Source organism: Hermetia illucens, chromosome 5, assembly GCF_905115235.1.
Source record: "Hermetia illucens chromosome 5, iHerIll2.2.curated.20191125, whole genome shotgun sequence".
NCBI classification, from domain to species: Eukaryota; Metazoa; Arthropoda; class Insecta; order Diptera; family Stratiomyidae; genus Hermetia; species Hermetia illucens.
In genome coordinates, this window is record NC_051853.1 from 99,057,545 (window position 1) to 99,199,356 (window position 141,812).

Consider the following 141,812-nt stretch of genomic DNA (forward strand, 5'->3'; position numbering starts at 1 on the left):
CAAAGTTGACTTTACCTTGTAAATTTACTGGAACTAAATATTAATATCACACTAAAGTGGGTAGTCAGACATGCTAAATGCGTATACATAACGGGTTACGTACAAATGGGATAGTTCTACAGTCAAATATACTCATAGAAGAAGCAAGCAAAACCTTGCATACCTGAAGCGCCAAGCTTCCAGTTTGCCGACTTGTTTTAACTACAGCCAATGCTGGGTTTGACATTATCCAGTAGCTTAGCTTGGTAAAGGTTGGTTAATATATATCATTGTATATAGTGTTTCATAACAATGATTAATGAACACTGTATATTTCTTGAGTCTGATTTCACGAGTAGTTGGGAAAATTTAATGCATTCTAATATCCACACGTTTTCAGGAATCCGGTACCAACTTTACAGTAACTGCTAATTTGAAATCCGTCCATTTAATGAGCTACTTAGAGCAGACACTCACTTCAGCATTTTTCCTATAGCACTTAAAAGATATATGGATTAATAACAGGATGGTTCATCTGTAGGCTTATCAATTTCTGGTATTCCCATAATGCTGGGGAAAGAAGAAGAAGCTCTGCAAGTTAACACCAGCACTTCCTCATTAAATTCAAATTCCAATTGCCTATCTGTATTAATTATAATTACCTTTCCGCTTGACCAATGTCACATATTGCAAATATCGTTTCACGAATGCACGTAATGCAAATTCTTAATTTTGTTCAATTGTTAATAACTAATTCTCTATATAATTCTTAAACAATTATACTGTGCAGCTTTCTTTTATAATAACTAAAAATTTAAACGAAGAAGGAGTAGATTTCATTTTAGTAAGAACAAATAATCTTTCATTTGAAGTTTCAAATTCCGTTCAGTTTACAATTATGTAAATGTATTTGGTGGTGCATCCACAAAAGATGACCCTAGTTCCCAGGACCGTAAAGTGAAAATCTGGGTCCGGGGGTGTGTGTATTTGTATGAGGTGGGGGAGAGGCAAATGCTCTCAGCACTCAGAATCTAATTGTCCAGTGTGCTCGATTCTCCCGCCTAACGGAATATCCAGAATTAGTTGATGTATCGCAGGATTTCCGTTAGTGGATGCGATGCTACTCGCTGCAGTTGGAGCGGATTAGCATACAAAATCTGATATCTCGTGCGTCCATAGGCGGCGCATTCACATAGAAAATGCTCTGCTTATTTATTACAGCAGTCACACGTATTATCTTGTACAATTCATATTCTGAACATATGTTCATCTAATGAATTATAACCTGTCAGAATACCCATAATACTTCTGCAAGGTCTTCCTGCTTTTCGAAAGGATAAGCTTTTGTCTCACCTTAATCCACCACACTACGGATGCATACAGTCTCGACCAACAACTAGTGCAGCCATGTCATCCGCATAGGCTTTAGCGTGTACTGACAAATTTTGAAGTTTGCATAGTGGTGAGTTGATTAACATACTCCACAGAAGTGACGATACCACACTTCCTTGGGTGGCATTTCGTCGTTTCTATTGTTAGGTGGCGATCAATACACACTTCCGCACATAACCAACTATGCTTTAGCACAACAATTTCATCAACACCATGCTCTCTGGCGCCATCAAGGAGCTTTTGGAAGGGGGCACAGCCAAACGCCCCTTCAATGCCCATGGACATTCCCACCGCGTACCTATCTTTGAAAGCAAAAAATGAAGAACAGATTCACAAGACTTTCCACGCTGGTAAATAAGTTGATTTTCATTTAGAGGGTGCGACCTAAGCGCCTTCCCACGAGTGTGGCGCGTCTCTCCAAACCTTTCAGCAAGAGTAATGTCAAGCTGATCTATTTAAAGTTCTTTCCCAGGCTTAGGTATCCACACTACCTTAATCTTCTGCTAAGAGGAAAGCACGTAGCCCAGGGCCACACATCCATGAAAACCATTTCTTAGAAGTTGCTTGAAGTGTTCTATACCCTTTTTTAGCATCCCTGGACAGATGCCATTCATGCCAGGTGCTTTGAAGTGTTCAAAGGATAGTATACCATAGCAGCTCTTGCCTATTCATTGGTAACGACCGCGCGTGGATTGTCCCCATTCCTCTTTCAACACCTTCCTGTTGACAGGTTTGCGGAAACCGCCAATTCTCTTCCCCCTACTGGTTCTGCTCTCTGTTCTCCCGGGTGGGATACTTCCAAGAGAGTCTGTAGAGACTCAACTCTGGAGTTCGTGAAAGTACCATTGGGTTTTCTACGAGAGACTAATTTAGCCGACTCTTCCTTCCAGCTCCTCACAGTAGGCTCCAAAAATGTCTCGTTTCCAACGTTTTACGAGCCTCTTATATTCACGCTGTGAGTTCCGGAAGTTCATTCTTATTTCTTTTGCACGTACGATTTAGAAGACGTCTGGTTGATTTCTTTAGTCTTTGGAGTTTCTGGTTCCAATAGGAGAAGCCTCATCCGAGCACTCTAAAAGTGTATGGTGTCGAGCTTCCAATTGATCTTCTACCGCCAAAGGAATCGGTGATCTCACAATGAACCTTCATCTAGCACTCGCCAGTCTCTAATCAACTCTAACAACTTCGAAGTGCAGTTTGTTGTCAATTGTTTGTCAATTACTTCAATTCTTCTTGACCCCACGTAGGGTGCCCGTCATCAGACCAGATGAAGTAATAAAATCACGCATTTACAATTGTCCCAACAAATATGCTGAGCGTTCCCAACACAAGGCTACTTGATTCTGCTTATACTACAATATCCTTTATGCGGCGGCGTAGGACACCAAGAGGTGTTGTGGCCGTTGTTGTTTTTCGTTTTTTTTTTTGTTCACCTGGGACCCGGCAGGCTAACAGTCCAAACTGGACCTGATACTACTCACGAAGTACACCAAACGGACTGATGGCAGGTACTTAGCCTATGCTGCCAAAAACACACTTTCTTTTATAGCCAAAAGCGCAAACATGAATTTATTAAGTTTGATTCTTTTCTAATTAGTCTGCCCGAACAGACCCTACACGCGTTGCAAGCTTAACAGGTATAAGTCATTAATGTTTTAGGGTTGTGCACGTTTATTCGCTATAGAGTTGATAATACTTAAGTTGAAACAATTAATTCAAACAATGATGCTTGGTAGGGCTTTTTGGGCATTATCGTAGTTGATGATGATGACCAGGATGCATTTTAGGTTTTAGTATACAAAAAGATGTGGTCCGGAAAAACAGAATATATTGTACAGTGAACTAAAAGGTTGTCTGCACCCTCCATCCAATTGGCTCCTACCTCAGACTAAAAAGACGGTATCAATTTGACGCACGAACACATACAGGCTGCTCGGTAATTTAAAGGTATCTAACACTGTGTGAATCAGGTAATTCTCCACGACTCTAGTAACCAGTGCCACCCAATGGACTACCGAGGGGTAATAGTAGATCAGTGCCAGAAAGGCTGTTAACATAGTATGCTGGTCCCAAGCCCAGGTAAAGGAGGAGGGTTTGAGGCAACGTACTCTGTACTATCCTCAGTAAAACAAAAATAAAATGCTGAGATCAGGGAAAGAGATAAATAGAGTATAGTGCTAAATCCTACGTGATCTCTCTTGGTGACAGGTCCCGCGGTAGGCCGACCAAGAAAATGCATACAATGTCGTTACAAACATGATGACCGAATTGAGTCACAAGCCTCGGAGAAATGCTAGGGTGTCCAACTCAGTCGACGCGGCAGGACGGACCCCAGTTCTGTCGAGAAATGGGCAAGGGTTCTTGATGCATGGACGGCGTCAGGACGTAAGCAAGTTAGTCCATACACAACGAACAAAACAAATACGTGTCTGTACGATAAATGTTGGTACCCCAACTGGAAAGACGGAGGAACTCGCAAGACCCCTTCGGAAAAGGCGCATTGATGTCTGCGCTCTGCGAGAAACGCGATGGTCTGGTGCCGAAAACTGCGACATTGAACGCGAAAGTGGTCAAAATGGCTATAAACTTCTGTATTTTGGCAACCCACACACTCAATATGGTGTTGGCATTGTCATCTTAGAGGGTTTCCGTGGTGACATCAAAAAAGTGGAACGATTTGATGATCGGCTGATGAAGCTCACCATTATATCAGCTGATCGAATTATTCACTTCACCGCGTACGCACCACAGACAGGTCAACCTGATACCGAGAAAGATGCCTTCTGGCAACTTCTCGACGAAAAGACTTGTCACGTGCCTGCTGAAGGCTATATTATCATTTTCGATCTTAATGGTCATGTGGGTGAAAACGGAAACGGTAACAGGTGCCATGGGAGAAAGGGGTTCGGAGCGCGCAATGGATTTTGCGGACACCCATGACTTTGTACTTATGAATACATAGTCCATCAAACGATTGTCTCATCTTCTTATATTTTATAGTGAGAACAGTAAAACGCAAATCGACTGTATTCTCATAAGACGCCGACATTTTACCACTGTCACTGATTCCAAAGCCGTTCCCTATGAGACCATCGCACTTCAACATCGGCCATTGATTGCCATTCTGCGAATTAAGCCACCGAAAAAGCAGCGTGAGGAACGAACTGGCCCGCGGCGCATTAAATGCTGGCGATTTGGTGAGAAGAAAGAAGAAACGATCTCACTCATACGTTAAGCGATACATCAACCGAGATACTTGGCTGATGATGTTGAAATCAAACTCCGTGAATTCTTTTCTAATTTCTTGACGATAAAACGCCTGCTAATGGGCAAATTTATAAGAATGCCAACCGGAAAGCTGTCACCCGAGCGAACCTTCCCAAAAATCTTTACGATAAACTGGACACTCGGGATGGCGAGAGAAATCTTTACCGACTCGCTAAAAGCCGTAACGAACGTACATAGGATATCGAACACTTCTATTGTGTTAATGAAAAGAACGGTACTGTGCTTACCAACCGTCGAGCCGCAACGGATAGATGGCGAGAATACTTTGAGCAGATTTCAACTGTAAAATTTGCTCATCGTCCACTTCCATAATCATTGCCGGCATTTGGAATAATTACACCTGTCAGCGAAACTTGGTGCTCAGAGGTGGCGGTGAGGAAGATGGGGCGGCAACCCTGTCGGCCAAACCAAAACCATGTGGCCGAGGAGAACATCCATAGTGGTGGCACCGGGAGACGCTGTACTCACTTTGGTTTGCCGGCCGTGATGCAGTAGGCGAATTCTTCAAAGGCCTAATTAAGGCGATCAGACCCGAGTCTGCACGGGGCTCATCTGAAGTGGCAAATTGGTCACGAAATCTTACCAGGGGTATACTGGTACCATGGGAACCGGGATAGCCTCTGGACTCTCACACTTCGGGTGAACTCCCGTTGTATGTGAGTACAGCTCGATTGTTTGCGGTTGGCCCCCTTAGTGAGAGTTTCAGGGTGGTTGTGGTTGTGCTCAAGCGAGAAGAGACCTTCGGGCCTCCGCGTGGTGTTGCGTTTCAACACGGGTGCCGTACTCCTTAGTTCGGTAGAGATTTAGGTAATTTTTGCATCAACCAGTATGAATGCTAAGCCATGCACTTGCTATAGACTGATACCGTTCTTGCTTGTCTCAGCGGGGCTCTGATCGTGGTCACAAAATCAATCCGTGTCTTAAGAGGACCGTAGGATTAAGTCTCCATGACAGGTACCTACGTTAAACACTAAAGGGCTTAACTGCCAGCGCAACTGAAGTCGAGGAGGCAATAAAACGAATGAAATCGGGGAAAGCCACAGGACCTGACAACATCGCATCTGAGATCTGGAAAGCGAAGAGCTGGGAACCAACACTGTGGCTCAGTGAATTCTCTGATCTGGTTATTCAAGAAGGAAGAAGTCTATCTGACCGGCTGTAAAGTACCACTATTCCAATGTGGAAAAAGAAAGATAGTCCTGCAGAATGTTCAAATTACCGTCCGATCCTGTTACTTTCCCATACCATGAAGAAATTTTAAACGCATTCTTGACAACCGTATTCGCGAAATCGTTGAAATAACCGCGAATCAAGCCGGATTTATCAAGAACTGCGAAACTACTGACGCAATACACGCTGCGCGGTTACTCATGGAGAAACACCGTGAGAAGCATCGCCCTCTTTACATTGCATTTCTGGATCTAGGGAAAGCGTTTAACCGTGTGCCACAGTAACTCATCTGGTATGCTCTACGACAACACATATTACTAGAAGAAGTCGTGCGCTGGGTTCAATTGCTCTACCACGATCCGAAAAGTAAAGTTCGAAGTATGGCGGGTGTATCAAAACCGCTTCGTGTCTCTGTTCGTGTGCATCAAAGAAACGCCCTCTCACCACTCCCCTTTGTTCTTGATATGGACACCGTCACACGGGATGTCCAACGTCCAGCGATCTACACACTGCTTTATGCAAATGATGTTTTCCTAGCATCTGATAGCAAAAATGATCTCGAGCAATTTGTCCAAAAATGGAATGATCGCCTCATGCAACACGGTTTCAGATTGAATTTAAACAAAACTGAATTTTTGACAACCGATCCCCATGAAACAGGCACAATCACTGTCGGCGACAGTGATCTTCCCAGAACTGAGCGATATAAATACCTCGGATCAACGGTATCAGCCAATGGAGAACTGCGTTATGAAATTGCTTCACGCATTAACGCAACCTAGATGAAGTGTCATTCCACAAATGGTGTTGAACTAGTTTTGATCAAGTCGAAGTCGATGGTAAACGACCAAAAGCCAGGCCGAAACGACGGTGGTTTGATACGCTGAGTGGGAATTTAAATGCCTCGCGATTGCACCCAGATCAGGCATTCGATGGAGCCAAATGGCGAAACCGATCACGACGAGCCGACGGCGTTTGCGAACGGGACGAAGGCTGAAGAAAAAGAAAAAAAACTGGGACTATATGTATTATAATCTGACTCTAGCTTCCTCAAAGAAGTATAAAAAGTCATCAATCATGCAAGGATCTCGACCCAAAGAGATTTGTTCAACGTTAGAGAAGCTATTATACCATCTACACTTAACCGGAAACCGGGCATAATCCTTAGACTCGAAGATTATGTGTAGGTTTGTTTCTCTAACCATGCAAATGTTACATTTGTCTGAATCTATGTTTCCAAACCTTTCGAGAAAACTTTGGTATATGTGCGATTGGTTTGAAGACGATTCAGTAATTTTTCTTCAGAAGCTATAGGCGTACGTGAACGTGTAGAAAAATGGTTCTTTGACACATGATATCGGCAAAAAGTAATCCTCCCACTCTCTGTAGGCGTGTTCCTGTCTATTGTCTTCAGAACATCTGCAGGGGAGGGTTCGACCAAAATTATGGGACTAGAGCCTTACTGGCCTATAGACGAGCGAGTACATTTAAAGGGTGCCCCGCCTGAGCTGAGCACCATAGAACTTTTAAAGACTTAAAAACGTGGTCAGAGGGAAGGCCATATATTTTGCCAACTAGGTGATGCGATGTCGCATTTTGTTTGAGTAATTTACAAGTATGGATAGAGTCTGTAATGATATCAATCTTCTCTACACCCATCCCGAAAGCCAACTTGTTGGCCAGAAGCACGGCAAGTTCAGTCGCCAAAACAGACATCAAAGGAAAACATAAGGGTCGCCCAACCACCACACAGACGGATCCACTACACATAATCGCAGCATCACACGCTAGGACCAGAAAACCCCTTGATTTGAAGTCCTTCACCCCTCCACTCTCCACGAAAGATCTTCGGGTAAATAACCAGAGACCGCTATGACGTTTTCTCTTTTGCCATTAACCTGGTACTGTAAGTTGACCGCTACAAAGTTTGGGAACAGAATAGTCTCGGCATGGTTGCTTCTAACAATTTTGACATCAGATCGCAGGCACTCGGTCTCGAGGACCTCTAATCGAAGATGATCCTAGTCCACTTTACTGATCCAATACCACAGATTTTTCCAAAGGAACCCATGACTCTTGGACTAGAAATATATAAGAGCAGCTCGGTAATTTATGCAGCCTTGTTACCAATAGATAGGAGGAGTTGCTGCAGGTTAATTTGATTAACCATTATGTTTTTAGACGTATGTGCGGTCTAATGCAAAAACCGCCGCTAACAGAAAAATGTGCTGCGTACAGTGTGGATCTCACGGCGGCTGGCATCTTGTTCTCACCTTCCGCAGAAAGCTCCGATTTCTAGCTTCAGATTTCTCTAAACATCGTCGCATTTGGTGATGCAGCAATCGCCACATCTTCATTCTCAAAAAATTTCGCCATCCTTTTCAGCGCTTTCCGTTGTTCTTGCTTGGGAGGCCTTCCAGGTTCTCGGTGTCCGGGTTACATAGATCTGTTTCCACATACCAGAACTGGACGTTCTGGTAGAGGTGAAAGGAAGGTTCTGAGAGGCAAATCTGTAGTTCCTTCTCCTTTGCGGCTAAAGTTACCTTCTGTCGACCCTTACTCTCCCGTTTTCTGGAGGAGTCGAACAGCAGTGTCAATGACAGATCGACCGTAGTCAGGTTTCCAGTTTTTATCATTAGGGGAGTTGCTCAATTCTGGATGATTGCGCCGCAGACACCGGGTGCGGATTTTCCAATGAAGTGGAGAGCCTGCTTCCACGGACTTCTTCGTGGGGGAATATGAAGCTGGTGAAGCGTCCTAAATTCCCGCCTTGGCCATGACCTGATAACTCAAAGTAGCGGTTAGATTCGAAACCTGTGACGTCTTACCACTTGGAGAGTTGCAATCCATTACCTCGATCTTCATGTGTTTTAGGACACCTTTAGTGTAGTAGTAAACTACCCCAGGCTCAGGTACCGCGACAAACTGGTGTCCGAGGTGGGTGGGTCCTAGACTTCATCAAAATTTTTGTTTCAGGCCGTCAAGGAAATATTGTTGCATAACTGTTTTATTATTAAGTTTAACTTTTCATTCTCAAAAGTTCTTCATAATATGACTCAAATAATGCTCAAATTTGATTAAATTCCAAATAATCCATCCCATCAGATATGAAAGGTTTTGTGTATTTCCAATGTAAGATTATTTGAATGCATATTTGCCTTAATTGCACAGTCTGTAATGATTATGTGTCTGACATATATAAGTCAAACTATTGACTTCATTGTTTAGCTGACATTCAGTATTAAATTACAGTAAATTTGCACAAAAGCGCAACTTTGCCTATTCTAACTTTATTAGTTGCAGCAAAATTCTCACTAAACTTGACCTTGCATCAATATTATACCCTTGCCAAACTTGCTGATTTTCAGTGTGCGGATGGCTCAAGTGGTTAGAGCGCTGGGCTGTCGTAGCGGAAGGTCGCGGTTCAAATCTGTGGCAGAGAGATTTGTTATCGTAACTGGATGTCGGATACTAGTCGACTAAGCTGTGAATGAGTACCTGAGTCAAATTAGGGCAATAACCTTGGGCGAGCGCAATGCTGACCACATTGCTCCCTACAGTGTACTGTAATATTGAATCAAGCGCTCTAACATATTTCAAGGCCCTAATCCAATACGGGTTGGTGCGCCAACGATTATTATTTCCGAGTTGTCAAATCTCGGCAGGTGCCGGATTTAACCTAGTACTAGCAAGCATTTAGGCTCGGACTATCCTACCTACTTGAAAGCTTAAGGGGCCCTGGTGGTAGCTCAATGGGAGAATCCGTCGGAAACTCCCCGCCACATCGAGCACGAATGCGGAATGATGTACTTTTGCATGGTTGGAACCAAACTGTGCGAAAGTGCCCGGACAACAAGGGAAGCCGTGAGAAATTTAGGTACAGTACCTTTAGCTGACAATATTATGGCAACTACAACCACCCGTAGATGAAGGCAGTTTGTACATCTCGGGTGGTTCTTCCCATGATGTCGATATCGCCAGCATAGGTCAGTAGTTGGGTGGACTTAAAGAGGATCGTACCTCTTGCATTTACCTCAACATCACTTTTTCGAGGGCCAGGTTACAGAGGACGCAAGATAAGGCATCCCCTGTCCTCGGCTGTTGTTTATGCCGAATGATGTTGAGAGTGATCCTGCTGCCTTTATTTGGTGTCGCACATTGATCAGGGTCAGCCTAACTATTATTAATTTTATTTGAGCAGATATCGAAATGTGATATACAGTGGGTCAAACGCATAATCGGACAAAGAATCTTCCATCTTTCGAACATGTTTATTTGAATTAAGTTATAATTTATATGGAGCTTTTGGATAATAAGCTTACCATTCAAGAGATATAATAATACATTTCCATTTGACAATATTATAAGAAACCAAGACAAGAAGAAATAGGCAAAAATTCAAACGAATAATAGGATCAAATTAGCAGAATTTCGCTAGACAATGGAATTAATTGTTACTGATAGATACAAGTTTGGATGAGTTGTAATTTAAAAGCATTGTACAAGTTTTCTTCGACAGGAAAAGAATACGGAAGCAATCACTGCCGAAGCCAACCAAACAACTCCTGAAATACATCACTTATAATAATAAAGGTACATGGAGGGGGTAAAATTGTTTGTGAAAGCCCCTTTAGCATTTAGACGTTATAAACAAAAATTTTCAAATTTAAAATAAGAGCAAAACTGCTCAGTGGAAAAAACTCAATGATCATGATGAGGAGAATATACCTATACCACTACGGATGCATAAGCGAACATCGGCCTAATGACGACAATATATATCCACATTACTACCTGAGGCCTAGGTCCCCATGTTGAGGCAAAGGTCCGCCTACATAGCCCATAATCTGTGAGAGCTCGTTTTATCTTTACCTCTATATGTTTGTTCCAAAGAAGCTTCTTGTCTACAATAACTCCGAGATATTTCACTCCTTCGGAGAGTTGAAGGACTGAACCCCTCATCTCTGAAATGCAAAGACCATCCAGTTTCTTCCTTTTTGTAAATAATACCATTGTGGTTATATTTGGATTTACTGAAAGTCTATACGGTGCGTTCTGTATTTCTACACACCATTCCGAGATCTCGACCAACAGCCAGTGCAGCCACATCATCCGCATAAGCTTGAACGTGTATTATCAGACTTTGCAGTTCGCAAAGTAATGAGCAGCATACTCCACAGACGTGGCGATAGCACACCTCCTTGAGGGCAGCCTTTCGTCGCTTCCGTTGTTAGGCAGCGATTAACACCCATTTCAATACACATCCACTTTAGCTAGTTTCGTCAACACCATGCTGTCTGACGGCATCATAGTGCTTTTGGAAGGGCGGACAGTCAAAAGCCCCTTCAATATCCACCAACACCCCGATTGCGTACTCACCTCTCTGAGTTGCATCCTATATCTTTGAAACCAAAAAATGAAGAGCAGACTCACAGAACTTTCCACGTTGGTAAGCATGTTGGTTTTCATTTAGTGAGTTTGACCTTAGCGCCTTCTCGCAAATGTGACGTTCAATCATTCTCACCAGGCATTTCAGCGAAAATGAAGTTAAGCTGATTTGCCTGAAGTTCTTTGGATTTGAATAGTCACCTTTGCCTGGTTTTGGTTTGAAGGCTACCTTCACTTTCTGCCAAGAGGAGGACACGCAGCCCAGAGTAGGCATCCTCGAAAATATATGATATCTTAAAAGTTACTCTCTCCTTTAGCATCGCTGGGTAGATGCCATCCATGCCAGGTACTTTGGAAGGTTCAAATGATAGTATAACAGCTCTCGCCTTTTTATTGGTAACAATCACTCTTGCATTGTCCCAATTCCCCTTGCAACACATTCGTATTGAAGGGTTTGCAGAAACCGCCGATTCACTTCTACCCTCTTCTGAGACCTATACTCCCGAGTGGTGTACTTTCAATAGGGTCTGTATACACTCAACTCTGTAGTTGGTGAAAATACCATCCCGTTTTCTAAGAGATTCCAACTGGGGGCCTGGGAATCTCCGTTGCCGGAGGGTACAAAAAATCATAGGGTAAGTAATCATATAACGTTTCTCCTCTTACCACTAATCTGGTATTGTATGTTGGCCGCAACAAGGACCTGGGAACAGAATTGTTTCAGCGTAGTTGCCTCTTACAATTGCGACATCAGAACGCAGGCCCTCGGTCTCGAGGATCTTTTATCGAAGAAGATCCTGGTTCCCTTGACTGATCCAATACCACAGATTCTGTTAAAACGAACCCATGCTCTTGAACCAGAAATATATAAGGACAGCAATATATAAGCAACTTTGCCAGCCTTGCGGCCAGTAGATAGGGAGAAGCTGTCATGCTGCAGGTTAATTTGACTAATTCTTATGTTTGTAGTCGTAAGTCCAGTCTAATATGAAAGCCACCGCTGACTGAAAAGTCTGCTGCGTTCAGTATGGATCTCACCGGGGTGAGCTTGTCCTCACCTTCCGCCGAAAGTTCCATGTCTTCATTCCCAAGAAACTTCCCCTTCTTCGCAGTGTTCTCCATTATCATCGGCTAGGAGGCCTTCCAGGCGGACGGAGTAGGGGCTACATGAATCTGTTTTCCCATACCGGCGTTAGACCAGTTGCGCCCACATTACCAGCTTCTCTTTCTTCGTTTTTCCGGGTATAAGCGGAGGAGAAGTTTCTGACAGTCAAGCCTGTAGTCCCTTCTCCATTGCGATTAAAATTTCCTTCCGCGGAGCTCTTCTCTTCCGAATTTTAGAAGAGTCAGGCTCCAGTGTCACCGACAGGCCAGCCATAGTCATTTTTGCAGTTCCTATCATTAAGGGAGTTGCTGTACTCTCCTTTTTGGCTGGCCACGCCGTAGACACCGGGTGTAGGTTTTCCACTGAAGCGGAGAGTCTCTCTATCACAGATATCTCCGCGAGGAACATGAATAAGGTGAGGCTTCCAAAATCAGTGCTTGGGCCACGAACTGATTTCTCAAAGTCGAGGGTGGATTTGAAGTCTGTTGAATTCTTACCACTTGGAGAGTCACAATCCTTTGTTTCCATCTTCATGTGTTTTTGGACACCCCTAGTGTAGTAGTAAGCTGCTACTGTTCGAAAGGGAGACTTCCTGCATGAGTTTAGCTTAATATTGAAGCGGCGGTGAGGGTGGCTGTTAGTATACCAGGTGAAGATTTTTTCATGGTATTGATCAGGTAAAAAATCTGGAGCAGGAAGTGGTGAACGCATGACTCGATCGGGGAGTTGGATTTTAAGGATATTGACATCGTTGCCACTGATGCAAGGAACGGTTTCAAGGAATGAGACGCTGTGGGGATTCAAAATGACGTTAAAACTGCTATAAATCAGGGAATTGTGGAGATATAAATGACTTACATTATAGGAAGGAAGTACCGGGCTAGACTGGTAAATCTTACATGCGGCGGAGTAAATACTGTCAACCGACAGTGTACCTTGAGGCTCCTGTTATTGATGCAGGCGTGTCCGGTGTTTAAGTCGCCCACTAAAATTAGGAGTCTTCATTTACCAGATAGATGGGGTTAAAAATAATAATAATAATCGTTGCCGCAATGAACTGAAGGTTGTTAGACCATTTCATTCAAGACCGTTATATTACAAGAACACTGTAGGAGGTAAAGTGGTCAGTATTGCGCTCGCACGAAATTATTAGCCTGATTTGACTCAGGTACTCATTCACAGATAAGTATCCGACATCCAGTCATGATAACGAATCACTCCGCCACCAGTGAGATTTAAACCGTGACCTTCTGCTACAACAACTCAGCGTTCTAAACACTTGATCCATCCGATGGGGTTGTTCATGGTAAGACGATTGGATCTATAGTTCGGATCAAATAATTGGTTGGGACAGTAGCGGAAAACAACGTATACCAAGCCGGATGGTTCCGATTAAGGTTTTAGTAACCTCTGCAGACTAAAGGGCATTGACGGGAAGAAAGATGAATCTGGCTACGGACGGCAGCAATATTTGTAAGTTATGTTCGCTTAGGAACAGTTTGAGTCCCTGCCTACGGGCTCGACCAAGAATAGAGTTGATTTTCAAAGCGTTGCGTAAGGTTTCGATGAACGACAAGGATGGCCGAGTGAAAGGAGCCGTGGAAATCAAGTGAGGTGTAGGAGGTGGGATCGGGTTGGATATGATATGGGAGAGCCGTTTTTGGGCGTTCCTCCTTCCCATCACTTTAACGAAGTTAGAACACATACGGCAGTTGGGGGAATGGCCGTTTTTCTCACAATTTACGCACTAGGGATCATCATTCGTGTTTGGACACTCACGTGGCTTGTGTACCGTCATACTCGACGAAGCGATATTTGAGGTGGCAATTCAATGCTGCTTGGCCAACCCGTTGGCACTTTGTGCACTATAATATTTGTTTGTTCATAATCCGCTCGACACGGACAATCATCATCATCATCATCAACGGCGCAACAACCGGTATCCGGTCTAGGCCTGCCTTAATAAGGAACTCCAGACATCCCGGTTTTGCGTCGAGGTCCACCAATTCGATATGCCTAAAAGCTGTCTGGCGTCCTGGCCTACGCCATCGCTTGATCTTAGGCAGGGTCTGCCTCGTCTTCTTTTTCTACCATAGATATTGCTCTTATAGACTTTCCGGGTGGGATCATCCTCATCCATACGGATTAAGTGACCCGCCCACCATAACCTATTGAGCCGGATTTTATCCACAACCGGACGGTCATGGTATCGCTCATAGATTTCGTCATTGTGTAGGCTACGGAATCGTCCATCCTCATGTAGGGGGCCAAAAATTCTTCGGAGGATTCTTCTCTCGAACGCGGCCAAGAGTTCGCAATTTTTCTTGCTCTTAGCAAGTTTCCGAGGAATACATGAGGACTGGCAAGATCATTGTATTATGCAGTAAGAGCTTTGACCTTATGGTGAGACGTTTCGAGTGGAACAGTTTTTGTAAGCTGAAATAGGCTCTGTTGGCTGCCAACAACCGTGCGCGGATTTCATCATCGTAGCTGTTATCGGTTGTTATTTTCGAACCTAGATTGGAGAAATTGTCGACGGACACGGCAAATAGTAAAGTTTAACACCTTAACTAGAGTAAAATCAAGGAGACAAAAGATTTAACGCACAGCATGCTGGTGGTGCCTTGAATTTCAAATGCCTAGCAATCTCCCGTACGGAGCATGTGTGAATAAAGGAAGTGAATGGTGCCGCTGAGGGATTTCATTCAGCTATCAGCTCAACAACTATCAACTATAAGATACTTTCATCATAAGTGTCCTGAACTCTCTCCCAAGGAAAAAGTTTATGTTATTGTTAATTGTTATATATAAATCACATCCAAAAATATCCCTTCTGCTTCAGGTTGACATCCTTCTCATCCGGTATTTCGCCTTTCGATTCAAAAAAGACGCTTAGAAAATTAATACAATATCTACTTAACGAAATCCTGTACAACTACAACTCTAAGAAAAAGAAACAAGTCAGGAAATCGCAAGCAGGACACGTCAGTTATGAAAGGTTTTGCGTACTTCTTTTATAAAGACACTTTAGTGTGCATTTGTTCCATTTGTACCTAGCACGTAATGTATGCATATATTACGTGAGAATATAATCTTTCAGGTGATATTGACATTCAAAGTTTTGAATTTGCTAAAAAGTGACAAATTTGAGCTATTACATCTTTGTTAATAATAGTGCAATTTCCATGAAACTTGGTGGGATCATGCTCTATGTTAGACCCTATGTTGCTGCTACTTCGATGCTAGGATAAATTTGAGGGGGTTTTTGCAGCTAATTACCGAAAATTGCGATAAAATTAACTTTATTTGAACAGATATTGGCATGAAAATTATTTCGAACCCTAGCCACATTTTCCAGATCTTTCAGTTGCGTTGTTTCTGAGAATGGGCCCGTTAAAGAAATGGTCACTTCCGACTCCCTGCACTCCCAACCTTTCAAACAAATGTCAAAACTAAGACCGGCTTTGGAAAGTACTATCCGAGACTTTCATTTGATATCCCCCATGACTATATTCGGTGAAAAAAAATTACACCCCCCTTTTATATATACGGGGACCTCCGCCCCGCTTAAATTCGACGTAGAAGGATGTAACGCACTGTATGTGTGAGCTTTCACAATTCCGGCCTTTCTGTCAAATTTGGTGTCAATCGCTAGAACCGTCTCCGAGAAGAATGCGTGTCACTAACAGTCAGACAGACGGACAGAACGGCAGACAGATAGACAGTAAAACGATATTAATAGTTACTCAGAATACTGGAGGCTGACGCTTCGGGTATAAGGTTTGGTATTCATCTTATATGAGAAAATTCTACACATATTTTTCCATCTATATATAGTTACAAATCCAACATATTCCTTCATATTTTTCCAAACAGACATAGATATTATCCTGACACTAAACAAAAAAACTACCTATTATCCAATCCTGTACATATAACACGTATATAAATTAATCGTACCCATATTTGCGATTTACTTCGTGCGCAAAAGCATATATGTGTGTATATAGTACGTGTATTGAATACCGCTTGTATAAACAGATCTATCTGAATTAGACACTACAATTCATTAGCACATATATATACCTACAATGACACATATGAGCTCACTTTCTTGTGGTATTGACGAATTGATATTTGGTGATGACATCATACACGTTGTAAAAAGCATGAAATTCACAAAAAATGACAGTTTTATCTTCCATAACTTTGTTAATAATACTTGGATTTTCTTCAAACCTCACCTAATTGTGGCTTATGTTATCCCTTATAGCAGAGCGAATGCTACTTTTAGCGTGAACCTAAGGGGCGTTGCCGTGTAAATTTCTAAAATATGGAAATATACTATTGTTAACTTCATTTATGTAGATATCGCAACCGGATGTGTTTTGAGGCCTCGATTTGCGATTTTTTTCAGATTTTTTTTAGATAGGTTAGGAAAACGAGACCTGCTTCACCTTTTAGGGCACTAATTTTGAGACCTCAGTCCAGTATGTTCCACCCAATATCAGAAATATGATCATTATCAGTACTAATCAGTACTAATTGAGTCCTTTCATTTGATTCCCCACATGACCATAATTATTGATAAAAATGGAAACCCCCCCTTCACGTGTAGGGGACCCCCCTCAAATTTAACATAAAATAGCGCTAGTGGCTATTTGTAAAGGGATTCACAGACTACACCTTCTTACCAAATTTCGCGACAATCCGGTTAGCCGTTTTCGAGTAAATTGGATGTGATAGACAGGCAGACGGACATTGAATCGATTATAATAAGGCTTTGTCTTTACACAAACCCTTAACAAATCTAGAAACTGGGAGCTGTCCGCTACAAGTATGAAAGGTTTTGTGTATTGCTTTTATAAAGACAGTTGAGTGTAGATTTGCCCCATTAGTACGTAACACATAATATACGCTAGATTATGTAAGAATATCCACTTTCGGGTGATAACTTTGACCTATTATAACTTTGGCAGTAATAATGCGATTTCCTCCAAAGGAGGATCAGGCTCTATATTATAGCTTACATTGCTGCTGCTATATTATAGCCTACAGGGGTGCTAGGATGACCTTCAGGGGGGTTCTGCCGCCAATTACTGGAAATTATAGTAATATACTCATATTAACTTTATTTGAAGGGATATCGATATGGAAGGTATTTCGGAACCTAGCGACCAAGTAGTGGCAGCCTCTTGATCTGTTTCAAATTTTTCGGTTGAGTTTTTGAGAACGGCCTCATTAAATGAATGACTAATTTCAACCCCCCGCGCTCCTCACCTTTCCAACAAATGTCAAAACTAAGACCAGCTTCGGAAAGTACTAACCGAGACCTTTCATTTGATACCCCACATGACTATATTTGGTGAGTTCGAAGTAAAAGTATGCGTGAGTGTTCACAGTTTCCATCTTTCCGCTAAATTTGGTGTAAACCACTGCTACAGTCTCCGAAAAAACTGCGTGTGGCGGACAGACAGACAGTAAACCGATTTTAACAAGGTTTTGTTTTGCGCAAAACCTTAAAAAGCGAAAAGAGAAGCGAATTTGCCCAAAGGTCCAATAGTAACTGCCGGAGCTCGAGAGGGATATCTAAGTAGTTATGCAAGGAGAAGCGATCTATTAGAGGCTCTTGGACAGTTGGATATAGTACCGGCTAACGAAGGTTTTTAGACGGTTGAATTTGTATGCAAGGTGTCCTGAGATAATGCGTGTGCGAAGGAGTGATGCTTAAGGTGGGCGACAGCAAATCAATGCCTGAAGACTGGCAATGCGTCAATATCACGGGGGATATCACGCAGTGCAGCAATTATAGACGTATCTCGTTGCTGAGTTCCGTCTATAAGATATTCTCCGCTATCTTGCCAGGCCGGATAGCCTCATACTCCCAGAACATCAATGGTCCATATCAAAGAGGCTTCATTCCAGGCAAATCACCCACAGATAAAAGTTTCTCTCTCTAATTGTTGGAGTATGGCCATCAGTTGCATTTCTTCTTCATCGACTTTAAGGCCGACAGCATAGCGATGGTAAAACTGTACACAGCATGATAGAATTTGCTGTCCCGACGAAATTGATAAGACTGACTGGGTTGGCCCTGACTGATGTACAATGACAGATAAAAGCAGGAGGATCTCCCTCGAGACCAATCAACATCAACAACGGTTTAAAGTAAGAGGATGTCTTATCATGCGTCGTTTTTATTCTGACCGTGGAGAAAGTGATTTGTAATGCAGATGTAAATGCGAGAGACACCATCCTCTTGAACTGGCATATGCTGCAGATATTAACATTATGGGAAGAACAATCCGAGGTGTACAATTTACCTTCATCCAAATTGAGCAAGTGGCGCGAGATCTTGGGCTGCACATTAATGAAGGCAAGACGAAGTACATGGTGGCATCATTAGCGCCAAAAACTAAAGAACAAACAACAGGGAATCGGACTGGTCAAACGAAAACAATAAAGATTGGAGACGTTGAAAATGTCTCCTATCTAGGGTCAAATATCATAACCGATAATAGCTATGGCGATGAAATCCGCTCGAGGTTGTTGACTGCCAGAGCTTACAAAAACTGTTGCGCTCGAAACGTCTCACCATAGGGTCAAAGCTCTTACTGTAAAAGACAATGATCCTGCCAGTCCTTAAGTATTCCTCGAAAATCGGGGTTTTTAGCAAAAAAAAAACTGCGAACTCGTGGACGTGTGTGAAAGAAGAGTTTTTGACCCCCTACATGAGCATGGATGATTCCGTAGCCTACATAACGACAAAATCTGTGAGCGATACCATGATCGTCTGGTTGTGGATGAAATCCAGCTCAACAGGTTGCGATGAGCGGGTCACTTAATCCGCATGGATGAGGATGATCAAGCCCGGAAAATTTCTAAGGGCAATTTTACCATAGGTAAAAAAAGAAGATGAGGCAGTCCCTGCCTAAGATGGAGCGATGGCGTAGGTCAGGATGCCAGAGAGCTTTTAGGGATATCGAATTGGTGGACCTCGGGGCAAAACCGGAATGCCTGGAATTTCTTTCTAAGGCAGGCTTAGACCGGATACCAGTTGTTGCGTCATTGATGATAATGATGTTTTTTTAGAAATGTTCATTTCGACATTCGCTGTTCAACTTCTTCATATCATAATTGCTACTTTCTTTGCTTGCCAGGATATGGCAATCCAAATTGAATTGAAATTTATAGATCAGTAGCTTACTTCTAACTACAATTTTATTTTATTATGTGTATATATATAGTACAAAGTTACTTAGTTAGTAGCTTTGTACTGATGAAGGGAATAAGTTGCTCCCGAAATATATATACATAATAAAATAAAATTGTAGTTTGGAGTAAGCCACTGGTCTATCAATTTTAGACTTAATTACAAATAGAAGACATATCTATCCTCTTACAAATTGAATTGGTTTCCTCGTCCGTAATATATAACCAACGTGGCGCATTCGACACTTGCCCTCAGTGAAGCTTCAGAAAGGCTATTAAAAGAAATAGATAAGTCCGGTGCTATCAAAATGAAAGTGCTTACAATTTACTATAAAGCATTTTAATATCATCTTGAAATAAATGCAAAATTTTATATCTATTGTGTTTGAGTGCTTCATTTATTTCAAAACGCCAATTTTCTCCATTCTTCTTAAAACATATTGCATAGTAGACACAAATCTTTTTGAAGACATTCCTATTCCACGAATTCTGTCCCCTTTGTCTTTGTCAGTCAAATTTTCTAAACTGTTTTCTCCACATTCACTTGGATCCATGCAGATAAGGAACAATTTCACCACAGACCAGACAAAGCCAACTGTTTCTCGTTTCTCAATTTCTTCCAAAATATTCTCCAAAGTAGGAATGGGACTGTATCCTAAATTCTCTAAGGTTGACTTGAAAGTTTTATAGTAGCACCCTTCGGTCAGCAAATCTCGTTTTTGGTCCAAAACATCAAACTGGGGGCTCGTATACAAGAAATGAGAGAAATCGAGACCGGGGCTTGAATACACTGAACCCTGGAAATCAATCTAAAAAGAAATTCAACAGTTTGAACATGAATTCGAAATCTAGTGTGGGCAATATTATTGTATACTTACAAAATAAAGATCGATCGGTTTTCCATTTTCATATTTAAACAAAATATTATTCACCCAGAGGTCATTGTGAGTAAGGACTTTCGTTTCCCTTTTGGCAGGCCCGCACCATTTAGCCATATTTTGTGGAATTATCGAGATGAATCGGTTAAGTTTTTCTGCGGTTTCTTCAAAGCCCGGCCATGTTTGCACCACTTTGGCCAAATGCTCGAAATTTGGTATAAAACTTTGTTGCATCATGTTTTGGTCTTCACTACTGTCGGCAAAAAGGTCTTTGCTGAAGATCCGGAATACTTCGGGTTGCTGTAATTGAAAAAATGTGCATCATGGGTCTGTACGGACTACACTTATTTGTCACGCAATTTTCAGCATTGTCGTTAATTAAAATAAGACGTTTCCTTCCTTCATTGCGTACTAAAGAAAGGAACAAATGATTCTCGAAAAGCTGTAAAGGTGGTGCTCAATAAAAATATTTAGCCAAAGGGGGAATTTCTATCCACGTTTGCAATTGTTACCATGCTCAAAAATTAAAACATGTTACTAATGTGCTGTGATTACTATGTATACTGTATATACTACTGTATAAAACTTTCTGCCAAAAAATCAATTCATTTTATTTCAATGATCGAATTCATTACCTCCCTGGCGAGAACCTTTGAAGCTGCATGAAATTTGGCTAGTTTTTCGAAGACTAGTCTACAGTGTTCCTCGTCTAAGCCTTTAACACGATTGGCAAGGATATATCCCAGAGGTGTAACATCCACGAAAACAAAAGTTTCAACTGGCACCGGCATATAATACAGAAATCTGTAGGGAAAGTTTTCGGTAAAACCCAGTTTTTATCAAAATGTATATTGAAAACTTACCTGGGAGCAATCGCTTCACCATCAAGCAGGCGTTCTATTTCTGGTAAAGCATGTACGTAAATATCACGTTCTCGCCTGAACAATCCAATTTCCCCGAAACGTTCCCCAAGTGGACCACTGGGTTGAACTTTAATTATGAGGGATATTGTTTTGTCATCTGCGTCCCCCTCGTTATAGGTTGCGTCCGCTCTATAAATATGGCTAATGTAATTTTCCCCTAGTTTGGGCCCCATTGTGAAGAAGACGTTCTTCACTTCAACGACTTTTTCATGAAAACCACTTTTAAATGCAGCTTCAAAAAACGTAGAGTCCATGAACTCGGGAATGTTGATATTATTAAAGTCGACCAGCATCGTGACTCTGTAAAACCAAAATAAATTGTTGTTCATAAATTTTATTAAAATAGTTGGGGGGTCTAGTTCCTAAAGTTACATGTTTCAAAATGGTTGAAAATGAGTTAAGCATGTATAGTCTAAAAACTTTTTTCCATATGGCTCTCCTTCAGGGTCAAATTGGTTTTGAATGTCGCCTTAGAACCAGCAGTCACATATTCCCTGTGACTTACTTTGCACTTATTCCATAAGTTTCCATAACCTAAACCGAAGCTTTCCAACACGATCATAATGTTAACGATTTTTGGAAAAAACAGCAACCTTGGTCTCATGATCCAATACATACTGGGGTACCAAACCCTCTAGGGGTCGAAAACGACAATCCACCAACAACATTTTGGGAATATCCATGCTATAGTTAGTTTAGATTCTGATTGATTTGACACACAAGATTCTTGAGAATCAGTTTGCTGCACTTCCCAAAAGAGGTTTTTGGGAAATGTGATTTTGGAACTAGACCCTTCATTTGTTGATCTTGATACAAAATAAACCTATTGCTGCCCCACTATCCACTTTAAGGGACTAGAAATTTGCAACAGATTACTTTGCAAAAAAAAAAGTATTTTTTATATAACCTTGACCATTTTGACAGCCATAGATAAGTTTTCAAAATTCGCAACATACATAGAACGGCAGATATGAGAGCAGAATTATTGGAAAGTACGCCAATGACAGGTAGACCCTAATAAATCAGGGACGATTTTGTATGAATAAGAATGTGTCCGCATTCGAGTAATTGAATATTTTCGTATTCACACAAATGTGTTCTTACTTCCAAGCGTGAATACAAATGTATCAATATTTTCGAGCGTGGATGCGAATTTTGTTGTGTTCATGTTTCCAAATGCGTTTCGAAATCTGTATTCAAATGTTAATATTCGCCTCGATAGTGAATATTATCGTCTTAATAATCTGATCACGTTGTATTTATGTATGAAGGAGTCGGATTAATTATCCTTAAAATAGAAGAAATAAGAAAATTGAGGAGCATTGCAGGGCAAGTCAAGGACTGGTAGAGCAATGCAGTAGAATCCAGAACAACATAAAATGACCTTAGTAAAAAGTTTACGGTTTCGAAATACTGGCAATTTAATGGAATCCGTTAAAATTGTCCTATTCAATCAGATTTTTGAGTGTCATCCTATACGAATTTATATTTTTAGATTCTGATTTCAGTTTTCTTCACTTATTAGCTATTTCACTAATCTAATAGCAATGATTAAAAATTCAAAACTTTAAAATTGATTAAACTAAAATATGACATTTTTTCATTTTTCATCCCTAAAGTTTGAACCCTAATACTATAATAAAAATTACTGAGCTAACTTGGCCAGTGGCTTGAAAAGTTTTCTCATTCAACGTAATTTTCAAAACTATGCACTTTCAGTTCTTGGACTACGTTAGTTATTCCCAGTGTTAATTCACCGATATTATTTATTGGGTTTGCCTTTTTTTTGCCAGTAAAAAGAATATATCGGATTCAAGTTTGGAGACCTGGCCTCCAACCAAAATTGGACTAACTCGGCCAATCTACCTTTGAGGTATCTTTGGTCTACCAAATATAATAACGGACTTCACAAGCATAATGACTTGGACAGCCATAATTTTGGAACAACATGGATCAGTGCATGACCACATCTTCTAAAAGATCTGGAAGATTATTTTGTGAAAAATGAAAGTAAACTTGCCCTTTTCAGATTTTCTGATAATTCGAACGCACCAATTATATGTCCGTTCAAGATTCCGGTCCACATGTTAACTTTGAATCGGTATTGGAAACTTTCCTCTCAGACGAAGAGGGGATTTTCCAATGCATAACTGTGCAAATTGTGCATATGTTCATAAAGCCATCCTTTTTAAATGCATTTTTATCTGATGATGGTATCTTGTTGTGCTATTTTTTGCAACATTCTGCAAGACAAATATACCCGTAGTCCGTAATTCCAGAGCGCGAAGGCTGGCACGCCACATGTGATATGGGTGATACGGATATCGCTCAGTGATAATATTTCCGGTCGATTTCTGCATCTCTATTCGTTTTGCGGTTGCTCGCTCTGAAGAAGTCGGGATACATTCCAATTTCTCTTAAAAGTCTCTTGGTCATCACAATCACTACGGGGTCTTCCTTTTTGAGCGGAAGCTTGTGCCAATCTGCCTCTGGGCTCACAGGCTCATCTCTACCATCATGGAGTGGCTGGAGAGATGACACGACGAAATCAACTACAATCTTACCCACTATCTCATAGGGCATGGGAGATATTTCCAGTACTTATACAGGTTTAAACTCGACACTTTACTCGACTGTCTGAACTGCGAAAGCCAGAGAGGAACCAGAGCATGTATTCTTCCACTGTCCAAAGTTTGTGGAAGAACAGAGGAACTTAGAGGCGACTCTAGGGGAGGTACTGGTATCAGAAAATCTGGTGCCAAAAATGGTTGCATGACAGAAAGATTGGAATGCAGTCAACTTCTTGATTGCATGTATCCAGAGCAAACTACGAAAGGCAGAGAAGACGCGAAAAGCACGGTTTCGTACGGCACGAATAGACGAAAGGTGACCTAGCTAGAATGATCTGATCTATGTGTGGGGGAGGGAGTCGGAGATGGCTTTAGTGGTTGAAAATCCCACACGCTGGTCTGTCCAGGTCACCATCTTTTGAAGGTCTCCACCATCTCAAAAAAAAAAACAAAACAAGACAAAAAGACAGACGGGCAGACAGACAGACCGATTAAAGATTGAACCGGTTTTATTAAGATTTTGTTTTACTGAAAGCCCTTGAGGCTAACCAAATTTGTTAACGAGAAAAGCCACATTTTTTATTTTGGCAAGTTCTTCTACCTTTTTTGACTTTGTTGAAAATAAACCTTTATTTATTTATTCACTGTCTTTCTCCTTGTTAGTCTTCCATACCCATTTCTATCAGAAACCGATTGCCACGAAATTAGAAAGATTTTAACTGCGAACCCCCACACGTTCGAGGAATTACATTTAATGAGGAGTGCAACATTTTTTTTCCCCGAATATAGCCATATAGTGTATGAAATTAAAGGTATCGATTAGTACTTTTCGATGCGAATGGTTACCAGTGCGGCCTATCTTAGCCTCCGTTGCGATATCTACTCAAATAAAGTCGATATATAATATAATATATATAAAATCAGTACCAAGATCGGCTATAATCAACGTATATAGACTACAAGCTATGTACAGGGTGCGGCAGCATAACTTCCTTTTTTCAAAACTCAATAAAAACTATTGTATGCATCGGAAAATATTTATTTATTTTTTATATTGTAGGTACACGTCTAAAGTTTTTATTTTACATTGTTTTGAAGATCAAATCTGTTAGGTGACGTCCCCCATTCTCCATACATTGCGTAAACCGATTTCTGGCGTTTGTCATGACTCTTGTTAGCATAGCAGGTGTTATGTTGGCAATTTCTTCTTGGATGTTGGTCTTCAAATCTTGTAGGGTTCTTGGACGGTTCACATAAACACGGGATTTCAAAAAACCCCATAGAAAAAAATCACAAGGGACAGATCGGGAGAGCGTGCCGACCATTCCAAATCGCCTCTAATTGAGATAAGGCGCTCTGGAAAGTGTTCCCTCAAAACAGGCATCGATGCTCTTGAAGTGTGTGCTGTTGCACCGTCTTCTTGGAACCAAGTGTCCCCCAAATCCCCCAAATCCAAAGGCGATCTGGAAAGTGCCATCGATGCTCTTGAAGTGTGTGCTGTTGCACCGTCTTGTTGGAACCAAGTGTCCCCCAAATCCAAATTTTCTAGCCGTGGGAAAAAAAAATTCGGTAGCATGTTTACATACCGGTCCGAATTCACTGTCACTGTAACCTCATTTTCCTCAAAAAACCAGGGACCAATAATTCCTTGATCTAACGGGCCGAGGGACTCCAGTTCCTCCTTTTGTCGCACTTGCAGTTTGTCTAAATATAGTGACCCATGTAACAATTGGTTTGCGGTCTGGGACGGGAGCCAACGGGGCTAAATTAAAGCGATTCCGAAATGCACGCTGTGTTGCAATAACCGAACATCCGCTTGAAAAGTAAACCTCAACGGCAAAGGCACGCTGCTCACTATTCCAAAGCATGATGGCGACTGAACCGTGTCGGGACAAAACTTTACAATATCCCCTCTTGAACGAGACCACTAGCGCTCCGCTATGACATCAACTAACTGAGTGGTGCGCATTTTAAAAAGGAAGTTTTGCTGCCGCACCCTGTATAAATGGAATTATGTTCCCGGGAAAGGTGAGGCAGCGACTGACCAGTTGCCTCTGCCTTGGACGAAACTGCAAGTCATATTTTTTGCAGCTCGGGTGTTTGCCCAATGATGAGGGTTCCATGGACCGCAAGCGAAGAAGTATGTTGCTTTCCAACTGATTCGGTCTGTCATTAAGTGAATGGCAGACTTAAGAATCCATCGGTTCTCAGATAAAAATCAAATAAAAATTTAATACTAGAAGTGGCGCGCTTCTGTGGAGATTGGAAAAACAAATTTTCACGAAATTTACTGTTTTTTCGTTATTTGACCCTACTTGTAACCGATTTTTTCGCACTTTTTTTAAGCTCGCCTATTTGAGAATACATCTTTAAAATTCCAAGTGAATGAAAAGAATTCTTTCCATCCATCCATCCAAATTGAAACTTTAAAAACGTTTTTCTAGAAACGTAGTTTTTCAACTCGGAAAATAAATTTATTTGAAAACTACTAAGCCGTTTTTTTTTTAACTTTTTATTCAATAGATAAAAGTATAGTATTTAGTCGTTCGATTTTTTTATTCCATGGAAAATGAATGTTTTATACCTAAACAAGTCAGAATACCGGAAGTTCGGCGTTTCCGGTATGAATGTTTTGTGTTCATCTCATGTAAGGAACCCTGTTTGCGAGTTTTTCCATTTCTTCATAGCTAGAATGAAAAATATTCCTTCATATATTGCCAATCTCCAAGTTTTATTTATTTATTTTTATTTATGTACGCACATATTAAAGATATAAATATTGTGCTCATCCAAACAAACATTGTCCATTACCGTGTACTACGCATCTAAATTGATCTAATGCATCCTCATCATTTTACTCCGTGCCCAAACGCATACAGATATGTACGTAAATTAAATAACGCTGGTACTAACGTATACACATTTCCATCTTAATGTGCAGTACTCGCAAACTTCACTGGCACATACATATACACACATGTCAGTCTCCAGTAATTGATACTAATATATAAATACAATAAGAAAGGAAAACTAAAATTTCTCCATGGAACCCGCCGTTGATATATATATACTCAAAATGTTAACCTTCCTTGTTAATAATAGCTAGATTGGGTTCAAACTTTCCAGAATTATGTCCTATGTTACTCCCAATCCAAATCATTTTGTTCCCCTCACTTCCTTTAATCCTCTGTGGCGACTTTAATCTTCCCATGCTCTCCTGGCCCATTACTCCTGGAAAATGGATAAAGGAAGAGAAAGGTGGGTGGAATTATTAGAGAGGGAGCTAATAACTCCACCCACCTTTCTCTTCCTTTATCCATTTTCATGTATACGTGTGCCGCCCTTCAGTTTAACCTTTCTAGAAATCCCTTAGATAGCACTCTTGACCTTGTCCTCTCCGCGTTGCCTTTCCCAACCCTTATATTGCCCCTGATGCCCATCATCCTGCTCTCGAGTTGCAAGCTCAGATACCCCGTCTCGCGCAAGTCTACCAGGTTCAACTTTCATAAGGCGAACTTCGAAGATCTGAACTCAGTCCAGGCGGTAATCAACTGGGTACTCTCCTCTCTCCATTAATGTGTGATCAAGCACCCAACACCTTCTATACCACTTTATCTGATGTCCCCACTTCTCTTAAGTGATTACGCTCTTACCCTGCCAAGTTTTTCCACCGAAGTCCACAAAAAATTTCGTCAAAAACACACTGCGAGGAAGAAGTTCCTGCCTTTTAGAACCTATGATGACCAATTTTTTTCCAAAATTCTGCATTCCTCGGTCAAATCCTTAATACGTAAGTCCAGAAGCGAATATTTGAGCAGTGTGGAAGACTCACTAAAGGGTGGAAACCTCAAAGTTTTCTGGTGATACATTCGCAACTCCCGCTGTCCTGCCCAACTATCCCCTCCGTCCATTAAATTTTCTGGTTTCTCAGCTAACTCCACCTAACCATCTTGTGATTTACTCTGCCGCTGCTTTTCCTCAGTCTACGTTCCCCCACCTTCCTCCGAACCCCTCCCGCTAGTAGACGTAGCCTGCCCGCATCGGCTACCATTCTCCTCCTTACCCCTCTCAATGACGGGTACCTCATCGGTAAACTTGATGCTAATGTCGGCCCTGGCTACAATGGTCTTCCAAACCCTTTTTTGCTCAAAACTGGTCAGTCCATCTCCTTTCCTCTATCTGTCATCAACAAAAGCCTCGAAGAGAATCATCTCCCCGGCTTGTAGAAAGAGGCTCTCATCATCCCTATATACAAAAGTGTCGATCGTACGCTTGCCGGGAATTACCGTACCATTTCCCTCCTCTTGTCCTGTTCCAAAGATTTGTCAGTGACTGGTTGTCCGCCCACTTTGGCCATCACATAGGGTAAGACGAACACGGCTTTGTTAAGTGTAGGTCCACTGCCTCCAACCTGCTTGACTTTACCAACTACAAGTAACTACAACTACATACCATTTAAGCTGTTTTCCCCGCCTATGGACTGTGTTTCCCTTCAATCTAATCTATACACTCTGGTTTGTTGGTGCTCGACTAATGGTTTAGCGCTAAATGCCAGAAAATGTCACTCTATGTGCTACTCGCTTAAATCCTCACCCACTTCTTTCTCCTACTCTCTTAACGGACATTCCTTATAATACTTAAATTCCACTCAAGACCTCGGAGTCACTTTTCACAATAAGCTCAGCTTTGACACTCATTGCCCCGAAGTCAAGAATCGAGTAGCAAAATTATCAGGTTTCATACTTCACTCCTCCTCTCATTTTGATTCCATCCAACCCTCCTTAGCTCTCTTCAATTCCCTCGTGAGGAATACCCCCGAGCACTGCTCCGTGACCTGGTCACCTCTCCGTAACTGTGATTGTCTTGCCCTTAAAAATGTCCACCCATTCCCTCTTCTTTAAGGAAAGCCTCCCTCGTGAGGACTACCCCTCTCCCCTTCGCTTTCAGAACCTCCCCTTCCAACAACAGCGTACATCCTACCTGAGGACAATAAGTAATTGGAGTTTACTCTGTTTGTTGTCCGTTAAACAAATAAATAAATAAATATTTCTAGGATGAACTTAGGAGAGTTTTTGGGGAAATTTATAAAATATGGTAATATCCCATTATTTGTGCTGATATCTGAATGGGTTGTATTTTGAGGCCTAGATTTCTTACAGTGATTTTTTTAAGGTTTTGTGTAGAACAAAATTTCATTCAATGTCCGTCGGTCTGTTTGTCTGTCATACTTACTTTTCTCCAAAACAGCTGAACCGATCTGCACGAAATTTGGTGGACATATGGGAACTAAGAAATCCCACGCATACAGCGAGTGGTATAAATTTTGGTGTAGTTTAAAGGGGGGTTCCTCATACATGCAAAATGGGGATTCAAAAATTTTTTCACCGGATGTAGTCGTGTAGGATATCAAATGAAAAGTCTCGATTAGTACTTTCCGCAACTGATATTAGTTTTGTCGTGAATTGTAAATTGAGGAGTAAGGAGTCAAAATGTACGCACTTAAAGTGAGACAGGACTCAACCCAAAAATTCAACAAAAAATCAAAATGGTGCCCTTAGATGAAATCTAGGCCTCAAAATATGTTCCATTCCGATATCTGCTCAAATAAACTTGCTAATAGTATATTACCAACTTTTAGAAATTGACTCCAAAACTCTCCTTAAGTTCATTCCTTAAATTGCACCGACATAGAAGACCGTCTCTTGCATACAAATGCCAAGTTTCATGAAAATCCGACTGTTAGACTCAAAGTTATAGCAGTTCAAACTTGTCAATTTCGTGCGAATTTACTGCATCCTAAGCCATACAAATAAGATGCTGACATCATAATTAACAAGAATAATCCATTCGAATGAAATATTAAAATTCCATCCATGAAGAATCTACTTCTCCCCAGCCCTTTGTTTATATCTGTTGTTGGTTAAATTCTTGGCATTTGCTAATAATATTAAACTCAGAGTGTGAAGCGTGTGAGGTTAACTATTATCAATACAGGACTTTCCATCAAATGGTTTATTTAAATCGCTTTCTAAAAACTAGAGGGCAATGGAATTTTTATCTATGTGACACGGAGCTGCCATGCACTCGTCACTCCTCAGATCTTTTTCTTTTTCTTCAGCCTTTGTCCCATTCACAAGCGTGGTCTGCTCGCCGTGATCGGTTTCGCCCTTTTATTTTATCAAACCCCTGATCTGAATGTAATCGTGCGACTTTTAAATCCCCATCCAGGGTTTCAAGCCACGGTTGTTTCGCCCGGTTTTTGGTCGCTTACCGTTGACTTCGATGTTCAGACCAATATTGGAAAGTGAATTCTCGTTAGCGCGAATTACGTTACCATATTGTCTCCTCTGCCCCCACGCAGTTTTTCCACGATCGGTGCAACTCCATATCGATCGCGGATATTCTCATTTTGGACGTGATCAAAACGTGTCACGCCACCAGCGCAATGCAACATTTTCGTCTCCAACCCTCAGAACTATAGAGAGCGGCAGACGGACGATATTGTGGTAAATTAAGATTTGAGGTGGTCATCCAGGTCGCATTAATGCTTGAACCAATTTCAAAATGCAGTTCTCCATTGGCAGATAAGATTGACCCGAGATATTTAATTCGCTCAGTTGTGGGCAGGTTATTGAAGCTGACAGCACAGAGCAATTTAAATATCTCGAGTCAATGCTGTCAGCCAACGGAGAACTGCGTTAAGCTTCCCACATAGAGAAACACAAAACCTTTTAGCTTCCGGTTTCCTGACTTGTTTGGATTTTTTGGTTGAATAGGTTCTGAGACGAGACCTGTTTCACTTTTTGATTCCACACCCGATATTAAAAATAAGATCAATTTCGAAAAGAACTTATCGAGGCCTTTCAATTGATATCCCATATGACCACATTCTGTAAAAAAAAATTAAACCGCCCTTTCGCATCCCCCCTTAACGTAATGTAACGTAAAATGGTGCAACTCGCTGCATGTAAAAGCACTCGCAGAGGCCATGTTGTCACCAAATTCAATGGCACTTGGTTCAGACGGACAGAAGGACAGACGATTTTTATAAGGATTTGTTTCACACACAATTTTAAAAATGACCGTTTAATTAATAATTTTGACTATCCGCTATTTTGTGAAAAGTGCACATTTTCTTAAATCTTTTTAGTTGAAATGATCCTGTTCGTCAACGATCATTAAAAAAGATTCGTAGTGTGATGGTTTGTGGCGTTGGACTTTACGTTTGAAGGGTCATAACTTGATTCCAAGTTAGCACAATTTCGGCAGATCCTGGATTTTACTAAATGGAGAATTTTCTTTATGATTTTAAGAACTCTTTAAGATTTGCACGAGAGTATGTGTGGTGATTGGGTAAATGGTCGACATTCCTTATTCTTCCTTATTCTCATGATATGGGCAGGGGTTGGATTCGCTGTGAAAACTTCCGTACAACAGCCTTGTACTCTCTCCACTCAACTATTCGGTCACAGCGGTAACAAGATGAAATAACATCGGTGTACAGAATGCAACCCTTACTGACTCCGCTTTCGACCACAAAATCTTCCGAGATGTTGTCTCGGTGCAGCACGTGGCATTTTGCACCATCATATGTCGCTCTGATAATAGCTATTAGTTCTCCGGAATGCCCCTCCAAAACAAAGCAATCCAGGTATACTCTCTATTCACCCTATCGAAAGCTTTTTTGAAATGGACGAAGAGCACATGCAGGATCTAAATTCCGCACTCTGCTCGAAAATGACCCGTAGGGGTCAATGCAAGGGACCCGGAGCGGAAACCAGGCTGCTCGCTGCCGTTTAAGTTTTCGAGATTATCTTTGATGCGGTTCAGAATAATTTTTGCTATTATCTTTACGACGACGGGGAGCATGCAGAGAACCCTCCAATTATCACATCCAAAACGCGTTCCCTTCTTTGGAATCTTAACGATCATCCCATTCTTCCATTCTTTGGGAAAGTTCTTCCCGAGATTTCCATAAAATTCTCTCTTGTCACTGCGTACACCACCCTAAACTTCCCAGGATTTTGCTGGGTATCGCAGATCGAGCACATCTCACCTGCCATCACTCGCAGCGGTGGATAGAGCCTTCAACCCCTTTTGTTCATCGATGCGACTCCACGATTTCGCAGTCAGCCAGATCGTATGACATCCCTTCAGGATGTGGCCGACGACCTGTTCAGCAACCGAAAATAGAGCATTTCTGATGTTCACAGGCGGGTTACTCATTATATCTACCGTTCGATCAGCAAGATAGCTCTTCCACTCTTGTTAGGCACATTGAGGGGACAACACCTAAATCTATTGCTGGTAGCGCATTGGTTGATTTGATTGTATGTACGGTGTTGGTCAGTTGAAACCTAACATTTGCCAGCAATAACGAGGTGGTGGAAGTTGCAGAAATCTACGAACCTCTCACCATTTTCCTTACGGTCGCAAAGAGTCTGTTGCCACATGTCCGATGAAGGTGTTGTCAAAGCCACCTTGGCATTTACAATGGATCACAATGTCACCTTTAGGGAGCCTCCCCTCAGCGTGTAATTGCTAGTGGAAATAATTTTCCCCCAATACATAGCGCACAATCTTCGTTGGTACATAGCACTGTACAATTGTGGCGGCCCTAAACTTAGACCAGAATCTCGCAGTCAGATGTCTGCCAGAAACCGGTTCCCAATAATAAACTTTTAGTTACAGGTTCCCGGCCCACAAATTTCTATCCCTTTTAGTCGTCTCTTCTGACAAGCAGGGAAGACTTTGGGTGTATTCTTAAGCCCAACTCACAGATTTTGCGTTTGAGCCCTTGTTTGACATATGATTTCTTTTCACCCAATATCAGAATTCCGAAAAGTATGTACTAATTGAATCTTGTCATTTAATACCCCAGATGAGCATATGATGAGAAAACAAATTTACACTCCTTTCGAAAGTAAAGGGAGCCCTCTTCAAACTCAATCCAAAATGGCGCCACTTGCTTTATGTAAAGGGATTCACAGACAACAACTTCTCACCAAATTTCTCAATAGCTTCGGCCGTTTTCAAGTAAATCGGACAAGCAAACAACTAGACAGATATTGAGTCGATTTTGATAAGGTCTTGTTTGACACAAAATCTTGAAAAGAGAAGTGTAGGATTAACCTTATGTCATCTGTCAGCTAGCGTATATCACAACCACTTCTTTTTCGCCATTGAAAAGGGAACTTGCAACATATTTAGCACTCAATCGCAACATAATATTTATCCTTCTCGAGCACGCGCTCCATGTTTGATTTCACCACATCGTCACTTCAAATAATACTTAATGCGTTCCACACATCCAGTTACCCAGTTTCTACAACTTGTTGCTTATTGAACGGTAATTTTCTTGACCGAGTTCTCTCTCTACATAGTTCACTCCTTCTACGGTGCACAAAGGTTTGCCAATTTTTTTTCCATTTTCAAGAATGCAACTCGTATCAAAGCGTCACTAAATTTCACAACTAATTCTAACATTCAACGCCTTTTCTATTTCGTTAATTCTTTTTAAAGTACCCAATAATTATTGGCTTTCATTCACTTCGAATTTGGGAAAAATTCTGAAAATCCAGATAAGATTAAAAGCCTTCGCCTTGGTGGAATGGTGGAATCAATTGCTGGAAAGTATCAATACATCAATCAAATCTCCAACATTCAATTCTTTAACAAAACAACGGTTGCACTAACGCGAGTTACTCCGCGGCGATTTCCACATTGATGCTTGTCTGGCCCACTAACGAAAACGGCCCAACATTTTTTGAGATTTCATGGAAATTCCGCCTTCTTCATAACTCAAAGGAAATCTAAAAACATGTCACTCATTCGACGGTTATCAAAATGCATTCAATTTTACGTTGCCATGGATATGTACATAGCATTGCGATTAGAAAGAAGGAGTCAAAGATTATTTCTGGTCTTAAGTGCATTTATTATGCTTATTAAGGTTCCGAGAAGTTTGAAGGTTGATAGATTTTGGGTAAAAATTTCCATTGGGAGTTTTGATATTATGACATCCATTGAGTCAAAATACTGAAATAAATTGAACTAGAAAATCTAAAAAAGAAATTCTCTAACCTTTTTCTTAATATAACACTGTAATCACTAATACAACTATTTCAATTATGTGAACTTTGGTTCGACAGAAAATAGAGCCATCAACCAGATGGCTCGCTGGGGCGTCAATACGAAAGACTGTTTAATATTTCAATAAGCAAGTCAAATGTAGATTTCAATTCGTAGAATGAATGGAATGATAACCACATATCAGCCCGAAATAAAACTGATAAAATGTACGCAACTAATCATGGCAATTTATACATCGATAGCGAGTATAAAGATGGCAAAGTGGAATTTTAGTAAATCATAAATCATTCACTTTAGCTGCATCATCGTACCCCCATATACTTACGATTTATGTTTGTGAAAATTGGTGGAAAATTCGGGTATGAGGTATAAGACATAAGTGATGCAATACCCCTATAACCTTATGTAAATCACGTCAAACTATCTCGACCTGCCTAACACAACTCAATCAGAAATTTTTAGAAATTGTAATAAATAGTAGCGCATAGACTTTATTATGGCAGAATTAGAACCCACTTTTGAAATTGGCGAATAGGTAATGTTGGTATTGACAGCAAATAGGGTAAATGAGCAGAGTTCACGATACTTCTGCTGTTCAGAGTATCATATTTATTAATGTTTTTAACTTGTGCACATTATTAATTTTCGTAAAACAATATTGAGTGGTAATGGTGAAACTGCTCTGTATCAGCTGACAGAGGTACTACGGGATGCCATAGAAACAAAAGAAATTGCACTGTGCGCATTTTTAGATATCGAAGGAGCATTCGACAACACATTGTACACAGAGATACAAGATGCCCTGAGCCGCAAAGGAGTGGGAAACTCCCTAGCATTCTGATGGACAAAATGCTAGAAAGCAGGCAAATTGAAGTACTGATAGGTACTAATTCTATTGTCATGAACACCACTCAAGGCTGTCCACAGGGTGGGGTACTATCGCCGCTGATGTGGAGTATGGTAGTGGATGAACTCCTGGACGTGTTAACAAATACTGGAATACAAGTCCAGTGTTACGCAGACGACATTGTTTTAATCTGCAGGGCAAATATGAAGATACCCTATGTGATAGAATCCAAACTAGTGCCTGGTGCAGGAAGGTGGGACTGCGGATCAACCCAGCCAAAAACCACCATGGTACCATTCACTAGGAGGCGTAAGCTTGATCACCTGAGAGCCATAACATTACATGATATGGAGGTGAAACGAGAAACAGAGACCAAATAATTGGGAATCACGCTAGACCAAAAATTGCTCTGGAAGACACATGTCAGAAGCACTTGTCGGAAAGCCACGAGGACTCTGATGACTTACAGATCTATAGCAGAAAAAAATGGGGTTGCAGCCCGAAGATACTACTTTGGATATATACTGCAATAGTAAGGCCAATGATTACCTATGGAGCGGTAATCTGGGCAGAAAGAAATGAACTCAGCACACAAGCCAGGGAATTACATAAGCTTCAAAGGCTGGCTTGTGTGTGTACCAGGACGTGTGTGAATGAGGACATGCCCAACGGCATCCTTGGAGGTCCTTCTGGGATTAACCCCTCTCCATCTGCACATATAGATGCAGGCAAGGAGAGCAGTATTCAGGATGGCCGGTAGTATGAGTGAGGCGGGCAGCTGCCTAAATCGAAGAAAGATTGATATTCTTTCTAGGCGTTATCCCGAATTACTGATTACTGATAACATGACAACGAGGTTTCACTGCGATAAGAAGTTTGAAACACGTTGAAATAACAAGGCAAACTGGGAGAGTGTGGCTACAACATACGGCTTAAACCAGCAACTGATTACTTGGTACATTGACGGATCCCTCACAGCAGAGGAAGCGGATGCCGGTGTCATTGGTACAAGGAAAATGTATTCAATGGGCGGTACACTAGCATATTCCCGGCGAAAATATACGCCATAGACAAATTTGGCCCCTTTAATCTGGAAAGGAACTATAGAGGGCAGAACATAGCTATTCTCACCGATAGCCAGGCAGCGATCAAGGCACTTAGGTCCAACCAGGTGAACTCTAAACTGGTATGGGAATGCCTTGAGAGACTGAATACACTCGGCTCTTCTAACAAGGTCTGGATACTTTGGGTTCCAGCCCATGCTGGGTTGGAGGGCAACGAGGCAGCGGACGTACTAACCATGAAGGGAGCAGGGACGCCTTTACACGGGCCAGAACCCTTCTGTGGAATCGGAAACGGTTTGATGGGTATGAATCTAAGAAATGAAGAGGAACGGTTGAGGGAACTATACTGGGCGGGCCTACCAGGGATGGAGCAGTCCAGGGTGCTTATTGGGGGATACGAACCCATACGCACAAAGGATTGCTTAAATCTCACCAAAAAGAACCTCCGCATTATAGTGGGAATTCTCACTGGTCATTATCGGCTGAACTATCACCTAGGGAAGCAAGGGAGTAGGACGAAACCTCTATACACGTCCTCGGACAGTGTCCAACACTTGTGCAAAGTAGGTCGAGGCATCTGGGAGAATATTTAATACCAGATGCAAAGCTGAAAGATCTGAAAGTTGGGAACATACTAAAGTTCCTAACGATTATAGGCCTGCTCGAGATACTATGATCAATAGGTACACTATAACCAGCCAAAGGGGCACAATAGTTCTTTAAGGACGCGGTGCGACTTTCCCTTAAGAGAATAATAATAATAGTGAGAACCCAATCACCCCAAAACAAAAACTCTCCATCCGGTAGCCAGAATAACTCATGATTGCTTCATCCGAGATTAAACAAGTCGGAATAACGGAAGCTGCTGCTTCGGCTGAAAAAGTTTTGAGTTCATCTTATGTGAGAAACTATCTACGCACATTTTTATGTCCCCAAATATTTCGTCATATTCTTTTCAAAGATTTAAGATTCAAGTTGTACGTACATATTACAGACGTAGATATGATGCTCACCCTAAACAAACAAACATTGCATGTTACCGAATTATATACTTATACATACATACATACACGTATATAAATTGATCGTACAGATATTTCCGATTTACTTCGTGCACAAAAGCATACATGACATATACAATACGTATATTCAATACCGCTGGTATAATGTACAAATATTTATTTCTGAATTAGGTACTACCCCAAAGCTTAATTAGAATATTCATGCATATGTCAGTATGGAGTGATTAATATTGACATATAAATGACTTGCATTCGGTATCCCGACGAAATTAATAAGACTGACTAGGCTGACCCTGACCAATGTGCGAGGCCAGATAAAAGCAGCAGGATCACTCTCAAGACCATTCGACATCAACAACGGTCTACGACAAGGGGATGCGCTATCATGCGTCCTCTTTAACCTGGCCCTCGAGAAAGTGATCCGTGATGCTGAGGTGCATGCAAGAGGTACGATCCTCTTCAAGTCCACCCAACTACTGGCCTATGCTGACGATATCGACATCATGGGAAGAACCACCCGAGACGTACAAACTGCCTTCATCCAGACCAAATATATGGTGGCAACGTCAGCACCGAAGACGAATCAACCAACAACATCAAACCGCACTGGTCAAACACAAACACGAAGAAGAATAAGGATAGGAGAATACAACTTTGAGACCGTTGACAATTTCTCCTATCTAGGGTCGAAAATCACAACCGATAACAACTACGATGATGAAATCCGCGCACGGTTGTTGTCAGCCAACAGAGCCTATTTCAGCTTACAAAGACTGTTCCGCTCGAAATGTCTCACCATAGGGTCAAAGCTCTTACTGTACAAGACTATGATCTTGTCAGTCCTCATGTATTCCTCGGAAACTTGGGTTCTTAGCAAGAAAAATTGCGAACTCTTGGCCGCGTTCGAGAGAAGAATCCTCCGAAGAATTTTTGGCCCCGTACATGAGGATGGACGATTCCGTAGCCTACACAATGACGAAATCTATGAGCGGTACCATGACCGTCCGGTTGTGGATAAAATCCGGATCAATAGGTTACGGTGGACGGGTCACTTAATCCGTATGGATGAGGATGATCCCACCCGGAAAGCCTATAAGGGCAAAATCTATGATAGAAAAAGAAGACGAGGCAGACCCTGCCTAAGATGGAGCGATGGTGTGGGCCAGGACGCCAGACAGCTTTTAGGGATATCGAATTGGTGGACCTCGGCGCAAAACCGGGATGTCTGGAGTTCCTTATTAAGGCAGGCCTAGACCGGATACCGGTTGTTGCGCCGTTGATGATGATGATAAATGACTGGTTGTCAAAGGGTAATATAGGTTCCAGGGCGAAACGTGGATTGGTACCCACGATGGAGCATAAAACCTGGGAAATGCCTGCTCAACCAACACCAACAGCTCTACTACCAAACCCTATCTCAATCCCCACGTGGTAACCGCTGGGAGCTCTTTCTTAACAAAAGGCTGCAGACGGAGAAGGATGAAGGCGAGTCTCCCGCGTCTAAAAACGGGACAAATTATACCAACTGGTCCTGCAGGTTGGGGGTTGGGTAGGGCTGACAACCCTACTCGGAAAACAACTTGTTATGAAGCCACAACAGGAGCCTCGGACTGGACGCATTACACAACGCCGAATCCGGCAACGACAAAGGAATAACGATTTGCGCATTTTCCCATGGAACGTGTGCTCCCTGTACAGAGATGAAGCTGCTGAGCAGCTAGCCGATACCCTGTTCTAATATAGGCCTGATGTAAGAACGTTACAGGAGATGCATTGGACAGGGACCGGTTTCTTGGAGAGGAGTCACTACACCATATATTATAGTGGCCATCCAGTAAACCATGTGTTCGGAATAGGTTTCTTAATCAGCCAAAAAAAGAAACTTAACCTACAGAGTCGGAGAAGGATACCTTCTACGAGGCAGTAGAACGAACCCTCGAAGCCTGTCCCTGATATGATATCAAAATCATACTTCGGGATTTTAACAGCCAAGCAGGGATGGAGCCCGTATTCAGGCGATACGTTGGCTCCCATAGCTTATACCAAAATACAAATGATAACGGACTGCGGATTATTCAATTAGTAGTGTCACACGCAATGGCTGTTGGAAGTACCTGGTTTGCGCGGAAAGCGGTCCACAAAAATGCATGGGCCTCTCCAGACGCAACCACTTTCAAACAAATTGACCACTTGTTGATCGAACCACTCGCCTTGATGAATCCCAGAATACATAATGGGGCCAATATAGACTGGGATCACTATCTCGTTGGCATGGTGCTCCGAACTTGAATAACAACATCACTAAGAATCCCCTCTGACATTCAAGTGAGAGTAAACACTGAAGCCACCCACAACACAGCTCTCCGCAACACCTATAAGAGGGAAATGGATGCCGCAATAACCGCAGTCAACAGAGGACCTGGAGATGGACCATCAACAAATGATCTTCACAATCACCTGAAGAACGTTATTATGGATACGCAAGCATACTTGGCCCCAGCCGCAAAAGGAATCGGAACGGCTGGTTTGATGATGAATGTAAGCTAGCAACGGAACGGCAGAATGCTGCAAACCGAGTAATGTTGCATTCTCATAGAACGCGGGCACGCGCAGAGCGACTTCACAGACGGAAAAAGGAAGCCTGAGAGAACCAACAAGTCTGTGAACTAGAAAAGTACGGAGAGCAACCGCACCAGGCGCGGAAGTTTTATCAACAAGTCAGCAGGATGAAGCCTTATACACCTCGATGCTCATCCTGCCGAGACAAAGAGGGAAATCTGATTTCCGACGGAATGGGCATATTAGAGCGATGGGTTGAGTACTTTGATGAGCTATTGAGCAACCAGAACATCGGCAAGTTGGAGGTCCAGCCAACTGAAGACGACGGACAAATACTGCCACCACCAAGTTTAGGAGAAACAGTCCGTGCAATTCGCGCAATGCTGACCACATTGTCTCCTACAGTCTACTGTAGTGTACCGTTACGGTCTAGAATGAAATGCTCTAACACACTTTAAGGCCCTGATCCAATATGAATTGTTGTGCCAACCATTATTATTATTATTAGTCCGTGCAATTCACCGGCTAAAAAATCATAAGTCGCCAGGAGCCGATGGAATTACAGCCGAATTGGTTAAATATGGAGGCGACCAGTTACACCAAGTGGTTTATCAACTTGTGCTCAAGGTATGGGACAGCGAATCAATGCCTGACGATTGGCAACGAGGCATTATCTGTTTCATACATAAAAAAGGAGCTATCACACAATGCAGCAATTATAGAGGTATCACTTTGCTGAGTACCATCTATAAGATATTCTCCGCTATCTTGCTAGGCCGGATAGCCCCGTACGCCCACAATATCATTGGCCCATACCAAAGAGGCTTCACTCCAGGCAAATCAGCAACAGATCAGAATTTCTCTCTGCAGCAAGCAATGGAAAACTGTTGGAATATGGACACCAGTTGCACCATTCGCCTATGATAGCATAGCCTGGGTTAAACTGTACCACGCCATGAGAGAATTCGGTATCCCGACGAAATTAATAAGACTGACTAGGCTGACCCTGACCAACGTGTGAGGCCAGATAAAAGCAGCGGGATCACTCTCAAAACCATTCGACATCAACAACGGTCTACGACAAGGGGGTGCCCTGTCATGCGTCCTCTTTAACCTGGCCCTCGAGAAAGTGATCCGTGATGCCGAGGTAAACGCAAAAGGTACGATCCTCTTTAAGTCCACCCAATTACTGTCCTATGCTGACGATATCGACATCATTGGAAGAACGACCCGAAACGTACAAACTGCCTTCATCCAGATCGAGCAGGCGGCTTTCGGCACGAGATCTTAGGCGCCACATCAATGAAGGCAAGATAAAGTATATGGTGGCAATATTAGCACCGAAAACCAACCAACCAACAACATCAAACCGCTCTGGTCAAACGGGAAGAATAAGGATAGCAGAATACAACTTTGAGACCGTGGATAATTTCTCCTATCTAGGGTCGAAAATCACAACTGATAACAACTACGATGATGAAATCCGCGCATGGTAGTTGTCAGCCAACAGAGCCTATTTCAGCTTACAAAAACTGTTCCGCACGAAACGTCTCATGATAGGGTCAAAGCTCTTACTGTACAAAACAATGACCTTACCAGTCCTCATGTATTCCTCGGAGGCTTGGGTTCTTAGCAAGAAAAATTGCGAACTCTTAGTCGCGTTCGAGAGAAGAATCCTCCGAAGAATTTTTGGGCCCCTACATGAGGATGGACGATTCCGTAGCCTACACAATGACGAAATCTATGAGCGATACCATGACCGTCAGGTTGTGGATAAAATCCGGCTCAATAGGTTACGGTGGACGGGTCACTTAATCCGTATGGATGAGGATGATTCAGCCTGCAAAGTCTATAAGGGCAATATTTATGGTAGAAAAAGAAGACGAGGCAGGCCCTGCCTCAGATGGAGCGATTGCGAGGTCAGGACGCTAGGCAGCTTTTGGGGATAGCGAATGGGTGGACCTCGGCGCAAAAACCGGATGTCCGGGGTTCCTTATTAATGGAGGCCTAGACCGGATACCGGTTGTTGCGCCGTTGATGATGATGATGATGAAATAAATGATTAAAAAACGAAAGCGAAATGTTTTCTTACGAACCACCAGTCATACATATGATCTCACTTATGATGACTTTATAAAGACCTCTTACACGTTCTAGAATGCACGACATTCACATAAAATGTAAAAGTTTAACCTTCTAAAACTTTGCTGATAATATTTGGATTTCCTTCAAACTTCCCAAAGTTATGCCTTATGTTATCTCTTATACCATTTTATACTTCTAGCATGAACTCACGGGTGTTTCCAGCGCCAGGACCCGATGGTATTCCTGCAGAGGTGTACAAACTAGTATTCCAACATCGGCCAGACTTACTGCTCGAGGTATTCAACGCTTGCCTTAAAGAGGGCATTGTCCCTTCTCGTCGGGAGGTGGCGGGGCTCGCGTTGATCACCAAAGGGAAAGGCGACCCTGAATTGCCGTCTTTCTACCGCCCACTTTGTATGCTTGATACTGCTGAGAAAGTGCTCCAAAAGCTCATCAGAAGTAAACCCGCTGAAGTGATACGCGCTGCCGAAGACTTATCTCCACGGCAGCTCGGTTTTAGAGAAAGGAGATCCACAGATGAAGCTGTAAGGCAAGTCGTGGATGCCGTTCGTCGCGCGAAGGCAACTCTCTTGGCAAAATAAAACTACAGACAGATGGGCTGCATGGCTCATTGGCAACTTAGGTGCGTGGCTGAACCGGAAGCATGGTTGGACTGGCTATTTCCTTACCTAATTCTTATGTGGGGATTTTCGTACCTGCACAAGATTGAAAAGGCACGATTTCCGGATTGAGTGTTTTGCAATGGACGCGCCCAGCACACCTTTTTTTCTTGCGAAAGGTGGGATGGGATTCTTCAGCAGCTCTACTTAAGCACAGAGGATCTCTCTCCAAACAACACTGTCGCGGAGAAGTTGAGGAGGGCTGACACCTGGAGTCGTGTTGCCCATTATGTTCGGGTCCTTCTCGTTGCAAAGGAAATAGAGCTCGTCCGGCGGAGGAGGCAGATAGCAGGGGGTTCCTTGAATCGATAGTTCCCTTCCTCCTCTCCCCTCCTGTTGGTGAAAGGAATTCCCTGATTTGAAGTTTTCGGGGATTAGCCCGAAATACCGTTTGTCACGGTTCCAGGCTAGCTGCCTGATGATAGAGAGGTATTTAGTAGGTAGTCCGACCACCTACAGTTGTGGGTGTCCAACACTCTGTGCGCAAAAGGTATTTCCGTCCAAATTTATAAAATATTATAAATATTTATTTGTACAGATTTCGGAACGGGATATATTTTGAGGTGGAGATTTCGTTTAGATACACTAATGTGATTTTTCTCAGATTTTTCCAGTTGGATGGATTCTAAGAGCGAGACCGTGTACACTTTTCGGCGGCCTTATTTTACACCCTCACTCCTCTACGTTTCACCCGATATAAAATATGGGGCGTTCTGATTTCTATAGATAATTTTCGTCTCCTTAATGACGGTCAACGAGATTCAATTGTCTACAACTCGAAAAGTTTTGCTCCTAATGGCCCTCAAAATACAGTATATGAGCCATCTGCCATCACTTCCCCCTTCTTATTAACAAGTCCGCAGGTGCTTGGTCCACACAGTGGCGGAAAAGAATGTGCTCATTTTTTTCAGTTTTCCGTTGAAAAATTAATATATTCTTAACCTTTATGTTATATGTTATGTATGATTTTGTAGCATAGCTTATATAGAGTTCAATTTCTGAAAAAAGTTGTCATAAGGTAACTACTTTCATTATTCACAGTTTCGCCAATTTAAGTTTAAGTTAAGTTTAAGTATTTAACTAATTTTCTCAGTTTATTGTTGATTTATTGTGTGGCTAGAAATAATCTTTCGAGAAACTGAAACCCTGGTACAAAAAGGCTCTAATCAGAGAGTAGTTGTTAAGAAACTCAGTACCTCGCAGTCCGATTCCGTAACATGAAGCCCGTTGCAAGAAAGAAGGATAGCGGACATCTAAGGAAATCAAGTGAGACCAAGGACCGTCTACATGTCTGTATTGTATGAAAAGATCCTTTCAAAATGCTGTCTTCCTGTCTCAGATTAGGATAACAACTCGTGGAAATTGGGAGCCAGGACAGGTACAACTAGAATTACTTTGCGGTAGCTAATGAAGTTTGTTTTTTATAATTTATTTATGTTACATTATGTTGTCTGACCAACTGTGTAATTTACGCTTATAACTGATCATATAATCAAATTCTGCGGCTTTTTCGAATATAAAATTTTCCTTACTCGAGAAGGAGTGCCACTCCCCCGCCCGAGGTGGACGGGAGCGAGAGGAATTGGACTATTCGTTATTGTCATAGGAGGGAGTACCCCAATTACTCGGATCGGCCGTGCAGGATCCAGGTCTTAAAAGAGCGAAAGTAACGGTAGTCAGTCTTGAAAGAAGAAATGGCAAGCTGGTGAAGACACTAGAAGATCTAAAAAGTCAAATATCAATATAAAACGGAAATTCTGCGGAGCGAGGAAGTGGGTACGCCGTCTGCAAGGGCCGCTTGGGAAAAAGTGAAACCTTCCGCAGCTATGGAGGAGCCCGACTCCTTGAGGAAGAGCAAATTTTAGAGCCAAATCTGTCTGCATGGAGGACATGGAAAACCATCAAGTTGATCATGCGCGAGGCCGTGATAACGATGGCGCTACAGATGTCGTAGACTAGGGTGCTAACCAGGTTGGAAGCGGTAGTGGCAAGCGCGGCAATGACTATTCTGAAGAGAGAAAACTGGGTGAGTTACATCTTGATGTTTCAAAAAAATTAAAAAAGGAAGTCGGGAAACAGGAAACTGGACGCTTCAGATATGAAGGGTTTTGTGCATTCCTTTTATTAAGACATTTGAGTGTGCATTATATTATGCATTATGTGAAAATATCCAATTTCAAGTGATATTGACATTCAATGTCTTGAATTTGAAAAGAAGCGACAACTTTGACCTATTATAACTTTGTTGTGCCACCAAACTTGGTAAGATCATTCCCAATATTATAGCCTACTTTGCTGCAAGATCGGAGTACTGGAGTGAACTTAGGGGGCATTTCCAGACAATTACGAAAAATTATAGTAATATACTATTACTGACTTTATTTGGCCAGTTTTCGGTATGTAGGGTATTTTGGAGTCTAGGCACCATATAGTGGCAGTCTGTTGATTTTTTTCAGACTTGATATGATCAATTTCAACCGCCCATACTCCCCTTTCAACAAATGTCGAAGCTAATACCTAAACCCTTGCCCAAAACAAATCGCTACCTGGATTTGCGCATTGCTGGCGCGCGCCTGGACTTCAATTTTAGGAATTCTCGACAGAAACTATAGTCTATTCTGTTTGATGAAGGAAGAGTTCGCCTTCCGCCGATGGACAGCGACGTCCGCAGGCTGAACTTTATACAGATATCAAAAGGAACGCCATCCTTTTGACGGTGAAAACGACAGCACAATTGCGCCCGGTGACAGGAACTTGAGCAACGAGAAAATACTTCAGTATTTTCTCAAGCTGCTGAACTTGCCGCTGGATAAAATTGAACAAGTCGTCCCTAAAGTTAAACCTCGGAATAATATGAATGGATATGAAGATGCAGCCACAAAAAGGCTCAAATAAGTGAAAAGCCTCCTGCTTACTCGCGTCAACAAAATCTATCGGAGATAAGGTGACTTTCATCATCTCATATTGGTTGAGTTCAAATCACTCGACTGATAATCTGTTTGATTATTTTGTCTCATGTAGGAAACTAACCTCCATATTTAGACGAGATCCGGCATGGATGGCTTTCCGCTTCTACCGGACATTGCTATTCGGAATTATTGCAGCCATTCAATAATCTATTAAACAATTCCTACTGACTAATCAGTTTGCTGCCTAACATCAGCAAGGTGTTGGAGGTTTCGGTATTGAAAGTCTTGAATTGGCATATCAAGAGAAAGGAATTATTGTCGAATGCACAATTCAGAGTTCGATTTAGACATTCGACAATACATGCAATAACAAAGGCGTTTGATATTAGCTGGCGGACTAACAATGGTGGGCGTAGACGCTGGCCCTATAGGCATGAAGAGGGACTTTGATATCGTTTGGTTGGATGGCCTGATCTTCGGGCTCATGAAGTGTGAGTTTCCCAACCACCCCGTATCGCTGCGCGGCAAGTGCTTTGTCATCACAGATGGAAATCTTACTACGAAAGGACAATTTCATGTTCTGAATGGATTGCAGTAGGAAACATGACTGTGCTTACACTTTTGCAGTATTTGATACTAAACTTGTTTGAGTTTAATAAATCTCCGAAAAGGTAGTTCCCTGATGATCTGATAGCCCCATCTACGAGTGTCTTATTTGGTTTAACTTGAGTGCTAGCCAAATGTAGAAAATAAGAATCTTTGAAAGGAAATGTCTGCCCGCTTGCACAGGACTTATCAGGACTGTTTCGTCCAAGTATGGACACTATGTACCTAATGAGTTGGTGTATCCAGCTGCTACTGTGCCGAGAATCGACGCTTCACACGGGAGAACCCTTGGGTTTCGCAAGCGTTCTACCTAAATGACAGGTATTTCGATAAAACACAAACCGTTCGTGTATTTGGATATGAACGGTTTAGTTCTTGATTCTGTCGGGGACCCAGTTATGAAACATATATAGATGGGTTGTTGATAAAAAGATAGTATATACCCGAAACTTGACTGCGGGTCTCCGGAATCCACTGGAGATACCCCATAGTGAGAACAATTGATGTTAAGCGGGATGAAACGGAGAAATCCTGGTATTATTGGCGTCGGAATGCCGGTTAGTGGGGACCGTGTTCAGTGTAAATAAGGTAAATATTATGCGGGTGCTGCTTTCACGTCCGGCCATTATGAATTCGATTTCCTATCAAATTGTTGTTTTATTATTGTGTGCTCATTTGGCTGTTTATTCGTCAAAAAAGAAAGAAGGAAAAAAAATCGAAAATGTCGGTTATCTCTGCATAATGTTAAGACAAAGAAAATCAACAAAGCACAAGCAACTGCTACCTCTAACAGTTCAACAGTTTCTTAAAACAAGTTACACTATTTTTAAGGTTTTGTGTGAAACTAAACCTAATTAAAATCAATTCAATGTCTGTCTGTCAGTCACGAGATTTGACAGGTGTAGTCTGTGAACCCCCTAACACACAGCAAGTGGCAGCCTTTTGTATTTGCGAGGGGCTCCTCATACATACAAAAAGACTGTACACTGTACATAAGATGAAAGAAAATATTTCAATACAATCATTGGAAAAATCTGTTTCAAAAAGAATAAAAAATACTGACCAAAATGAAGCTAATTGGTTCAAAATTCAATGGATAAGATTCTTCCATGATATTCCCTATAAAATGTTTTATAAACTAACTTTAAATGAATAAGATGAATTTCTAGCTTTGGATCTGTCACCAAAGAATGGAGACCTAGTAGTTATCCACAAACAGAAATGGATCCTTTATATACCGGTTTTCGTTCTGTTATTTCAGCAAAGTATAAAGATAAAATGGAAGATGGAAGAACAGTTAAGTAACAACACTTAGTGTGTATTTGTTACTCAGTTGTTTCTTTTAGTACTTCCATACTGTGATATAGAAACAAGACAATTGTAATATCGAAAACAAGACTGAGGTTCCTTCTCGGTCACCTCGTATTTATATTTCCTTAAATTGTTTACATAATATACATATGTTCCCTATTTTCTATGAAACTATCTAATACATAACACATATTAAGATATGGCTCTTATCTACGTAAAATCCTATCCTTTTATTAGGGTCATTCTGAGCAGCGAAGATGCACAAATGCATCTTCGTTTATTATTCAACAACAGGACATGTTGTGAAAGAAAACATTTGACCTGAGTCGGGCATGACGAGATATGGAAAATGATAAAGACCGAAATATTTATAAGGGTCATACGGAGGAAAGAAGATGCGCAGATGCATCTTCGTTTATTATTATTTAGAACCAGGATTTATGCTGGTCATTAAAAGATGGCGACGGTTCGGACGGTTCCATAACTGGACACCCTCAATATACCATAGTTATTTTAAAGATTTGAAACAAAATACGATTTCGGAGGACTTAATCACCCCTCTTGCAGACGACGATTAAATTGAATTCAGGTACTTTTATTCATTATAATTATGAGTTATTATACTTATGCTTCAAAACATAGCAGTTATTTTTGACATTTATAAATGTTAACAGGAATAAATCATCAACTTTCTTAAATCACTCTGCTTTCAAAACGTCGCCCCTATAAAATGTATCGATCAAAATTAGTATATTGTAATAAATAATTTATGTCAACCTAAACGGGAAACCGGAAGCTCGGCGCTTCAGGAATGAAAGGTTTTGTTTGTTTCTTCTGTGAGTATATTTGAGTGCAGAAGTATCCCATTTATACGTAGCCCGCTATGTATATACATTTAGTATGTCGAACTACTAACTTTAGTGTGATATTGCTATTTAGCTGTAGTAAATCTACACGGTAAAGTCAATTTTAAGCTACTGTAACTTTGTTAGTAATACTATGATTTTGATCAAACCTGGGCATAATATGCTTCATATTATATTCTATACTACTACCAACTTTTTTAGCTCTGGGATAAACTTGAGGGGGGTTTTTACCCAATTTTCCAAAAAATATGGAAACATACTATTATTACCTTAATTTGACAAGATATCGATATGGAGAGTATTTTGAGGGCTGGACACCATACAGAGGCAACTTTATGATTTTTTTTTCAGATTTTTCGGTTGAGTTGTTTCTGAGAAATCATCACTTTCCACCCCTCCCACTCCCCGCCTTTCTAACGTATCTCAAAACTAAGAACGGCTTCGAAGAGTACTAATCGAGACCTTTCATTTCATATCCACCATAACTATATGTTGTTTTGTGAACAAAAACCTTAAAAATGTGTTCATTCCATATACTTTTGGCAAGTCTTTACTCTGTATGCTTCGATCTACTATAGGATTAGTGTAGAAGTTTATTATCCGGTCATTTAACCATTCTGTTCCTTACACGATAGCTGCATCGCTCCTAAATTAAATTTTGATAAAGAATCTCCGCTTTTGGTCCTGCCTTCACTGTTTTTTTTGCGGTTGCTATCTGTCCATCAGAAATAGAGCTATCACGGCTATTAGTTGCTTTCCAAGTGGGCCGGTCTGTCACCAAGTCGGTGCAGACTCGGGACTCCCAGTATCCTCAACAAAAAATTTCCTTTTGATGTTTGTGGCATGAAATTTTCCTAGTTTTGGTTTTCGAAATTTAGGCTGTTCCCTGTGTCTAGCAACTTTACAGTATTCTGTCAAGCCAGTTGCCCTACTTTCTTCATAATTTTCTCGTTTGGCATTTAATGTCTTTAAATGCTTTTCTTTTGCTTTTTTGACATTTTCTCTCTTTCTAAAGTCCAATCTATGATTCTGCACTTCATATCGGGTACATTTAATCGTTGAGGGATATCTAATGTTGTTGTTTCCTTTGGCTTTTGAACAACTTGTTTCGGTGATAGATTAGAATTGTTCAACCACACGTCCTAAATTTTTCCACTAGTGTTTATGGAAACGTTCCACATCTGCGTTACCAGTGTGGCTATTTGGCTTTATTACATTTATTGCAACTGCTTCTGTTCTTAAAAATCCCTTTACATGAATCGTATTAGTTTCATTTCCAGCAATTATTTTGTTTGGTTTTTCCATCTTAGTGAAATGCTCCTCCAGATTATTTATTATAGTTTGCTGGGTTTTGTCTGGTAGGTAATATCCGGATCCAAAGTTGGAAAATCAATCTACGATAGTAAGAAAATCATTTTTAAGGTTTTGTGTAAAATAAAACCTTATTAAAATCGGTTTACTGTCTGTCTGTCAGTTTGTCATAAGCATTTTTCTCGGAGACGGTTATAGCGATTCATACCAAATTTGGTGGAAAGGTGGGAATTTTGAACACCTACGCGTACAGTAAGTTACATCCTTTTACGTCGAATTTAAGGGGGGGTCCCCATACATACAAAAGGGAGGTGTTTATTTTTTTTTACCAAATATAGTCATGTGGGGTATCAAATCAAAAGTCTCGGTTAGTACTTTCCGAAGCCAGAACATGACATTTGTTAGAAAGGTGGGGTTTTCAGGGAGGGAGAGGGGCGAAAGTGATCATTTCTTTAACGGACAGATTCTCAGAAACTACCCAACCAAAAAATCTGAATAAAGTCAAGAGACTGCCACTATATGGTGCCTAGGCTTCGAAATACCCTCCATACCAATAACTGCTCGAATATAGTTAATAAAGTATGATATATTTCTATAATTTTAAGCGATTGGCAGTTCTTCCTAGCGCCACGAAATTTTACAGCAATGCAGGCTACAATATTGAGCATGATCCTTCCAAGCTTTGTGGAAACCTCACTATTACTAACAGGGTTATAATATGTCAAAGTTGTCGCTTCTTTCCAAATGCATTCAATGCATTGGAATGTCAATATCACCCGAAAGTGGATATGCTCACTTAATATATGCATATATACGGTACAAATGTCCTCTCAAATCTTTTTACAAAAGAAACACACACCACCTTTCTTACCTCAAGTGTCCAGCTGTCCCCGGTTTCCCGACTTGTTTATTATAGTAAAAATCTCATGATGGTCAAAGGGTAGCATAGGTCACTTGGCGGAACGTAGATTGGTACCCTCGATGGAGCATAAAACCTAGGAAACGCTTGCTGAACCAACACCAACAGCTCTAGTACCAAACCCTAGCTCTACCTTCTCCTCCACCTCTTCTTAACAAAGAGCTGCAGACAAATTATGCCAACTGGCCCTCCAGGTTGCGGGTTGGGTAGGGCTGACGACTCCACATGGAAAACAACCTGTTACGAAGGCACAAAAGGAGCCTCGGGCTAGTTTAGCGACACAACGGCGAACGTGGAATGTGCGCTCCCTGTACAGAGATAGAGCTGCCAAGCAGACAGCCGATACCCTGTCCCAATATAGGGCTGATGTAGCAGCGGTGGGCAATATAAACTCGGATCACCACCTCCTTGGCATGATGCTTCGGGCCGTAGTAACAACACCACCTAGAATCCCCTCTGACAAACAGGTGACAGTGAATACACAAGCCATTCACAGCACAGCCCTCCACCTACAAGGAGGGAAATGGATGCCGCAATAACCGCACTCAACAGAGATCCTGAAGAGGAAGCATCAACAAATGATCTTCACAACCACCTGAAGAACGTTATCTATAATAGGGCCATAAACATAATTGGACCCAGCCGCAAAAAGAGTCGGAATGGCTGGTTCGACATTGAATGTAAGCTAGCAACGGAACGCACATGGAGTATTGTTGCATTCTCAAAAAACGCGGGCACGCGCAGAGACTTATCACGAACTCCGGGAAGCGGAGAAGCAACTTCACACACGGAAAAAGAAAACCTCGAAGAACCAACGGGTCTGTGAACTCGGAAAGTACCAGTTGCACTAGACGCGCAACTTTTACATTTATCGATGCTCATCCCGCCAAGATAAAGAGGGAAATCTGATTTCCGACAGAATGGGCATATTGCAGCGATTGAGTATTTTGATGAACTGCTCCACAATCAGAACATCGGTGAGTTGGATGTAACGCCAAATCAAGATGACGGACAAATACTGCCACCAACAAGTATAGAAGGAACAGTCCGCGCAATTCATCGATCTAAAAATCATAAGTGACCAGGGGCCGATGGAAATTCAGCGAATTGGTTAAATATAGAGGCGACCAATTACACCAAGCGGTTCATCAAGTTATGCTCAAGGTGTGGAATAGCGAACCAATGCCTGACGACTGGCGATGAGGTATTATCTGTTGGAATATGGACATCAATCGCATCATCTTTTTATCGACTTTAAAGCCGCCTATAACGGCATAGCCAGGGAAAGACTGTACACGGTCATGAGGGAACTTCGTATCCCGACGGAATTGATTAGACTGACTAGGCTGACTCTGACTTATGTGCGAGGCCAGATAAAAGCAGATCACTTTCGAGACCATTTGACACCAACAACCGCCTAAAGCAAGGGGATGCTCTATGGTATGTCCTCTTTAACCTGGCCCTGGAAAAAGTGATCCATGATGCGGATGTAATGCGAGGGGCACCGTCCTCTTCAAGTCCACCCAACTACTGGCCTATGCTGAAAATATCAACATCATGAAAAAAACCACCTGAGACGTACAAACTGCCTTCATCCAGAACAGCGGCGCGAGATCTTGGGCTGGATATCAATGAAAGCAAGACAAAATATGTATATGGTGGCAACGTCAGCACCAAAAACCAACACAAACCAACAATAACAGAAAATCGCACTGGTCGAATGCAAGGATTAAAAATAGGAAACTACAACTTTCGGTCCGTTGAAAATTTCTCTCATCTAGGGTCGGAAATCACAAGCGATAAAAGGTACGACGATGAAATCCGCAAACGGTTGTTGGCTGCTAACAGAGCCCGCTTTAGCTTACTATACTGTACAAGACTTGCCAGTCCTCATGTATTCCTCACAGACTTGGAGTCTTACCAAGAAAAATTGCGAACTCTTGGTCGCGTTCGAAAGAAGAATCCTCCGAACAATTTTTAGCCCCCTACATGAGGACTGACGATTTCGTAGCCTACATAACGACGAAATCTATGAGCGATACCACGACCGTAAGGTTATGGATAAAATCCGGCTGAATAGGCAGACCCTGCCTGAGATTAATAACTGGCGTTGGTCGGGACCCCAGGCAGGTTTTGGGGATATCGAATTGGTGGATCTCGGTGCAAAACCGGGATGTCTGAAGTTCCTTATTAAAGCAGGCCTAGACGAGATACCGGGTGTTGCGCCATTGATGATGATGATAAATGTCAGCATTGATAATTTGATTTATATCTTCCGGTGTTTTTGACTTTTCGAATTTCGAATTCTTTCATGCTTTACCATTTGACAAACATCTTCTTCTTTTTTCTCAGCTTTTGTCCCGTTTACAAGCGTGGTCGGCTCATTGTGTTCGGTTTCGTTATTTGGCTCTATCAAATGCCTGATCTGGATGCAAAAATGCGTTCAGAAATCATCATGGCATGAAAACGTAACCGGATCGGATGGAAATTTGAACATTCTGCTGGACTACCTGTCTTTTCCATATTGGAACTATGATACTTTCTTGCTTGTCAGATGGTGCTCTACCTTCCTGAATAAACCCATTAAAGAATTCACTGAGCCACAGTGTTGGCTGTGGCTTTCCCCGATTTCATTCGTTTTATTGCTTCCCCGACTTCAATTGCGCTGACAGTTAACTACATGGTGTTTAACGTAGGTACCTGTCGTGAGACTTAACCCTACGGTCCTCTTCAGACACGGATTGATTTTGTGACCACAAACAGAGCCCCGCTGAGACAAGCAACAACGGTACCAGTCTATACCAAGTGCATGGCTTAGCATTCATACTGGTGGATGCAAGAATTACCAAAATCTCTACCGAACTATGGAGTACAACACCACGTCGAGGCCCGAAGGTCTCTTCTCGCTTGAGCACAACCACAACCACCATGAAACTCCCACTAGGTGGGCCAACCGCAAATAACCGAGCTGCCCTCACGTACCACGGGAGTTCACCCGAAGTATGTGAGTGCAGGGGCTTTCCCGGTTCCCATGGTACCAGTATACCCCTGGTAAGGTTTCGTGACCAATTTGCCACTTCAGATGAGTCCCCGTGCAGACTCGGGTCTGATCGCCCCGATTAGGCCTTTGGAGCATTCGCCTACTGAATCACGGCCGGCAAACTAAAGTGATTACAGCGTCTCCCGGTGCCACCACTATGGAAGTTCTCCTCGACCACTTGGTTTTGGTTTGGCCGATAGGGTTGCCGCCCCATCTTCCTCGCCGCCACCTCTGAGCACCTCTGAGCGCTGACAGGTGGAACTGCTCCAAATGTGGGCAATGATTGTGGAAGTGGAGGATGAGCAAATTCTTCAGTTGAAATCTGCTCGAAGTATTCTCGCCATCTATCCGTTTCGGCTGGGCGGTTTTTGAGCAACAGAAGATTTCGATATTCTGTGTCCGTTCGTTATATTTTTTCGCAAGTCGATACAGATCTCCCTCGCCATCCCGAGTGTCCAGTTCATCGTAAAGATTTTTGGAATGGTTCGCTCGGGTGACTTCGATCGCTTTCTTTGCTTCTCGGTTGGCGTTCTTATAAATTTGCTATTTGGTGAGCGTTTTATTGTCGAGAAATTTGTGGTAGAGGCATTTCTTTTCACGGACCTTCATTTCAACATCATCATTCCAAAGCCAAGTATCCCGGTTAATGTACCGCTTACCCGGCTTGTGTTTAATTTGATTCCACGATTCTTCCACATTCGTAATGGTTGGTAATCGCGTGAGATTATTTCCTCTATCTTTTCACGAAATCGCCATCATTTAATGCGCGGCGGACCAGTTCGTTCCTCATGCTGCTTTATCGGTGATTTAATTCGCAGGACGGCAATCAATGGCCGTGTTGATTGAGCATAGGGAAATAACTCTAACTATACTTTATTTATCTCTTTCCCCGATCTCAGCATTTTATTTTTGTTTTACTGAAGATGGTACAAAGTACGTTGCCTCAAACCTTTCTCCTTTACCTGGGCTTGGACTAGCGTACTATGTTAATAGCACGGCGGAGTTCCATTTGAAAAACATCACATTGCTAATATTTTCCCTATCTTCGACATTCAATAGTGTACCTAAATCTGAAGAAAACCTTATTATAATCGGTTTACTGTCTGTCTGTCTGCCTGTCCCTCTGTCTGTCTGTCACCCCTTTTATCTCAGAAACGGTTACTTTTATTGATACGGAATTTGGTAGAAAGGTAGGACTTGTGAATTCCATTGCACACAGTGAGTAACATAGTTCCACGTTGAGTTTATGGGGAGTGCAAAGATAGTGGTCCATGCACATGGTAGATAGTCCTCAAAATAGTCTCCATACCGATACCTATTTAGATAAAGTTAATAACAGTATATTACTATATCTTTTTGAAATTGCCTGGGAACCTACCTTAAGTTTATTCTAGTATTGTAGTCAAATAGGCAATACTAGATAGCTTAATACTACCAAGTTTGGTGGAAATCGCACCATTGCTAACAGAGTTATAATGGTTCAGAATTGCCAGTTTTGCACAAATTTCTTGCATTCACAACTTTGAATAGCAGTGCCTCATTAAAGTGAATGGTCTGATCAACTAAATGCATAAAGATTACGAGCTAAGTACAAATGAGGCAGATTACCATTCAAATATGCTTATACAGGCAATACACAAAACCTTTCCCAACTTGTTATATATTTAGTCATAATACCCAATTTAACCAAGGAAACTTCTGATTTGTTTTTAAGTTTTCAGTAGTCCTAATGATTGGATGACTTCCACTTTTCCGGATTTGGTTTTAGACCGTCCTGCTCTAAGAATTTTGTTTCTTTTTGCACGAAGTTACACTTGTCAATTTGTATCTTTAGCTTATGAGTTTGTAGTGTTTTGAGTATTGCTTTTAAGGGTCTTATGTGTTCCTGTAAGGATATGCTAAAAATGAGTATACCATTAAAGTACACGACACAAATCCAGTTGATATGACTTCTAAGAATGTTGTTCATAAGCCTCTGAAACGTCGCAGTAGCGTTTTTCAGGCCAAACCACATTCCTAAGAACTCATATAACCCACCCCTTTTACCAGGATTTGGTGATACCCCTAAGCCAGATTGATTGTAGGCAAAAATATAGACCTTTTCTCAGGTTATCCAAAATAGAGTCAATATTGGGAATTGGGAATTTATAGTCCACTGTCACTTCACTTAGTTAGTTAGTTAGTTAATCTACTACTAATCACATTTTTTTCTCCCCAGAATTGTCGCACTTCTTAAGGACGATAATGAGAGGACTTGAGCATCTGGAATTACTTTCGCGGATAATGCCTTATTCTTCCATCTCAGCTATTTGTCTCGTCACTTCGGCATCATGCTTAGGAGGGTATCTATATAACTTCGAATTGATTTGACTTTCTGTTGTGGTTTGGATTTCATGTTGGATACTAGGGATGCTAGTAAACTTATCCCCTTCTTTAAAGAAAAGGCTTGCAAATTGTTATGTTAATTTTGTTATTTCCTTCTGTTCCTCCGCATTAACTTGGTCCAACTTTAACCTATTAAGCGGTCGCTATTATTCTCTGCTAAAGCGCTGATTTGGTTAAGGGTCATTTATGAATTTAATGCTTTCCCGTTGAGAGTCACAGTTTTCTCTTCTAGGTCAACAAGTGCGTCGAGATTATCGAGCAAATCAGTTCTTATTATATGATAAATTGATACTTCCTGTTCTGTTGTGTTCCGAATTTCCATCCTATTAAAGTTTTTAATGGCTGTGGGCTAATTTCTACAGGGGCAGGAGTATGTATTTCATACTCAATAATATTTTTACCAGCAATAGTAGAGTAGTAAGTTATTTATTTATTTATTTATTGATGTATCTCCAGTTCTCGTGAAATTGGTCATATATTTAATTTTTTTCAATATTTTCTCTTTATGTTACGAGTTGATTGGTTCGCTGTTAGTTGCTGAAGCGTTGATACTAACTGTTGAATTTTCTGGTCTTTTCCCCGTATTTGCTCTTGCAATTGCCAAATAGAATCCTCCATTTTTTCGGTTTCTAGGTTTCTCACTGAATTGAAGAAGCTTTCTCTCTTCTGTTTCCTCCCTTTACTTTCCACTTTGACTTTTTAAGACTACTGAAATAGTTTAGATGGATGCTACCTAGATTTTCATGTCTTTCTTCGATTCTCTGCCTTTTTTTCAACCACTATTTCCTTTCACAGTGCAGCTTTCACAATCACGGTCTCTACAAGATCAAAACAAAATTCATCATCATCATCATCAACGGCGCAACAACCGGTATCCTGCCTTAATAAGGAACTCCAGACATCCCGGTTTTGCGCCGAGGTCCACCAATTCAATGTCCCCAAAAGCTGTCTGGAGTCCTGGCCTACGCCATCGCTCCATCTTAGGCAGGGTCTGCCTCGTCTTCTTTTTCTACCATACATATTGCCCTTATAGACTTTCCGGGCTGAATCATCTTCATCCATACGGATTAAGTGACCCGCCCACCTTAACCTATTGAACCGGATTTTATCCAAAAAGTGACGGTAATGGCATCGCTCATAGATTTCGTCGTTATGTAGGCTAGCGAATCGTCCGTCCTCAAGCGTGGGGCCAAAAATTCTTCGGATTCTTCTCTCGAATGCGGCCAAGAGTTCGCAATTTGTCTTGCCCTTAGCAAGTTTCCGAGGAATACATGAGGACTGGCATCATTGTCTTGTACAGTAAGAGCTTTGACCCTATGGTGAGACGTTTCGAGCGGAACAGTTTTTGTAAGCTGAAATAGGATTTGTTGGCTGCCAACAAGCTTGCTCGGATTTCATCATCGTAGCTGTTATCGGTTGTGATTTTCGACCCTAGATAGGAGAAATTATCAACGGTCTCAAAGTTGTGGTCTAATATCTTTACTCTTCCCGTTTGACCAGTACGGTTTGATGTTGTTGGCTGATTGGTTTTTGGTGCTGATGTTGCTACCATATACTTTGTCTTGCCTTCATTGATGTGAAGCCCAAAATCTCGCGCCGCCTGCTAGATTTGGATGAAGGTAGTACGTCTCGGGTTGTTCTTGCCATGATGTCGATATCGTCAGCATAGGCCAGTAGTTGGGTGGACCTAAAGAGGATCGTACCCCTTGCATCTACCTCAGTATCACGGATCACTTTCCCGAGGTCAGGTTAAAGAGGATCCATGATAGGGCATCCCCTTGTCGTAGACCGTTGTTGATGTCGAATGATCTTGAGAGTGATCCTGCTGCCTTCATCTGGCCTCGCACATTGGTCAGAGTCGGCCTAGTCAGTCTTATCAATTTCATTGAGATACCGAATTCTTTCATGGCCGTGTAAAGTTTTACCCTGGCTATGCTATCATAGGCGGCTTTAAATTCGATGAAAAGATGGTACATGTCCATATTCCAACAGTTTTTCCATCGCTTGCCACACAGAGAAAATCTGATCTGTTACTGATTTGGCTGGAGTGAAGCCTCTTTGGTATTGGCCAATGGTGTTCTGGGCGTATGGGGCTATTTGGCGTAGCAAGATAGCGGAGAATATCTTATAGATGGTACTCAGCAACGTGATGCCTCTATAATTGCTACACTGTGTGATATCTCCCTTTTAATGTATCAGACAGATAATGCCTCTTTGCCAGTCGTCAGGCATTGATTCGCTGCCCCCACCTTGAGCACAAGTTGATGAACCCCTTGGTATAATTAGTCGCCTCCATATTTAACCAATTCGGCCGGAATTCCATCGGCTCCTGGCTACTTATGATTTTCAAGCCGATGAATTGCACGGACTGTTTCTTCTATACTCGATAGTGGCAGTATTTGTCCGTCGTTTTCAGTTGGCTGGACCTCCAGCTCATCGATGCTCTGATTGTTCAGTAGTTCATCAAAGTACTCAACTCATCGCTCCAATATGCCCATTCTGTCGGAAATAAGATTCTCTCTTTGTCTCGGCAGGCAGAGCATCGAGGTGTATCAGGCTTGTTGGTAAAACTTGTGCACCTGGTGCGGTTGCTCCCTGTACTTTTCGAGTTCATAGATCTGTTGGTTCTTCCAGGCTTTCTTTTCCCATCTGTGAAGTCGCTTCTCCGCTCGCCGAAGTTCGTGAAAAGTCTCCGCGCGTGCCCGCGTCCTTTAAGAATCCACCATTACGCTGTTTCCTGCATTCTTCCGTTCCGTTGCTAGCTTACATTCATCGTCAAACCAGCCGTTCCGACTCTTTTTGCGACTGGGGCCAAGTATGTCTGTGGTGTGACAACGTTCTTCAGGTGATTGTGAAGATAATTTGTTGATGTTTCATATCCAAGATCTCTATTGGCTGCGGTATTTGCGGCGTCCATTTCCACCTTATAGGGGTTGGGGAGAGCTATGTTGTGGATGGCTTCAGTGTGAACTCTCACCTGATTGTCAGAAGGGATTCTAGGTGGTGTTGTTATTCAAGCTCGGGGCATTATGCCACCGAGATAGTCATCCGAGTCTATATTGGCCCCCCCCTATATGTTCTGACATTTATCAAGGCTGAGGGGTGGCGGCATCAGATCAACACGTGGTCAGTTTGGTTGAAAGGGGTCTCGTCTGGAGAGCCCCCGTATGTTTGTGTATCGCTTTCCACGTAAACCAGATACTTCCAACAACCATTTGGTGTGACACTTCTAATTGAATAATCCGCAGTCCGTTATCATTTGTATTTTGATGTAAGCTGTGAGAGCAAACGTATCGCCTGAATACGGGCTACGTCCCTATTTAGCTGTTGAAATCCCCAAGTGTGATTTTGATATCATATCTGGGACAGGCTTCGAGGGTTCGTTTTACTGCCTCGTAGAAGGTATCCTTCTCCGACTCTGCAGTCTTCTCTGTAGAGACGTGAACGTTAATGAGGCTTTTATTTATAAATTTGCCTCGCAAGCGCAGAGTGCATAGCCGTTCGCTTATGTTTTCAAAGCCGGTAACAGCAGGTTTCATTTCTTGGCTGGCTAATAAACCTACTCCGAGCGCATGGTTTACTGGATACAATATATGGTGCAGCGACTCTTCTCCAGGTAACCGGTCTCTGTCCAACGCGTCTCCTGTGATGCTGTTACACCAGCCCTATATTTATTTATTTAATTTAACGGGCATTGTCCTCAGGAGGAGGAGAAAGGAAAAACGTTTAAAACTATTTCAAGTAGAGAAGCTAAAAGGACTAAGCTGTTCTGCGTTGTAATTTCGCAAAGCCTACGAATCGGGGAATGAAAGTAGACTTCGAGCTCTGCAATGGGTACGTTGAAAATGTCTGCGCTACGTGTGTTATAAGACGCAGAACGGCAGGTGATGTCGTCAGCGGCGACACTGTAAATCATGCATGGTATGCACTTCTTGCCGTGAATTTAGACATTTGGGGACAAAGTTGGTAAAGTCAAGCAGGTTGGATCCAGTGGACCTACGTTTAACGAAGCCGTGTTGCTCTTTCACTATGTGTTGGCCAAAGTGGGCGGACAACCAGTCGCTGACATATCTTTCCATGATTTTGGAACAGGAGGAGAGGAGGGAAATGGGATGGTAATTTTCGGCAAGCGTACTTACGCCACTTTTGTGTATGGGGATGATAAGAGCCTCTTGCCACAAGCCAGGAAAATGATTCTCTTCGAGGTTTTTCTTGAAAATAAGAGATAGGGGAAGGGAGATGGCCTTACCAGTTTTGAGCAAAAAGAGGTTTGGAAAACCATCGTAGCCAAGTCCGGCATTGGCGACATCGGTACTCGACAAGGGTAGGGGTAAGAAGGGGAATGGTAGGCGGTGCGAAGCAGGCTACATCCACTATCGGGAGGGATTCGGAGGAAGGAAGGGGAACATAAACTGACGAAAGTAGCGGCAGAGTAAATCACATGATAGTTGGGGGGAGTTAGCTGAGGAACCAGAGAATTTAATGGACGGAAGGGATAACTGGGCAGGGCAGCCGGAGTTGCGAATGTGGAAGCAGAAAGGTTTCAGGTTTCCACGCTTCAGTGAGACTTTCAGACTGGTCAAATATTCGTTTCTGGACTTACTTATTAAGGATTTGACCGAGGAACGCAGAGATTTGAAAAAAACTAAATCAGCGTCGTTTCTAGAAGACAGGAACTTCTTCTTCGCAGTCTGTTTTTTACATAGTTTTTTGTGAACTTTAGTGGTGCACCAGACGGGGTAAGAGCATAAGCACTTAGGAGAGGAGGGATCGTAACAAGGGAGAAGATCACATAAAATAGTATAGAAAGTGTGTGGAATTGGGAAAGACAACGCACAGGAAGGTTAGAGAGGACAAGGTCAAGAGTGCGATCTAAGTGGGTTCTAGAAAGGTTAACTGGAGAGCGCCACAGATGTACATGAAAGTGGATAGAGGAAGGGAAGAGTGGGTCAAGTTATTAGGCAGGGAGAGAAGGCCAGGAGTAACGGGCCAGGAAGATTAAAGTCGCCACAGAGGATGAAGGGAAGTGAGGGAAACAAAACCATTAGAACCCCTGATAATCTGTCGAAGACATCCTCGTACAGAGAAGGCGGGCTTAGGAAGGGAAAATATACACACAATATGATAAAGGGACATACGTTTGGTGGAAAGACACGTATAGTGACAGAATCGTAGTAGGAGTAGGAGGAGAAAAAGATGATTTCGGCACGGAGAGGGGACTTATTAGCGCGCCTCCGCCAGTTGTCTTGCCAAGCGCAGCGCAGTCTCTGTCACAACGAAAGACAGAGTAAAGTTCAAAGAGCTCAGAATCTGAAATCCTGTCATCCAACCAGGTTTCAGAAATGCAGTTGACATGATGTTGGAAGGCAGACAGTTTGAAATCCGACAGCTTGGTCCTTAGATCCCTTACATCTTGATAAAAGGGCATATAGTTGTCGGAATCATTCAAATTCGGCGAGGCAGGTGGGCGGGCCGGAAATTTTCACGAAGCTTAGTCCTATGATAAGGCTTGACGAAGACCTCTTGTGGCCAAAAGGAAGATTGGACGATAGCATCGAAGGCGTGGGGATATGTCACTTTGAAAGAAGCTATCACTCTGTAAGGAGAGCCATCCTTCGTCAGCTTCACAGTTGAGTTGGTATCGGCGGCGAGACGACTTTCAATTGGGCGACATGCGGTCGGAAAGGCTTGCGGCTCAGCGGTGGCGGGCGTCGATTATACACAGAAGGAAGCATGTGGTGGTGCTAATGCAGCGACTGTAGGACAATCGCTGGAAGTGTGTAGAAGTAGGGAACATGTGCCTCGGATAGAGACCGATTTTTCAGTTGGCTAGCGAACGTCGTCGGGTTGAGACAATAATATTGGAACAGGGTATCGGCTAGTTGCTTGGTAGCTTCATCTCTGTGCAGGGAGCGCACGTTCCATGAGAAAATGCGTAAATCGTTATTCCTTTGGCGTTGCCTGGGTCGTCGTTGTATTATCCGTCCAGTCCGAGGTTCCTCCCGAAGCATCGTAATTTCGGTTTTCCGTGCAGAGTTGTCAACCCTATTCAACCCCCAACCTGGAGGACTAGTTGGTACAATTTGTTCCGTTTTTAGGCGCGAGAGATCCGCCTTCAACCATCTTCGTCTGCAGCTTTTCGCTAAGATGGAGCTCGCAGCGGTCATTACGTGAAGGAGGGGATAGGGTTTGGTAGTAGAGCTATTGGTGTTGGTTCAGCAGGCGTTTCCTAGGTTTTGTGCTCCATCGTGGGTACCAATCCACGTTTCGCCGTGGGACCTATACTACCCTTTGACCACTACCACCGGCCGAGGTTATAAAAAAAGGATATGATGGACTGCCGCGTTCATCAAGTAAAGAAACTCGCCTTTAGTTTTAATGCAAAATAATTTAATTGAACAAACCGAAATCTAGTCAAACCGTTGGGGAATACCGTCCCCACGTACCCGAGGAGAGCCTGATGCCTGCAAGGGACTCATCTGAAGTGACTTCTGCCACGAGGCCCCACCGGAGGTTATCTGGTACCATGGGAGCCGGGATGGTCCTCTGAGAGCATATGCTCCCCCTCCTTGTGGCAGTCTCATGGTGGTTGTGGTGGCTGTAAAGAATAATTGGTTCTATCGTTTATGAACGGTTGAAAGTACTACAATTAACAGATTAAAAAAAATTGGAAAAAGACACATTATCTATAAAAGAAATCGAACAAAAATTATAAGAAATGTTCCAAAAAAATACAATGGTAAATGATAAATATGAGCACCCTGTATATATGCTTATGAACTGAACTGTGCTATGAAATTGCTTCACGCATTAATGCGATCTGGATAAAGTGTGTTCCACAACTGGTGTTCTTTGTGATAAACGTATCAACGAACCTGTCAAATCTAAAATTTGTTGTTTGTGTTGCTCACATCCGAAATGAGGATATCCGCGATTGTTATGGAGTTGCACGAATCGTGGAAACATTGCAAAAGGGGCGTCTGCGATGGTATGGTCATGTAATTCGCGCTAATGTGAACTCACTTGCCAAGATTGGTCTGGACACCGAAGTCGATAGTAAATTACCAAAAGGCCGGCCAAAACAACGATGGCTTGATACGCTGGACGAGGATTTCAAAGCCTCGGGATTGCATCCAGATCAGACATTTGATAGAGCCATATGGCGAAACCGATCACAACGAGCTGACCCCGCTTGTGAATGGAACAAAGGCTGAAGAAAAAGAAGAAGTTCTAAAGTTTTCAAATGCGGTTTTGTATTTCACAGCGCCGCCCTTACGTTCTTGTGTTGTGCTAACTCATGCGACCTCCATTTGAATATGCTTCGGTATTCTGGAACCCAGGGACAGGTTCGAGTCAATTCAAAAATTCAATCACCTCCAAATGTTCCTAAAAGCATAACCTAACAACCAACGCCACCTAATCTAATGACATATTTGACCATATGTAAAGGGGAAGACCAACAGCTGTTTGAGGGCCTGCAGATACCCTGTTGAACAAGTTGTTCAAATTCTTTCCGCGCGATAGCCAGTTTCTGGGGTGGTAGAGGACGCACCTTTGAGAAAATCGGGGAACCAGTAGTATTTATGTGGTGCTGCACATTGTGCTTTACTGGTTTCGAGAGACTACACTCGGTAGTTATCTGGCTGAACTTTTGGAGGAGTGTCCGAACACGAGAGTCGGAGATGTCTTCCAAAAGAACGGAAAGGTTATTGTCAGCGTGAGATACCATTTGGCCCGACGAATTTAGTTTGGTTGTGGGGTCTATAAGGGACTTATTTTGCAAGTCCACCAGCAACCCATAGTGACACAAGAAGTCTGCGCCTAATATGGGGAAGCTGACATCCGCCAGGATGAAACGCCACGGAAACGTCCTACGCAAGCCAAGACTCACGTCCACTTGCCTGTACCCGTATGTATTGATGCGGGAGGAATTTGCTGCCGCCAGTTTGAGGGGTTGTGGATATAGTCGATGATGCTGGGGTACGGGAAGAACCGAAACCTCCGCACCCGTGTCGACGTGGTAGTTGCGCCTGCTGAGGGGGTCGAAAATAGTTAGGCGACGTGGCGCTGCGCTCTGGGTGGCCGTCGCCAAGACCCCCCGCGGACCTAGTTTTTTGCGGTAGGCGCGAATTTGCAAGGTAGCGTACATCTTGTCGCTTTATCTCCGAACTTACGATGATACCAGCAAATACCTTGGTCCGCAGGCTGTCTTGACGACCTGCTACCCGAACGCCCTTTTCGTGTGGCAGACCGTGAGCGAGCTCGCGACCTGGCACTCGAACGCTGAGCGTCCAACGTCGCCCGCATCTCGGCCACGCTGGCAGTTAAGGCCGCGATCTCGCGCCGTAAGTCGCTGACCTCATCCGACGGTGGTTGAACGGCCGCTATGGTTGGGCGAACGTACACCTCCTGTACCTGATCGGCCGTTGCTGCTAGTTCCTCCAAGGAACCGGAGACGCAGGCTAGGATCGCCTGGGTGCCCTCCGGGAGCCGACGCAGCCAGAGCGACTTGATCAGGTCGTCGCCGATCTTGCTCCCACCCAATTGCCTCATTTCACGAAGCAATTGGCTGGGAGTTCGATCACCCAACGTTAAACCCGCCAGCAAGTGGTCTAATTTTGCCGACTCGCTTGCCGACAGGCGCCTGATCAACTCGCTCTTGAGCTGAGAGTACGATGCCGACTTCACTACGTCGGACACCAGAAGTATGGACTCTTCGTCCAGGCCGACCACCGCGTAGTTGAAACGGGTCGCGTCCGATGTGATGCCGGACATTTGGAACTGTGCTTCCAAATGCACGAACCACAGCTCGGGGTTCCGCCGCCAAAACGGAGGAACGCGTACGGCGAGGGCGGTCACTTGTGGGTCCGATGGGCCTGCCGCGTCTTTATTGTCAAACGACATTTTTCTTACCGAGAAGTACGAGATTGAGATGCAAACGCGGTGAGTTTATACTGAAACGCGGTGAACTTTACACCGACACGGCAGGCCGCACCCACAAATGCATGCACGAAACGAGAAAAACAACAACCGAAGCGGACGCTCTCCAGCGCAGACCAAAACCACCCAGGAAATGTAGAACCCGCGATGCGAAACACTTCAACGCCGTCTCTTGCAGCGATTTTACTTTTATTATTGTCACTTGTTAAATTTTTAATAATATAAATAACAATTAGTGCAAACCACTTTAGCAAATTGGTTTTAAACTTGGAATCCTCGGGCTACTGCTGATCGTTGCCGCGGCTGATGCTGGAGTTCCCAAGGATGCTGTTCTTCGGGCGGGGTGTGCCACTGGCCGGGGCTCGGCGCAGCTTATCCGTAGGCGCTTCGTCGGCTGTAGCTGCGGCGTCTGTTGCTGTGGCGATGGTTGTGGCCGTGGCTCGGCGCAGCTTATCCGTAGGCGCTTCGTCGGCTGTAGCTGCGGCGTCTGTTGTTGTGGCGATGGTTGTGGCCGGGGCTCGGCGCAGCTTATCCGTAGGCGCTTCGTCGGCTGTAGCTGCGGCGTCTGTTGTTGTGGCGATGGTTGTGGCCGGGGCTGCGTGTTTTCTCTTCTTCGGGGTCACCAATTTAGTCACAGTTGTATAACTAAAAATCAAATCACGCAACTTATATTTGTATTGTAAATATATTATTTCCGCTTTGTTTTGAACAAATCTTTGGATGGCAATTTTGTTAGAGTTGTTTCTTATAAAATTTGTGGAAAATATTAGTAACAAATATTAAACCGCTAAAATACCCAACAACCCTCGTCAATTTAAACGAGATAAAACTTTCTAACGAGAAATTTACCAAGTTGCCACGGAATACAATATTTTAAATTAAAGGAGAAAACGCGAGTGTTCACTGCCGCGGTTGGAAACAGAAGAGACCGACTTATTTCCATGCGGTCCTTACTGTCCCAACCAACGGCATTTTTTTACCGCTGGTTCTCCACTCCCCTGGTGCGTTCAGAAAACGCGTGAGTGGAGAGTTTCGGAGTTCAGCGCCATCTACCCGTCCGCATCCGCAACATCCGAAATAAATTTCGAATGCTGCAGATCCTGCCGCGCCACAAACATTTGAATATCTTCTTCAAATAAATAAAAAAATGCTGTTTATTATGTTTGACTACCTCATTTAATTCAAAACGCCAATTTTTTCCATTCTTGTCAAAACATATTGCATAGTAGACACAAATCTTTTTGAAGACATTCCAATTGAACGAATTCTGTCCCCTTTGTCTTTATCATTCAAATTTTCCAAACTGTTTTCGCCACAATCACTTGGATCCATAGAAATAAGGAACAGTTTCATCGCAGACCAGAAAAAACCAACTGTTTCTCGTTTCTCAATTTCTTCAAGAATATTCTCCAAAGTGGGAATGGGACTGTATCCTAAATTCTCTAAGGTTGACTTGAAAGTTTTGTAATAATACCCTTCGATCAGCAAATCTCGTTTTTGGTCCAAAACATCAAACTGGGGGCTCGTATACAAGAAATGGGTGAAATCGACACCAGGGCTGGAATACACCGACCCCTGGAAATCAATCTTAAAAAGAAATATTTCAGTATCATCTTAAACGAAAAATGTAATACCAATAATAGCAAACTTACAAAGTAAAGATCAACCGGCTTCCCATCTTTATACTTAAACAAAATATTGTTGACCCATAGATCATTGTGAGCCAGAACCTTTATTTCTTTGTCAGAGGGTCCGCACCATTTGGCCATGTTCTGCGGAATTGTGGACATAAATCTGCGAATTTTTTCGGGCGTTTCCTTAAAGCCTGGCCATGTTTCCACTACTTTTGCCAAATGCTCGAAATTATTTAGTAAAGTTGCTTGCATCATATCCTGGTTACCGTCATTTTTAGCAAAAAGGTCTTCACTGAGCATTCGTAATATTTGGGGTTGCTGTAATTCGAACAATTTTCATCATGATTTGGAATGGACTGGATTTTTAGTATAAACGACAACTAAAATAAAAAAATTCAGCTTCTTCTGAATTTTATAATGAAGAAGCGGATGCTTGATCCCAGATTAATACATTTAATAAAAATGTTTAATCAAAAGAAAATCTGTATTCAACTGTGTAATTGTTATCAAGCTCGAAAATTGAAACATATTTTTTCAATGTGCGAAATTTCATTATACTATATGCGTCCGGACGGCATTACCTTTTTAGTGAGAGCAATTGAAGCTGCATGCAATTTGGCCAATTTTTCGAAGACCAATCCACAATGTTCCTCATCTAATCCTTTAACGCGATCGGCAAGGATATATCCCAGAGGTGTAACATCCACGAAAACAAAAGTTTCAACTGGCGCCGGCGTATAATATAAAAATCTGTATGAATGTTTGCGGTAAAGGTCTAGTGTACCAAATGTGTATTGAAATCTTACTTCGGAACAATGGCTTCACCATCAAGCAGGCGTTCTATTTCCGGTAGAGCATGAACATAAACATCGCGTTCCCGGGTAAACACACCCATTTCTGCGATATGACCCCCAACTGGACCGCTCGGCACGGTTTTAATTATGAGAGATATAATTTTATTGTCTGAACCTCCGTCGTTGTAGGTTGCATTCGCTCTGTAAATATGACTGACATAATTTTCCCCTAGTTTGGGTCCCATTGTAAAGAAGACATTCTTCAGTTTAACGATCTTGTCATTAAATCCACTTCTAAAGGCAGCTTCGAAAAATTCAGAGTCCATGTACTCGGGAATGTTAATATTATTAAAGTCGACCAGCATTGTGACTCTGCAAAACCAAAATCATAATCATTGTATACATTTTATTAAAATATTTATTGATATTGATATCCATAAAACTATTGCTACCCACTGTACAATCTGCTGAAATTGGTTTAGTTTGTTGGCTAGTCTGTCTGTCTGCCCGTCTGTCTATCACACGCGCTTTTCTCAGAAACGGCTGTACTGATTGACGCGAAGTTATCTAGATATGCGGTGAATTATATTGCTCCACTACACTTAAAAGGGTGGTGCAAAATTTGTATAGTCATATAAGCTCTCAGAAATGAATGAACCCGATAATGAGAGCGTGTGAGATGCCCATGCCCCAGAGGGGCCCTAGCATGACAAGCCTTCTATGTGCTGGTGGAGGGCAGAAATTGCCGACCTATGGAGGGAGTGTCATAAGCTCCGCGTTTGGCACAACGTTTACACGCCAGCATGGAGGCATGCGCCATAAAGGCAGAATATAGATCAGCATCCGTAGCGTAATAAATGAATGAATGAAAACCCGTGGGGACTTGGCCATAAGCCTGTCATCCGGAAAATCGGGGCTCTGCGTAAATCTTCCATACTAAGTACCGGCCAAATGGACCACATTGTACGGGCATTATTCGCCAGACCCCTCGTACGGGTTGACGTCAATAGCGCGGAAAGCGTTGAGGATTGGCCCCTGTTCACAATGAAAAAAACCGAAGAAGCGGTTCTCACCTTGAAAAAGAAGAAGGCACCAGGTCCTGATGGTATCGCAGCGCAACTTTGTAAAGTATATCGCCAACGGCCAGACTTGCTGCTCACTGCGTTCAACGTTTGCTTCAAAGAGGGCAGTTTTCCTTGTCGCTGGAAGGTAGAGAAACTCGCGCTGATCAGCACGGGAAAAGTGATGTATATGCTTGACACGGCCGGGAAAGTGTTCGAAAAGCTCATTACGAGTATACTCGCTGAAGCGATCCGCCCTGTCAGGGCATTATCACCAATACAGTTCGGGTTAAGAACAGGGAGATTCACAGTGGATACTGTTAAAGAGGTCATGGATGTGGTTCATCAAGCCGAGGCACACAGACGCCTATCTCGACGGATAGTGCTCCTCATAACGCTTCATGTCAGAAATGTCTTTAATTTTGTAAGGACAGGTTTGCAAGGCACATTAGAAAACTCATCCCACGTGCCAAGCTATCGCTTGCGGATATAGAGGGATTATACTCTGCTCTATGAGAAGTTGGTAGGGCAAAGGAGGATCGAAATCCCGCCGGGAGTAGCACAGGGATCCATTCTCCATCCTGCAGCGACTCGATATGCCCGACGAGTCGCGCTTGGTAAGTTATGCAAACGACTTTACGCACTTATTGGCGGACGCACTGTTGAACAAACGCAAATAGTTTTGGCATATTGATGGGACGCATAAGCGGATGGATGACTGTTCATGATTTCGAGCTTGCCTTGGAAAAAACCGAAGTAGTCATCTTGACCAGAAGGAGAATCCCGACCCTGCGTCCCATATCGATAGGCGAGTTGACTATAAAGTCAAAACCAGCAATTAAATATCTCGGTTTAATGCTCAACCCGAATATGATCTTCTTCGAGCAAATCAAAGCAGCAGCGGACAACGCTGCAGCTGGAGTTTTGCCCTTAAGTAGCTAATGGCGAATGTTGTGGATCTATTACTAGGGGACGCCTTCGAATATTGTGTGTTCTACAATGAAGTAGCGGACGACGCTGAACACACCTTTTTCTCTTGTGAAAGATGGGAAGGTTTTCGTCATCAACTTTATGCAGACACACGGAGCTCGCTGCAGACAACATTGTCAGAGAGATGCTGAGGTACGCTGGCAGTTGAAGTCGTGTTACGCATTACATTCGGGCTCTTTTTATTGCGAAGAATATTGAACTCGACCGGTGGAGGGACTGGAAGCAAGTGGTTCTCTAAACTAACGACCTCTTTCCTACCTTCCCCTTCCGTTAGTGAAAGGAAGTCCCTGAGTTGAAAGCTCCCAAAGCTGGGAGAACGGGAGGGACAGCCCGAAGTAATGTGTCACAACCGTTCCAGGCTAATTCTCTGATGTTTAGTTGGTAGTCCGACAGCGTATTGTTGCGGGAGTATAACACTCTGTACACGCATTCACCTACCCTACCCTAAAAAAAATAATTCGGAATACTGGAAGCTCGCGCTTGGGGTATATAAGTTTTATGTTCATCTTATCTAAGAAACACCAATGCACATTTTTCTATCCGTATATAGTTACAAGTCATACAAGACATACGTACATTATCCTTACCCTAAGAAAACAAACTGGCTATTTCCGAATACTGTACATATATGTAGACGTACGTACATACATTTAAAGTACCCATATTGTCGATTTACTTCGTACGCAAAAGCATAAATACATATGTACATATATAATACGTACATTAAATACGACTCGTTTAAAGTACAAATATATCTATCTGAATTAAACACTACCCGCAAACTTGATTGGCACGCATATACTATTAATATTATATATTAATGGGTGGGGTGGTCAAAGGGTAGTATAGGTCCCGGGGCGAAACGTGGATTGGTACCCACGATGGAGCATAAAACCTGGGAAATGCCTGCTGAACCAACACCAACAGCTCTACTACCAAACCCTATCTCCACCTCCACGTGAGCTCTTTCTTGACGAAAAGCTGCAGACGGAGAAGGATGAAGTCGAGTCTCCCGCGCCTAAAAACGGGACAAATTGTACCAACTGGTCCTCCAGGTTGGGGGTTGGGTAGGGCTGACAACCCAACACGGAAAACAACTCGTTACGAAGCCACAATAGGAGCCTCGGACGGATTTTAAAACGACGGACCCGGCAACGACAAAGGAACAACGATTTGCGTATTTTCTCATGGAACGTGCGCTCCCTGTACAGAGATGAAGCTGATGAGCAGCTAGCCGATACCCTGTCCCAATATAGGGCTGATATAACAGCGTTACAAGAGATGCGATGGACAGGGATCGGTTTCCTGGAGAAGAGCCATTACACCATATATTATAGCGGTCATCCAGTAAACCATGTGCTCGGAGTAGGTTTCTTAGTCAGCCAAAAAATGAAACCTGCTGTTATCGGCTTTCAAAACATAAGCGAACGGCTATGCACTCTGCGCTTGCGAGGCAAGTTTAGAAATATAAGCCTCATAAACGTTCACGCCCCTACAGAGGAGACTGCAGAGTCGGAGAAGAATACCTTCTACGAGGCAGTAGAACGAACCCTCGAAGCCTATCCCAGATATGATATCAAAATCATACTTGGGGATTTTAATAGCCAAGTAGGGAAGGAGCCCGTATTCAGGCGATACGTTGGCTCCCATAGCTTACACGAAAAAACAAATGATAACTGACTGCGGATTATTCAATTAGCAGGGTCACACGAAATGGTTGTTGGAAGTACCTGGTTTGCGCGGAAAGCGGTCCACAAACATACGTGGGCCTCTCCAGACGGGACCACTTTCAACCAAATTGACCACGTGTTGATCGAACGCCGCCACCTCTAAGCCTTGATGAATGTCAGAACATATAGGGGGGCCAATATAGACTCGGACCACTTTCTCGTTGGCATGGTGCTCCGAGCCCGAATAACAATACCACCTAGAATCCCCTCTGACAATCAGGTGAGAGTGAACACTGAAGCCATCCACAACACAACCCTCCGCGACACCTATAAGAGGGAAATGGATGCCGCAATAACCGCAGTCAACAGAGGACCTGGGGATGAAGGATCAACAAATGATCTTCACAACCACCTGAAGAACGTTATCATGGATACGGCCACAAGCATACTTGGCCCCAGCAGTAAAAGGAGTCGGAACGGCTGGTTTGACGATGAATGTAAGCTAGCAACGGAACGGAAGAATGCCGCATACCGAGTAATGTTGCATTCTCAAAGAACGCGGGCACGCGCAGAGACTTATCACGAACTCCGTCGAGTGGAGAAGCGACTTCACAGACGGAAAAAGGAAACCTGGGAGAACCAACAGATCTATGAACTCGAGAAGTACAGGGAGCAACCGCACCAGGCGCGCAAGTTTTACCAACAAGTCAGCAGGATGAAGCCTTATACACCTCGATGCTCATCCTGCCGAGACAAAGAGGGAAATTTGATTTCCGACAGAATGGGCATATCAGAGCGATGGGTTGAGTACTTTGATGAGCTACTGAACAACCAGAACATCGGCGAGTTGGAGGTCCCGCCAACTGAAGACGACGGACAAATACTGCCACCACAAAGTTTAGGAGAAACAGTCCGTGCAATTCATCGGCTTAAAAATCATAAGTCGCCAGGAGCCGATGGAATTACAGCCGAATTGGTTAAATATGGAGGCCACCAGTTACACCAAGTGGTTCATCAACTTGTGCTCAAGGTATGGGACAGCGAATCAATGCCTGACGATTGGCAACGAGGCATTATCTGTCTCATACATAAAAAGGGAGATATCACACAGTGTAGCAATTATAGAGGTATCACGTTGCTGAGTACCATCTATAAGATATTCTCCACTATCTTGCTAGGCCGGATAGCCCCATACGCTCAGAACATCATTGGCCCATACCAAAGAGGCTTCACTCCAGGCAAATCAGCGACAGATCAGATTTTCTCTCTGTGGCAAGCGATGGAAAAACTGTTGGAATATGGACAACAGTTGCACCATCTGTTCATCGACTTTAAAGCCGCCTATGATAGCATAGCCAGGGTAAAACTGTACACGCCATGGGAGAATTCGGTTTCCCGATGAAATTAATAAAACTGACTAGGCTGACCCTGACCAATGTGCGAGGCCAGATAAAAGCAGCAGGATCACTCTCAAGACCATTCGACATCAACAACGGTCTACGACAAGGGGATGCGCTATCATGCGTCCTCTTTAACCTGGCCCTTGACAAAGTGATCCGTGATGCTGAGGTGAATGCAAGAGGTACGATCCTTTTCAAGTCCACCCTACTACTGGCCTATGCTGACGATATCGACATCATGGGAAGAACCACCCGAGACGTACAAACTGCCTTCATCCAGATCGAGCAGGCGGCGCGAGATCTTGGGCTGCACATCAATGAAGGCAAGACGAAATATATGGTGGCAACGTCAGCACCGAAGACGAATCAACCAACAACATCGAACCGCACTGGTCAAACACAAACACGAAGAAGAATAAGGATAGGAGAATACAACTTTGAGACCGTTGACAATTTCTCCTATCTAGGGTCGAAAATCACAACCGATAACAACTACGATGATGAAATCCGCGCACGGTTGTTGTCAGCCAACAGAGCCTATTTCAGCTTACAAAGACTGTTCCGCTCGAAACGTCTCACCATAGGATCAAAGCTCTTACTGTACAAGACTATGATCTTGCCAGTCCTCATGTATTCCTCGGAAACTTGGGTTCTTAGCAAGAAAAATTGCGAACTCTTGGCCGCGTTCGAGAGAAGAATCCTCCGAAGAATTTTTGGCCCCCTACATGAGGATGGACGATTTCGTAGCCTACACAATGACGAAATCTATGGGCGATACCATGACCGTCCGGTTGTGGATAAAATCCGGCTCAATAGGTTACGGTGGGCGGGTCACTTAATCCGTATGGATGAGGATGATCCCACCCGGAAAGTCTATAAGGGCAATATCTATGGTAGAAAAAGAAGACGAGGCAGACCCTGCCTAAGATGGAGCGATGGTGTGGGCCAGGACGCCAGACAGCTTTTAGAGATATCGGATTGGTGGACCTCGGCGCAAAACCGGGATGTCTGGAGTTCCTTATTAAGGCAGGCCTAGACCGGATACCGGTTGTTGCGCCGTTGATGATGATGATGATACTATTAATATAATATATTCCTACATACACACGTGTCTGTTTGTAGTGATCGATGTTCATCTACAAATGGCTGAAAAACTAAAGCAAATTAATACTTTGCGACCCCATTGAAATGAACTCACTTCGTAGTAGTTTTATTGACGAATTGATATATGATGATGACGTCATACACGTTGTAGAATGCACGAAGTTCATAAAAATGGCAAATTTTCATCCACTATAACTTTGTTAATAATAGTTTCAAACTTGTTTGCTTCAAACTTGATCAAATTGTGTATTATGTTATTGCTTACACCCCGTGTAATTCTGGGATGGGGGTGCTGGGTGAACTTTTAATTTCTTCTTTTTCTTCTTTTCCTTCAGCCTTTGTCTCGTTCACAAGCGGGGTCGGCTCGTCATGATCGGCTTCGCCATTTGGCTCCCTCGAATACCTGATCTGGGTGCAATCTCGAAGCTTTCAAATCCCCGTATAGCGTATCAATCCACCGTATTTTAGGCCTGCCTTTTGATCGTTTACCATCGACTTCGATGTTCAAACCAATCTTGACAAGTGAATTCTCGTTTGAACGAATTTCGTGACCATACAATCGAAGACGCCTCTCTCGCAACTTTTCCACGATCGGTGCAACCCCATGACGATCGCGGATATCCTCATTTCGGATGTTATCTAAACGTGTGACGCCACTAGTCCAACGTAGCGCGATCGTTATGGGTGAATTTTTAATATGTGCAAATATACAATTATTAACTTTATTTATGCAGATATCGAAACCGGAGGTATTGTGAAGGCTAGATTTCGTAAAGATGCACTACTCTGATTTTTTTCAGAATTTTCGGTTGGATAGATTCTGAGAACGAGATCTGTTACACTTTTTGATGGTCATATTTTGAGCCCCCACTTCCCTGTATTTCACCCGATATTAAATATGGAACCAGTTTCGAAAAGTAATTAAGCCCTTTCATTTGATACCCCACATGGCCACATTGTATGCAAACAAGTTTTGCACCTTTCATTCACATGAATGAACTATGTATCAGATACATATTCGCCTCTCACTTAAGACCTTTGGCTATCGAAAACAGACTATGATTGGTTCACACGTTCCTAGACAATGGGGTCGTCACAATGCTCTCTTTCTTCAACCCGAGCTAGAATTCCAACGATATAAGTTGCACATTCTAGGCCTAAGCGACATAAAATGGTGAGAATCTGGAGACTACACATGCTCTTTTGTACTCTAGAAAACCAGACAGAAATCTGATGTCGGGTTGTTTCTGATGACTACCCCAAGGTGGTTTCTGATCGGACTTGGACTACGAGCTCCCGATCTAGGTTAAGGAGTATCACAATCGTATAGTGCCTTATACCAAGCGGGCTTCCGCAAACTTCTTTCTATGGGCAATTATACATGTGATGGAGAAACATTATCTGGACCGATATAATCATATTAGGAGGCTTATGGATTTCTGCAGCTTCAACTACCTACCCATACTAGTAATCACACTGACGAATCGGTTACGATTTGCTGCTTCTACTGGTACTAAAATTTCGGTAATCCGAAGCCTCTCCAAAAAGTGAAAGAAGGGAAGGGAATAAGGGCACCCATTTTGGGATATCTGCGTGCTCCTTGCCGACTCTAATATAATAGCTAAAATAATCTTGGAACATATCAAAGAACATCTCAAAACTTGATCGACAGAGAGTAAGCTAGTTTCTACTCCGGATTCTCCTGCATTGACGACTTCAACACCCTGCGGATCATTTTAGAACAGTGTCAGAAGTTTAGATTTTTGGATTCTCTTATTCTTCATCAATTTCGAGAAAACTTTCAATAGTGTAAACAGCGATTGTATCTGGCGTGCTCTGCAGAAGGGCATTACGAAAAAAGTAATCGGTATTATCCGAGCGATATACGATGGCGCAAAATGCAGTTATCTCAACACCACGATCAAGTTGGGATTGTTCTGCGCTAATGTTCTTTCTGTGTTTCTATATGGAAGTAACATATGGACAGTGACCGCCATTGTCACTCGGCTGCCGTCGTGGATACCGTCGTGCGTCGTATAATCGGAGTACGTCAGCCCGATGCTATTTCAAACAAAGAAGGCGGCACCCCTTCGGTATGTGATCGGAATGCGGAAATGGCAAGTCGCACATTAAGGAGGGGGAACAATGCATTGATGGTTGTGCCATCTAGGCGAACCCAATTCAAGATGATGAGTGCGTCGTCAGAAAAGCTCTGGGCGTAGAACAGTAGAGGATGAGTGTATTTCGAGAAGTCCTGTGGGAGTTGAGGCGCATTTCAGCGAACATATGATGCGCGTAGATGTGGTATGCGCACTATACTCATCAAGGGGTAAATTGCATATATATTTCTCGGTGTAATAGAAAGAGACTTCCAGTTCTAGATGTCTACTATCGCTTAAAATATTATTTGCGTGAAAATGACTGTTCGCATTGCCAATAGATCCCTTAGATATAGATAGATAGATATCTTTGTAATCGATTTGAATCTGGCATGTGGTAATATTGTACCCGAAAGGCCTATGTATCAGCTATCTTACGCAGTTCACTTTATTTCTTTATCGTATCAACAATTGTGATTGCACCTTGCTGAGAATGTCAAGTTTTATGTCTATAAAACATCATTTGAGGGAAGTATTGCTGAATTACTTCAAAAGCTGACGGTGATCATGTTTCAACAGTTAGCATGTACTAAAAGTAGTTTCAGAGGTTCAAAGATGGCGACTACAGTGTAGAAGACAAAGTCCATGAACGACCGCGTAGACCGCAAGCAAAAGTTCGAGGGTGCAAAATTACAAGCAGTATTAGATGCAGACTCTTGTTGGAGGTATATGAAGCAACTACTGCTTACGGCTTCAAAACCTTCCGAAAGATTCAGAAGGTAGGGAAATGGGTACCATAAGAATTGTCTGCAAAAGATTGCAAAAGGCTGCAAAAGATGACGATCTACTACGACAATCCGAAGTGCAAAAAATCGTCGATTTCACGAGGCTAGCCACCAACATTCCAGCCAAAAAGGAATCCCACTGCAAGAAGACATTGCTGTGAATCTGGTGGGACCAAAAAGGGGTGATCGACCACGTGGTTTTGGAACCCTTACCGATATCAACTATTGGGTCTGAGCCAGGAGCTGCAAGAAAAACGGCCAGAATGGAAGGACAGGCACGACCAAGTCATTTTCCTGCACGATAATGTAAAACCGCATATCGTGAAAGCTGTCCAGGAAGCCCTGCGAGCACTTGGCTGGTAGGTGCAACCCCACCCGCCTTATTCACCAGATATTGCCCCATCAGAGCCTCAGCAAGTGCTGAAAAATGGGTCCCCCACTGGGTCGCAGCCAAAATGACAGAAAAATGGGGCAGGGGTACGTCAAACGAAAGAAAATATTATGAATAATAAATATTTTCTTAAATAAAGAAACAAATGCGTTTGCGTCGAAAAAAAACGAACAGTCAATTTCACACACTTACTATATGGAAGGGAATCCTGGACTTGTGCATCTTCTAAAGATGTGTTCGAGATTGCTCAGTTCCCAGCAAAACTAGATTGATGCGTACTAAATTATACTGTATTATTGAAATACGCACATCTCCACCAAATCTCCATCCATTTCAAACATTATTATTTCAAACTTAAGCCATGATAATCGAATGTAGGTTGGCCGCGTCCGTTATTTTTATTACAACTTTATGGCAAGTAATAACCGTTACAAGTACATCCTATCGTTCTCTTATTAGTAAGCCGAACTGGTTTTTATTAGTCACATATACTTTCATATAGCCTGATATACACCCTGTTAGTAAATTACTTGGCACCTATAACAAATAGAACGTTGGATACACAAGATCACTCCAGATGTCTTAAAATGGATGAAACATAGGCAGGGTGATGTTAGCTACGACCTAACTCAATTTCTAAGCAGACACGGCCACGCGCATACCGTTATCGCTTCGAACGTGACGTCTCCCCGTACTGCCCGAAATGTGTGATGAAGGATGGAGGATGCGGAGCTTCTTGGTTTTTACTGCCCGTGGTTCGCCCTATGCAGAGCAGAGGAGGAAATTGACGTTAGAACACGGTTGACACCCAAGAATATCGTGAACCACGTGCTAGCCTCTGAAACATCTTGGAGGGCGGTGGAACAATTGATGAAGCCGATTCACAGTCTGTTGAGGAAGAACGAGCTTTGGAGGAAAGCAGGTAGCAAATAACGACACGAGCCGCAGTTCGTAACTGTTCCTGCCCTGCGATGTAATACCGAAATAGCTACCACGCGAGGTAAGTGAAGGAGAAGGAGATGGTTTCAGTGAGCAAGTCTTATATAACCGTATGGCAAAAGCCAGCGGTAGATTTTGAATGCTCCACATATGCAGAGCATTTTCGATATACTCCTTGTTTACACTATGGAGTGCTTCTCCAAATCGATGATCAATTCAATGAGTGGTCACAACTACGCAAGATCAGGGCCATTCAAAGGCTTACGAACACATACAAGCTCCGTCGTGATGCGATATCATTGCTACCTGCAGCAGTTTTTACTTGCTTCTCGAGTGCAATGATGGAATTCCTTATGCGCACCCTACACTTCTTACTTTTTCACGATATCGAACAGCAGTACTTCGTATACACTGTCGCTCGTAGCCATTAAAACGCTCCTAACTCCTTGTGTTCATCAAGGGACTTCCCCGTTTCCGCAGTCAGTTATATAAGTCTCGTGGTTTTAGGAGGTGGCCAAAAACTTCGCCTACGTGAGCACCTGTCTGGACAACTTAATCCCACGGTCTTCCTAAGGCACGGATTGATTTTGTGACCACAATCAGAGCCCAGCTGTGACCAGCAAAAACGGTACCAGTCTATACCAAGTGCTTGGCTTAGGATTCATACTGGTGGATGCAAGACCTACCTAAATCTCTACCGAACTAAGGAGTACGGCACCCTTGTTGAAACACAACACAACGCCGAGGCCCGAAGGTCTCTTCTCGCTTGAGCATCACCACAACCCCCATGAAGCTCCCGCTAGGGGGCCAACCGCAAACAACCCAGCTGTACTCACATACAACTGGAGTTCACCCGAAGTATGAGAGTCCAGGGGCTATCCCGGTTCCCATGGTACCAGTATACCTCTGGTGAGGTTTCGTGACCAAATTGCCGTGCAGACTCGGGTCTGATCGCCCTGATTAGGCCTTTGGAGCATTCGCCTACTGCATCACGGCCGGCAAGCCAAAGTGAGTACAGCGTCTCCCGGTGCCACTTGGTTTTGGTTCAGCCGACAGGGTTACCGCCCCGTCTTCCTCACCGCCACCTCTCAGCACTCCAAATCGGAGACAAAGATACTTTTGGTTGCGACCGAGAGTTCATCAATATTATGTACCATGTGATGTTAGCCCAGCCAGAAAATTTTCACACGGCTGGCCAACAAGGGGTTCACGAAAACTCCATATATTGAGCTTGGAGCCCAGGGCCTCTCATTACATAGTGCTTGTTTTATTTCATCTAGGTCTACATCAGACTCAATATCTATCATGAAGACAAGTAATCCTTTGGTAGAGATCATTATATTAGTGATTCTTTCTAATGTCAAACCGTGAAAACATTTTACTATAATTTTCGTTCCCCTAAGCTCAGGGAAAGGAATAAATAAAATATACCTTGAGGTATGTATTAATCAATAAAACAATCCCTCGAGGTTGGGAGGTACTGTCGAGAAATCGGTAAGGGTTCTTCACGTCAAGACGGCGCCAAAACGTAAGTAAATTAGACACAGTCACACAAATCGACGTTCCAACACTAGACATTGGTATATTCAGTGGAAAGATAGACAAATTTGCAAGAATCGTTTGGAAGCGCACCCATATTTGCGTTTCGCAAGAAGGTTGATGGTATTTAATAAAAACAGTTGTATTCTCAACATGATGTTGCCATTGTCACCTACGAGGGTATACAGAAGATGAAACTCAGTTTCGCCTTAGTTAGTTGCCCGCTTCATTTCCGCACCGCGTGATTGGCCCAACCAACTCCAAATAAGTTGAAAGGACAATCAAAAGGATAAAATCGGGGAAATGGAGCAGAACCTGACGGCATTGCAGACGAAAGCGAAGAGTTGAAACCCAATCTTATGTTTCAATGAGTTCTTCAATCGCCTTATTGAGAAGGGCAGTATAGGAAGCATAACCATTCCAATGTTAAAAACAAATGCACTCAAGCTGAATAATCAATTGGTATTGGAATGGAATTGGAATTGGCATCTGATAGAAGAAAAAAGTAGAAGCACGTCAGGGGATACACCTAGGGAGGGTAGGGCGGCAGAAAGTGATCGAATGACTTGAGATCCATTGTAACTAAGCACACCGTCTTGCGGAACCAGACTATCTCCAGTGAGGAGGTAAGTTTAGTGAAATACCTAAGGGATGCAAGAAAGTTAGAGATGGCCGAAAGCATTGAGGTTTACAGAACTCAGAAAGACGCTTTTCTTAATAACGAACAAAGCAATATGAATATTCCTGCCTATTCAAATTTATTAAGAGCCGTGTGCGAAAGACTTATTATAACATTAGCTCCATTGCTGGGACAAATAATTAGTGAGAAAAACAAACGACAACTCAATTACTCACTCGGTTCCAGTGGTGAAAACATAGGTAATAGAATTTGTCCTCATTTGGATCGAGAAAGAAAACATTTGTAAAATTTGTAGCATTCTTTTAAAAAATAAAAAAAAAGAAACACTTTGTGAAAATGCGCTGTGGCTTTAATTATCGAATGAACTAAAAGAGAAAAAGCTAGTAGCCCCCGCATCCTCAGCTAATGCATCTCCTGTTTCAGATATAAGTGAGCCTACTACAACGAGTTAAGCGGAAGAGGCAGATGGGGTACTCGGATAAAAAGAGAGCTTTAAGTTATAAGAATCCACAATGATATAATTCCAAAACAAACGAAATTTTAAAACAAATAGTAAATCATAAATAAATAGTAAATAGTAAGTGTGAAACGGAAAAGATTCTTTTTTGATTAGAGATAACCCAATTGTTTTTATTGCTCCCTTCCCTAGGAAGATCTGATCTGATTTTTTCCGTCTTACTGAAATACAGGAAAACCAAAAGTCCAACGCTACAAACTATAAATCATGTGAAAAAGAAAACCTTAAATATAATCACCGAATGGATCTCAAATAGAGAAAAAGTGATACCAGCGAAATTCAGAACAGAAGTTGAAACAATAAAAAAACAAGTCGGGAAACCGGAAGCTAAACGCTTCAGGTACGAAAGGTTTTGTTTATTTCTTTGTACGTAGCACGTAATATATCCATATATTATGTGAGAGTATCCACTTTCGGGTGATATTGACATTCATAGTCTTCAATTTTCAAAGAGGCAACAAATTTGAGGTATTATAACTTTGTTAGTAATAGTGCGATTTCCACCAAACTTGGTAAGATCATGCTCTATATTATAGCCTATATCACTGCAAAATTTCATGGTACTAGGATGAACTTAACGGGGGTTTCTAGCCAATTACAAAAAATGGTAGTAATATACTATTATTAACTTTATTTAAACAGATATCGGCATGGAAGGTATTTCGGAGCCCAGGCACCATATAGTGGCAGCCTCCTGATTTTTTTCAGATTTTTCGGTTTGGTAGTTTCTGAGAATGGCCCCCTTAAAGAAGTGATCACTTTCAACCCCCCGCGCTCCCCACCCTTCCAACGAATGTTAAAACTAAGATCGGCTTTGAAAAGTACTAATCAAGACCTTTCATTTGATACGCCATACGACTATATTTGATGATAAAAAATTTTACACCCCCCTTTTGCATGTATGGGGACCCCCCCTTAAATTCGACGTAAAAGGATGTAATTCACTGCATGCGTGAGCGTTCACAGTTCCCACCTTTCTACCAAATTTGGTGTCAATCGCTATAACCGTCTCCGAGAAAAATGCGTGTGACGGACAGACAGACAGACAGACAGACAGACAGACCGCTTTTACTCATGCCAGTTGGTTTAGGTGATTCCTACCCTGTTGGCCGCGTTTTAACGCCCCAAATGTTAGGCGAAAACTACGCGCTCGCGGAGTAGATATACGGATTTAATGCCCGAGCAGCAGTCCGGTGTTCATACCTTCACAAAATGATCAGTCATATTTAAAACTTGGTCATAGAAGGTTACTTTATCAGGACAGAAAAAAATTAAATGCTGTTTTCTCAGTAAGACATTTTTGTACCTAGTGCAGGTGATTTCTCAAAGACGAATGGGCGTATTGACACCAAACTTCAACAAAAGGTCGCCTATAAAGAATCTCGCAACACCCTCAAGCTTGCTATCCAACGGAGCAAGAGGGAAGGCTTTAAGGAGCTTTGTTGCCTTCTGTTCCGTGGGGGAGTGCTTGTAGAATGATGATGGGGCGATTCCGAAACCATCCATATCCGCTGATCACCCTACCTTCTTGTCCAGTGGTTTTCTCCATGCCGGAGGAGGGTACTGACAGCTTCCAGCCGAATGTAATACCGCCAACCACCAGTTACAAGCTGTTGCAGATGTGCGGTAGTATAGGAGATAACGCAACTCCGTGTCTGGATGGCATACCGAATAGGGTTCCGTAAAGCCAGATCAACTATTGATGGCATTGAAATGTTACTGGCTTGCCGAATATGCAATTAACGGAAAGGTTAGTACTACCAAATATTGCGTGGTGGTGAATTGGGCATGCGAAACGTATTCAATTCAGCCAATTGGAACCTACTACGGGAATCTCTGGTAAAGATTAGTATTCCTGCGGAACGGCGGCTCTGGTATGACACGGAGGACGGATCCCAGGAGTACGTTGTCTTCACGGGTGTCCTACAGGGCTCCATATTTTGCCCACTGCTATGGAACAACATGTAGACGGATGTTCTTAATTTTTCAGTTCCAGAGAAACCCACGATGGTGGGTTATGCTGACGATGTAGCACTGGTTGTAGTCGCAAAAGATCTCGAAGATGCTGAGTTATACTCATGCGAAGCAATCAGTGCTGTTAATGGTTGGCTAGCGAGTTCTGGTCTGATACTTTCGGAAGAAAAAATGGAAGCGGTCTTCATCACCAAGCGCCGTAAAAGAAATTATGCCAGTATTCAGATCGGGAATCATATCATCATTTCTATGCCCACCACCAAATACTTAGGAGTGATGATAGACGGGAAGCTCAGTTATAAGCTACATGTGCTCTATGCTTCCGACAAAGCATCCATCACTAGTGTGGCCCCGGCAAGGATGATGCCGAACATGGGAGGGCCACAGCATGCTTCCAGTTTGCTTATAGCTAGGATAGTAAGTTCCATTTTGCTCGCATACGAACAAACTGAGTACAGTCTATGGGTTTGCATTCAGGGCTGTCTTAGATGATGCAGCATTAGTTATCTCTGGAATGATGCCCTGACATTTTGGCTGATGAGATGACGAATATGTACAATGCGAAGTCTATCTTTCTCGTTTATCGCAGACGAAATTAGAAAATCTGGTGCTAAAAATGGTGGAGTCTGGGATGGTTTTAGTGAGTGGAAACCCCACACGCTGGCGTGTTCAGGCCAGTGTCGTTTGAAGATTTCCACTTCATCACAAAAGAAAAAAACAATGAATCAATTTTAATAAGGTTTTGTTTTACACGAACCTTAAAAATATTGTACTCATGTGTAACTTGTAACATGTGTAACGAAGTAACTTGAATTTGCATTTAACCATACCTCAACACATCGCATGCCTCTAATTCGCCTAAAATTTCTTTTGCATTTATACGTGTTGCAATCATCAAGCAGATTCTAAAACACAATGCGTACATTGGCTCTGAAACAACATTAAGTATCAGTTACTACACTACTCGGTGTAGGTAGTTGGTAGCCGAAAACACCTGGCGAGTAATGGTTATTAAGGCGATGAATTCTACCAATAAGGCCCGCAGCACAGCTTAAAAAAAGATTAATGCATATTCTGCTATGAATGTAGTAATTGTAGTAGGCCAAGTATGCTTTTATCATAATCTAATACATCGATCTGTAGATAGTATAGTGGGAAATTCCGGAGCAGAAGATCGTGACTCGAATATGGTTTATGATAGAGGAAAGTGGGTATCTTGGGTAGTTGAGCCAAATCAGGGTAATATTTAACATCATACGACATTACATTAAAGACAAGTCGGAATACTGGAACCTAGCGCTTCGAGTATAAAAGTTTTGTGTTGACCTTATGTGAGAAACTTCAACGCATATTTTTCCATCCATATATAGCTACAAATTCAACATATTCCTTCATATTTTTTCAAACAGACATAGATATTATCCTCACCCTAAACAAAACAACTGCCTATTACCTAGTACATATCTCACTCATATTTCCGATTTATTATACTTCGTGCAAACATACATAAGTAAATATATAGTACGTTCATTGAATACCACTGGTTTAATTTACAAATATATCTAACTGAATTAGACACTACCCGCAAACTTTATTAGCACGTATATATACCTAAATGCACACATATATCTGTCTGGAGTAATTGATATTGATATAGAAGTGACTAAAAAACTAAAACAAAACGTTTTTTTTGCAGCCTCCATTCATATCAGCTCACTATGCCGTGGTATTGACGAATTGATATGTAATGACGACGTCATACACGTTGTAGAAAGCATGAAATTCACAAAAAATTTCGAAGTTTAACCCTCTATAACTTTGTTAATAATAATTAGATCCCTTATACTACTGTCAACTTTCGGATGTATTTTGAGACCTAGATTTCGTAGAGATGCACCATTGCGATTTCTTTCTGATTTTTCGGTTAGATAGATTCTGGGATCGAGACCTACTTCTGTTTTAGGGGCAGAGCCCTCACTCCTCTATGTTTCAGCCAATATCAGAAGCAAAAACATTTACGAAATTAAATAATTAATTGATTGATCCCTTTCATTTCATATCGCACATGACCATATGTCGCGAAAAAAATTGTATACCCCTCTTTCGCATGTATGTGGAGTCCCCCTTTGAACCCTACACAAAAGGGCGGCACTTGTATGTATATGTAAAGGGATTTATAGACCACACGTTCGCACCAAATTTCGTGACAATCGATTCAACCATTTTTGCATAACTTTGGTGTGACAGATAGACAGACATTAAATCGATTTCAATAAGGTTTTGTGTTTACACTTTGCACTTTAGGATATGTACGTTGTAGGTATATTCTAACTCCTTTCTCTTCCAACCCATATTGAAAGTACTAATTCGATGAGGATATTCTGAATTTAAGAAGTACACACTTGGATCACGCAGTGCACCCATTTTATTAAAGGTCTTATGTTTGGTACAACTTTGGAACGCAATCAGTAGTAGTAGCTCCAAAACTTTTGTCTGATTTAGTAACACGAAGCAAGAGAACCATTTACTTAGACGCAGCCCTGGAACAACTTCTACCGGGAAAAGAAATACAAAACTTTCTCTAACCTTTTACTTGATATGACACGACAGTAATTGGTTACCCACTATTTAAATTGCACACACTTTTACAGTGAACACAAATTTGATTTCATATGCAAACCCGCGCGAAACCATCTACAAATCAAACACTGTACTACACTACACTACACTAGTTTATTTTTAGGTGTGTATATACATATATGTATCTAGCTTAATTTTATTCCAATGGGTGGTTATTTCAATTATTTTCCCCCCACTTTCGGTGCAAAATAGGTAGCAATGTAAATCCCGAATTAAGTCGGAATACCGGAACCTGGCGCTTCGGGTATAAAGGCTTTGTGTCCATCTTATGTGAGAAATTTTCAATACACACTCTTCCATTTGTATATGGCTAAAAACCCAAAATATTCCCTCATATTTTTTTCAAAGTACAAGAAATACATATTACAAAAGTAGATATTATCATCATCATCATCATCATCAACGGCGCAACAACCGGTATCCGGTCTAGGCCTGCCTTAATAAGGAACTCCAGACATCCCGGTTTTGCGCCGAGGTCCACCAATTCGATATCCCTAAAAGCTGTCTGGCGTCCTGGCCCACGCCATCGCTCCATCTTAGGCAGGGTCTGCCTCGTCTTCTTTTCCTACCATAGATATTGCCCTTATAGACTTTCCGGGTGGGATCATCTTCATCCATACGGATTAAGTGACCCGCCCACCGTAACCTATTGAGCCGGATTTTATCCACAACCGTACGGTCATGGTATCGCTCATAGATTTCGTCATTGTGTAGGCTACGGAATCGTCCATCCTCATGTAGGGGGCCAAAAATTCTTCGGAGGATTCTTCTCTCGAACGCGGCCAAGAGTTCGCAATTTTTCTTGCTAAGAACCCAAGTTTCCGAGGAATACATGAGGACTGGCAAGATCATAGTCTTGTACAGTAAGAGCTTTGACCCTATGGTGAGACGTTTCGAGCGGAACAGTCTTTGTAAGCTGAAGTACGCTCTGTTGGCTGACAACAACCGTGCGCGGATTTCCTCATCGTAGTTGTTATCGGTTGTGATTTTCGACCCTAGATAGGAGAAATTGTCAACGGTCTCAAAGTTGTATTCTCCTATCCTTATTCTTGTTCGTGCTTGTGTTTGACCAGTGCGGTTTGATGTTGTTGGTTGATTCGTCTTCGGTGCTGACGTTGCCACCATGTATTTTGTCTTGCCTTCATTGATGTGCAGCCCAAGATCTCGCGCCGCCTGCTCGATCTGGATGAAGGCAGTTTGAACGTCTCGGGTGGTTCTTCCCATGATGTCGATATCGTCAGCATAGGCCAGTAGTTGGGTGGACTTGAAGAGGATCGTACCTCTTGCATTCACCTCAGCATCACGGATCACCTTCTCGAGGGCCAGGTTAAAGAGGACGCATGATAGCGCATCCCCTTGTCGTAGACCGTTGTTGATGTCGAATGGTCTTGAGAGTGATCCTGCTGCTTTTATCTGGCCTCGCACATTGGTCAGGGTCAGCCTAGTCAGTCTTATTAATTTCGTCGGGATACCGAATTCCCTCATGGCCGTGTACAGTTTTACCCTGGCTATGCTATCATAGGCGGCTTTAAAGTCGATGAAAAGATGGTGCAACTGTTGTCCATATTCCAACAGTTTTTCCATCGCCTGCCGCAGAGAGAAAATCTGATCTGTTGCTGATTTGCCTGGAGTGAAGCCTCTTTGGTATGGGCCAATAATGTTCTGGGCGTATGGGGCTATCCGGCCTAGCAAGATAGTGGAGAATATCTTATAGATGGTACTCAGCAACGTGATACCTCTATAATTGCTGCACTGTGTGATATCTCCCTTTTTATGTATGAGACAGATTATGCCTCGCTGCCAATCGTCAGGCATTGATTCGCTGTCCCATACCTTGAGCACAAGTTGATGAACCACTTGGTGTAATTGGTCGCCTCCATATTTAACCAATTCGGCTGTAATTCCATCGGCTCCTGGCGACTTATGATTTTTTAGCCGATGAATTGCACGGACTGTTTCTCCTAAACTTGGTGGTGGCAGTATTTGTCCGTCGTCTTCAGTTGGCGGGACCTCCAACTCGCCGATGTTCTGGTTGTTCAGTAGCTCATCAAAGTACTCAACCCATCGCTCTAATATGCCCATTCTGTCGGAAATCAGATTTCCCTCTTTGTCTCGGCAGGATGAGCATCGAGGTGTATAAGGCTTCATCCTGCTGACTTGTTGGTAAAACTTCCGCGCCTGGTGCGGTTGCTCCCTGTACTTTTCTAGTTCACAGACTTGTTGGTTCTCCCAGGCTTCCTTTTTCCGTCTGTGAAGTCGCTTCTCCGCTCGACGGAGTTCGTGATAAGTCTCTGCGCGTGCCCGCGTTCTTTGAGAATGCAACATTACTCGGTATGCGGCATTCTTCCGTTCCGTTGCTAGCTTACATTCATCGTCAAACCAGCCGTTCCGACTCCTTTTGCGGCTGGGGCCAAGTATATTTGTGGCCGTATCCATGATAACGTTCTTCAGGTGGTTGTGAAGATCATTAGTTGATGCTTCATCTCCAGGGCCTCTATTGACTGCGGTTATTGCGGCATCCATTTCCCTCTTATAGGTGTCGCGGAGGGTTGTGTTGTGGATGGCTTCAGTGTTCACTCTCACCTGATTGTCAGAGGGGATTCTAGGTGGTATTGTTATTCGAGCTCGGAGCACCATGCCAACGAGATAGTGATCCGAGTCTATATTGGCCCCCCTATATGTTCTGACATTCATCAAGGCTGAGAGGTGGCGGCGTTCGATCAACACGTGGTCAATTTGGTTGAAAGTGGTCCCGTCTGGAGAGGCCCACGTATGTTTGTGGACCGCTTTCCGCGCAAACCAGGTACTTCCAACAACCATTTCGTGTGACCCTGCTAATTGAATAGTCCGCAGTCCGTTATCATTTGTTTTTTCGTGTAAGCTATGGGAGCCAACGTATCGCCTGAATACGGGCTCCTTCCCTACTTGGCTGTTGAAATCCCCAAGTATGATTTTGATATCATATCTGGGACAGGCTTCGAGGGCTCTTTCTACTGCCTCGTAGAAGGTATCCTTCTCCGACTCTGCAGTCTCCTCTGTAGGGGCGTGAACGTTTATGAGGCTTATATTTCTAAACTTGCCTCGCAAGCGCAGAGTGCATAGCCGTTCGCTTATACTTTCAAAGCCGATAACAGTAGGTTTCATTTTTTGGCTGACTAAGAAACCTACTCCGAGCACATGGTTTACTGGATGGCCGCTATAATATATGGTGTAGTGGCTCTTCTCCAGGAAACCGGTCCCTGTCCATCGTATCTCTTGCAACGCTGTTACATCAGCCCTATATTGGGACAGGGTATCGGCTAGCTGCTTATCAGCTTCATCTCTGTACAGGGAGCGCACGTTCCATGAGAAAATGCGCAAATCGTTGTTCCTTTGTCGTTGCCGGGTCCGTCGTTTTAATATCCGTCCTATCCGAGGCTCCTGTTGTGGCTTCGTAACGGTTGTTTTCCGTGTAGGGTTGTCAGCCCTACCCAACCCCCAACCTGGAGGACCAGTTGGTACAATTTGTCCCGTTTTTAGGCGCGGGAGACTCGCCTTCATCCTTCTCCGTCTGCAGCTTTTCGTTAAGAAAGAGCTCCCAGCGGTCACCACGTGGAGGTGGAGATAGGGTTTGGTAGTAGAGCTGTTGGTGTTGGTTCAGCAGGCATTTCCCAGGTTTTATGCTCCATCGTGGGTACCAATCCACGTTTCGCCCCGGGACCTATACTACCCTTTGACCACTATGCTCACCCTAAACATTGCCTATTACCGAATACTACCCAATAGAAAATATGTCAGCATCGCTGCAGTAGTTTGTTATTTCTTCCAATGAAACATTTAGAATTGTAAGACCTTGCCAAAGGCAATATGCAGTAATCGGTTTGGAAATCGAATAAAGTTTCATCAATAATTTGCAGTGGGTTGCGACGATGTTATTACCCTCCCGTTTACCAGACATTACTTCCGGTAATATACCGACGATGTGGCAGCAATTGTTTCGGTCAGGATCAAGATTACACGTTTCCCAATCGTGTACCAGTCATTACTTTTGTAAGGACCCCTTGTTTTCAGCTGCAAAATTTTGTAACTTTCCGGCATTTTGAGATACTCAATAGAGCGAACGAAGTTGAGTGATTTGAAGTTTGTAATTCAAAACGAGGGCATGTGAAGTGATTCAGAAAAAATGAAATGGAGGTACTCAGGAAAGAATAACAAACCCGGGAACCGGAAGCTTCACGTTTGAGGTATAAACGGTTTGGTGTTTCTTTCCCTAACGCAGTTTTCCATTAGCTGGCAACATTCATTCAAGATATTTAAATCAGCTTCAGTATCCTGCCCACAACTGAGCAAATTAAATATCCATCGACCCTTTTTCGGCCGTTCCCACCGTTGCTGCCACCTTCTAAACGATTCCTCCCTTTCGCCGTTTTTCATTTGAAGATGAGAGGAAGAATCGGATTCATCATAGATACGTGCCATCTTATCGGCCAAAATGTCCATCGGCATTATTCCGACTACTACATAGACCGCTTCGTCCAATATGGTTCTATAACCACTGCAAACTCTAAAGGCAGTCTTTCTATAAACCGCGCTCATCTTTTGAGCATTGCATGCGGTATGCAATGCAGTTGTCCAAACTGACACTGCGTGGAGCACTATATCGAGTTCACTACTCTAGCTATAAGCAGTTTACGTGTGCATCGCGGGCCCTCAACATTAGGCATCATCCTTGCCAAGGCCATACTAACACGCCTTAGTGCAAATCGCTGATTGAAATTCAGCCTCGCATCTATCATCAATCCAGGGTATTTAATTACAGGCTGAAGGTATGGTATCATCATCATCATCAACGGCGCAACAACCGGTATCCGGTCTAGGCCTGCCTTAATAAGGAACTCCAGACATCCCGGTCTTGCGCCGAGGTCCACCAATTCGATATCCCTAAAAGCTGTCTGGCATTCTGACCTACGCCATCGTTCCATCTTAGGCAGAGTCTGCCTCGTCTTCTTTTTCTACCATAGATATTACCCTTAGAGACTTTCCGGGTGGGATCATCCTCATCCATACGGATTAAGTGACCCGTCCACCGTAATCTATTGAGCCGGATTTTATCCACAACCCGACGGTCATGGTATCGCTCATAGATTTCGTCATTGTGTAGGCTACGGAATCGTCCATCCTCATGTAGGGGGCCAAAAATTCTTTGGAGGATTCTTCTCTCGAACGCGGCCAAGAGTTCGCAATTTTTCTTGCTAAGAACCCAAGTTTCCGAGGAATGCATGAGGACTGGCAAGATCATTGTCTTGTACAGTAAGAGCTTTGACCCTATGGTGAGACGTTTCGAGCGGAACAGTTTTTGTAAGCTGAAATAGGCTCGGTTGGCTGACAACAACCGTGCGCGGATTTCATCGTCGTAACTGTTATGGGTTGTGATTTTCGACCTTAGATTACCCTAGTTATCAACAGTCTCAAAGTTGTATTCTCCTATCCTTATTCTTCCTGTTTGATCAGTGCGGTTTGATGTTGTTGGTTGATTCGTCTTCGGTGCTGACGTTGCCACCATATATTTGGTCTTGCCTTCATTGATGTGCAGCCCACGATCTCGCGCCGCCTGCTCGATCTGGATGAATGCAGTTTGTACGTCTCGGGTGGTTCTTCCCATGATGTCGATATCGTCAGCATAGGCCAGTAGTTGGGTGGACTTAAAGAGGATCGTACCTCTTGCATTTACATCAGCATCACGGATCACTTTGTCAAGGGACAGGTTAAAGAGGACGCATGATAGGGCATCTCCTTGGCGTAGATCGTTGTTGATGTCGAATGGTCTTGAGGGTGATCCTGCTGCTTTTATCTGGCCTGGCACATTGATCAGGGTCAGCCTAGTCAGTCTTATTAGTTTCGTCGGATACCGAATTCTCCCATGGCGTGTACAGTTTTACCCAGGCTATGCTTTAAAGTCGATGAATAGATGGTGCAACTGTTGTCCATATTCCAACAGTTTTTCCATCGCTTACCGCAGAGAGAAAGGGATGGTATGCTTCCCCATTCTGATAAGGGCAGTGGTTTCCTTACGCAGCTTCGTAATATGCACCGCCTCTTCTTTATCTGTGATTCATTTCTTTATAGCAGTGATTGCTTATTATATAATTCCACATCCGCCAGATCTTTTACAACAACAATCAGAGCTATGTTATCGGCACACTATTGTGGCCTCGCTAGCAACTGGGACATTGAGGACGTCATTATACATTCAAAATAGCGGTCCCAAAACAGAGCCCTGTGGCACACACACGGAGACAATATACTTTCACAATGTATTCTTTGGTTCCATTGTCTATGTCGTACAAGAGCCTTCTATCTGTTAAATATATATATATAAATAGCCCAGTTAAGTAACTAGGTATACCAATCAACGCCAATGACCTTGTTATAAGATTCCAACTGATAGCGTTGAACGTCTACGGAATTCACAGCATAATGCTTGCTAGTGCCACCTCGTCCTTGTATCGCATTTTCAGCTAAACCGGTGACCAGTTTGATGACGTCGACGGTTGATCCCAGACTCCCAGACTTTCTACAGCTCCCCATAGTGTCCAATAGACATATAGGTCTTTAGAAAGTTGGATCAGGAGGCTTACCAGGTCTAGGCAACAACACTAACCTTTTCCCTATGTTTCGGGATTCGATTTCGTCCAAGGGTGCTTCAAACAACTCTACGAATATCTCTGGCCTCGACTTAACGGCCAGTTTAAGAGCTCTGTTTGGTATGCCGTCGAAGCCTGGCGCTTTGTTGTGTCCTAGCCTGTCCTGTCCTCACTGCACAATGGAGCCACATCTAATGATGACCGTAACCGTTTGTGTTTTCCTGAGGGAGCAAACCCTAAACCATTTTCAGTGGTAGATCGGGACATGTAATGTACGGAGCTACCTGATCTCTAAATCTACTCATTATAGCCCTGTAGGCGCTCTCCCATGGGTCTATATCCGCCTCGGCGCAGAGTTGTTTGAAGCGGTCCTTCTTATTTTGATGTATTGCTTCAGGTTTCTTCGTGTTTTCTTGTAAACTCGCTGGTTTACTTCCTGGTCAATCCTACAAATAGCTCTTTTGCCGCTCGTCTGGCCCCATGACACACCGACCAAAGATCTGACAATTCACTATTCCACCAGCAGTTGGGCCTTCTACTAGGAAAAGTATAACGTCTCGGCATCGATGAGTCTATGTGGCTCGTGCATTGAAGTCACCGGCGATGATATTTGGTTTCGTCCTTTTGCATCCAAGACCAATCTGTTCAGCAGGTCATCAAATTCAACCCACTTCAGGCTTGGAGAATCATAGCAGCTATAGACGTATATGCCACTTGTGGACTGCCTCATATATTCCTGTCTGCCCTGCTCCCCGTATGCCCACAACATTATTATTATGGTTTCTGTGGAGTTCGCTTATTATAACCACTTGTACCTCTGATTCGTGGGTGGTCTGCGGGAATAGGTCTAGGGTGACTCTATAGTGATTCATGTAGATTTGGATCAACCTCATTGTCTCAAGGAATTTAGCATCTTTTTGAACTTGGGACACTTGCGGCTTCCGGCAATATACTCGCTGTCTAGGATCCTTCTTACAACCCCGAGCAATGTGACCTATTTTTCCGCAATGCCTGCCTCGATCAGACCGATCAACTTCAGTTATGCACACTCTCGCTAGATATCCCAACAAGAGGCACTTGAAGCATTTCTTCAATGAAATTTGCTTTCTAAGGCGACAGACTACCCATCCAATATGGACCTTCCCGACATCCAGCAGCTTGCCTGCAGCTTTTTCTGGTAGCCTAATGGTCGCAGTCTATGTAACTCCATACGTCTTTCTAAGACTTACAATGGATGCCTCCTGCAAGCTGTGTAGCTTGAACTGCTCCGGTAAGGCAGTGCAGATTTCCACCTTAGAAGTGACTTCATCTGCACTATATAGCGATCCCATGCTTATGATCACGCACGGCAATACTTTCCCTAAGTAAATTTTCTACATCGCTGTGGAAGCCTTGGGCTTTGCTCTCTTCGGACCTTTTCAGTTCCAGCACGAGATCTTCATTTTGGTTCTTCTTCTTCTTTCCGCACATTTTCTGGCATTAACGGGGTTCCCGTGACCCAGGTTCTTTTCCGCCCTCGATTTTGGAGGAGATCTAATAATCGTTGAGATTCTCTTCAACGGATTCGGCTCTCGATACTGAGGAGCCCCCCTTAACTCTTTACGCTCAGCTGCGGTTGGTGTCACAGCGGCTTTTGACGCCCATCGTTTTCACCTGGGCACAAACTTCTGCGCGTTTGCTAAGGGTGTTCTAGGTATCGATGTGCTCTGTTTAAACACATCCTTGTCTAAGCTGCTTGTTGCATTAAATGCCACGATGGTCAAGTTGTTCACGACCAAGGCACTGCAGTCGAATGATATCGACGACCGGGAGCCTGCTTGCCCAATCCCAAAAGCCGCCGGTACTGGGGTTTCGAGCCCCTGCATGGTAAGTTCATTCACCTTCTTTTCATCTATATTTGTTTATTATTCTAGGTGACTTTCCCAGAGCCATTTATTAGCCACGCGCCAATGCGCGCACACCTTCGAATACGTGCAAGAACATATGCATACGCATCCGTCAAGCATTCCCTTATCCGCACGAAGGGATACGCCGTCTGTATGTCAGCCTCTCACATCTGATTTACTCGGAAATGGCTAAACAGATTGTCACGAGTTTGAGTGAGAACATGTGGGCTGTGTGTCGCTTTTCAGTGCGAGTGGTTTCATTTTGTGTTGAGTTTGAAGGGGGGCTCCCCATACATGCCAAAGGGGTGTACATTTTTTTCGCAGAATATGGTCATATGAAGTATTTAATTAAAGGGTTCCATTAGTACGAAACTGATCTTATTTCCCAATTGGGTGAAACATATAAAACGTACCCCAAAAAGTGAAGCAAGTCTCGTTCCCAGAACCTATCAACTGGAAAATTTGAAAAAATCACAGTGATGGATCTATATGAAATCTAGGCCTCAAAATACATCCTGTTCGGATAACTGCACAAATAAAGTTCATAATAGTGCATTATACACGGCTAAACAATAAGAGATCATCGAGCTTGGATGGCATTTCCAACGTTGTGGAAGGTGTTTGAGGTTTTGGTATTGAAAGCCTTCAACGGGTATATCAAGAAGAAGGTATTATTGTCGAATGCGCAATTCGGATTTCGATCTGGACATTCGACAATACATGCAATAGCGAACGTAACGTCTAATATGTGTTGGCGGACTAACAATTACAGCACCAGTTTCGACACTTGATTCTACCAAATGCCTGATCTGGATGCAGTCACGAGGCTTTTAAATTCCCATCCAGCATATCAAGATACCGTTGTTTCAGCTGGCCTTTTGCTAGCTTACCATTAACTTTGATGGTCAGACCAATCTTGGGAAGTGAATTCTCGTGACCATACCAACGAAGACGCCTTTGTCGCAATTTTTCCACAATTGAACGGTAAATTTTAGATTCGAGACGTTCATTGATACGTCGATAGAACACCAATTGTGGAATGCTACTTCTTCCAATTTCGCAATTTCATTACGCAGTTCTCCATTGGCTGATAGCATTGAACCAACGTATTTAAATCGCTCAGTTCTGGGCAGGTCACTGCCGCTGAAAGTGATTGTGCTAGTTTAGTGGGAATCGGTCGTCAAAAATTCAGTTTTATTCAGATTCAATCTGTTGCAAGAGGCGATTGTTCCATTTTTGGACAAGTTCCTTCCGATCATTTTAGCTATTAAATGCTAGGAAAACATCATCTACATAAAGGAGTGTATAGTGCGCTGAACGTTGGATGTCCCGTATGACAGTGTCCATAACAAGAACAAAGAGGAGTGTTGAGAGGGTGCTTCCTTGATAACAACCATCAGAGACACAGGCGGTTTTGATACAGCCGCCACACTTCAAACTTTATTTTTCGGATCGTGGTAGAGAAATGTTGTCGTAGAGTACACCAGATGAGTTCGTGCAGCACACGGTCAAACTCTTTCTGTCGATCCAGAAATGCAATATAAAGAGGGTGATGCTTTGCACGGTGTTTCTCCATGACCATCCACGTAGCATGTATTGCGTAATTCCGCAGATCTTGACAAATCCGGCGGCGGTTAATTCAACGATTTCGCGAATACGGTTGTCAAGAATGCGTTCAAAAATGTTCATGGAATTGAAAAGTAACCGGATCGGATGGTAACTTGAATATTCTGCTGGACTACCTTTCTTTTTCCATATTGGATCTGTGGTACGTCCAAATGGTGTTCTACCTTCCTGAATAACCCGGTTAAAGAATTCACTGAGCAACAGTGTTGGGTCCCAGCTCTTCGCTTTCCAGAACTCAGATGCTTTGTCGTCAGATAATGTTGCTCTCCCTGATTTCACTCGTTTTATTGCTTCCTCGACTTCAGTTGCGCTGACAGGTGGAAGTGCTCCAAATGTGCGTGATTGTGGAAGTGGGGGATTAACAAATTCTTCAGTTGAAATCTGCTTGAAATATTCCCGTCATCTATCCGTCGCGGTTCGACGGTTGGTAACCAAAGTACCTTTCTTGTCATTAATGCAACAGAAATGTTCGATATCTTGTGTGCGTTAATTTCGGCTTTTGGTAAGCCGATACAGATCTCATTCGCCATTCCGAGTGCCAAGTTTATCTTAAAAATTTTGATAATGGACGGCTCCCGTGACAGCGACTATTTTTTTTGCTTCCCGGTAGACATTTTTATAAATTTGCTAATTGGCGAGCGTTTTATCGTCGGGAAACTTATGGTAGAGGCCACCATATGTGCAGCGTGTAGCATCATTTTATGTTGGACTCAAGGGGCGCTTCACCTCATACAAGAACCGTAGGTTGTTGGTGGGGTAGTCAGGGGCCTAAACTTCCAACATGCTTACCTGTTGTATGCCAATGGAAGTGATCGATTCGCTCATGCATGGTAGTCTCAAAAGACTTCTAGGCTAATTTGGTTAACGACCTAAGTGGTGGCGACACCACATCGGCTTAACAAACCATAAAAGGTCAACAGAGAGATAAAGAAATAATAGGATGCTCTGCATATTTCCCCTATGATGCAGAAGAAGTTCCCAGTGGAACATTCCTCAGAGCTATCCAATATGCCAAAAGTAAAGGTATGGGTGTAGTAGCAGGATATGATGTCTGCGCTGACCACATATGCTGGGGAAGTTTCTACATCAATGCAAAAGGATCGAGACTGCTGGAGTATTCAGTAGAAACCGATTTGCATATCCTAAATTTGAGAAATGAACACACTTTCTTCAACGTGGTCAGGCGAGGGGTCATCGGCATCACAGTGGCATCCCCTAACATCGCGGCTCAGGTCGAAGAATGGAGAATATCAAACAATATCACACTCTCGGATTACAGATGCATTGATAATGGGCGTGGGTCCAACTCCACCCACTCCATTTTGGAATCCGCGGAAGAATTGCGCGCCTAAGTCACGATCCCTTGGAAACGTATCAAGTCCATTGCTGGAATTGAGAAGACAACCCAGATGATCACGACTAGTATGAGAGAAGTTTTCGGGGAAAACTGTCCACTCAAGAAGCTAAGGAAGGGTAAAACACCATGGTGGAACTCGAAGTTTGCAAAACAAAGGAGAATGACAAGGATCTTCCTCAATCGTGCTCTGAAGTGTGATTCTGACGCTAGCGGGAATTGCCATGAGGAGACATAGAAGGCTCTGAAGAAGAGCATAAGATCAGCTAAACAATCATCATGGAGATGATTTTGCGAAGAAACTAATCGTCTAAAGTTGAAGCGGATGTTGGTTAAAGAACGTAGCCAGAAACTGGGTTATTTACGTTTACAGAACGGGAGGTTCACAGAAAGCGATGAAGAAACGGCAAACCATTTGCTTCAACTGCAGTTCCCAGACAGCATCCAAAATCTAATCTCGGGGCCAACAGGCGCATTCAGTCCTCAACCGGGAGACTGAAATCTGGTATGCAAAGTAGTATCACTGGAGCGAGTAAAATAGGCATTTAACAGTCAAGTATTTCGAAGTACATTTCGACTCCAAGTTAACGTGGAAGTACTATATCCAGGAACAACATCAGAAATTCGGCAGATTACTCTGGTGCTGTAGGAATGCGGTAGGTAAGATCTGGGGGCTTTCACCAACACTGGATGTATATATCCATAATAAAATCCATTTTGATATATGCATGCATCGTCTGATGGCCGAGACTTAACTTTGCTAACAGCGGGAAGCTGCTAACGCAGATTCAGAGACTTGGTTGCCTAAGTACTACTGAAGCAACGAGTACTAAGCCGACTGCGGCACTTGAAACTATCCTTAATCTATCTCCCACTCACTGTTAGGTGAAACGGAAAGCAGCCAATGACGCATATAGACTCGATACCATTGGAGCGTGGAAACGCGGCAAATCACACGGTCATGCGTCTATTTGGAAATTCCTTCACAAATATCGGGCAGCTCTGATGCCGACCGATAATATGGTTTCCAGATTCGTCTTTGAAATGACATGCACTGTGGTAATCAGTCTTTTCAGATTACAGGCTTCATAATCTTCACCGACGGGTCAGTCATGGAGGACGGATCGGGCCCAGGGGAATCCGAATATGGAACTGGCCCGACCCCTTGGAAAAATGATGACCGTATTCCAGGTGGAGAAATATGCCATTTCATTGGGAGCAGAAGAATGTCTGCTACAAAAATTGAGCATTTGCACCATTCGAGTCTGTTCCGACAGTCGGCGGGGTTTTCAACACTGAACAGCAACGACATATCAAGCCAGTTACAGTGGAGTTGTCATCAGGTGCTGCTGAAACCTGGGCGACTGAACGAAACATTCCTTATGTGGGTGCCGGAGCACTCTAATATCACTGGTAATAAGGAGGCTGACAGACTGGCTCGCCGAGTGTCTGGATCCATAATAGTGGGGCCAGAACCAGTTTTTGTAATCCGACCATCACTGTCAAGTCTACTCGGAAGGGTAAAATTGCAAGGATTCACGCGGCTGAGTGGAGAAATTTGAACTCTTGCCGGCAGACGAAAATCCTTGTGAAAGAGCCTGAGGTCACTAGAGCGGAATTTTTGTTGTCCCTTAAGAAGTGGGACATGAAAACCCTATTAGGGCTTCTAACGGGACATTGCTCCTTAAACTACCATATGGAAAAGATTAGGGTGATGGTTTCCGCTATGTGCAGCCAATGTGGGGATGAGGAGGAAACGGCCCTGGACCTTTTATGCAGCTGCCCGGCCTCCTCAGATCTCAGACGAAGACACCTTGGCAAGGTTTTCTTCAATGAAGAATCTGAACACTCTCTGTCTCTGGAGAATGTCATCAGATTCGCTAACGCTTACGAATGCCGTAGGCGGGAAGCCATTGAATAGGCGCTTTACGGGGATAGTACAATGGGCCCAGCAATGGCCTGAGTGCTCGGAACTGCCGCTCCCTCAATAAGCTAAACTAACTAACTAACTAACTAAGCGGGGCACGTGGGATTTCAAATGAAAGAGTTCAATGGTTACTTTTCGAAAATGATTTTACTTTGATTTTGAGTGAAATACGGAGGAGTAAGGACTAAAAAGGTGTGCCACAAAAAGTGAAACAGGTCTCGTTCTCAGAACCTATCCAACCGAAAAATCCGAAAATAAAATCACAGTATTTACAAGTTTTTGCTATGTTCGAGTGGCAAAACGTGTATAGATGGTTTCTTACACTAGATAAGCACAAAATTAGCATACCCAAAGCGTCGAGCTTGGGTCTGCTGAAAGAAGTTTTGCTTTCGTGATCCAGATGGATTTAGTAGTTATGGGTATGATTTAAGGAAAGAAGTCGATAGCGACGATGTTTATCGTGATCACCCGCACCAAAATCAATTCTGAAGACTACCATGAAATTTTGCGCCATAACATGTTGTCGTATTTGGGATGGTTTAGATCCGCATGGGCTACTTCTTATGCCTGAAAACGCATCAGTTCATATCTTTCGGTCTGACTTGCCGCTTATAAAATACCTATTCTACATAGATTGAGCTTCACGGCCATTATGGTTCAGGACTTTTACGACGATTGCCATCATTTGACCAACATTAAAGAGTTGAGAGGGGCTATCAAAAATTCCTGGGCCAAAAAGGACCAATAATCTTGCTTCTTGTTTGCCAATATGAACCAACTTAGTTATCAAGAGCGATGGAATGCCTAATCAATATTAAATTGGTTCTTTATTATTGCTTTTTTTATTTAAAATCCAATAAAAGTTAAAAAGAATAAGTAGTTCTGTCATTCATGAACAATTGAAAGTAACACGATTAGCAAATTTAAAAAAAAAACAAGTCAGCAAGCCAGAAGTTGGACGCTTCAGGCAGGAAAGGTTTTGTATATTTCTTTTATAAAGACACGTGAGTGTGCATTTGCCCATTTGCGTAATATATGCATTATTATGTGAGAATATCCACTTTCAGTCTTGAATTTGCAAAGAAGCGGCAACAGTGACCTATTATAACTTTGTTAGTAACAGTTTGATTCCCACCAAAATTTGTAGAATTCTGCTCAATGTTAACCTTACATGTTTCTTAGTGCTAGAATGAACTGCAGGGGGGTTTTGCAGCCAATTACTTAAAAATTATAGCAAAATACGTTACCGGCTTCGAAAAGTACTAACCACTTGATACCTCACACGACTATATTTGATGAAAAAAAATGTACACCCCCCTTTTACATATATGCGGACCCAAACTTAAATTCGATGTTGAATTATGTAACTCACTGTATGCGTGAGCGTTCACAGCTCCCACCTTTCCACGAACAACTCTGCCAAGAACACCAAATACAAAGGCAAACAATGATGGGCTAGAAGAGATAGCTGGTCCATAAAGGATATTTCGGTACCCATCGGATCTGATCAACAGGTACTCCAGCAGCAGCAAATAGATTCATTCATTTACGATCCCTCCAAAACCAAGGCCGACAAAGAAAGAAGCTCATGGGAGCTTACTAATTGAAATAGGTGATGGAGTCTGTAAAAGGAGTAATTTGGCCCAGACTCACCGAAAACAGAGCCCTGACTCAAAAGAACTGCCTTTTATGCAGTTTGGGTTTAAAATGGTTGACCTGTCCGAATTCATCAAGGACAAGAAAAAGTGTCCAAAGTAGAAATGTCGGTTAGCGAAGCAAAACCGAAGAAAAATAAGAATGGTGGTTGGACTAAGCTCGTGAACAAAAAAAAGGAACAAAAAACTAAAGGTGCAAATTGACCCAGAGGGAATTGCAATCTCCAGCGTAACGTATGTGGAGATAATGAAAAACGTGAAATTTGACCGCGACCTAAAAGACCTAGGCGGAAATGTCAGCAAAATCGGGAGGACCCAGAAAGGAATCTCGTGTTTGAGCTGAAAAATCCAGCGTGGGAAAACTGACTGCTTCCGTTACCAAGTTATATACTAATTTAGGGAGAATGTCGCGGTTCGTTCCCGAAAACACGAGATCTATATACAGTGTAAGGATCTCGATAAGGTAACATCCAAAGGAGAGATCTGCACTGCCTTGGAGCAACAATTTAATTGGAGGAATTCAGCGAAGAGTCTAAGAAAATCTTATGGCGGTACTCAAACAGCCACAATGCGACTGCCAGTGGAGTCAGCGTAGAAGTTGTGGGCCGTGGGGATGGTTCGGATTGGATGGGTTGTTTGCCGACAAAAGGAACAGATCTCTTTAAAGAGGTGCTTCAAATGCCTAATGTTTAGACACTTTGCGATGGCATGCACTAACGGCATCGATCGGTCCGATCGAAGTCGAAGTTGTGGGGAGAAAGGACATATTGCCAAGGAGTTCAATAGAGACCCCAAATGCATTTTGTGCGAAGGAAAGGAGGGCCGGAATAGCCGGCATATTACCGGAAGTGGTAAATGCCCAGAATTTAGGAAGACGTTAACTACAGTGAAAAAGTGCGCAGACTACTTACGAATCCGCGATGTAAATTGCTATCATTAGTAAACCGGGCAGAAATCTTGACGGTGGTGTATGGGTCGCATATTCGATTGGTGGAGCTGCGATATGGGCGTGCGGTCGTCAAGCCATACAATATAGCATGCGTCAGGTGGTTAGTGGCTTTGTCTGGGCAAAAATGAGCTGTATATTCGTATACAGCTGCTACGCCCCACCGCGCCTCACACTGCCAGAGTTCGAAGACCTATTAGACGATAGATTGGGTGATAGGCTGTGACATTAATGTGTGGGCTATCGAGTGGGACAGCAAAGAGACTAACGCAGGGGGCGGTGATTATTAGGAGCATTCGCCCAGTTGGATATAGTTCTGGCTAATGAAGGTGATGTAAACACTTATAGGGAAGTGGGATATGGTTCAATTGTAGATCTGACTTTTGTCAGCCGTGCGCTGGCACCCGACATGTTCTGGCGAGTTAGCGAGGACTTCACGTGCAGCAACCACCAGGCAATCACCTTTAAACTAAGGACGGGACCACATTCAGGAGACCCGCGCCCCGGAAGCTGAAATCCAAAAGAACACCAGGATCGTCTGCAAAAGCGATGGATGAGCAAACATTCATGGAGGTGTGGTTAGAACTGTCTAACGAAGCAGACACTAGATGGGGAAGAAGTTGGAGCGGGTAATTTATAATAGATTACCCACAGTCGTCGAGAACCAAGAGGGCCTCTCAGAAAGGCAGTAAGGGTTCCGTAAAGCCAGATCAACCATTGATGCCATCAAAATGATTACTAGCTTGGTCGAAAATGCAATTTACGGAAGAGGTAGTACCAGCAAATATTGTGAGGTGGTGACCCTGGATGTGAGGAGTGCATTCAGCTCGGCCAATTGGAATCTTATACGAATCGGTGCTCCCACCTACCTCGCCGCTATTATCGATAGCTACATGCAAGAGCGGACGCTCTGGTATAATACTGATGATGGACTCAAGGAGTACATTGTCTCCGCGGGTGTCCAACAGGGCTGGGTATTTGGCCCACTACTGTGGATGGATGTACTTAACTTTCCGTTTGCGGAGGAGGGCACGGTAGTGCGTTACGTCGACGATATAGCCCTGGTTGTGGTCGCAAAGCATCTCGAGGATACTGACTTGCACTCAAGCGAAGCAATCAATGTTGTGAAGGCTTGGTTAGGGAGTGCTGGACTGGCACTTGCGGAGGAAAAGACGAAAGCGCTCCTCATCACTAAGCGTTGCAAGAGAAATTACGCCTGCATTAGAATTGGGAATCGTATGATCACTTCCAAGCCGGCCACCAAATACTTTGGGGTGATGATAGACGGAAAACTCAATTTTAAACAGCACATAGAGCACACTTGCGAAAAAGCATCCACACGAGTATCGTCTGGCCCTGGCAAAGATGATGCCGAACGTAGGAGAACCGCGGCATATTTACAGGCTGCTCAAAGCCAAGGCAGTGAGTTCTATCTTGTTGTATGCAGTCTGAGTTTGGGGAAAGCGCTGCATGTTTTAAGCAATGCACATAAACTGAGTACGGTCTACAGAAGAACAGCCTTAAGGGGGTCATCCCGTGTGAAGGCCGTTTTTTTTGCCTTTTTTTGAAAAATTATTTTGAAGGACTGGATAAAGAGAGAAACGTGATTTTTTCACCATATGTTTATTGATATCTCTAGTATATGTGATAAATTTTTCAGCTTGATTTCGTAGCTAATTTTTGGAATAGGTGTTAATTTATGCACCCATCTCCAAAAAAAGGTGTTTTTCTGCTGCCACGCTGGAGGGCGCTGTGTTCATCTGAGCGAAAAAAACTAAACGGCATTTTAATGTGGACAATATTCCACGGTCCGCAAACTAGGATAATTAGAAAATATTAAAAGGTAAATTTTGGGTGGGCTTTTAAACTTAATTTTTTGGATTTTGGTGTTTTTTTACGGCTTTTTTTATGAGTAAAAAAAAAACTACCCGTCTGATTGCAATTATCCTAGTTTGCGGACCGTAGAAATATGTACTAAAGAAGCCGTGAAAATTTCAAAGAATTTGGTTGGATAGGTTTTGAGCTATGGTGGCAGCCGATTTTCAAGATGCAGTTTCGAGAAAAACGCATTTGAAAATTTAAATGTGATTATCAACAGTAAAATTTTAGCTCACCATTAATCTGCTATACCTGATCGATAGAGAACACCCTCCGTTTCTTCAAAAAAGTCTTGTAAGGCCGATTGTTGCTCTCTGGTGTCAATTGTGGCTCTTTTAGCGAGGTCAGTCGAACGTCATTCGGACCGCCAAATTTGCGCTTCATTACGGTGGTCGGCATAAACCTGACATATGTGACCAACTTGACATCCCATTGTCACTAGAATTTTGAGAATGCCATTGAATCCTTCATTGAAAATAATTACAGCCAGAAAAGTGGCTATTTCTACGACCTTGGCCCCAGAATGTAGGTGTTTAGGAGCGAAAGTTCAGATCAATGCATTTAACGACTCATTGTTATTCTGGGTCTCTGCTCCTAAAAATCTGTTCAAGAGATCATCTCGTGACAAATCTTCGTAGATTGGTTTGATGACTGTTTGAACTTCTTCAGTCAAAGGTGCCTTCTCTTGGTAAAAACTATCCAGTTCTCCTTTAGCTTCCGCTTTGCGCCATTTGCACCAACTGTCCTCGCCTGTTGGACAATTTTGATGCTGAGGATTTTCGACTGTAGAACATTTATGGAAGAAAGTTGCACAAATTTCTTGCTTCATTCCTTCTATCGAATTTGCGTGTCGACGAATAGCCAGCCCAGGAAATGTAGTAAGGTCCTTATCAGTAAGTTTTCCAGCCCCTTTTCCATCAATGCCTTTGTGATTCTTCTTTGCATTTCTAAGCCGCCTTCCCATTCTTTCCTCGACATGTCCTACGTATTCCTTTTTTACTGCTACGTATATTTTATTATTTGCAGAAATTAGCAGAAATACCGGAGACAACTCCAGCAGAATCCAATATACAATATACAAAACTTGTCGCAATTGGAACATCCATGTTCATGCTTCCTAAAAGTTTCTTTGCTGATGTTAATGCGAAGTCCTTTTTCTTCTCTGATAAGTATCGATTCCCGTGAAATACTGGTTTTTTGGTGCGAGCATGACGTTGAACGTTAAAGTGATCTCCCTTCGTACGACCCATTTAAAAAAATCACTGAACACACAAACAGCACAATACTTACAACAAAATATAACTGAGTATAACTTGAACGTCTTTCAGTGCTCGCTCTAGACTGGATTATCCTTTTTATTCCAAACAGCAAATAAGTTTAGACAATTGATTGGTTTTCCATCTTTTTATATTTATACCTGTGTTCGAATTTATAAGGCTCAGGTAAAAAACTAACAGATAAAAGAAGATTCGATGCTCTTTCTCATCGAGTACTCTAGCCGCGACTGCAGACTCCTTACCTGTTTAACCCTGTAATTTCTGAAGGACTTGGAATATCGGAAAATCCCTTTGCCCACATATTCTCCACTATATATAGATACAATTCATGCAAAAAAAAAAAATCGATTTCTCCAAACCGACACACGGGATGACCCCCTTAAAGGAATGTTCTGCCTTCAGGACCATCTCAGATGACGTAGCCTTCTTCATCTCGGAAATGATACCGATTGACATCCTGGCAACCGAAATGATGAACATTGATAACAGCAGGCCTATCTCTCCCTTATCGCAGGTGACAAAAGCCGAAAGGGAGAGATTCATAAGCAGGTTGACCCCTTCCATCGGAGAGAGGCTGGAAAAAAGCATGGAGAAATTCATTATTATCTCACCCAGTTTCTCACTGGCATGGAGGATACCTTGAATGCCTGCACAAGTATAAATTGGACACCTCACCTAATTGTCCGAACTACGACGGGGTCCCAGATGACTCAGCGCACGTATTCTTCCAGTAGTTTTACAAAAAAACCTTAAAAATGGAGAAGACGGAAAAATTAAACAGAAATGATAAGAAATATTCGAAAAACAGTACAGTGGTTTTATCATTTATGAGCGCACTTTATATGTGCTTACGATTTCTCGGATATGTTCTAAAGTCCTGAAGTATGGTTTTGTATCACGGCGTGGCCGTTACTTTCTTGTACTCCAGACATTACCTAACACATACTTATATTAACTCATGCGACCTCTATTTGAAAATCCTTCTGTATTCTGCAACCAAACATACACTGGGGCAGGTTCGTGTCTATTCGAAAACAATTTTCACGACGAACCTAGGCGCACTAGGCGCCCAATTCTGCTTAAGGTATACCAACACTTAACTGTCCATAGTTATGGCAAACCCATAAGCAAATTTGGTAGAACAATCAACTGATTACGTGTCCATTATTCGTCTATCACCTCCAAATGATCTAACTACATATTTTAAACGTCTGGTTCCGAAATGTATGTTGCATATTTATGTACCACGTATATTTTCTATGATGCATTGTTTAGTATAAATCAAATAAATTGATCTGATTATAAAATGAAAATCGAGTGCATGAAGGCTGTACATTTATTACAAAAGGGCAGACATTAGGAACATTTGAATGTCTTCATTAAATAAATAAAAAAATGTCTATTGATTATGTTTGACTGCTTCATTTATTTCAAAACGCCAATTTTCTCCATTCTTCTCAAAACATATTGCATAGTAGACACAAATCTTTTTGAAGACATTCCAATTGCACGAATTTTGTCTCCTTTGTCTTTATCATTCAAATTTTCCAAACTGTTTTCGCCACAATCACTTGGATCCATACAAATAAGGAACAGTTTCACCACAGACCAGAAAAAACCAACTGTTTCTCGTTTCTTGATTTCTTCAAGAATATTCTCCAAAGTGGGAATGGGACTATATCCTAAATTCTCCAAGGTTGACTTGAAAGTTTTGTAGTAATACCCTTCGATCAGCAAATCTCGCTTTTGGTTCAAAACATCAAACTGGGGGCTTGTATAGAAGAAATGAGAGAAATCGATACCAGGACTCGAATACACCGACCCCTGATAATCAATCTAAAAAAGAAATATTCAGTTTCATCTTGAACCTAAAATTTAATATGAATAATAGCAAACTTACAAAGTACAGATCGACCGGCATTCCATCCTTATATTTAAACAAAATATTGTTGACCCATAGATCATTGTGAACAAGGACCTTTATTTCTTCATTAGAAGGTCCGCACCATTTGGCCATGTTCTGCGGGATTGTGGACATAAATCTGCGAATTTTTTCGGGCGTATCCTTGAAGCCTGGCCATGTTTCTACTACTTTGGCGAAATGCTCGAAATTATTTAATAAGGTTCTTTGCATCATATCCTGGTTACCGTCATTTTTAGCAAAACGGTCTACACTAAGCATTTGGAATATTTGGGGTTGCTGTAATTGGAACAATTTCCATCTTGATTATGAATGGACTAAATTTTTAATTATTTTTTGGCATAAACGTCAATTAAAATTAAAAAATTGAACTTCTTCGAGAAAATAAAAAAAAAAATATACAGTCGTTCTGGGATCAATAGTCCGCGATCCTAGAACGACTGTATATGGCGTATACATATAATAAAAATGTTAATCGAAAGAACATCTCTATCCAACTGTGCAATTGTTATCGAACTCGAAAATCGAAACATGCGAAGCTCTGGTGCATATACATATGTACTTTGTGCCACAGAACGAATTCTTGTTATGTCTTTTGAATATCCGAACGCATTACCATTTTAGCGAGAACAATTGAAGCTGCATGAAATTTGGCCAGTTTTTCGAAGACCAATCCACAGTGCTCCTCATCCAACCCTTTAACGCGATCGGCAAGGATATATCCCAGAGGTGTAACATCCGCAAAGACAAGAGTTTCAACTGGCGCCGGCGTATAATATAGAAATCTGTAGGGAAAGTTTGCGGTAAGAAGCAGCTTTCATCAAAATGTATATTGAAAACTTACCTGGGAGCAATAGCTTCACCATCAAGCAGGCGTTCTATTTCCGGTAGAGCATGTACATAAACATTGCGTTCCCGAGTAAACAAACCCAACGCTGCGAAATGAGCCCCAAGAGGACCACTGGGTTGAGTTTTAATTATGAGGGATATCGTTTTATTGTCTGAGCCTCCGTCGTTGTAGGTTGCGTCAGCTCTGTAAATATGGCTGATGTAATTTTCGCCTAGTCTGGGCCCCATTGTGAAGAAGACATTCTTCAGTTTGACGACCTTCTCATTGAATCCACTTTTAAATGCAGCTTCAAAAAACGTAGAGTCCATGAACTCAGGAATGTTGATATTATTAAAGTCCACCAGCATCGTGACTCTGCAAAATCGAAATTTTATTAAAATATTTATTACATTACATATACATAAAAGTATTGCTATCCACTGCCCAATGTGAGGGACTAGAAATCTGAAACTAATCATGCTGCAAATCAAGGTATTTTCTACGGTTTTGTTGAAAACAAAGCCTCGTTGTATTCGGTTTACTGTCTGCCTGACTCCCCGTCTGTCTGTCTAACACACTCATTTTTTTTCAGAAACTGAGGCGTTGGACGACACGAAATTCGATAGAAAGGTTGGAACTATGGACTCCGACGCAACCGGTAAATTACATTCCTGCACGCTCAACTTAAGGGGGGGGGGGGCGGGTATACTTAAAAACTAAGTGCACTATTTTTTTCTACTGAATGCAATCATGTGGGGTATCAAATAAAAGGTCTACTAGGTCTACTACTAGGGAGGATTACTAGGCCCGATTCTCAAAAACTACCCATCCGAAAAATCTGCAAAAATTATGGTATTCCGAGCGTGTGCTATCTAGACTCCGAAATACTCCCCGTAACGATATCTGCCCCTAAAAATTATAATTGTATATTATTATATTTTGAAAGTTCATCCTAGACTCGTAAAATTTAGTCCAGTCATTAAAGCTTTGATCCTCCGAATTCTTTCAGTCAAGACCAATTGACATGAAATTTGCGGTGGGGGTAGACGGTGCCATAAGAAATAAAAGTTATATAGCGCTGATGTGCACCTGCCTCCTCGGAGGGTGTGGTAGCGCCATGTCAAACATCGAAAAAATGTATCCTTTTCAACGGTTTTCCGCAAATAACTCAAAAACCATGCATTTCATGTAGAAATGATATTAAGCAGAAATAAAGCATAATAAATAAAAAGAATGGACGTTTTTAATTTTTGTAGGTACAATATGGACAGGGTTATGGCTGGTCAAACGTAAATTAAAAAAGAATAAATACTTCGAGGTTAAATAACCCAAAATCAGTAACTTTTGGTGGAAAATCAGCGCTTGAAAAGGCAGGGGAGCGATAGAAGTCAATGATATAAATAATAACGGAGGTATGATCAAAATAATGTAATTGTCTGAATTTTTTATCTAAATATCTTCTTCTTTTTCTTCAGCTTTTGTCCCGTTCACAAGCAGGGTCGGCTCGTCGTGACCGGCTTCGCCATTTGGCTCTATCGAATGACTGATCTGGGTGCAATCTCGAGGCTTTCAAATCCCCATCCACCGTTGTTTAGGTCTGCCTTTTGGTCGTTTACCATCGACTTCGATGTTCAGACCAATCTTGGCAAGTGAATTCTCGTTGGCACCAATTACGTGACCATACCATCGAAGAGCTCCTGGACAGGATTTCATACTATAGGCGAACATGGAAAGTAAGACAAAATCCGCAGGAAGCAGAAACAACCGCGCTTCCCGAGGAGAACACCACGAGTACCAAACGGATCGCTGACAGCCCATTACAGAGCGAACTTGGTAAAAAGCGAAAGGAGGAAGGGACATCTGAAGGAGACTTCACTCAGGTACTCTCCAGGGCTGAAAAGAAGAAGGCGAAGAGGATCAAAAGACAACAACACGTCGCGCCATCAGAAAAACCTCTGCCTAAAACTAAGGCGGACACGAAGGACGGAGTGCCAAAAGAAAAGGTGGGGAGACGAAGGAGGACTAGACCGCCAGCTTTGCTTATTAAGCCGACGGAAGGCAAGACTTTTGCGGAAGTCCTCAGCGAAATCCGTTACAAAATCAAACCCGAAGACAACGGAGCGGAGGTGTCTTCCATACGTAAAACGAAGGGTGGTGGAGTCTTAGTCGAACTAGGCCCGAATACTATAAATAAAGTCACGTTCTCAAGGGGCTCAAGGTCAAGGGGCTTCTAGGAGAAAAAGCTTTGGTTTCTAGCCTGGAACCCATGTGTGCTTTAGAAATCCGAGACCTTGACTGTCTCACGGAAAAGAACGAGGTAGAAGAGGCCATCAAACGCGAATGCCCGGAGTTAACTAATGTCCGGATTGGTATCACCTCCGCAAACTCCCGAGGCCAAAAACTCGCTGTGGTGGAAGTTGCTGAGCAATACGTGAGGAAGCTTCTAAACAGCGGGAAAATAAGAATTGGTTGGGTAGTGTGTAGGATGCGAATTCGGGCCGCCCCAACCAAATGTTACAGATGTTTGGACTATGGGCACACATCTGCAAACTGTCGGAGACCTGACAGAAGGGCAACATGCCGTAAATGCGGTCAGGCTGGCCATAAAGCGAACAGCTGCAATGAAAAGGAAAGCTGCGTCCTATGCAGGGACCGTAGCGCGACTGATGAGAGCATTGCGCACACTGCGGGATCGGGCCGGTGTCTAGTTTTCAGAGCAGAACTGGAAAGAGCTAGGATACGGTCAACATGATTCGCATCCTACAAATCAATATGCACCGGAGTGCAACCGCTCACGAGTTGCTAGCGCAGTTCGCTGCGGAGACCAAAGCTGATTTAGTACTCATCAGTGAGCAGTACCGAAACAAGGGCCCAGTTTCATGGCACCCAGACATATCAGGTACCGCTGCCATCTGGGTTCGGGACGGCACCCTCCTGGGGGTTCTGGCCCAAGGCCGAGGGAAGGGCTTTGTCTGGATTCGGTGTTCAGGGATAACGTTTTTTAGTGTCTATCTTACGCCGAATGAGACGATGCCGGACTTTCGTCGGAGGCTTGAGGCTTTGGAGGACGCTATCTTAAGCACGGATGGGCGGATCCTGGTCGGAGGTGACTTCAATGCTAGGGCACTTGAATGGGGCATGCCTCACACAGATTCCAGAGGGAAACAAATTCTGGAAATGGCGGCGAGAACAGGACTGGTAGTTCTAAACTCCGGATCCACCCCAACGTTCCGGCGCCCGGGCTGCGAAGGAAGCATTCCAGACGTAACCTTCGCGTCGGAATCACTGGTGTCGCTGGTGGACGGGTGGCTAATTCTGGAAGACTTTTTGGCAAGTGACCACCAATACATTGCTTTCGAAGTGGTGGGCACAAACTCTCGGTGTGCGCCACCCCGACGCCTTTTCTGTGCATGGAATGTCGCAAAAGTGAACACCGGGAGGTTTGTCGAAACTCTGGGAACAGGTGGGGTCACGCTGAAGGGTACTCCTGGGGGCGGTGGCGCCGCTGCTGACACTGTCGTAAATTCAGTTATGAACCTGATAACGACGGTCTGCGGAGCCTCCATGCCCAGGAAGACATCGAGGCGCGGCAAACCTTCCATGTATTGGTGGACAGTGGAAATCGCAGAGCTCCGGAAGGAATGTCACAGGCTCCGCCGCTTAACACAACGTCTAGGCGACCGGGAGGAGGCATGTACCATAATGATGGAGTACAAATCAGCCAAAAGGAGACTCCGCAGCGCAATAAACAAGAGCAAAGCTCGCTGCTGGCAAGATCTGATCGACTAGGTGAATGGGGATCCGTGGGGACTCGGTTACAAACTTGTAACCCGAAAAATCGGGGGTCTGCGGAAGCCCTGTTCACTTAAGGCCGAGCAGATGGACCGCATTGTGAGGGCACTCTTCCCTGCACACCCCGTATGGGATGGTGACGTCGGCGCGGAGAGCGCAGAGGACTGTCCACTTTTCTCTGTAAAAGAGTTGGAACAGGCAGTCCTCTCTATGAAAAACAAGAAGGCGCCAGGACCCGATGTTATTCCAGCAGAGGTGTACAAACTGGTATTCCAACACCGGCCGGACCTACTGCTCGGCGCATTCAACGCTTGCCTGAAAGAGAGCATTTTCCCTGCTCGTTGGAAAGTTGCGAGACTTGCACTGATCCCTAAAGGGAAAGGCAACCCGAACTGCCGTCTTCATACCGCCCACTATGTATGCTTGATACTTCTGGGAAAGTGCTTGAAAAGCTCATCAGAAGAAGAGTCGCTGAAGCGATACGCGCTGCTGGAGATTTATCTCACCGGCAGTTTGGTTTTAGGGCAGGGAGATCGACAATTCATACTGTCATGCAGGTCGTGGACGCCGTTCGACGAGCAGAGGCACATAGCCGCCGAACTCGACGGGTGGTGCTCCTCGTAACGCTTGACGTCAGAAACGCCTTCAATTCCGTAAGATGGAAAGACATTCTAGGCACACTAGACAATACCTTCAACGTGCCGAACTATCTCTTACGGATTTTGAGGGACTATCTGAGGAACCGCTCCCTGCTCTATGAAACACTAGAGGGTCAAAGGTGGATGGAGGTCACATCGGGGGTAGCACAGGGATCCATCCTAGGGCCGGACCTCTGGAACGCTACCTATGACAGTCTGCTTAAACTCGACATGCCAGAAGAGTTGTGCCTGGTCGGCTACGCAGATGATGTCGCAGCGCTTGTTGCTGGACGCACTGTCGAACAGGCGCAAAACAGACTCGGCATATTGATGCGACGGGTAAGCGGATGGATGACTACTCATGGTTTCAACCTCGCACTGGAAAAAACCGAAGTAGTCATCCTGACTAAGAAGAGAATTCCGACCCTGCGTCCCATATCGTTCGGCGAGTCGATAATGGAGCCAAAATCGGCGGTAAAGTACCTCGGGTCGACTCTTGACTCAAAGATGAGCTTTTCTGAGCAAATCCAAGCAGCAGCGAACAAGGCTGCGGCTGGAGTTTCGGCGTTAAGTAGGCTAATGGCAAACATTGGGGGTCCTACGTCGCAGTCTGCCCTGCTCTACGGCGCAGAGGTATGGGCTGGCGCTCTTAACAAGGAGATATATCGTAGACGCCTCGCGCAAGTGCAGAGACGGGGAGCTCTCTGAACCGGCCGTGATGGTGATCGCGGGAGTTATCCCCGTTGCCCTTCTTGCTAGGGAGCGTCAGGCCATATACAAGCGCAAGGGAGATGAGCCAAGGGAGGTGGTTGCTCGCGAAGAACGGCAACACACTCTAGACGAGTGGCAGCTCTCTTGGCAAAATGAAACTAGAGGCAGATGGACTGCGCGGCTCATCGGCAACTTAGGTGCGTGGCTGAATCGGAAGCATGGTGAGACTGACTATTTCCTTACCCAATTTTTAAGTGGGCATGGAAATTTTCAGTCTTACCTGCACAAGATTGGAAAGGCGCGTTCTCCGGATTGTGTGTTTTGCAATGGAGTTGTGGACGATGCCCACCACACTTTTTTTTCTTGTGGAAGGTGGGATGGGGTTCGTCAGCAGCTCTATTTAAACACAGGGGATCTCTCTCCAGACAACATTGTGGAAGAGATGCTGAGGACTGCTGATAGCTGGAACTGTGTTGCCCATTACGTTCGGTCCCTTCTCGTTGTTAAGAAGATAGAACTCGACCGGTGGAGGAGCCGGATGGCAGGGGGTTCTTTGAATTGACAGTTCCCTTCCTCCTCTCCCCTCCCGTTGGTGAAAGGAATTCCCTGATTTGAAGGCTCCGCAAGGCGGGAGAGTTCGGGGGCTGGCCCGAAGTAATGTGACAAACGGTGCCAGGCTAGCTCTCTGACGATGGGGAGGTGTTTAGTTGGTAGTCCGACGACGTACCGAATCGGGAGTCCAACACTGTGTGCGTAAATGCATTCACCTACCCTACCCCAAAAAAAAAAAGCAAAAAAGAAAAAAACCATCGAAGACGCCTCTCTCGCAACTTTTCACGATCGGTGCAACCCCATAACGATCGCGGATATCCTCATTTCGGATGTGATCTAAAGGTGTGACGACACTAGTCCAATGTAGCATTTACGTCTCCATTACCACAAGACGCCGTTCATTGTCCTGTATAGTCGGCCAACACTCAGAACCATAGAGAACGACTGGATGGACGACATTGCGGTATATTTTCGATTCGAGACGTTCGTTGATACGTCGATCACAAAGAACACCAGTTGTGGAACGCCACTTCATCCAGGTTGCGTTAATGCGTGAAGCAATTTCATAATGCAGTTCTCCATTGATTGATAGCGTTGACCCGAGATATTTAAATCGCTCAGTTCTGGGCAGATCACTGCCGCTGACAGTGATCGTGCCTGTTTCATGGGGATTCAAATTCAGTTTTTTTTTAAATTCAATCTGAGACCGTGTTGCATGAGACGATCATTCCATTTTTGGACAAGTTGCTCGAGATTATTTTTGCTATCAGATGCTAGGAAAACATCATCTGCATAAAGCAGTGTATAGGGCGCTGGACGTTGGATATCCCGTGTGACGGTGTCCATAACAAGAACAAAGAGGAGTGGTGAGAAGGTGCTTCCTTGAGGAACACCAACAGAGACACGAAGCGGTTTTGATACACCCGCCATACTTCGAACTTTACTTTTCGGATCATAGTAGAGCAATTGAACCCAGCGCACGAGTTCTTCTGGCACGAAGTGTTGTCGTAAAGCATACCAGATGAGTTCGTGTGGTACACGGTCAAACGCTTTCTCTAGATCCAGAAAGGTAATATAAAGAGGGCGATGTTTCTCACGGTGTTTCTCCATGAGTAACCGCGCAACGTGTATTGCGTCAGTAGTTCCGCAGTTCTTGACAAATCCGGCTTGGTTCACGGTTATTTCAACGATTTCGCGAATACGGTTGTCAAGAATGCGTTCAAAAATCAAAAAATCAAAAAAGTCACCGGATCGGACGGTAATTTGAATATTCTGCTGGACTACCTTTCTTTTTCCATATTGGAACAGTGGTACTTTCTTGCCAGTCAGATGTTGTTCCTTCCTGAATAACCCGGTTAAAGAATTCACTGAGCCACAGGTCCCCGTTTTTCGCTTTCCAGAGCTCAGATGCGATGTCGTCAGGTCCTGTTGCTTTCCCCGACTTCATTTGTTTTATTGCCTCCTCGACCTCAGTTGCGCTGACTGGTGGAACTGGTCCAAATCTCGCCAATGATTGTTGAAGTGGAGGATGAGCAAATTCTTCAGTAGAAATCTGCTTGAAGTATTCTCACCACCTATCCGTTGCGGCTCTACGGTTCGTAAACAAAGTACCGTTCTTGTCATTAACGCAACAGAAGTGTTCGATATCCTATGTGCGTTCATTACGGCTTTAAGTAAAATATCAATAAAAACAAAACCTTGTTTTCTCATATAAATTGAAGGTAAGTCGAATCCTTTGAAAATCTAGTGTATTTAACCCCTAGCAATACATTCGAAAATTTGGTGGATTTAGAAAAGTGTGATTCACCCAAACAAAATTTATTATTTTTAAAAAGTCTCAAGGTAGAGGCAACTCATCAGACGCGCGCGTAGGAGTTATAGGCTCCCTTTTATAATTCACAAAAGACGCCAAGGGTGCGAATCATATCCAAATTTCCAATTCGTACCAAAGCTTGGGCGAAGCTAGACAATTTTTGTTTAAGGGTTGAAGAGGTATAACATCTACGAGCCGCTTCGATCACGCTGCTCCGAAGGCAGAGGTGAGGCAGCATCTGATGAGTTGCCTCTGCCCTCGTACGAAAGCGTAGCCGTCTTCGTCCCTCTTTTGATTTTTGTACTTTGGGTGTTAAACCTAAAAAAAGCAATCCGTGAACCATAAGGAGTGTAAGTAAGTTGCTCAAGGTTTGGTCCAGTCTGACATCAAGCGGACTTAGGACTCCTCAATCCGTAAACAAAAATTGTATGAGTAACGAATGTAGTTCAAGAATGACTGAATGTAGTTTCGGAGAGATATTATTAACCTGGTAGGTAATCTGAATTCCAAAGTATAAAATATAGTGTTGAAAATGTATGGGTTAGCAGCCTGCAAAGCAGGTACTATGATTGGTTTCTGGAATATAAGCATGGTCCTCGAGAACGGTATCGCTTTTTGCAACTCGAGCGAGAATTCCAACGATACAAGCTAGACATTCTAGGCCTAAGCGAAGTAACGTGGTGGGACTCAGGAGTGTGTGCCTCTTCCTCTTACTGCATTTATACATAGCAATGTCCTTTGCGTACCCTGGAAAGCCAGTTGCTAGTAGACAGGAATCGGATGTTAGGTTGTTTCTGACAGCTACCACAGGGCACCGCTCGGACATGTGATAAGGAAACATGGAATAGCGACCGTAACAATAATAGTGAGGGGTCTGTATATTTCTGTAGCTTCTACTGCCTACCAATATGAGCAATTAGGTTGACCACTTCGCGATCTGCAGTAAATTTAAGAGTTAAGAGAGTTTATGGATTATTCCCTGGATGTACGTAACAATAAAGGCGCTGTCATCGGCCTCGTTCGCATGCGTGTAGCGTCCGCCACTCCTCGCAAGGCTAGACAACTGCGGCCCTCAAGTTCAATAATGACCGCTTGTATGATCCTACTATCGGCCGATAGTGGCGAAGCTATCTTGTTAATCGGACGGCAGATACACTGAGTAAGTCGCTCGAGAATATCGACGAGTATTGAGCCGTCTATTGACCGCGGCAAGCAACGTGACGGTGGAAGAGGTAGAGGAAACACTTAACCATGGTCCTTAACCGATGATTTTCCTCCTCTTGTAAATGAAATGGCCACCCTAACGTGCCAATACGGACTGTTCCTCCAAGCTGAAGAGAAATCATTTCGGTCACCAATGCACTCACAAGAATAAATCCTTTGGTCTCAACGATCTCCCGTAGAGTTGATGCAGCGATCAAGCATTTACAGTCACTGTAGATCTGCTACTTTCATTTGTACAGAAATCTTAGGAGTCCGAGGCCTTTCCCAGGGATTGGAAGAAGGGAAGGGGGATGAAAAGATTTCAAAGAAGGGCGCCCATTTTGAATGTGACAATTAAAGGCTATTCGCGTGCTCCCTGCCTTCTCAAACATAACCGCTAAAATAATCCCGGGCGCATCGAAGTACATCTCAAAAGCTTTATCGACAGAGTGCATTCAATCAAGATGGATGCTCTTCATCCGAGTCTCTTCTGCTCGTTTAGAAAAATCTCATATTCCCAGGATTTACGAAACGGTAAAAGTAAGTAAAATGGTCCCTGAGAGAGCCATCGAAAGGCTTACGAACATTTGCAAGCAACGGTGGCGACACCATTGCCATTAGCAACAGCTTCTGCTACTCTAAGAGTGCTATGATGGAATTGCCCTTGCACACCCTGCACTGTACTTTTCATCGCTTCATGTACATTCCCGCTCGCAGCTTTCAACGCGCTTTCAACTTTTTGTGTTCATCAATCCTTTTCCACGTTTCGTAGTCAGTTATGTAAGTCTCGGTGCTTCAGGACGTGGCTATAGCCATCTTCGAGAGTTCTCCGCACGATTCATGTCGCTGAAAAGGCCAATGGAAACGGGTGCCATGCAGATAAAAGCTTTGGAGTATGCCGTGATTGCCCAGCTTATGGCCGCTTTTGGCGACAAGTTACACCTGTCCATGCATTATTATTAAACGGTTGCCTCATGTTCCTGAATTTTGTAGCGGAAGATATAATATGCAAAACGACTGTATTCTCATAAAACGTATCTTACCACACCATCGCACTTCAACATCCGGCGTTGATTGCTAGCCTGCGAATCAAGCTACCTTTGAAGTAACATAAGATTTGCACTGACCCATCACGGAACAAATGGTAGCAATTTTGCGAGAAACAAAAGTAAATTACCTCGCTTACGTCACTGCTGATTATTACGAGCTGCGAAGAATTGTGGAATTTAACTAAAAAGACAATGCACGAAACGGCCTAAGCAACCTCGGGGTCATCGAGCCTGACAAGGTCCGTGATGACAGGTTTCGCGTCGATCACCAATTCGGAACGGGAAACATCTGTTTCGATATGTCAAAAACGGCACCAACGCACATACGATGAACTTGGGAACTTCACGACATCGCAGCTGAGCTCTGGAAAGCGAAGAGCTGGAACCCAACACTATAGGGCCGTGAATTCTTCAAATAACTCGTTAAGGAGAGCAATATGGCAAGTACAACTGTTCCAACATGAAAGCGAAATGCATTCAGGCTGAATAATCAAATTATAGTCCAGCTCAGTTATTATCTCATACCATAAATATTTTTGAACGGGGAGGCAAGGCGGAAAAAGAGATCAACAGTTTTTGGATTAAAAGTAGCGAAGCACATCGTCCTATGAAGCCAGACAAATTGCAGGGAGGACGTAAAACACCAGTTGAAATTGGCCGAAAGTGTGAAAATTTACAGAACTTAGAAAGGCACACTTCTCAGAAGATCCGAAGCGTAAAGTACGAAATGACCTGCCACATCATCAAAAATGTCTGGGGTTTCTGTCGGTGTTTTTCAAGGAAGTGCCCCCTCACCACTCCGTTTTGTATTTGTTATCGACGCAGTTATCGAACGCCCGGTAGACTGGTCTATGCAGATGATGCTTTGCTAGCATCATACAACAAAGTTGATCTCGAAGCATGCTTCCAAAAGGGGAATGATCACCACACGCTGCACGATCTCCCACTGAATCTGTGGTTTTTGTAGATTTTTGTTTGTCCTCTGGGGCCCGGCAGGCTAAAACGATTTCCTGATACCACCCATGATGACACCAATAGGGCAAATGGCAGGCACTTAGCTTATGTTGCTAGAAATACACTTCCGTTATTGGCTAAACGCCAAACGATTATTTATCAAATTAGTATATTTATATCTGTTAAATTCTTACAAACACATTCGTGTCGAAACCTATCTGAACAGGGTGAACACGTGTTTCAAGATTGGACTTCAGGCCGTTCTTCGACAATTTATCGGTTATGTATTAACTTTTTATCCGAACGATACAAAACAAACCCAGGCACGCAATGGATGCTATCAACTTCAAAAAGTAATAATATGGGCCATGTTGTTCTAAAAAGCAGAGTTGGTAACATCACTGATGTCCCACTGTTAGTTTTGCCAGAAGGGCTTAGAAGATAGCAAATCGGTCTGACCACAGTGAGGGTTGCAACACAAAAGCACTGGATTTGTTTAAATTAAAGTTTCTGACGACCGATTCTAATGAAACAGGTACTGTCAGTGATAACAACCTGCCTAGGATTGAACCATCCTATATCGAAATTGGCCAAGGCTAAAAAAGGAAGGTGTAGTTTGAAGCGTTTTAGTAGTTTTAGAAGTTTTAGTAGAGGTGGAACATTCTGATTTTTAAGGTTTTGTGTAAAACTATTTTGTGTAAAACATAACCTTATTAGACTCGATTCAATGTTTCTCTGTCTGTCTGTCACACCCACTTTTTCCCAAAACGGCTAAATCGATCCGAATGAAATTTAGTGGGCAGATGGGAACTATGAAATCCCACCCATACAGCGAGTGACATAAATTTAGGTGGAGTCTACGAAACATGCAAAGGGGGGATTTAAAAAAAATTCGAAATATGTCCCATGAGGTTGACTATTATCAATACAGGGCTCTCCATCAAATGATTTATTTAAATCGCTTTCTAAAAACTAGAGGGCAATGGAATTTTTAACTATGTGACAGGGAGTTGTCATGCACTTGTCGCTGCTCACATCTTCTTCTTTTTCTTCAGCCTTTGTCCCATTCACAAGCGGGTTCCTTGTGATCGGTTTCGCAATTTTATTTTATCAAACGCCTGATCTGGATGTAATCGCGAGGCTTTTAAATCCCCATTCAGCGTATCAAGGCACGGTTGTTTCGGCCGGCGAGGCCGGTTATGGGCAAGTGAAATATTCTGGGCACGTTATTGAAGCTGACAGCACTGAGCAATTTAAATATCTCGAGTCAATGCTGCCAACCAACGGAGAATTGGGTTATGCTTCTCATAGATACATAGATACATCCAGGACCAATCGTTTGGAATCGACTTGGTAGTTGTTGGACAAGCAACCGGAAGCTAAAGAAACCTCTTTAGTTGCTATATCGATTATGTCAAGGCTTTCGATAGCGTTTATATACCTGGCTAATCGATTTCCTACATCCGTATCGTATTGATCCGAAACTAATAAAGTTTTTGGTGACAGTCATGGAAGGGTGGCATACAACATTATCCTTCTGATTGTGCCAATACCTCAGAGCCTATCCGTATACGGAGGGGCATTCGTTGAGTCCCCTTTGATTTTGCATGGCACTGAACTTCCTTTAATCGCTTCTGAATGATGCTAGAAGGCATGGTTTTGCAATTAAATATGGCCTACGTACCAAGTGCGAATTGACACACTTGGTGTACTTGGATGACATCAAGCTGTATGCTGGTACTGACGACCATCTTAGAAGTCTTTTGCGAATAATAGACATGTTCAGCCGTGATATTTGGATAGAGTTTGGATCGGACAAGTGTCGAATCCAAGCCATTCGCGAAGGTCATCACCAGCCGCATGTCAGACATAGCATTAGTGACCTCCACATCGAAGCTATGACCGAGACAGACTTCTACAAATACCTAGGAATTCTGCAGGGAACCCATGCCCGAGTTGGTGGTCTGAAGGATACTCTGTTGTGCGAATTCCTGCGGCGTGTGAAGCTGGTGCTGAAATCATACCTCTCGGGGAAGAATAAGATAAGCGCAGTGAATGTATTCTCTATCCCTTCACTGGCTTATGCATTCGGAATATTGTCGTGGACGAAGACCGATCTGGAAAACGTCCAGCGGCGGATACGGACTACTTTGACCAAATTTCAAATGCACCACCCAAACTCTGCCATGGAGTGGATGAACCTGCCTCGCGATATCAGTGGTAGGGGCGTGGTTGACGTGGCGGCACAATATCATCACCAAATCGATTCACTGTGTGCTTATTTTTACAGCAGAAAGCAAGTGAGTCTCTTGCATGTGGCTGTTTGTAAAGTAAACGGTGGGCTGGCTCCACTTAACTTCAAGGATCGCTTTTTCAATCTGAGTGGGGTCAAGTCAGACCAAGAGCGGATCGATGAAGGGAAATCGAAGGCAATGCACGGTTAACACGTGAATTGTATTTGGCAGCCATTTGTCGATTTGCATTTGTCGAACAGATGGCTGTGTGCTGGGGAACTCTTTTCTGGGACGAAGGCATTTTGCGTGCGGTTCACAATCCGTGGTCGCCACCCGAGCTTATAAAAAGCTCATCATGAAAGAGTGGGTGGAAAACGACCAGTGCAGAATGTGTGGTTCGGCGTTAGAGACGTTGAACCATCTCAAATCTGGCTGTACTGTTATGGTATCGGTGCAGTACATCACCACGCATAATGTTATATGTAAGGTTATCCATCAAAACCTTGCATACAAGTATGGGCTGATCACGGAAACATGTCCGGTTTACCGATATGAGCCGCAAGCAGTACTTGATAGTTCTGCTTACAGCATGTATTGGAACCGGCAAGTTCTAACTGATCGCCAGATTCCACATAATAAACCTGACGTACTGTTAGTTGACAAGACGAGTCGCTCCGCGCATATAATTGCTGTTGCTATCCCCCATAATAGCAACATCGAACGGAAATACGTGGAGAAGAAGGTGAATTATGAGCATCTGGTTCCGGAAATCAAAGAAATTTGGCGTCTCTCTGTAGTTTCCATAATATTGTCAGCTACAGGTATTGTACCTAAATCCCTCACGGCTTCCCTTGATTCCTAGGACTCTCACACAGTTTGGTTCCAACCATACCGAAGTACACCATTTTGCATAGGTGCTCGATGTTACGGGGAGTTCTGGATGGGTCCCCCTTTATCTTTTAAGTAGGTAGGATTGTCCGAGCCTAGATGCTTGGCCGAGATTGTGACAACTAGCAAATAATAATAATTGTTGACACAACAATCCGTTTTGGATTAGGGCCTTGAAGTGTGTTAGAATGCTTCATTCAATACTACAGTACACTGTAGGAAGCAATGTGATCAGCATTGCACTCGCTGAGATTATTATCCTGATTTCACTCACAACTGCGTCAACTAGTATGAGATTTAAACCGCGACTTCCCGCTAGAACAGTCCAGCGCTCTAACCAGCCATCTGGACACACACACTCACATTAATTCAATTTTTAAGTAAAAGTTGTTTGAATTAATTTTTTTGACATGAATGTATACCAAAAAACTTTTGTCGAAATATGTATGGCCCATTTTAAAATACCACTCAATAAAACCACTAGAGCGCCCAACCAGGGAAATTATTGTTTCACTATTCACCAAGAATCGTTTCTACCATTCTTCATACTACTTTGAACAGAAGCTACTTTCAAAAATACGACGGTAATATGATAGGGCCATAAGTATACTTTGGAGTTTGCCAATGCGAGTATATGGAGGAATATTTTGTATTCTTAGTTGTGTATGAATTGAAAAACGTGCATAGAAAGTTCTTCACATAATACGCACACAAAACCTTTATACGCTCACCTTCCGGCATTCCGAATTCGTTTCTTTAAAAGCGCAAAATCTATATTCACGGATTCAACTCAAATCTCAAACGAGCGAGAATTTGGTCCAGGGGGAAAATTCACTTGAAATTTGAGGGATAAGTTCTGATTCCGCATTGGTCGCCTTAGTTTCAGATAAAGTTAGACACTTTTACGCTTTAAATTTGCCTCTGGTCGCACGCTTGACAATTCCAAGTTCTGTACGGACGTTATCACACGTTCATTTACAAACGTTATCAACGGGAGATTTGAAGGTTGGTGTGTTAATTAGAGCATCTGAAATGAATATTTTCGTGAAGTTATAATAATATTCATTATTGAGGAGTCTAAATAAACAATTGGGAAATGATAAATATAATAAAAAATTGTATGTAAGAGCAAAAATCGCTGCCTGCTCAGAAAACACTAACGCACTTGCAAGCGTGTGGATGGCGATGTTTGGTGCCTAAAATCAGGCCAAACGTTTGTGAGGGTTTGGAGTTTGGGGTAGGTGACAAACGTGTGGAGTCAGTTGTTCGTAGGAATTTATGGGATTTGCTCTAAAGCTGCTGGCGTTTATCTCGACTTTATACCTCCTTCTTTGACATTATTGTATCCATTGGGTAAATCAGTGGAGGAGTGTTGAGTTGGGATATAAGAACCGAGTTCAATATTGCCTTATTGAAATTGGAGAGTAAAAAAAAATTTTAATTGTCTATCCAATTTGATTTTAGTTGCCGCTCGAAATATCCTTGATGATCACTCACAACACTGAAACAAACTCAACTCGAATCAAATATACAAAATTTTCTAACCTCCTTCTTGACACGGTAATTACTAACTAATTCCTCAATTACATAAACTTGGGTTCGGCAGAACACAAAACCATCCAACAAATGGTTGGTTGGAGCGCTGATACGAAACACGATATTAAACCGCACTGGACATGTAGAATGCGGATTTTAATTCGATGAATGAAGCAAATAAAGTGATAACCACATATCAGTATGAAAAAAACTGATAAAGATGTGCGTAACCATGTAATTATCACAGTTTAGATGTATCATCAGATCGTACAGATAAAGATGGCAGTCATATTTTGTCAAATCATAGCTTATTTATTTTGGCTGCATCAACTTGAAGAGGCATTTCTCTTCTAATTCATATATACTATGTAAAATCCGTATTCGTACACTATGTTAATGTAGTACGCAATTTTTATTACTTACAGGTTTTGTAACTGGCTAACAATGCAAGAGATTAGCTGCGAACACTATTGGGTTAGCAAGACTGGAATTTCTCGCTTAAGGGGTCACCCCGTGTGAAGGCCATTTTTTCTGCTTTTTTTGAAGAATTGGAGAAAGAGACAAATACGAATTTTTCACCATAGATTTATTAATATCTTGAGCGTGCAAAGTATTTTTTTCAGTCCGATTCTATAGTTCGTTATTGAAATACAGAGCAATTTATACACCCATCTCCAAAAAAGAGTGTTTTTGGACTGCCACGATAGAGGGCGCTGCGATCACCTTGGTGAAAAAACGACATTTTAACGTACAGACTTAACTACAGTCCGCAAACTAGGATTATTAAAAAATATTAAAAACTAAATTTCTGGTGCCTTGTTAAACTTTTTTTTAATTTTGGTGTGTTTTACTGCTTCTTCAATGAATAAAAAAAACTACTGAATGAATCGCAATTATCCTAGTTTGCGGACTGTAGAAATATGTTCTGAATAAGCCGTGAAAATTTCAAAGAATTTGGTTGGATATATTTATGGCTATGGTGGTAGCCGATTTTCAACATGAAGTTTCGTGAAAAATGCATTTAAAAAGTAGAATGCGATTTTTAGCCATAAAATCTTAACTGACCATTGTTCTGCTATACCTAATTAATAAACGTTAGGTTTCTTGAAGAAACACATGTACAGCCTTGGCTTCAACTTTTATCCGTTTAGCGAAGTCATTCGAACGTCATTCGGATCGATAAATACGAGCTTTATTACGGCGATTGACATAAATCTAGTATCACGTGATTAACACTATAATTTCCGAACGACTGCGTATATCAAAAATTGTTTGCCCATATATTCTACACTATATGTAGATACAATAGATTTCACGGATCCAACACACGGGGTGACCCCCTTAAGCCAAGCAAGCTTCGTATTCACACACCCCGTCCATCGGTTAACATCTGCTTTTAGTACAATATCTATTATGCTACCCTGTAAAATTGAAGTTGTCGACTTCGACTTATATGTGATAAGCAATTTTGCACAAAGCAGAGTGAAACAAGCCGGGAACTCGGAAGCTAGACGCTTCAGATTTGCACATCATTTTTTAAACCGGTATTTACGCCAATAATTTAATTTTAAAAGTATTGTATTGATGATAGTCAACTTCAAACGCTTCACACTAAGAGTTCAACATTATTAGCAAATGTGAAGAAGAAACAGATACAAACAAGTCAAAATACCGGAACCAGGATGCTTCAGGCATAAAGGTTTTTTGTTCATCTGATCTGAGAAACTTTCTATGCACGTTTTTCCATTCGTATATAGCTGAAACTACAAAATATACCTTCATATTTTTTCACACTCCAAGATAGATATACTCTGTTCATATTACAGCCATAAATATATAAATATATAGAATACATTTAGGACCAGGCATGGGACAAAAATTTATTATTTGTTATTTCGTTACTTTATTCTGGGCTCGTGGGAAAATTATGGGTCTCTCTTTCTTCAAATGACCAACATGAAATCCTTCCATTTTACCAGCTACTCAAAGTACACATCACCTTACCGCTGCCTATAGCACTTAAGGGGGTCATCCCGTGTGAAGGGCGTTTTTTTTGCCTTTTTTTGAAAAATTACTGGATAAAGATAGAAACGTGATTTTCACCATATATTTACTGATATCTCTAGTATATGCGATAAATTTTTCAGCTTGATATCCTAGCTAGTTTTCGGAATACGTGTCAATTTATGCACCCATCTTCAAAAAAGGTGTTTTTCTGCTGCCACGCTGGAGGGCGCTGTGTTCATCTGACGAGAAAAAATTAAACGGCATTTTAATGTGGACAATATTCCACGGTCCGCAAACTAGGATAATTAGAAAATATTAAAAGGTAAATTTTTGGTGGGCTTTTAAACTTCATTTTTTGGATTTTGGTGTTTTTTTACGGCTTTTTTTATGAGTAAAAAAAAAACTACCCGTCTGATTGCAATTATCCTAGTTTGCGGACCCTAGAAATATGTATTAAAGAAGTCGTGAAAATTTCAAAGAATTTGGTTGGATAGATTTTGAGCTATGGTGGCAGCCGATTTTCAAGATGCAGTTTCGTGAAAAACGCATTTGAAAATTTAAATGTGATTATCAACAGTAAAATTTTAAGTCACCATTAATCTGCTATACCTGGTCCATAGAGGGCACCCTCCGTTTCTTCAAAAAAGTCTTGTAAGGCCGATTGTTGCTCTCTGGTTTCAATTCTAGCTCTTTTAGCGAGGTCAGTCGATCGTCGTTCGGACCGCCAAATTCGCGCTTCATTCCGGGGTTGGCATAAACCCGACATATGTGACCAACTTGACATCCCATTGTCACTAGGATCTTGAGAATGCCATTTAATCCTTCATTGAAAATAATTACAGCCAGAAAAGTGGCTATTTCTACGACCTTGGCCCCAGAATGAAGGTGTTTAGGAGCGAAAGTCCAGATCAATGCATTTAACGACTCATTGTTATTCTGGGTCTCTGCTCCTAAACATCTGTTCAACAGATCATCTCGTGACAAATCTTCGTAGATTGGTTTGATGACTGTTTGTTCTTCCTCAGTCAAAGGTGCCTTCTCGTGGTGGAAACTATGCAGTTCTCCTTTAGCTCCCGCTTCGCGCCATTTGCACCAACTGTCCTCGCCTGCTGGATAATTTTGATGCTGAGGATTTTCGTCTGTAGAACATTTATGGAAGAAAGTTTCCCAAATATCTTGCTTCATTCCTTCTATCGAATTTGCGTGTCGACGAATAGCTAGCCCAAAAAATGTAGTGTAGTAGTAGTTATTAGTAAGTTTTCCAGCCCCTTTTCCACCAATGCCTTTGCGATTCTTCTTTACATTTCTAAGCCGCGTTCCCATTCTTTTTTCGACATGTCCTACGCATTCCTTTTTAAGGTTTTGTGTAAAACAAAACCTTATTAAAATCGATTCAATGTCTGTCTGTCTGTCTGTCTGTCTGTCACACGCATTTTTCTCCAAAACGACTAAACCGATTCAAACGAAATTTGGTGGACAGATGGGAACTATGAAATCCCACGCATACAGCGAGTGGCATAAATTTAGGTGGAGTTTAAAGGGGGGCTCCCCATACATGCAAAGGGGGGATTCAAAAAGTTTTTTCACCGGATATAGTTGTATAGGGTATCAAATAAAAGGTCTCGATTTGTACGAAACTGACATTAGTATTGGCATAAATTGCAAAGTGCGTGAGTAAGGAGTCAAAATGTACGCATTTGAAGTGAGACAGGACTCATTTTCGGAAACTACCCAACCCAAAAATCCGAAAGAAATCAGGGTGGTGCGCCTAGATGAAATCTAGGATTCAAAATATGTCCCATTCCGATATCTGCTCAAATAAACTTACTAATAGTATATTACTACTTTTTAGAAATTTACTGAAAAACCCCCCTTAGATTCATCCTAGGTCTTCCGAATTTTGTACCAGTATAGGGGAAAATATTTCGTATATACGTGCTAAATTTCATGGAAATCAGCCAATTAACGCCAAAGTTATAGCAGTTCAAACTTAGCAATTTCGCCGAGTTTACTGCTTCCAAAGCCATGCAAATCACATGCTGACGTCATAATTACCCGGAATAATTGACATTCGCGTGGAATATTAAAGTCACATTTATGAAGAATCTATTTATCTGCAGCCCTTCTAATCTAATCTAATCTTCGAGAGATGTCCCATTCCGGTATCTGCTCAAAAAATTTACTAATAGTATATTATCAACTTTTAGAAATAGACTAAAAAACTCCCCTTAAGTTCATCCTAAGTGTACTAAATTTTACACCGACATAGAGGACAGGACAGGTGCATACACATGCCAAGTTTCATGAAAATCCAACTATTAGCGGGAAAGTTATAGCAGTTATAGCAGTAATTAACAGCATTCTAAGCCATACAAATAAGATGCTGACGTCATAATTAACGAGAATAATTGAAATTCCAGTGAAATATTAAAATTCCATTCCATTTTTAAGGTTTTGTGTGAAACAAAACCTTATTAGAATGGTGACGGTGTCTGTCTGTCCGTCTGTCCGTCTGTCTGTCTGTCTGTCTGTCTTTTTTTTTTTTTTTTTTTTTTTTTTTTTTTTGAGGAGGTGGAAATCTTCAAAAGACACTGGTCTGGACACACCAGCGTGTGGGATTTTTACCCACTAAAACCACCCCCGACTCCCTCCCTGCCCCGCGGCACCACCGTAAGGTATTACATCACGGGGCGGAGTCAGCTCACTCTAGCTTAATCCCATTTCTTCTATACGCGGCGCACGTGACCGCGCTTTTCTGCTTTCCTCTGCCTTTCGCAACTTATCTTGAATCGATGCGATCATGGAGTTGACCGCATCCCAATTCTCTTGATGTGCTAGCATTTTCGGCACCAGATTTTCTGGTACCAGCACCTCTCCTAGAGTCTCCTCTAGGTTCCTCCTTTCTTCCACAAATCTCGGACAGTGGAAGAATACATGCTCTGGGTCCTCTGGGACTCCATCGCAATTTGGACAGTCGGGTGAGGTCTCCAATTTAAACCTGTGAAGGTATTGGAGATATCCTCCATGTCCCGTGAGAAACTGGGTGAGATTATAATTAACCTCACCGTGTCGTCTCTCCAACCACTCCCTGATGGCAGGAATGAGCCTGTGAGTCCACCGACCCTTTCCCGAGCGTTCCCACTGCTCTTGCCATCTATTTATGGATCTCTCCCTCTCAGCCTTCTTCGTCTGCAATAAGGGAGAGATTGGCTTCGCATGGTATATATTCGCCATCTCATCTGCCAAGATGTCAATGGGCATCATTCCAGAGATGACGAATGCTGCATCATCTGAGACAGTCCTGAAGGCAGAGCATACCCTCAGGGCTGTCCTCCTGTAGACTGCATTCAGTTTGCTAGTGTTAACTGACATCCGCAATGCCTCGCTCCAAACTGGGGTCGCATAGAGCATAATTGAGGTCACCACCCTGGCTATAAGCAACCTAGAGGTATGCCGTGGCCCTCCCACGTTCGGCATCATCCTGGCCAGGGCCATACTGGCAGTGGATGATTTATCGCAAACATACTGTACGTGTTGCTTATAGCTGAGCTTCCTGTCTATCACCACCCCCAAGTATTTGATGGCCGGCTTGGAAGTGATGATATGATTCCCGACTCTAACACAGGCGTAATTTCTCTTCCGGCGCTTCGTGATGAGGACCGCTTCCGTTTTTTCCTCCGCAAGCGTCAGACCAGAGCTCTCTAACCAGCATTTGACAGCACTGATTGCCTCGCTTGAGTATAACTCAGCATCTTCGAGATGCTTTGCGACAACAACCAGTGCAATGTCGTCAGCGTAACCCACCACTGTGGCTTCCTCCGGAAGGGGAAGATTAAGTACATCGTTGTACATGATGTTCCACAGTAGTGGGCCCAATACGGAGCCCTGCGGGACACCCGCGGAAACGACGTACTCCTGCGGTCCGTCATCAGTGTCGTACCAGAGTCTCCTTTCAGTTAAATAACTATCGACAATTGCGGCGAGGTAGGCGGGAATACCAACCTTCGCTAGGGATTTCCGGATTAGATTCCAATTGGCCGAATTGAATGCATTTTTCACGTCCAGGGTTACTACCACGCAATATTTGCTGGTACTACCCTTTCCGTGGATTGCATCTTCGGCCAAGCCAGTAACCAATTTGATGGCATCAATGGTTGATCTGGCTTTACGGAATCCATACTGCCGATGTGAAAGGCCGCCTTGGCTCTCAACTACTGGGAGTAATCTATTATAGATTACCCGCTCTAGCATTTTCCCCACCGTGTCCAAAAGACATATGGGTCGGTATGAGGATGGTTCACCTGGTGGTTTACCAGGCTTAGGCAGAAGCACCAACTTCTGCCGCTTCCATACCGCTGGAAATATTCCCTCGGACATGCACGCTTCGAGCAACTCAGCAAACATGTCCGGCCTGGATTTCACGGCAAGCTTAAGGGCCTTATTCGGTACTCCGTCCAGACCCGGTGCTTTATTGTCTCCTATTCTGCCGCAGATCTCGAGGAGCTCGTCTCTGGTGACTGGCGGGATTGCCGTCACATTCAGAGGTGGTTGGAATGTGTCGGTGTTCTCCTCTTGCTGGGGGAATAACCCCTGGATGATTTTCAACAAGAGGGCGGGGCACGTGATCTGCGGAGACGAACGGCCTCTAAATCGTCCCATCACGATTCCATAAGCTCTTCCCCACGGATTTACGTCCGCTTCTGAGCAGAGCTCCCTAAAGCATTTCCTCTTGCTTCGCTGGATGGCGAGCTTGAGGGTTTTGCGGGCTGCCTTGTAGGCGCACTCTTTCTGCCCTTGATCTACTCTACCTACCGCCCTCTGAGCCGCTCTTCTCGCTCGGTGGCAGGCTGATCGAAGGCCGGTCAGTTCATCATTCCACCAGTAGTTTGGTCTTCTACGGGGGAATGCGCACCTCCTAGGCATGGACGCATCACATGCTTTGGCGATGCATTGAGCCAGATGGACAGCTCTTTCCGTAGAGGCGCCTGCTATATCAGGTTGATCCAACCACACCTCTAAGAAGCTCTGCTCATCCAAAGATTTTGCAGACCAGCCTGAAATCTTTTTCGGTTTCGGGCATGATAGCTCTTTGCCCTGAGGTTCGACACATGTCTCAAAGAAAACTGCCTGGTGATCGCTGTGGGTGTAGCGTTCACTGACGCACCAGGACATACCACGCGCCAGCGAAGGGCTGACAAAGGTCAGGTCTACAACCGAGCCTGATCCCCCTTTCTGGAAGGTGTTTACAGCACCTTCGTTAGCCAAAACTGTCTGTCTGTCTGTCTGTGTGTCTGTCTGTCTGTCTGTCTGTCTGTCTGTCTGTCACACCCGATTTATTCGGAAACGGCTAGACCGATTGTCACGAAAATTGGTGAGAGTATGTAATCTGGTGATCCCTTTACATGCAGTAAGTGGCGCCATCTTGCGTTAAGTTTAAGGGGGGGCTCTCCGTACATGTGAATGGAGGGTGCAAATTTTTTTTTCACAGAATGTAGCCAAGTAGGGTATCAAATGAAAGGTCTCAATTAGTACTTTTCGAATCTGGTTCAATATTTGATATTAGATGAAACATAGGGGAGTCAGGGTTGAAAATATGACCCACAAAAAGTGTAACAGGTCTCGTTCTCAGAACCTATCCAACCGAAAAATCTGGAAAAAATCACAGTGGTGCATCTCTACGAAATCTAGGCCTCAAAATATATCCGGTTCCGATATATGCACAAATAAAGTTAATAATAGTATATTTCCACATTTTAGAAATTTACCCGGCACCCCCCTTATGTTCATCCCAGGAGCACAAAATTTGGCATAGGTATAACGAAGAATATGGTGCACAGTTTGGTCAAGTTTGAAGAAAATCCAACTATTATTAACAAAGTTACTGGGAGTGAAACTTTACAATTTTTTGTGAATTTCGTGCACTCTACAACCCGCATGACGTCATCATCACATATCAATTCGTCAATACCACAACGAAATGAATTTTTATGAATTGGGTCGCAGACAATTATTTTGTTTTAGTTTTTAAGGTTTTGTGTGAAACAAAACCTTATTAGAATGGTGACGGTGTCTGTCTGTCCGTCTGTCCGTCTGTCTGTCTGTCTGTCTGTCTGTCTGTCTGTCTGTCTGTCTGTCTGTCTGTCACACCCGATTTATTCGGAAACGGCTAGACCGATTGTCACGAAAATTGGTGAGAGTATGTAATCTGGTAATCCCTTTACATGCAGTAAGTGGCGCCATCTTGCGTTAAGTTTAAGGGGGGGCTCTCCGTACATGTGAATGGAGGGTGCAAATTTTTTTTTCACAGAATGTAGCCAAGTAGGGTATCAAATGAAAGGTCTCAATTAGTACTTTTCGAATCTGGTTCAATATTTGATATTAGATGAAACATAGGGGAGTCAGGGTTGAAAATATGACCCACAAAAAGTGTAACAGGTCTCGTTCTCAGAACCTATCCAACCGAAAAATCTGGAAAAAATCACAGTGGTGCATCTCTACGAAATCTAGGCCTCAAAATATATCCGGTTCCGATATCTGCACAAATAAAGTTAATAATAGTATATTTCCACATTTTAGAAATTTACCCGGCACCCCCCCTTATGTTCATCCCAGAAATACAAAATTTGGCATGAGTGTAACGAAGAATATAATGCACAGTTTGGTCAAGTTTGAAGAAAATCCAACTATTATTAACAAAGTTATTGGGGGTGAAACTTTACAATTTTTTGTGAATTTCGTGCACTCTACAACCCGCATGACGTCATCATCACATATCAATTCGTCAATACCACAACGAAATAAATTTTTATGAATTGGGTCGCAGACAATTATTTTGTTTTAGTTTTTTAGTTATTTGTCAACCAGACATGTGTATATGTAGGTATATAATATATGCGTGCTAATGAACTTTGCGGCTAGTGCCTAATTCAGATAGTTATAAGACGTAAATCGGATATATGGGTACGATAAATTTAGATATGTGCATATATGTGTACAGCAGGTAATAGGCAGTTTGTTTGTTTAGGGTGAGCATGATATCTATGGCTCTAATATGTACGTATGTCTCGTAGTTTGGAAAAATATGAAGGATTATGTTGGATTTGTAGCTATATACGGACAGAGAAATGTGCGTCTCTTACATAACACAAAACCTTTATACCCGAAGCGCGAGCTTCCGGTATTCCGACTTGTTTATATTTGATGTTGGTTAAATTGTTTTCATTCGCTAATAATATTAAACTGAGAGCGTGAAGCGTATGAGGTTGACCATTATCAACACAGGGCTTTCCATCAAATGATTTATTTAAATCGCTTTCTAGAAAATAGAAGGCAATGGAATTTTTAGCTATATTACACGGAGCTGTCGTGCGCTCGTCGCTCCTCACATCTTTTTCTTTTTCTTCAGCCTTCAGTTCACAAGCGGGGTCGGCTCGTGATGATCGGTTTCATCATTTTGTTTTATGACATGCCTCACCAGGATGTAATCGCGAGACCTTTAAATCCCCATCCAGCGTATCAAGCCACCATTGTTTTGGCCGGCTTTTTGGTTGCGTACGATTGCTTTCGATCTTCTGATCAATACTGGTTGTTGAATTCGAAAACGCCTCTCTTGCAGTTTTTCCACGATCGATGCAAACCCATATCGATCGCGGATATTCTCATTTCAGACGTAATCGAAACGTGTCACGCCACCAGTGCAATGCAACATCTTCGTCCCCATTACCGGAAGACGCCGTTCATTGTCCTTTAAAGTCGGCCAACACTCAGAACTATAGAGAGTGGCAGACGGACGACATTGCAGTAAATTTTAAATTTGGGACGTGCGCTGATACGTCGATCAAAAAGAACACCAGTTGGGGAATGCCACTTCATCCAGGTTGCATTAATGCGTGAAACAATTTCATTACGCAGTTCTCCATTGCCTGATAGCGTTGACTCGAGATATTTAAATTGCTGAGTTCTAGCAATGGCAGTAACCTGCCCTTCGAGATACTTAAATCGCTCATTTCTGGCAATGGCAGTAACCTGCCCAGAACTGAACGATTTCAATATCTCGGGTCAATGTTATAAGCCAATGGAGAACTACGCTATGCTCCTCACATAGGGAAACACAAAACCTTTTATACCTGAAGCGTCAAGCTTCCGGTTTCCCGACTTGTTTACTACTACGTATATTTTATTATTTGCAGAAATTTGTAGAAATATCGGAGGAAACTCCAGCAAAGTTCAATATACAATATACAAAACTTGTCGCAATTGGAACATCCATGTTCATGCTTGCTAAAAGTTTCTTTCCTGATGTTGATGCGAAGTCCTTTTTCTTCTCTGATAAGTATTGATTCCCATGAAATACTCGTTTTTTAGTATGAGTATGACGTTGAACGTTAAAGCGATCTCTCTTCGTACGATCCATTTAAAAAAATCACTGAACACACAAACAGGACAATACTTAGAACAAAATATAACTGAGTATAGCTTGAAAGCCTTTCAGTGCTCACTCTAGACTGGATTATCCTTTTTATGTCAAACAGCAAATAAGTTTAGACAATTGATTGATTTTCCATCTTTTTATATTTATACCTGTGTTCGAATTTATAAGGCTCAGGTAAAAAACTAACAGGTAAAAAAAAATATAAAATAAGATATAATTCATGCAATAAAAAAATCGATTTCTCCAACCCGACACACGGGATGACCACCTTAAAAGGTGTATCAGTCAACAACGGGTTGGCTCATATGAAGGTTTATCAACTTCTGTCATTCTCGTGATGCTGGAGAGATCTCTACAAAGCATGATTTACAAACTTTGCAAACGTGTCCGACTTTGTCTTTGCCGCGAGTTTTGAGACCTTATTTGGTTTCTGTATTCATGGGACATCTGCTCCTGTGTTTGTAATTGTTTACAATTATATAAATGGACATGGAAAAAATCCAATCGTACACGTATGAAGACAAAAACAACAGGCCTCTCAACGTTATGACTACGGAATTCCACCCAACGTGTCAAAAGATGACATTGTAGAAGATATATTGAAAAAAGAAAAAAAAATCAATAAAAAGGGAGAAACAATAATTAGTAAGCGAGGACTCCCACTGTTCATGCTTACGTTCGGCAATAGTGAAGACCCAAAGAAAATTCACAACTTAAGAGCTATCCTTAATATCAAGAAGCACTGAGAAAAATTAGCGACCTACACCACACTACAAAGAATGCTAAAGTTTCAATCACTCACAAAGGAAATCCAAGTTGTGTCAAATGAGCTGGTGACCATGAAACTTCAAAACGGCCAAACAAGAGAGCTTCCCCGACAAAATGTGTAAATTATAATTTCCAACACCCAACCAATTACAGAGGCCGTGAAGTAGAGAAAGAATAACAGCAGCAAAGACGCAAAGGACCGCTGCCACCAAAGTTGGCTGCTCCCAAAAAACAACAAACTGAGCCACGCAAAAGCAACCTACCGCCTGTTGTTAAATCCGAGAAAATAAAATACTCGCAGGTGGTCAGGCAAAAAAAATGACGACGGTAATCAAATACTAAAAACTAATTTAGGCAGACTTGACATTGTAAATAGAAGCCTTGGCGAACAACAAAGAGTAAATAAACATATTTTTGACAAACTTAGTAAGTATAACGTAAGGAGACAAAAATTTAGCAAGAAAACCAAATGACAAATGTCCTGAAAATCATAACGTGGAACGTTAATGGACTGTAATAGCACCTACCAGAGTGCTTAATACTGAAAAGATAGGCATTTTTCATAATACTGAAAAGATAGGCATTTAAAAACCAATTCGAATTTATTAACTTAAACTTTAAACTTTAACTTTAAAAAACCTTTTCATATATTACAAATTACTTTTAGGTGTTTACACCGCCGCGGTTGGAACAGAAGAGACCGGCTTATTTCCATGCGGTCCTTACTGTTCCAACCAACGGCATTTTTCCAGCGCTAATTCTCCACTCCCTTGGTGCGTTCTAAAATGCGTGAGTGGAGAGTTCCGCGCCATCGACCCGTCTGCATCCGCAACATTCGAAATAAATTTCGAATGCTGCAGATCCTGCCGCGCTTATATGGCATATGCTTTATCTCAGAAAACCACCTCACGGGACCTATGAATGCTAAAATCATGGCTTTTGTTCATATAATGCAAAACATCCCAGTCGACAAACTGCAATTTTCGTTGAAGAGGATATCAGAGACCACGAAGAACAGAAAATTGAAGATGAAAAAATGCAGCTTGTGACTGTTGGCGTAAAACTATTTAACAGAGTTGTGAATATCTGGATTCTAGTGATCTACATTAACAACATCCAGAGGCAGAGCATTATTTGCTATTCCGTAGGAAGAGCACAAAAGTGCAATTTCCACTCCAGCGGTAAGCCTACATACTGGCGGACTGACAATGATTAATATAAAACTATAATGTCCGACCACTCGCCTGTTATGATGCTGGTCAGCGAAAAAGTGAGGAGAAAAGATTATCCCCTAAGCTGACTAATAGACAAACTTAGTTTGTAGTATTGAAAAAGCAAGCACATCCAAGAAAGTGTTTGCATGAATGAGCAAATCAACACTGTTCATCAACTAGAGCAGGAGATTGATCTGATAACAATGAAGATACAACAGGTGCCTTGGAAAAGTACTGCTGCTCATTATGAACTGAATATGCAGAGATTAGTGTACTAATTGCAGAGAAACGTAGAGCTCGCAAACTATGGCAAAGGAACCACACAACGGAAAAAACACTAAACTTTCTGACAAACAAGCTAAAGGCCTTAATTAACAAATATAGAAACGAATCTATCAATAGATATGTCTCAAATGTTACAGCACAAAACACAAAGGCTACTCTCTGTAGAAGACCGCGAAAGATCTAAAAAGATCCAGACCTGAAATTCCACATATTTAAGGAGAACGGACGATGAGTTCGTTCTGCACAAGATAATATGAAGCATATAGAAAGTATATTTCAGTCTCTATATACATAAGCGTCTGCATGCTTAACCCCAGTCAGAAAAGTGGGCCATTACCCAATACGTCGTGTAAAACTAAAGGAGCCGAGGACAGAAATTAAACCAAATATGCCTCCAAATTAAACTCCTTGCTATAAACTTATTACAGGGAGAGTACTAAAGGAACTGCCAGAAACGGGTTTAGTCAAATTATTACAAATAATTAATGCAGCTTTCAGACAAGAATACGTCCTTGACAATGGAAAGTGCCCGAAGTTATAATGGTCCTTAAACCAGGGAAGGAACTAAGTAGAGTCGAATCGTATCGACCAATAGATGCACAAGAACACGAATCCAATAGAAAACAAGTCGGGAAACCGGAAGCTTGACGCTTCAGGTATAAAAGGTTTTGTGTTTCCCTATGTGAGGAGCATAGCGTAGTTCTCCATTGGCTTATAACATTGACCCGAGATATTGAAATCGTTCAGTTCTGGGCAGGTTACTGCCATTGCCAGAAATGAGCGATTTAAGTATCTCGAAGGGCAGGTTACTGCCATTGCTAGAACTCAGCAATTTAAATATCTCGAGTCAACGCTATCAGGCAATGGAGAACTGCGTAATGAAATTGTTTCACGCATTAATGCAACCTGGATGAAGTGGCATTCCCCAACTGGTGTTCTTTTTGATCGACGTATCAGCGCACGTCCCAAATTTAAAATTTACTGCAATGTCGTCCGTCTGCCACTCTCTATAGTTCTGAGTGTTGGCCGACTTTAAAGGACAATGAACGGCGTCTTCCGGTAATGGGGACGAAGATGTTGCATTGCACTGGTGGCGTGACACGTTTCGATTACGTCTGAAATGAGAATATCCGCGATCGATATGGGTTTGCATCGATCGTGGAAAAACTGCAAGAGAGGCGTTTTCGAATTCAACAACCAGTATTGATCAGAAGATCGAAAGCAATCGTACGCAACCAAAAAGCCGGCCAAAGCAATGGTGGCTTGATACGCTGGATGGGGATTTAAAGGTCTCGCGATTACTTCCTGGTGAGGCATGTCATAAAACAAAATGATGAAACCGATCATCACGAGCCGACCCCGCTTGTGAACTGAAGGCTGAAGAAAAAGAAAAAGATGTGAGGAGCGACGAGCGCACGACAGCTCCGTGTAATATAGCTAAAAATTCCATTGCCTTCTATTTTCTAGAAAGCGATTTAAATAAATCATTTGATGGAAAGCCCTGTGTTGATAATGGTCAACCTCATACGCTTCACGCTCTCAGTTTAATATTATTAGCGAATGAAAACAATTTAACCAACATCAAATATAAAAAAGGGCTAGGGAGAATTAGATTCTTCTTGAATGGAATTTTAATATTTCACTGGAATTTCAATTATTCTCGTTAATTATGACGTCAGCATCTTATTTGTATGGCTTAGAATGCTGTTAATTACTGCTATAACTGCTATAACTTTCCCGCTAATAGTTGGATTTTCATGAAACTTGGCATGTGTATGCACCTGTCCTGTCCTCTACGTCGGTGTAAAATTTAGTACATTTAGGATGAACTTAAGGGGAGTTTTTTAGTCTATTTCTAAAAGTTGATAATATACTATTAGTAAATTTTTTGAGCAGATACCGGAATGGGACATCTCTCGAAGATTAGATTAGATTAGAAGGGCTGCAGATAAATAGATTCTTCATAAATGTGACTTTAATATTCCACGCGAATGTCAATTATTCCGGGTAATTATGACGTCAGCATGTGATTTGCATGGCTTTGGAAGCAGTAAACTCGGCGAAATTGCTAAGTTTGAACTGCTATAACTTTGGCGTTAATTGGCTGATTTCCATGAAATTTAGCACGTATATACGAAATATTTTCCCCTATACTGGTACAAAATTCGGAAGACCTAGGATGAATCTAAGGGGGGTTTTTCAGTAAATTTCTAAAAAGTAGTAATATACTATTAGTAAGTTTATTTGAGCAGATATCGGAATGGGACATATTTTGAATCCTAGATTTCATCTAGGCGCACCACCCTGATTTCTTTCGGATTTTTGGGTTGGGTAGTTTCCGAAAATGAGTCCTGTCTCACTTCAAATGCGTACATTTTGACTCCTTACTCACGCACTTTGCAATTTATGCCAATACTAATGTCAGTTTCGTACAAATCGAGACCTTTTATTTGATACCCTACACAACTATATCCGGTGAAAAAACTTTTTGAATCCCCCCTTTGCATGTATGGGGAGCCCCCCTTTAAACTCCACCTAAATTTATGCCACTCGCTGTATGCGTGGGATTTCATAGTTCCCATCTGTCCACCAAATTTCGTTTGAATCAGTTTAGCCGTTTTGGAGAAAAATGCGTGTGACAGACAGACAGACAGACAGACAGACATTGAATCGATTTTAATAAGGTTTTGTTTTACACAGAACCTTAAAAAGCAGATATGCTCAATCATTTTTCTCAATGTCACCTAGCCGTTCGATAAGATGTGGCATGAAGGTTTTTTGTATAAATTTCATAGGGACCTCCTTAAAGAATTTTTCGATACCTTAAAATCATATGTATCGGAGTGAAATACGAACTAACCTACTCTGAACTGAAAGTATTGCTGGTGTACAGCAGGGCAGTATCTTGGGCCCAAGATTGTTTCGCCTGTATACCAATGATATACCTTACTGTGAAGAAGCCAAAAAAGCGAGATTTGCGGACGACACTGTTATCCTTATCATGGGTAAAATTACGGCATAAGCAGAAATAAAGTTACAAACAAAATTATAGAATAAACCAAGAAATTAAAATTAAAATTAAACGAAACCAAATCGACAAATAATAACTTCACAAACAAAAAAGAGAATCCAGATAAAGCCATCAGAAACGGAGAAGATATGCCACAGGCATATACACAGGTGAGGCCAAATATTTAGGTATGACACTCGACGGACATTTGATTTCCGGCAGAATGAGCATATTGGAGCGATGGGTTGAGTATTTCGATTAATTGCTCAACAACCAAAATATCGGCGAATTAGAAGTCCCGCCAACTGAAGACGACGGACAAATACTGCCGCCACCAAGCGTGGAAGAAACAGTCCGTGCAATCCATCGGCTTAATCATAAGCCGCCAGGAGCCGATGGAATTCCGAACGAACTGGTTTAATATACATACATAAAAAGGGAGATATCGCACAGTGCAGCAATTATAAAAGTATCATGTTGCTGAGTACCATCTATAAGATATTCTCCACTATCGTGCTAGCCCGGATAGCCCCATATGCCCAGAACATCATTGGCCCATACCAAAGAGGCTTCACTCCAGGCAAATCAACAACAGATCAGATTTTCTCTGTGCGGCAAGCGATGGAAAAACTGTTGGAATATCGACATGAGTTGCACCATCTTTTCATCGACTTCAAGGCCGCTTATGATAGCATAGCCAGGGTGAAATTGTACACGCCATGAGAGAATTCGGTATTCCGGCGAAACTAATAAGACTGACTAGGCTACCCTGACCAATGGGCAAGGCCGGATAAAAGCAGCAGGATCCCTCTTGAGACCATCGACATCAAGAACGGTCTAAGACAACGGGATTCCCTATCATGCGTCGTCTTTAACCTGGCCCTGGAAAAATTGGTCCGTGATGCTGGTGTAAATGCGAGGGACCCAACTACTGGGCTGCACATCAATGAAGGCAAGATATGGTAATATATGGTGGCAACGTCTGCACCAAAAACCAACCAACCAACAACATCAAATCGCACGTCAAACGGAAAGAATAAATATAGACTTTAACTTTGAGACTGTTGATAATTTCTCCCCTCTAGAGTTGAAAATCACAACAGCTATGACGATGAAATTCGCGCACGATTGTTGTCAACCAACAGAGCCTACTCCAGCTTACAAAAACTTTTCCGCTCGAAACGTCTGACCATAGTGTCAGCTCTTACTGTACAAGACAATGATCTTGCCAGTGCTCATGTATTCCTCGGAAACTTGGGTTCTTAGCAACAAAAATTGCAAATGATGCATTAATGATGATTACTCGATGCTAAGCTCATGATGCACTTGCTACTGGGGAGAATTCCCAGCTGACCAAAAACAACATGCTGCTAATTTATAAGCACATCCTAAGGCCAATATGGGCGTTCGGCATTCAGCTGTAGGACTGTACCAAATAATCAAACCTGAAGGTCATACAACCGTATCAAAATAAAGTGCTTACAAGTACAGGTTCTTTCGTAATAAGGATCACCATAAGGACCTGAAAGTGAAGTTGGTTAGTGAAGTCATCAAACACCAAGCAATTAAACGTAGCCACCGACCATGAGAATAACGCAATCCGAAAATTGACTGATATCGTTAATATAATGAGACGACTGAAAAGAGTAAAGCAAAAGGATTTGCTAACATAAAGGATGCTGATATAAGTTACTCAGGAACAGCCAGTTCCTCACCGAAGCTAACCAGAGTGCTTAGTCGTAGCTTGGCGAGAGGTAGTTTTAGTAGGTAAAAATCCCACACTCTCAGGGATGGTGAACACTGAGGTTAGTCTTTTGAAGATTTTCCACCTCTTAAAAAACAAAAAAAAAATTATCGCATTCCATTAGTGGATGTGATGCTACCCGCTGCAGTTGGAGCACATCAGCACCAAAAATCTGAGACTGATACGTCCATGGGCGGTACATTCCATAGAAGATCCTATTCTGATGTCTTCCAGTGAATTACGGCCCGTCAGAATAACCACAATGCTTCTGCCAGTGTTCCTGATTTTCGAAATGATAAGCTTTGCCATATCTTCATTTGTTTATGAAGGGATAGGTTTGATGTGTTTAGCAGCATGAAGGCTCTGCCGCCTGCCTATATGGGAAGCTTCTTCCAAACCCTCATTGCTAGTTTCAAGCCGGGTATGGGAGAAACTGAACCCTATTTTGCTAAATCGTCCGAGTTCTCTACTTCGAGATTCAATACAGTAGAACCGCTTTGGCTACTCACTCAAAGCAGTTCAACCGGACTCCAAACAGAGTTCAATCAATTTATACATTCCTAAATGCTTTTTGAAGTGATCAAAAGACTGCTCAAATGCAGTTTAACTATCGCACAGATTTTGATGCACCTGCTGTGGTCGTAAATCATCGCAGGTTGACGCCCTTAGGATCGTATATAGTTCAGCCTGTTCCAATGGAAAAGCCCACTTCTTGTTTTCATTCAAGGGTGCCATTTTCTGTTTTTGAGCCATAGATGTAGAAAACGTCGGTATATCCTGACACACATTCGTCTGGTTTGTCCCAGTTTTCTCTTCGTTTCAAGATAACATCATATCTTCTACCAAACAGATGTATGGGGATCCATATCGTACTTAAGGCACCGGGTTTACTTAGACACACAGTTATTTGCAGTGTGGCTAGTTTACAGCGGGAACTCTTTTGTTTCACCTTAACCCAACACAATACGGTCACATAAGCGAACATCGGCCTAATGCTAGCAACAGATATCCACTTTACTACCTGAGGTCTAGGTCTCCATGCAGACGCAACTGTCAATCAAATCAACGGCATGTTATGTATTTCTACACACCGTTCCGAGTTCTCGACCGACAACTAGCACAGTAACATTATCCGCATAAGCTTGAGCGTGTATTGGCAGACTTTACAGTTCGCAAAGTAATGAGTCGATCAATATAGAAGTGGCGACAGCACAGCACCTTGGTTGGCTTTCGTTGCTTCTCTGGTAAGGTAGCGATCAATACTCACTTCAGCATAATACTTTAGCATAACGTAGACTCACTTCACTGGATCACAAAGGGAGGACAATCAGCGGAAATTATGTTAAGCTAATCTACCTGAATTTTTTTTAGATTTGAATATTCATCTTTCCCAGCCGCTCTTGCAGTGTCCCAATTCTCGTTCCAACATATTCGTGCTGAAACGTTTGTGGGAACCGCCAATTCTCCCCCTTCCTATGATTCCTGTTCTCTCGGGTGGTATACTTCCAAGAGGGTTTGTATAGACTCTGTAGTTCGTGAAAGTACCGACTGGTTTTCTAAAAGAGTCCAACTTGGCTGACCCATCCTTATTAAGAACTCTGCACAGCGTGGAGGTCTTCTTTTCGCTTTCGAGTTCCTCATAGTATGCTCAAAAGAAGTCTCGTTTTACGAGCCTTTTATATTCACGCTGTGAGTTCGGGAAGTGCATTCTTATTGTTTTTATAAGCACGATTTAGAAGACGTCTGGTTTTGAGCTTATCGCTTTGGCTTCGGGAAACTGGACAAGCCTCTTCAGAGCACTCTGACATTGAGCGATTCAGAGTTTCCAATTAATATTCTAGCGGCAAGGGAATCCTTAGTCCCCTAGGAAACTCCACTTTGTTGCCAAGAAGTTCATTGAATTTTGTTTGATTCATTTTTCTAGGATTCCGTCTTTGCATTATAGACTGTTCGCTTGCAATAGCCAGACTAAATTCTGACAGTGAGACTTCATCTAGCACTCGTCAGTCTCTAATCAACTCCAGTTGGCAGTGCAGATTGTTAGGTCAATTACTTTACTTCTCCTTGCCTACCTCTGCCCTGGGAGCAGGGTAACCCAAACCGTTCGCAAATTTTAAATGCTTCATTATATAATTCGCAAAACACGACATCTAGACAGACAGAAGCCTACAGCATTAGAGCCAATAAAGTGGGAAGCAGCTATTTCCGAGCCAAAAAGAAAAAATTCGAGGCGGTCGAGGGTCCTTGCACGCTTCTGTGCTAGTTTGGCTGGCGGCCTCGATCCCTCACTTGTCATTTTACAAAAAATTCTTTTTGATGCGTGGGTCCGTATCGGATTCTGGA

The 141,812-nt window shown here is 42.7% G+C and overlaps 2 protein-coding genes across 6 annotated transcripts; both read right to left on the reverse strand.

The window, feature by feature from the left end:
* Window positions 1-19,858: 19,858 nt before the first annotated feature.
* On the reverse strand, window positions 19,859-84,792 carry LOC119656824. Of its 3 annotated transcripts, none has more exons than XM_038063466.1 (5): window positions 84,665-84,791; window positions 21,276-21,635; window positions 21,048-21,216; window positions 20,413-20,712; window positions 19,859-20,343 (listed from the first exon to the last, which is right to left on the reverse strand). In XM_038063466.1, exons 2-5 carry the CDS (start codon window positions 21,626-21,628, stop codon window positions 19,933-19,935), a joined length of 1,233 nt encoding a protein of 410 aa, XP_037919394.1. In that variant the 5' UTR covers window positions 21,629-21,635; window positions 84,665-84,791; the 3' UTR covers window positions 19,859-19,932. The 3 variants fall into 3 exon arrangements, with proteins under 3 accessions (XP_037919394.1, XP_037919393.1, XP_037919395.1); XM_038063465.1 differs by lacking the exon at window positions 84,665-84,791 and adding an exon at window positions 33,989-34,119; XM_038063467.1 differs by lacking the exons at window positions 19,859-20,343; window positions 20,413-20,712; window positions 21,048-21,216; window positions 21,276-21,635 and adding exons at window positions 65,701-66,128; window positions 66,194-66,493; window positions 66,757-66,925; window positions 66,982-67,341 and having other exon boundaries at window positions 84,665-84,792.
* A 20,500-nt stretch (window positions 84,793-105,292) lies between these two features.
* LOC119656825 lies at window positions 105,293-122,164 on the reverse strand. 3 transcript variants are annotated; one of them, XM_038063469.1, is made up of 6 exons: window positions 122,020-122,164; window positions 121,206-121,501; window positions 106,656-107,015; window positions 106,428-106,596; window positions 105,791-106,090; window positions 105,293-105,726 (listed from the first exon to the last, which is right to left on the reverse strand). In XM_038063469.1, exons 3-6 carry the CDS (start codon window positions 107,006-107,008, stop codon window positions 105,316-105,318), a joined length of 1,233 nt encoding a protein of 410 aa, XP_037919397.1. In that variant the 5' UTR covers window positions 107,009-107,015; window positions 121,206-121,501; window positions 122,020-122,164; the 3' UTR covers window positions 105,293-105,315. The 3 variants fall into 3 exon arrangements, with proteins under 3 accessions (XP_037919397.1, XP_037919396.1, XP_037919398.1); XM_038063468.1 differs by lacking the exon at window positions 121,206-121,501; XM_038063470.1 differs by lacking the exons at window positions 121,206-121,501; window positions 122,020-122,164 and adding an exon at window positions 121,798-121,932.
* Window positions 122,165-141,812: the final 19,648 nt, after the last annotated feature.

Bases quoted from the DNA above. Each gene is read 5' to 3' on its own strand.
- LOC119656824 (XM_038063466.1), bottom strand. From the start codon at position 21,628: ATGCTGGTCGACTTTAATAATATCAACATTCCCGAGTTCATGGACTCT. The intron at 21,217-21,275 runs GTAAGTTTTCAA...CTTTCCCTACAG, and splicing joins GGTGAAGCGATTGCTCCCAG to ATTTCTGTATTATATGCCGG. The intron at 20,344-20,412 runs GTAAGTATACAA...ATTTCTTTTTAG, and splicing joins AACCGATCGATCTTTATTTT to ATTGATTTCCAGGGTTCAGT.
- LOC119656825 (XM_038063468.1), bottom strand. From the start codon at position 107,008: ATGCTGGTGGACTTTAATAATATCAACATTCCTGAGTTCATGGACTCT. The intron at 106,091-106,427 runs GTAATGCGTTCG...TTCCAATTACAG, and splicing joins CAATTGTTCTCGCTAAAATG to CAACCCCAAATATTCCAAAT. The intron at 105,727-105,790 runs GTAAGTTTGCTA...TTTCTTTTTTAG, and splicing joins TGCCGGTCGATCTGTACTTT to ATTGATTATCAGGGGTCGGT.